Below are 136,087 nucleotides of genomic sequence, written 5' to 3'. Positions count from 1 at the left end.
ATAGCACTTTTTCTCTAGTGACTCAAAGCGCTTTACATAGTGAAACCCAATATCTAAGTTACATTTAAACCAGTGTGGGTGGCACTGGGAGCAGGTGGGTAAAGTGTCTTGCCCAAGGACACAACGGCAGTGACTAGGATGGCGGAAGCGGGGATCGCACCTGCAACCCTCAAGTTGCTGGCACGACCACTCTACCAACCGAGCTATACCGCCCCCTTAATCACCGATACCGATATCAACCTTTACCGATGTACCGTATTTTCCGCACCATAAGCCGCACCTAAAAACCACAATTTTTGTCAAAAGCAGACAGTGCGGCTAATAATCCGGAGCGGCTTTTGTACGGATTAATATTCGTTTTCATAAAGTTTAGGTCTCGCAACTACGGTAAACAGCCGCCATCTTTTTCCCCGTAGAAGAGGAAGCGCTTCTTCTTCTACGATAAGCAACCGCCCCCATAGAGGCGGAAGCGCTTCTTCTTCTACTGTAAGCCAAGGTGAGCATCCGCCCCCGTAGAAAAGGAAGCGCGCGAAAAATACGATTCATTTCTTTTGTGTGTTACTGTAAAGACGACCACAAAATGGCTCCTACAAAGAGACACGCGTACAACGCAGAGTTTAAACTCAAGGCGATAAGTCACGCAGAAGAACACGGAAATAGAGCAGCAGCGAGAGAACTGAACATAAATGAATCGATGGTGCGTAGGTGGAGGAAGCAACAAGATGACCTGCGCCAAGTACAGAAGACAAAACTGAGTTTCCGAGGGAACAAAGCAAGATGGCTACAGTTGGAGGACAGACTCGAACAGTGGGTTGTTGAGCAGAGAGCAGCAAGCAGAAGTGTTAGTACCATCACTATTCGAATGAAGGCAACAGCGCTAGCAAGCGAACTTCACTTGGATGATTTTAAAGGTGGTGCTTCTTGGTGTTTTCGGTTCATGAAAAGACGCAATCTCTCCATCCGCACACGGACTACTATTTCACAGCAACTACCAAAAGACTTTAAAGAAAAGCTGGCTACTTTTCGCACGTATTGTAAAAACAAGATAGCTGAAAAAAAGATCCGGCCAGAGCACATCATCAACATGGACGAGGTTCCCCTCACTTTTGATATTCCTGTGAACCGCACCGTGGATAAAACAGGAGCACGTACGGTAAATATTCGCACCACAGGGCATGAGAAGTCGTCTTTCACAGTGGTCCTAGCTTGTCATGCTAATGGACAGAAACTTCCACCCATGGTCATTTTCAAAAGGAAGACATTGCCAAAAGAGAACTTTCCAGCCGGCATTATCATAAAGGCTAACTCGAAGGGGTGGATGGATGAGGAAAAGATGAGCGAGTGGTTGAAAGAAGTGTATGTGAAGAGACCGGGTGGCTTTTTTCACACAGCTCCATCCTTGTTGATTTACGACTCCATGCGTGCCCACATAACTGATGGTGTAAAAAAACAAGTGAAACACACTAATTCAACACTCGCCGTCATTCCGGGTGGATTAACCAAAGAACTCCAACCACTGGATATTGGTGTAAACAGGGCATTTAAAGCTCGACTGCGAACGGCGTGGGAACGATGGATGACCGAAGGCGAGCACACCTTCACTAAAACAGGGAGACAGCGCCGGACAACATACGCCAACATCTGCCAGTGGATTGTAAATGCCTGGGCGGATATATCGGTCTCAACTGTGGTCCGAGCGTTCCGGAAGGCAGGAATCACGGAACTGCTGGACAACAACAGCGACACTGACTCTGATGACTTCGACGAGACGGAGCCAGCCATTTTGGATGCCGTGTTCGCCCAACTTTTTAATTCAGACACCGAAGAAGAAGAATTCGAGGGATTTATGGATGAAGAATAACTTCAGAAAGTGAGCTTGAAATGTTTATTTTGTGTGTTGTGTGACATTATCGTTCGAGCAACGTTGAGTTATTGATGTTGCTATTGCTCTGCACTGTACTATTTTGAGTGTTACTATTTTTGTGATTGCACATTTGCACGTTACTTGATTGCACATTACATTTTGGGAGTGAACAGAGTTGTTAGAACGCTGGTTTTTAATATATTAAAGTTTGACTGACCTCCATCTGACTGTTTTTTTGACATTCCCTTTAGCGCAGCGTAGGTGCGGCTAATAGCCCCGGTGCGGCTAATGGGTAAACAAAGTTTTGAAATATGCCGTTCATTGAAGGTGCGGCTAATAATACGGGGCGCCTTATGGTGCGGAAAATACGGTATACAGTTGTGGAATGAACACATTATTATGCTTAATTTTGTTGTGATGCCCCGCTGGATGCATTAAACAATGTAACAAGGTTTTCCAAAATAAATCAACTCAATTTATGGAAAAAAATGCCAACACGGCACTGCCATATTTATTATTGAAGTCACAAAGTGCATTATTTTTTTTAACATGCCTCAAAACAGCAGCTTGGAATTTGGGGGGTGGGGGGGTTAGCCTCAAGTATGCCTCGGCCAATAAATGCTTTAAAATGTAATATCGGAAATTATTGGTATTGGTTTCAAAATTATCGGTATCAGTTTCAAAAAGTAAAATGTATGACTTTTTAAAACGCCGCGCTGTACACGGACGTAGGGAGAAGTACAGAGCGCCAATAAACCTTAAAGGCACTGCCTTTGCGTGCCGGCCCAATCACACAATATCTACGGCTTTTCACACACACAAGTAAATGCAAGCCATACTTGGTCAACAACCATACAGGTCACACTGGGGGTGGCCGTATAAACAACTTTAACACTGTTACAAATATGCGCCACACTGTGAACCCACACCAAACAAGAATGACAAACACATTTTGGGAGAACATCCGCACCGTAACCCAACATAAACACAACAGAACAAATACCCAGAACCCCTTGCAGCACTAACTCTTCCGGGACGCTACAATATACACCCCCGCTACCCTTCCCCCAACCCCGCCCACCTCAACCTCCTCATAGTCTCTCTCAGGGAGAGCATGTCCCAAATTCCAAGCTGCTGTTTTGAGGCATGTTAAAAAAAAAAAAATGCACTTTGTGACTTCAATAATATGGCAGTGCCATGTTGGCATTTTTTTCCATAACTTGAGTTGATTTATTTTGGAAAACATTATTACATTGTTTAATGCATCCAGCGGGGCATCACAACAAAATTAGGCATAATAATGTGTTAATTCCACGACTGTATGTATCGGTTGATATCAGTAATTAAGAGTTGGACAATATCGGAATATCGGCAAAAAAGCCATTATCGGACATCCCTATTGTGTACCATTTAGGTGTTTTGATCAGACAATCGGAACTAGTAATTTTACATTAACAACTACTGTGCTGATTTTGTTAAACTGTCAATAACACTAATAATAAATAATTGAATTTACAGTTAATCCATGTATTAGTATCGGCTGATTTCACTCATGGATAATCGATTTCGGAATCATCCGCATTAAACCCTGATCGAAACCTCCTCATGACACTTCAAAAGAAGCTACCGCCATATCTAGTGGCGTTAGTAAAAACTAAACTAAACTAAAGCATTTACAGTTAAAAGTGATAGGGGGCCACACCTGCTGGTGTGTGGTCAGGTAGTCTACGATGTTGGTGTGCCCCGTCACGCTAGCAGACAGCAGTGGGGTCATGCCGTAGCCGTCCTGCTCCATGGTCGCTTTGTACTGCAGCAGCATCCGCATGATCTCCAGACTGCCCGACTCCGCACAGTCGTGGAGCGCCGTATTGCCTGTTAGAAGACATAAAAACATCATCACTATTGTGTGTTAAAAAAATAAAATAAAAATAGAGATGAAAATTTTGGTGGTGGAACAACTCTAAATTTACAACCCGAAGTTGCAAGGGAAATGTGTCAAACTATTTAAAAATAAATAAATTAAGAAGCCCAGCAATAATCTATAATCTTACAATAATGGTACCGATTGTTGAGTAATCATGTATTGGAAAATGGAGTGCAGTACCAGCGGTAGAAAATGGATGGATGGATAGTTTGCTGTGTAAACAAGTGTAAGAAAAGCTAGCAAGTTGGGAATTAGCAAGCTATATGTTGGCTAAGGGAAGTTCAGCCAGTACATAAAGTACTGTATTTTTCGGAGTATAAATCACACAGGCCGAAAATGCATAATAAAGAAAGGAAAAAACATATTTAAGTCGCACTGGAGTATAAGTCGCATTTTTGGGGGAAATTTATTTGATAAAACCCAACACCAAGAATAGACATTTGAAAGGCAATTTAAAATAAATAAAGAATAGTGAACAACAGGCTGAATAAGTGTACGTTATATGAGGCATAAATAACCAACTGAGAATGTGCCTGGTATGTGAACATAACATATTATGGTAAGTGTCATTCAAATAACTATAACATATAGAACATGCTATACGTTTACCAAACAATCTGTCACTCCTAATCGCTAAATCCCATGAAATCTTATACATCTAGTCTCTTACGTGAATGAGCTAAATAATATTATTTGATATTTTACGGCAATGTGTTAATGTCACACATAAGTCGCTCCTGAGTATAAGTCGCACCCCCGGCCAAACTATGAAAAAAACTGCGACTTATAGTCCGCAAAATACGGTAAACAGAAAAATACATGTGCATATTTGCGTAACAGCATTTGCAAGAGCGAGCATGTTTGAAAAATTAATTTTTATGGGCATATCAGTTTTTCACGGATTTTTGCTCTTTGCCGGTGGCCAAAAAACTAAACTGTTGCAAATGGTGGGGATAAACTAGAAGCAACAGTTGCTTCTTATTACAACGCCTGCTATGCTAAAACATTCATCCATCCATTTCTACCGCTTTGTTCCTTTCGGGGTCGCGGGGATTCTGGAGCCTATCTCAGCTGTATTGGGCGGAAGGCGGGGTACACCGTGGACAAGTCGCCACCTCATCGCAGGGCCAACACAGATAAACGGACAACATTCACACTCACATTCACACACTTGGGCCCATTTAGTGTTGCCAATCAACCTATCCCCAAGTGCATGTCTTTGGAGGTGGGAGGAAGCCGGAGTACCCGGAGGGAACCCACGCAGTCACGGGGAGAACATGCAAACTCCCCACAGAAAGACCCCGAGCCCAGGACCTTCGTATTTATAGGTCCAAAAAACTAAATCCATCATTGGTTTCATTTAAGCAAATGTTATGATAGGCTTGAACCAATTGCACACATGGCTTTGGTCTATTTTGAAAGATAACTAGTTGAATATGTCTTCATTATTTTTTTCCGAAACACACCTTTAAAAGAACTATCTTGAAGATATGGACTTGGAATCGTCCCATTTTAAATTTTACAACAGTACTCCAACATTTTGTATTTTAACATAACATGCAAATATTGACCATACTGACATGAATATAAGAGCAGTGTTTCCCATAAACTGCTAAGATACCTGTGGCGGTGGGGGCGTGGCTATGGGCGTGGTCACCATGACAGAGTAATTTGCATAATTTACTACAATGATATGATTTTCTCTAAAAAGGCTCAAAAAATGTATACTTACTAATTAATAACAGTTTTGTTTTAAACGTCCATCCATCCATCCATCCATCCATCCATTTTACAATATAATTACAACACTTTATGTACATAATTATATACAGATTTGAACAATAAGTTATACACTGAAATATATTTATTAATTGTGGTTCTTACAAAAAATATATCTTATAAAATATAAAAGCTAAAATGTCTCTTAAAGCTCTGCCCCTTTAATTAGTGCATACTAAATAATTTAACTTTAGCCTACTACTACAACCATATTATTTACCAGCAACATAAAGTGAAACAGAGGCAGAGGTGTCCTGCCACAGTCAGTAACAAATAAACAGAAAACAGTAGTGGTCAAATACAAATAAGGCAACAAGAGAAGTATCCTACACTTCTCTTTTGTAAAGTAAATCTGAACAGCCTATATGGGCATCTACATCAACTACCGTAATTTCCGGACTATAAGCCGCTACTTTTTCCCCTCGTTCTGGTCCCTGCGGCTTATACAAGGGTGCGGCTTATTTACGGCCTGTTCTTCTCCGACACCGGCGAAGAGGATTTCGGTAGTTTTAGTACGCAGGAGGAAGACGATGACACAATGATTAAAGACTGACTTTTCATATACCGGTAGGCTGGTTGTTTTGATAACGTACAGGCGAGCACTTTGTATTACTTTGCACCGTTGTATTATTTGTACTCTGCACGAATGCTGTTCGCCATGTCAAAGATGTGAAAGTTTGATTGAATGATTGAAAGATTTATTGTTAATAAATGGGACGCTTTGCGTTCCCAAACAGTCATCTCTGTCCCGACAATCCCCTCCGTGGTAGCAGAAACCCCTATATACTACGGTAATTATACATCAAAACCCTGCGGCTTATAGTCGGGTGCGGCTTATATATGGAGCAATCTGTATTTTCCCCTAAATTTAGCTGGTGCGGCTTATAATCAGGTGCGGCTTACAGTCCAGAAATTACGGTATATGATTTGCCTGAGAAGCTGTACGGGACAAAAAAATAAAAATAAAAATAAAAATAAATATATATATTTTTTAATTTCATTTGTGGCGGACGTAATTCTTTCGTGGCGGGCCGCCACAAATAAATGAATGTGTGGGAAACACTGAAGAGTGCATGATAAATATCAGGCAGATATTTATTAAGCTGATATGAGGAATTACGTCATACCAAATAATTGGGTAAATCCCTTTTTTTTATACATATAAATGCTCCGAGGCAAAATTACTCATACTGTGCAGTAGGTGTGTAAGGTTGAGCAAATCAAGCACTACTTTGTCCTGTAAACATAACCTTCCCCTGAGCTCACTGTAAACAAACATGGCCTCCATCGTGTGGGACTTCACCGTGTCAGAGGAGGACATTTCCCGTGTTATTTGCACCAAATGTTCTGCAAACATTCCACGTGGAGGGAAAAAACTGGAGTTTAAACACATGAAATGTTATCAGCCACCTGAAACAACAGCATCGATACAGTGTTTTGAAGGTCTACGAAGACACCTGTGCTGCTTAAGAACAGGCCCCAGAACCAGCTTCATAGTAAGGTGTGCACAAACTACAGTAAAATCTCTATATAAAAAAATAGATATCAATAAGTTATCGGTATCCGTCTTCAGTAGCATGACATTATATGAAAAATCCATAATACCGTTATGTCCAATATGATCAGGGTTATCAATAGAACGATTATGTTGAATGTGCTCAAAAATTACGTACGTCAGACACTGTAATCTTCTATTAAACTTTAATTTCAACAACTAAAATAAATTGTGAACACCTCAGTTTCGTATTCCTCTGCATATAGATCGATCACTTTGTTCTAAGAGAGCACAACTTGAATAGCTTAGTTGCTTGGACAGCCATGTGTTTATATAACTTTAGAATTGGGTATGTTGTTTTTACCTAACGGGGAATGACATTAATGGTGTGTTTTCATGTTAGCATTTAAGCTAGCGCCAGTCATTCCGTGAGTTTATCAATCACGGTTTTTTGATCATTTTAATTGAAAATGCTATTACCAACCGTCGGGAGTTTTACCGCGGTTATCATGAATACAGTTTATCGTTACATTACTAGTATCTACTTAAAAAATATATATACCATGCATCCCTATACAAGTCTGATAAGATTAGTCTTCTTATATTCAGGGTCTAGAGCAGTGGTTCTTAACCTGGGTTCGATCGAACCCTGGGGGTTCGGTGAGTCGGCCTCAGGGGTTCGACGGAGCCTCCGCCGCGGAGGTCAAGACACACCCGACTCATCGTGTAAATAAAAACTTCTCCCTATCGGCTTTATGGATACGGCAACAGCAGAAGTCAGACTGATTTGCATGTGTGTAATTTGTTGTGAGTTCATGCACTGTGTTGATTTTGTTCTTTGAACAAGGTGATGTTGATGCACGGTTAATTTGGTGCACCAGCAAAAAAAACATAACGGTCTTGAATTTGAAAAAAAAAACATTTTATTTTTCACTAAAGAAGGGTTCGGTGAATGCGCATATGAAACTGGTTGGGTTCGGTATCTCCAACAAGGTTAAGAACCACTGGTCTAGAGATTTATTTATAGTCTAGAGATTTCTTTCCCAGAGCTGTCACCATCTTGAACTCTAACTTATAATAATAATTCACCCCTATACAATATCCTACCCTAATACCCTACTGTGCAATATTACCCTTCGAGTGCAATACATCCGACACTGATTGCTATTCATTACTCCGGTACTCTTGTCTTGTTCTGTATATTGTACAGTATTTTGTATTTCTATAGTGTTTTGTATATTGCACAGGATTGCTTATTATTGTTATTGGATAGTAGTCTGTTTATTTCAATTCTTAGTTTTTTTCTTCATTACATCTTGTGTAATTTATTTTTACCCCATATTTGTTCACACTACCGCACCTTAAGTTGGAGTCCTTAAAGGCCTACTGAAACCCACTACTACCGACCACGCAGTCTGATAGTTTATATATCAATGATGAAATCTTAACATTGCAACACATGCCAATACGGCCGGGTTAGATTAGTAAAGTGCAATTTTAAATTTCCCGCGAAATATCCAGCTGAAAACATCTCGGTATGATGACGTTTGCGCGTGACGTCACGGATTGTAGCGGACATATTGGGACACCATGGTGGCCAGCTATTAAGTCGTCTGTTTTCATCGCAAAATTCCACAGTATTCTGGACATCTGTGTTGGTGAATCTTTTGCAATTTGTTTAATGAACAATGAAGACAGCAAAGAAGAAAGCTGTAGGTGGGAAGCGGTGTATTAGCGGCCGGCTGCAGCAACACAACCAGGAGGACTTTGAGTTGGATAGCAGACGCGCTACCGTGAGTACGCAGCTTTGGCTTCCAAACATTTGATCGCTTGCCCGTACGTGCGTGCCGCTATGTTTCATGTGACGTACGTAACTTTGGGGAAATATATGTGCTGTATGAACTTTACAGAGGTGAACGGTACTTTGGGCTGTGGGATTGAGTGTGTTGTGCAGGTGTTTGAGTTGTACTGGTGGGTTATATGGACGAGAGGGGGGAGGTGTTTGTTATGCGGCATATTAAATATAAGCCTGGTTGTGTTGTGGCTAATAGAGTATATATATGTCTTGTGTTTATTTACTGTTTTAGTCATTCCCAGCTGAATATCAGGTCCCACCCGCCTCTCACAGCATCTTCCCTATCTGAATCGCTTCCACTGCCCTCTAGTTCTTCACTCTCACTTTCCTCATCCACAAATCTTTCATCCTCGCTCAAATTAATGGGGTAATCGTCACTTTCTCGGTCCGAATTGTTTTTGCTGCTGGTGGCCATGATTGTAAACAATGTGCAGATGTGAGGAGCTCCACAACCTGTGACGTCACGCTACTTCCGCTACAGGCAAGGCTTTTTTTATCAGCGACCAAAAGTTCCAAACTTTATCGTCGATGTTCTCTACTAAATCCTTTCAGCAAAAATATGGCAATATCGCGAAATGATGAAGTATGACACATAGAATGGACCTGCCATCCCCGTTTAAATAAGAAAATTTCATTTCAGTAGGCCTTTAATCTCGTTATATGCAAATATAATGACAATGAAGTCCATTCGATTCTATTTATACATGCGAAAAAACAGGTGGCGAGAAAATGACTTTTCCAGGAGCGAGTCAGAGCTTTTTTTCAAGTCACTCATGAATACTAGTGGTCTGCAGAGATACAGTCTTATTGTTGTAATGTTTTTGTTTTTTGTTTTTTTAAATGGGCGTCGTCAAAATGGTAATTCTATGATATTTTATGTGGAAAACACAGAACAAAGCCTTCTGGAATGGATTATGTTTGGCCTTGTATTACTTTTTCCACTCAACTAAAAAAGACCTTCCGCACAAATCAGAAGAAAAAAGTTTATGCACAGTATTTTAACTTTCAGCAGAAACAAAAACTATTTATTCCAGTGACCAAAAAGACGTGCTGCTGCGTGTAAATCCATGAAACTGCAAATGACAAGGCGTGTCAGCTACTGCTGCAGTCACAGAAAGCTTTGAAAGGATTTCCCCCACCTTCACCTGACAACCTGAACCTGCGCAGTGTTGTTTTCAACACGGCAGGGAGGCAGGTCGCATCACAGGTAAAACCTGGCGAGCCAGAGAGTGAACACTGCGTGGCATTTCTGAGCAAGTACAAACAAAGTGTACAGTAGTCAGCAGGGAAGATGAGTCATTTTTGTCCTGGCAGGAGTACCTGATGGTGCTTTGGTACTACTACGACAGAATTACTGTTACTTGCAGTTCAATGCTTGGGAGTTTGACCCACATACCAAGCGTTTGAGATATTTTAGGATATCTCAGGGGGAAAAAAAAGGTTAAGTGATGTAACTTGTTTCCACTGCAACAATAATGTTATTCATTAGAGTTGGCCGACTTTGAGAGAGTATTTGAGGATTAATGTCACGGCAGTAGAGCTGCTGCACCTGATTTAGAGTTCAGGGATGTTCTTGATTAAAACTCTTGTCCGTTGACGTGACTCCTCCTCCACTGTGCTCTGCGAGCCCAACCAAGACGGTTGACCGTGAACATTCCAGGGCGTGAGGGAGTATGTGTGGACGATAATGGACGATGTACCTCGTATGAACGAGAACAAGTCCTCCCTCACTCGATAACGTCACGAGACGACAACACTTGTGACCATAGTAACAGTCTACTGTGATAAAACTATTGCTGCTTCTTCAAGGCCGCAAAAGCAATTGTCATGGCAATTTTTTTCCCGCTCGACCGTAGCAAAACGGTACGTATTCTGTATCAGTGACGTATATTCACTCCTGTTAGAGGTTCCGTGTTGACCTAACCAGCGACATGTGCTGACAGTAAAAACGTCACAGGTTTGTTTCCGTAGTGTCTGCAGGATTAAAACCTGTCGTAAAAGCACAATGTAGGTCATACACGGGATTTCATGTCACAGCATTTCAGAAAACCAGATAGTCGGTGATATTTAGGCTGTTATTTGGAACACCGCTCACAATGATTTATGCTGAATGCATTAATCTGACGTCACAACAATGAAGGTTATACCAAAATAGAGGTTTATGAGCAATACAAAAATTGCACCATAATAAATGCATGAAAATTGGTGAATGGATTGTGCAGAACATTTTTAGTATTCAATCAGACTTTATCGTGAGGTTTTATATTACCGTATTTTTCTGACTATAAGTCGCAGTTTTTTTTTCATAGTTTGGCCGGGGGTGCGACTTATACTCAGGAGCGACTTGTGTGTGAAATTATTAACACATTACCTTAAAATATCAAATAATATTTAGCTCATTCACGTAAGAAACTAGACGTATAAGATTTCATGGGATTTAGCGTTTAGGAGTGACAGATTGTTTGGTAGACGTATAGCATGTTCTATATGTTATAGTTATTTGAATGACTCTTACCATAATATGTTACGTTAACATACCAGGCACGTTCTCGGTTGGTTATTTATGTGTCATGTAACGTACACTTATTCAGCCTGTTCAATATTCTTTATTTATTTTAAATTGCCTTTCAAATGTCTATTCTTGGTGTTGGGTTTTATCAAATACATTTCCCCTAAAAATGCGACTTATACTCCAGTGCGACATATGTTTTTTTCCTTCTTTATTATGCATTTTCGGCCGGTGCGACTTATACTCCGGAGCGACTTATACTTCGAAAAATGCGGTAATTGTGTACTGCAGCGATTGAGGAATTATAACGAAAAAAATTGGACTGCTTGTATACCAACAGCAGAGACGCTGTTGATTCCAAATCAACGTGGTAACGGTTTATCCATTTTAAAATTGTACAGTCATGAATAAATTTGGCGCGGAACATATTTTATGTACACTTTATGCTTTAAATTCATGATACATTTTTTTAATGAAGATTTGATCTTTTATAATAATTTTGCCTTCCGGTAATGTTATGCATCTGTCAAGCACTATGAATTGTCCTCTGTAAATAAACATGCCTTGCCCAATGTTGCCAACCTAGTGATTTTGTCACTATATTTAGCCAGTAATCAGAGCCCTCTCTGTGCTCTTTTTCAAAAAAACAAGACTCGTGACACATCTAGTGGATACTTTGAGACTGAAAGCATGTATCGCTCTTTTCAACGATCCTTGTAAAGAAGCTATAGAATACAGTTTAATTGTATGTTAATTGTTTTGCTTTTCGTGTTCTTATACTAAGTCAAAAGGTGTTGTTAAATTGCAACTAGGAATGTGTCATTGATCGGCCACTAATTAGTATCAGCTGATTTTTTTTTTTTTAAGTGCAATATTGCAATGCTGATGAATGCCCATCTCTTAATAATCACCAATTGTATGTAATAGAACAGAATAAGGAACGGGTTGAAATATTATGGTGACATTGTTAAACTGTCAATAGCGCTAACCATAGCAACGTTAATAAATGTGATCTGTATTGGTATCTGCCGAACTCAGTCATGGATGATTAGTATCGAAAGCATAAAAAGCGTGATCTGAACATCCACAGTTGATACCATGTGACTTGGACGCTATTCCCCTTACTTCAGGTTCTCAATTGGAAGGCAAACGCTCAATGTGGCTCTGGTTTATTTGGGCGTACTTTAGAGATTAAGTGCCGAAAAATAAAGTACAAGTCACATAATATAAAAACATATGTGAATGTGAGATTGGATCCATACACTCTTAATAAGATGTGATTTTTTAATTATTATTATTTTTTAAATAAATCTGTTAAATAAAAATACTTTTCATATACCGTATTTTTGGGACTATAAGTCGCTCCGGAGTATAAATCGCACCGGACGAAAATGCATAATAAAGAAGGGAAAAAACATATATAAGTCGCACTGGAGTATAAGTCGCATTTTTTGGGGAAATTTATTTGATAAAACCCAACACCAAGAATAGACATTTGAAAGGCAATTTAAAATAAAAGAATAGTGAACAACAGGCTGAATAAGTGTACGTTATATGAGGCATAAATAACCAACTGAGAACGTGCCTGGTATGTTAACGTAACATATTATGGTAAGAGTCATTCAAATAACTATAACATATAGAACATGCTATACGTTTCAGTGTTTCCCATAAACTGCCAAGATACCTGTGGCGGTGGGGGCGTGGCTATGGGCGTGGTCACCATGACAGAGTAATTTGCATAATTTACTACAATGATATGATTTTCTCTAAAAAGGCTCAAAAAATTTATACTTACTAATTCATAATAACAGTTTTGTTTTAAACGTCCATCCATCCATCCATCCATCCATTTTACAATATAATTACAACACTTTATGTACATATTTATATACAGATTTGAACAATAAGTTATTCACTGAAATATATTTATTAATTGTGGTTCTTACAAAAAATATATCTTATAAAATATAAAAGCTAAAATGTCTCTTAAAGCTCTGCCCCTTTAATTAGTGCATACTAAATAATTTAACTTTAGCCTACTACTACAACCATATTATTTACCAGCAACATAAAGTGAAACAGAGGCAGAGGTGTCCTGCCAGTCAGTAACAAATAAACAGAAAACAGTCGTGGTCAAATACAAATAAGGCAACAAGAGAAGTATCCTACACTTCTCTTTTGTAAAGTAAATCTGAACAGCCTATATGGGCATCTACATCAACTATATGATTTGCCTGAGAAGCTGGACGGGTTTATTTGTGGCGGACGTAATTCTTTTGTGGCGGGCCGCCACAAATAAATGAATGTGTGGGAAACGTCTAGTTATACGTCTAGTCTCTTACGTGAATGAGCTAAATAATATTTGATATTTTACGGTATTGTGTTAATAATTTCACACATAAGTCGCTCCTGAGTATAAGTCGCACCCCCGGCCAAAATATGAAAAAAAACTGCGACTTATAGTCCGAAAAATACGGTAGTCATTGTGGGGTATTGTGTGTAGAACTTTGAGGACAAAAATTAATTTATTCCATTTTGGAAAAGGCTGAAACATAACAAAATGTGAAACAAGTGAAGCGCACTGTATATACACAGTATGAGTTTAACGCTGAAATAACGTCTACGAAAATCTCTATAGGAACCATTTCCACAGGGGAGAACAGTGCATATATGCAGCATTTTCACGTTGCTTTTGACTGACTTGCTGGTTTGACTCGTTTGCCCACCATGTGCCGGAGTCTGAGGAAACCGCAACCTCACTTGATGTGAAACCCAACAGAAGAAAGAGGACTTAAAACATAGCTGGTCTCATAACCGAACTAAATTATTTCAAGCAAACTAACTGCTTGTAATAAGAGGCATACCTGGTTAAACAAAATTCCAAGAAATCTTCCAAATAACATTCATTAAAACAAAATTTGTCAAAAAATATGCGTGTAACAATTAACTCTATAATAATAAACAGCAGTAAATTTCCCGACGATTAATATTAGCTTTCAATTTTTTTTATCATCATTATATAATTTTATAATTATTTGCACCTCGCGCCCTAATTGTTATGTAAACGCGCGTGCGTCGCCAGGCTCTGCTTTTTATCCATAGATTTATCAGATTTAATATTTTATTATCTATAACAGGGGTGTCAAAAGTGTGCCCCGGAGGCCATTTGCGGCCCACAGCTAATGTTTTAAAGGCCCACGGCACATTCTAAAAATACTATTAAAATAAACAAAAACATAACAAAAGTGAAATAAAAAAGCTTAAAGGTTAAAGGCCTACTGAAATGAATTTTTTTTTAATTTAAACGGGAATAGCAGATTCTATGTGTCATACTTGATCATTTCGCGATATTGCCATATTTTTGCTGAAAGGATTTAGTAGAGAAAATAGACGACAAAGTTCGCACTTTTGCTCGCTGATAAAAAAAGCCTTGCCTGTACCGGAAGTAGCGTGACATCACAGGAGGTAGTCCATCCATCCATCCATCTTCTTCCGCTTATCAGAGGTCGTATTCCTCACAATTCCCCATTGTTTACAATGGAGCGAGAGAGATTTGGAGCGACAAAGCGACGATTACCCCATTAATTTGAGCGGGAATGAAAGATTTGTGGATGAGGAACGTTAGAGTGAATGACTAGAGAGGCAGTGAAGGACGTATCTTTTTTCGCTCTGACCGTAACTTAGGTACAAGCTGGCTCATTGGATTCCACACTCTCTCCTTTTTCTACTGTGGATCACGGATTTGTATTTTAAACCACCTCGGATACTATATCCTCTTGAAAATGAGAGCACGCGAAATGGACATTCACAGTGACTTTTATCTCCACGACAATACATCGGTGACACACTTGGCTACTGAGCTAACGTGATAGCATCGTTCTCAAATGCAGATAGAAACAAAATACATAAATCCCTGACTGGAAGGATAGACAGAAGATCAACAATACTATTAAACCATGGACATGTAACTACACGGTTAATAATTCTCAGCCTGGCAAAGCTTAACAATGCTTTTGCTAACGACGCTGAAGCTAACTTAGCAACTTAGCAACCGGACCTCACAGAGCTATGATAAAAACATTAGCGCTCCACCTACGCCAGCCAGCCCTCATCAACACCCGTGCTCACCTCCGTTCCAGCGATCGATGGCGCGACGAAGGACTTCACCCGATCATCCGTGGGGTTGGCGGCTAGCATCGGCTAGGCGTCTGCTATCCAAGTAAGTAGTCCTTGTTGTGTTGCTACAGCCAGCCGCTAATACACCGATCCCACCTACAACGTTCTTCTTTGCAGCCTTCATTATTCATTAAACAAATTGCAAAAGATTCACCAACACAGATGTCCAGAATACTGTGGAATTATGAAATGAAAACAGAGCTTTTTGTATAGGATTCTACGGGCTCCGAATACTTCCCTTGCCCTTGTGACGTCACACGCATACGTCAGCATAATAAAACGTTTTCAAACGGAAGTGTGGCAGGAAATTTAAAATTGCACTTTATAAGTTAACCCGGCCGTATTGGCATGTGTTGCAATGTTAAGATTTCATCATTGATGTATAAACTATCAGACTGCGTGGTCGGTAGTAGTGGCTTTCAGTAGGCCTTTAAATGTAATTTAGAAAAAGTTGCAATGTTGACTAATAAAACAAAGCCGTTTTTTTTTTCTTTCAAACTGTCATTGCTCAAAACAAAATATTGAATCAAAATCAATGTTATTATGAATTATTGACCTATCCAAGGTTCCGATTACTTCACATCGAATATTCCACTAAGAAAAATATTTTTGGTGGAAGATTTTGCAAATTTGGTAAATAAATAACCCAAAAATGTATATTTTCTTGTTTTCTTACCGTACCGAAAATGAACCGAACCGTGACCTCTAAACCGAGGTACGTACTGAACCGAAATTTTTGTGTACCGTTACACCCCTAGTGTTGCCTGAGCTATTACACATGTACATCACATGGTGGCGCTGTTATTAAACTACAAACCCAATACATTAGGTCAATGCACTTTAAAAAACATTCAGCCAAATTACTACGAAATATGACGGACGAGCAATGTGTGAGAGTTTTAGCAAGATTGGGTGACTTGAGCTTGCCTTAGCAACCAATTGTCCAAAAGTAACTCGTCATTAACCATTTGTCTAATAATTAACATTTTGAAGACGTTTGTATCATCTATTTCACGATGGCTTTAAAAGCATTTTGACTACAACCTACAGGTGCGCCACAAATGCACGGACTGTTCTAGAGTGTGGTACCGCAAGTGTTATAAAACAGTGACATTGCCACTAGGGTGATGTTAGAAGTTCTCGACGTGAATGAGGTGTGGTTTGGACTAAATATCCACAGGTTATTCTTGAGGCAACAAAAAAGTTTGTGTAACACGAGTAAGAAGTTTCTGACATGCCTAGAGTCAGAGATGACACTATGACTGTTCAGTTAATCTGCATGAGTCACATGCTATGGCTTGACTTATTGTTTCCAACTGGTGACTGTAGAACAATTCGGCTCAGTTGTGATTGACACCACCTAAAAAAAGGCATCCATTTAACCAAATGTTTGTTACTGTGGGGTTGTGGAACTGCAATATATTACACTGAAGCTAAATAAGGTAACCACAACAGAGCCAAAAGTGAACCAGACGGTCCAGCTATGCTGTCTCATTATCTGTCCATTCATCATCATATGAGCTGAGAGGGGTTTTTAATATTTCCACTGCCCGTTTTAGCTACGGATACGTGTGATCCAGTGCGGTTACATTCACAATAAACAATTAAGCAATATTATTGTCATCAGGTTTTTAATTTAGTGAGTCCCCGGGACACACCAGGGTTTCTACAGGTAAATCTAATTTAATGTGTTTAATGCCGTTTTTAATTCCACTTAAAAAGTGTAATGCCATGTCCAACCCCATATGCTTATTGTACATAATCAAAAGCTTACAGCATGTATACAAAGAAAGTTTTAAGCCAGGGGTGTCCAAACTTTAACCACTTAGGGCCGCACACTGAAAAATCAAAGCAAGCAGGGGCCATTTTGATATTTTTTATTTAAAAAAACCAATACAATATATGTATAAAAAATATACATTTAGGCCTCCACTCAAGCTTGATCCCGGGGACCCCAAAGGGTTTTGGTCAAAAAAATATTACAAATGTGTCATTATTCAGTATTATTATTTTTATTATTATTCAAGTTTTAAATCTCTAGATCAACATTAGGTCTACCTGTCAATATAACGTTTTTAAAGATTTAAGTTGTATGCTCTTTTTGTCAAAGAAAACCCAGTTTTTTTATGGAAAAAACACAAAATATGCAATATTTTCACCCAATAAAATTTTTAGAGGAATATTTGAGATTATATAATAATTGGAGCCTTAAAAAGGTCAACTCATAACACCATTAATTTTAATTCTTTTTTTTTTTTTTTGAGCAATGGCACTTAAAAACCAATCACTCTAAAATGATTGTGGATCCAAAAGGGTCCTACTCATTAAAGTGTTAAGAAATAAATTATACATTTTTTTTACTGTTTACTTTTAACACAATAATCTCAAGATCAACTTCAGATCTATCCGGGGGCGGTATAGCTCGGTCGGTAGAGCGGCCGTGCCAGCAACTTGAGGGTTGCAGGTTCGATCCCCGCTTCCGCCATCCTAGTCACTGCCGTTGTGTCCTTGGGCAAGACACTTTACCCACCTGCTCCCAGTGCCACCCACACTGGTTTAAATGTAACTTAGATATTGGGTTTCGCAATGTAAAGCGCTTTGAGTCACTTGAGAAAAAGCGCTATATAAATGTAATTCACTTCACTTCACTTCAATTATAAGTTCTATTGTTTTTTATGTTTTTTGTTTGTTCGTTTTAGGCCCTTCTTTAAAAAAAACAGCTCAGTTTTTTGTATGGCAAACACAAAATATGCAACATTTTCCCCAAAAAATATCTCAAAGTGGAATATTTAATGTGCGTAATTGGATCTTTGAATAGGTCAATAATTCATAATGACATTGATTTTGATTCTTTTTTTTTTTTTTAAAGAAAGAAACAGCCTGCATGGCAGCTTTGTGTTATTAGAGTAAACATTGCAACATTTTCTTGTTACATTTCACCTATTTGCTCTTTTATACCACTTTTTATGTTTTTAATTTTTTTCAATAGTATTTTTAAAATGTGCCGTGGGGCCGTTAAAAAAGGACCTGCGGGCCGCAAATGGCCCCAGGGCCGCACTTTGGACACCCCTGTTTTAAGCGTTTGGCAATGATAATATTGAATAGTTCAAAAGTTTTCATTAACAGTGAATTATAATTAGCTTACAAAACTGTTTTATCTGAAACATATTTGTATTATTATTATATGCAGCTGACAGTTATGGTGGTGACAGCAGAAGTTTTTGTTGGTTACACCAAAATAAATTAGATTTTGTTAACTGCTGCCAACCTTTAATGGCCGCCTTCTGATTAGCTAATTGCGTATGTGATTTCACCGCATTGATGCCCATTGAGCAACGTTTGGAGTCTTTTTGCACACACTGTGGAACGCCTCTCTGGGTTTACCGTCGACAAGCTTGAACCAGGTTTTTTAAAATTAGTCAGCCAGCCAATTTTTGCGGATTCCCCATTTTCCCGACATTAGTTGATTTTCTCGCTTTCCACACAGCATTAGCACATTCACAGGATGTAGAAAAAAATATATTTTTTTAATATTGCCCCACATTAACAATCTTTAAGTAAGACAAACATTTTTAATGCATTGTAAGTCGTAAATAAATGTTAGCAAAAAAACTATCCTAATTCTAAGAATGGAGTCAATGACGGCGTCTATTCCACCCACAAAGCCCTCTGAATAAGAATTACTTGAAAACTATAGAATACCAAGAATTATTTTTTTTAAATGTTATCGCTTTAAATCATGCTGTAAAAATTAATATCCTTTGAAAATAGGCCTTATAATAGCCACAAATTGGAGGATATCAAGTTCCACATTTATATCGGCAAGTCACGCCGACCTACCCCCCTCGTCTTCCGTCTGCTCCAACGTTTCACCCTCTGTTCGTGCTTGCTTTTATAAACAACAGTTCATCCTCCATATAATCAAGTTCACAAAGAAAAAATAAGGTTGTGAATCCTCATTTGTCCAAAAATAGTAGTCTTTGTTGTCTGTTGCCAAGTCTGCCATGATTACAATACACTAGGGTTGTCCTGATACCAATATTTTGGGACCGGTACCAAAATGTATTTCGATGCTTTTGGGAAAAAAAAGTGGTCCATAAACAATTTGTCATTATTTGCATTATTTTAACAAAAAAATATTATGATATATTAAACATATGTTTCTTATTGCAATCAAAGAACACTTTTGGCATTCAATGAAATAGTGAACATACTAGACAACTTCTCTTTTACGAGTAAGTAAGCAAAAACAAAGGCTCCTAATTGGCTGCTGACGTATGCAGTAACGTATTGTATTATTCTCCATTCTATTTTTTTGTCAAAATTATGAGGGACAAGCTGTTAAAAATTGATTATCAATCTGCTTGTTCATTTACTGTTAATATCGGCTTACTTTCTGTGTTAACATTTTCTATCTACACTTCTGTTCTGTTCTGTAATGTTTAAGCAATTGTTCTTCTGTTTGATACTTTACATAAGTTTTGGGTGATACTACAAATGTTGGTATCAATCCAATACCAAGTAGTTACAGGATCACACATTGGTCATACTTTAAGTTCTCCTGTATCCAGGGACGCCTTTCCTGAGTTTATAAACTATAAAAAAGAAACATTTTGAGATAATAAAAAATGTCTATGTAATCATTGTAAAATCGACTATAAACGGATATTGTAATTGGTATCGCTACAGTCAATGTCTGTGTAAAACCACTCATGGCATTTGAATAGAATAGAATATAATAGACTTTATTGTCATTATATTTGCATATAACGAGATTAAGGACTCCAATTTATGGTGCGGTAGTGGGAACAAGTATGGGATAAAAATAAATTACACAAGAGGTAATAAGGATAACACTAAGAATTGAAATAGACTACTATCCAATAAAAATAATAAGCAATCCTGTACAATATACAAAACACTATACTGTACAATATACAGAATATTATACATATATATATAAATATAAATATAATTCACAGAGCAATACAAGAGTACAAGAGTTTGTTTACATTGAGGAGCATTAGCATTAGCGGTTAGCTATTGCATCCTCCTACGGTGTGTAGTGAAGCATGATTAGCTATTCCTCATCCTGCAGGGATGATATTTGTAAGAAACGTAGTTACCTTTTCGCCATGGAGGCGATGATCAGTGATTTAGAAGTAGCTAAAACACTGCTGACTAGCTAGCTAGCTAGTCATGTTTAAAAACACCTCTTCCAGAGTGGCAGAGTGCTGCTGGAGAGGCGCTTCTGTGTAAAAAGCTTCACCTTAAATCATTTGTTTTCAAGCCAAAATATGTCCATTATCCCTTTATGTCTCCACAATTTATCTGCTTGTAAGTACATTGTGCGTATGCGTTGCCTAACGTGAGAAAGGCTGCTTGTTTTACCAGCAATGTCATGACGTGGCGACAGAACGCCGTCGTATCTGGGGGAAAAAAAAAGTACCAGTTTTTTCAGGGTGTATGTTTGTTTGTGTCCGGGAAAAATACGAGCGATGACGTCACAAACTAGTGTCGGCGATACATTTTATAATTGTTGCAACGTCAAAAAATGGTTGCATCCATACTAGACACTGTGATATTAAACACAATTTATCGTTTTTCGTTGGAAAAATTAGGCGCGATAGGACGCAAGAAATATAAATTGACTGCGTCCTTTCGGGTAGCTGTGCGTCAGGGAAGCAGGATGCATACCTAGCACCATTTATCGGTTGCTATAATATTTAATATTTGGAAGGATAGATAACTTATTGACCCGACTATAAGGCAATATTTCCCCCAAGCTTATAATTGGGGTCTGGAGGTCCATATACGTGCACAAAAACAGGTGGTTCTCCCTCAAGCTTGTCAGGGATTTTGCCTCTGTTAATCACATGCACATCCGTGACCTAGAGAGATGGAGGACCTGCTTTAAAAAAATATATATATATATATAAAAATCTAAGTTATCATCAAATTAGCATTCGCATGCTAAGGTGATAAATTAATCGACTCAAGTGGCTAAAAAATAATTTGTTTTTAATTTATTAGAATACCCAACAAATGGATTGTTCAACAATGCTCCAGAATGTTCTGTTATATGAAAAAAGTCCCACAGCCAAGCCCTTTTTTTTTTTTTACTTGCTGCACATGACAAAACATTATTTTCCAAAAAGAGTTGCTTCTCTTTTACAAGACTCGTACAGCAAATTACCAAATTACAAGGAATAACTAGGGTTGCACTGCACCGGAGCCGAACAGCAGTACAGGTGTAACAACAACATCATTACCGGTCATTCTTTAAACTCATTGTGCAGATCTGAATGATTATTATTTAAATGTTTACCTAAGTTTGAAGCAAAGGTGGTAATACTAATCGCCACATCTGGCGAGGAGTGTTTTAAAGCAACACCTTTACCGTTAGTTTTGAAGCACAAATACCTCCATATTGTGCTTTACACACACTCTTTATTAACCAGTAGAATTGTCGTTTTTTGCCATTCTTCCTCTCCAAGATATTATTGCTTGTATGCACTTTGTATGTGCGTTTTGACACACTCAACATCATGCGCCTCGGCTCTGTAGTCAGCGGTACTTAGATGAAAGAACGGTATCGGTGCTTTTCAAAAAGCAGTATAGTACCGATTTAAATCAATTAGTATCACGGTACTTTATTAGTACCGGTATACCGAACAACCCTAGTCAGAACAGAACAGGACTGGACGATTTAGTTAAAAAAAAATTTTAATTTACAACTTAATTGTGGCCACATCTGTCCGCTGTCCAGGTGAGAGGCATGATTTATAATCTAGAATTAACTTTCACCAGCTCAGAGGCGATGCATCAGTTGTGATCAATGCGCCGCCAAAAGTAGTGTTTATAATAACAATATTGCTAATACGTGGTTAATATCCAAGTCACGGATAGTAAATGGAGTATTGTTGGCGCTTTTTGGATGTTTTTTTAGTGGGTTTTATGGATGCAATAGACCCAATGACATACACCTTTTTTTGTGTCGATTGAGCTGTGTTGAAGCAGCAAAAAAGGACATTATGTTAAATGAAGAGTTTCCTGAAGCTGTCTCTGATAGTTGATATAATAATGTAACTGCATCATAAAGCCTACATGAACTCCATGGTGTTCAAGGATGAATAGTCTCTCCTATTGCTATTTATTGTACTATTTTTTCAGCTATAGTTACATTAATCATTAGTAATGTAGCAGCCTAGTTTTGAATGGCAGGGTCCCTGCTATCACAGGTTGATAAAAATATAACATTTACGTAATAAAAATCAACTACTGGCTTCCCAAATGCTGTAATAAATTAAGCATGATGAGTTGAGCATATGACAGCATGTGGTCCCACTTTTAACTCTTTTTTTCAAACGCTTACTTACAGTAAGTCATTAATTTGACTTTGTAAGTCATTATTTTGACTTAGTAAATTACTAAGTCATAATAATGACCTACTTAGGACGTACTAGGAAGGTTTTCTTTTTACTTTACGGGAAAAATATTGAGATATATATCGTATATCACCATTCAGCAAATGGAGCGGAAAACACAAGCAAAAGTTGTAGGCTTCTTCACCGCAGTCTGTAGTCTATTGCCCCCCAGGCTGTGGTGGCAGCGACGAGGTGGAGACGTGATGGCGACAGGCCGAGTTACACCCACCTCCTTCCCCGGTCCCCTACCCCTGGAGAGTCACCACCTTAACTAACAAATTTACTGGGGGAAACACTGCACCGGGTTATAAGGCGTACTGTTTTGAGTAGGGGTGTAACGATACGGGTATTTTATCAAACCAATTCAGTATGGGGGTTCCGGTTCGGTGCGGAGGTGTACCAAACGAGTTTCCACACGGACATATTAAGTAGCGTACTGCACGTTGTGTAAACAATACTCAAAATGCCGGACACCTGAGGCATCCAAGAAACCCTGCCCCGACAGCCCCGCAAAAGAGGACACGCCTGGCGAAAAGAGGACGCACGGCCAATCTATCCCAGCCCGTTAGCCGCCAGCATGCTAGCAAAAGAGGACATGACCGGGCCAGGTCCTGACCACACGTCCTCCCCCCACCGGACATGCCCTCCCCCGCGGGGCCGCCCTGGCGGTGCCCCCCAAACGTCCTGCACCCCGAGCTATGGTTGCGTGTATTAACAATGTACGTTCAGAGTTAAGAAGGTTAAAAACAAAACAAATTGTGCGCGCAGCAGCATTCGTGAGTAGGGTTGGGTATCGAGTATCGATTGGAACCGGGACTAACTTTCCGATTCTCCCGGAATCGTTCAAAAGTTTAAATTTCGATTCCTAGTTTCGATACCCAGTCCGCCGACTGGAAAAAAAGAATAAGTCCGCCGACCGGAAGAAGCGCCCACCGCCGGAAGTGTTAGCATAGCCGAGCGAGTCAGTCAAGCATGGATAGCGGGCGTCGGCGGTCGAAGTGTGGCTTTATTTTACTAAAAAAAATGAAATATCGGCGAAATGTAACACGTGCGACAGGACTGTTTCGTGCTTAGGAGGGTGCACGTCGAACATGATGAAGCACCTCCGAGTACAAATAAATGCGTGTCCCGTCTTCGACGCGCTGCGCCGACCGTCCTCCTGTGCCTCTTCCTCTGGCTTCGACGCCCAGCCTGGCACCTCGGTGACTGCATTGCAGTCCGAATCCGGTAAGTAAAACAATATATATGCAATAAATAATGTGTTTTGCGCCAACGTCGAGGCAGCTAACAAATTAGCCCGCATATTTTTTCATAGACAATTTACAACCTGCTAGCCAGGCTCCGCGATGTGCTCAGCGTACTCCGTTCACCGTAGCGGCAATGGGGAAGATGTCGGTGCCACAGACGGAAGAGTGCCACAGAAAGGTCACTGCACACATAGTCAAAAGACTGCATCCCCTTTCAGAGGTGGAATCTCCAACATTTAGGTTAGTTAAGCAATAACGTTAGAGCTAAGCTAATTGATACTGGGCTAAACAGTAACAGCAACATTACATGTTTGTTTATGTTTGCAGGGATATGGTGAAACCTCTCAACCCAAAATACATACCACCTTCCAGAGACTACCTGTCAAACACATTGACCCCGGCATGGTACAAGAAGAATCGGAATGGAGAATCGTCAGGAATCTGAATCGAAACAAAGAATCGGAATCGGAATCGTTCGAATTCAAACGATACCCAACCCTATTCGTGAGGGAGGGGGAGAGACAGAGAGAGCGCGAGCGAGAGAGTTATGATAAATGCTTTTTATCCATAGATTTATCGGATTAAATGTTTTATTATCTATAGCAGGGGTGTCAAAACTGTGCCCCGGAGGCCATTTGCAGCCCACAGCTAATGTTTTAAAGGCCCACGGCACATTCTAAAAACACAATTAAAATAAACAAAAACATAACAAAAGTGATATAAAAAAGCTTAAAAGGTTAAATGTAATTTAGAAAAAGTTGCAATGTTGACTAATAAAACAAAGGTGTTTTTTTTCTTTCAAACAGTCATTGCTCAAAACATAATATCGAATAAAAATCTATGTTATTATGAATTATTGACCTATCCAAGGTTCCGATTACTTCACATCAAATATTCCACTAAGAAAAATATTTTTGGTGGAAGATTTTGCAAATAAATAACCAAAATATGTATATTTTGTTGTTTTCTTACTGTACCGAAAACGAACCGAACCGTGACCTCTAAACCGAGGTACCGTATTTTTCGGAGTATAAGTCGCACCGGCCGAAAATGCATAATAAAGAAGGGAAAAAACATATAAGTCGCACTGGAGTATAAGTCGCATTTTTTGGGGAAATGTATTTGATAAAACCCAACACCAAGAATAGACATTTGAAAGGCAATTTAAAATAAATAAAGAATAGTGAACAGCAGGCTGAATAAGTGTACGTTATATGAGACATAAATAACCAACTGAGAACGTGCCTGGTATGTTAACGTAACTTTTTATGGTAAGAGTCATTCAAATAACTATAACATATAGAACACGCTATACGTTTACCAAACAATCTGTCACTCCTAATCGCTAAATCCCATGAAATCTTATACGTCTAGTCTCTTACGTGAATGAGCTAGATAATATTATTTGATATTTTAAGGTAATGTGTTAATAATTTCACACATAAGACGCTCCCAAATATAAGTCGCACCCCCGGCCAAACTATGAAAAAAACTGCGACTTATAGTCCGAAAAATACGGTATGTACCGAACCGAAATTTTTGTGTACCGTTACACCCCTAGCTTTGAGGGGGAAAAAGTATTTTAAGTGCGCCTTATAGGTCGGAAAATACGGTAGTTGCACCGGGTGCACCTGTACACTGACCTTTGACACTTTTCCTGTTGACATCCGCCCCTCTCTCCAGCAGGTACTGCGCAATCTCCTTGTGTCCTTTGTAGCAGGAGATCATGAGGCAGGTGTGCCCGTGCCTGTTGGCCACCTCCAGGTCCGCCCGGTGCTCCACCAGGTACTTGACGATGTCCAGGTGGCCGTCGAAGCAGGCCGCCCTCAGGGGCGTGGAGTTGGTCAGCGTCGTGCTGTTGACGGAGGCCCCGTGGCCCAGCAGGGACTGCACCACCTTCAGGTGGCCGGCGGCGGACGCGGCCCAAAGCGGCGGGGCCCCCTCGATGGTTTCCCCGTCGAAGTTGACGGAGCCGCCGACCTCGACGGGGGCACAGCAGCACTCCATGAGGTACTCCACCAGCTCCAGGTGGCCGTAGCGGGAGGCCATGAGGAGAGGGGTGGCGCCGTTGGTCTTCTCGCCCATGAGCTTGGTCACCTCTTGTCCGTCTTTGTTCTCCAGGAGTTTCTGGAGGAGCCGGAGTTTGCCGTCTCTGGCCGCGTTAAACACCGCGGTCTTTAAATCCATGATAACAATATTAATAACAAGTAATAACGAGGAGGAGGGTAGCCTTTGTTTACTGAACGCTAACAAAAGCTGCTAATTCATCTCCACTTCACAATCCAAATACAGCCATGATTCACCTATAACGGATTTAAATAAATAAAAAAAACAAATAATTAACGCTTAGAAGTGTTCTTTTTGTCCGGTAACGCATTAGCCAACTTCCGCCAACTAAACAAGCTACCCGACTAGCTTAGCCTAGCTTCCCTTTTCTGTTGGCTCAGCTGGTACTCACCCGGTGAAATGTCTTTGTCTCGGGGAAGGAAGCCTTCATTAAATCTACTTTCCACGGTTGTCATACTCATATGACGGTGTATGCGCTATTTACCCGAAAAAAAGGGGATCAAAAAATACGGGAACTCCACCCGTTTTACCGTCCTAGCTTAGCCTTTCGGGCGGCTTGTGTGCCTTTCGTAAACGCTCAGTGCCGTTGGACGTCACCTCAAAAACGGCGAAATGGTCTCCAACCCGCCGGGGGGTAATCAAGCCCTCAAAGCGCTGGACAAAGGTGAGGTAAACATGGAAAGCGCCTGTCCGTCCACCCGCCCACGGTTCCACCGGTTGATCACGACTCACTCTTGTCGAATGGCCAGCGGCGCTGCGCTCCCCCTATTTTACTCCTCCGTACATGATTGACGTGTCGGCTGGCCAATCACAGAGCGACTTGGCTATAGCCAGCGCCAGCCAATCGTAATGCGACAAAATACTTTCAATTTGACTACATAATTGTATGAAATTGTCCGAACAAATTCAACAATTTAATCGCTTTAAAGCTGATTTGTAAACACTGGATCACATTTAAAAACAGTGAGTTGCAATTGGTCGGCGTTTGATTATATTGCCCTCTACAGGATAAAAGAGGTAAACAACCGTCACAACCGCACTAAAAGAACACCTCCAGGCAACTGCAACCCTAAACTAACACCTTCCACATCCCACCTCCCCGGATTGTAAATAATCAAATGTAAATAATCAAATGTATATGTGTACAGCTCTGGTAATGGGTACATTCGCATCCACCTGCACAAATGTACTTCAAAATGTAACAATCAAAATAAATATGACTTTTTTGTTTGTTTACTAGGGCATGCATATATAATATGCATTAGTTTGACCATTTAAAATCAACGATAATAAAAAGGAGATGCTTGGAAATAGCATGAAAATGCCCCAAAAACTTGGAAAAACGGGATTCATAGCATTACTTTTTGGTGTAACCATCATGAGCGTTCTGTTCAGGTATATTTCTTTTATATTTTGATAAATCATCATATTTATGTATTACTAAATTTAAATAGGTATTGATCAATCTTTAAGCTGTGTGTATTTGATTTCAGTTTGCTTTTGACATCTTATTTAGAATTGTAGTTGAAACTTTTACAACATTGTGTTGCGCTCATGATGGCGTAACCAAACTAGATTTCATTTAACGATCTTATTTTGAATATTTATTCCCTTTTTTACATTTAGTATATTTAAATATTCATTTATAAACATTGAATACATTTCAAATATTAATAAAATGCAATTGCCTTCATCTTATAGGGTAATGTTTACTTACTTTGACTTGTAATATCTCTAATTCTGGTGGTGTTTTATGCTTTTTTCTTTTTGGAACATGTACTATATATATAGCACAATAAAGTCCCATATAAAATTATGTTTCTAGCAATACTTTAATTTTGCCTTTGAAAGTAACACTCCAATGTCCATTAGTGGAGCTGTACACCTAAAGAAACACTCCAATGTCCATTAGTGGAGCTGTACACATATGCTTGTTCTTTTGCTGTCTGATCTCTCTATGTCCACTACTTGCTGTACATATCCTACCAAGTCAGACCTACACTGTTTCAATGTCCATTTCTCTGATGATGCAATTGTTGATGACCGAAGTGCTGACATCAACCAAACCACCCCCCCCCCCCCAACCCACACCCCGGATTGTAAATAATTCAATGTATATACTCTAAAGATTAACTTGTGTGATGACTGCATTACGATGATAGTATATATTTGTACCATGAATTGATTTAAGTGGACCCCGACTTAAATAAGTTGAAAAACTTATTCGGGTGTTACCATTTAGTGGTCAATTGTACGGAATATGTACTGTACTGCGCAATCTACTAATAAAAGTCCCAATCAATCAATCAAAAAACAAAAACAAAGAAAAACACTCAAAAGCAGTAACTTTAAACAGAACGTTTATTAATTCAGTCATCCCAATAACTTAACTTCTGAGGTGGGTTTTAAACACTCATCAGTGATGTTTAAATGATAATTTTGGGGGGTTTAACTGCAGTACCAAGTAAAATACATGTTTCTAACACTAAGAGGTGTATTTTCCCTCTTGAAGTTGTACAAGTACATTCGACTTGCCTAGACTGAAAGTTAAAGGTTGGTCTTTTGCTATACCAATGTATCTCAACAGGCACATATGTCTGGTAAAACATTGTGACACGCCTTATAAACAGACTTCACATGTTGCAATTTTTTTTTTTATAGGTAAAAACTTTGCTTTTGTAGCTTTGCAAATGTAAAAAAAAAAAAATGCATTGCAGTTCAACTTTATCAAAATAAATAGAATTTAAAAAACACTACATGGAAACCTCCTTACCATACTTGTTTAAATACCAGTGGTCTATGGGAGACAAAAATAACTTATTTAGTTGTTGTTGTTTTTTCCTATAAAACAGCTGCATTGTTGGTGTTGCTAATGTTACCACAACCTACCATTGTTTATTTCAGGTGAAAATGGCTGGCAACTCTGAAACAGAGGGAATGACATCAATATAACACGATTGGGAATTTTACACACAAAAAGAAAAACCGAAAGGACGCCACTAAAGAAGGACCAGAAACAAATATTGAAGGGGATCGCTTTACACCACTTGCGTTCAGTAGTACTGTAGTAGATATTAAAAAGAACAATCTTTGTTTTATACCCCTTACAAACGTGTTTCAAATCTCTATAGAAGACTTATTTGCACAGAGTCTCTTGGAACAGCAGTGTCGTACAATATAATTTACGTTTCAACGTTTCGTATGATCCAAATGTCTACCTGCTGTTCTTAAGTCACTCGATGCAAACAAGCCACATTGACGAGAACCAGCATTACGATCCCACGCGCGTGGTCGTGGTCTTCTTGTCGGAGAAGAAACTCCTCAGCAGGAGCACCTGGCTAATGCTGACCACGAGGAGGACGATGGCCTCGCCGATAGACCAGAAGGCGACGCGCGTGTTCAGGTCCTCTGCCCGGCTGCGTCCCTGCGCCTCCCGTAGGCGGAAGTGCGTCTGATAGTCGATGACGGACTTGAGGGCCTCGTGGATGGACACGCAGGCCGACTCCAGCTAGGATTTTTGTGAAAAGAAGAATTGGCGATCAACACAGGTCATTCAAGATGCAATCGATTCATTTCAATCGTTGAATTTGTTCCAAGATCAAGCTGTTGCTTCCAAAAATCCTGTATTAGAGGGCAATCATTTTCAAATGCTATCCAAGCAATATAACTGATATTTTTACTAGGAGTGCGTGATATAAGCTCCACGTAACTGCTTTTGTGTACGCTCTAGGGCATGGGTGTCAAACTCTGGCCCGCGGGCCAAAATTGGCCCTTGAGGCGATATCAAATTAACACTAGAGCTGGCCCGCCGATTATATACAGTGGTGGTGCCGCGGTAACACCGCATATTCTCACACTTGCCAAGCCTCCCGGGAAGACTCCCAAATTTCAGTGCCCCTCCCGAAAATCGTCACGTCCGCTTTGCATCCAGTCCAACGAGTGCTGGCCCAGTCACATAATAATATGTGCGGCTTCTGCACGCACACACAAGTGAATGCAACGCATACTTAATCAACAGCGATACAGGTTACACTGAGGGTGGCCGTATAAACAACTTTAACACTGTTAGAAATATACGCCACACTGTGAACCCACACCAAACAAGAATGACAAACACATTTCGGGAGAACATCCGCACCGTAATCAATCAATCAATCAATCAATCAATGTTTATTTATATAGCCCTAAATCACAAGTGTCTCAAAGGGCTGTACAAGCCACAACGACATCCTCGGTACAGAGCCCACATACGGGCAAGGAAAACTCACCCCAGTGGGACGTCAATGTGAATGACTATGAAAAACCTTGGAGAGGACCGCATATGTGGGTAACCCCCCCCCCCCCCCCCCCCCTCTAGGGGAGACCGAAAGCAATGGATGTCGAGTGGGTCTGACATAATATTGTGAAAGTCCAACACATCAGCGAAAGTCCAGTCCATAGTGGGGCCAGCAGGAACCATCCCGAGCGGAGACGGGTCAGCAGCGTAGAGATGTCCCCATCCGATGCACAGGCTAGCGGTCCACCCCGGGTTGGGAGGTAGCATCTCTAACTTTTACCGGGAGGGCATTCCATAGTATTGGAGCCCGAATACAAAACGCTCTATAGCCCGCAGACTTTACACAACATAAACACAACAGAACAAATACCCAGAACCCTTTGCAGCACTAACTCTTCTGGGACGCTACAAGGTGTGTGTGTGTGTGGGGGGGCGGGTTTGATGGTAGCGGGGGGTGTATTTTGTAGCGTCCCGGAAGAGTTAGTGCTGCAAAGGGTTCTGGGTATTTGTTCTGTTGTGTTTGTGTTGTGTTACGGTGCGGATGTTCTCCCGAAATGTGTTTGTCATTCTTGTTTGGTGTGGATTCACAGTGTGGCGTATATTTGTAACAGTGTTAAAGTTATTTATACGGCCACCTTCAGTGTAACCTGTATCGCTGTCAATCAAGTATGTGTTGCATTCACGTGTGTGTGCGCACAGAAGCCGCACATATCTTGTGACTGGGCCGGCACGTTGTTAGAATGGATGAAAAGCGGACGTGACGACAGCTCGTAGAGGACGTTAAAGGCAGTGCCTTTAAGGCACGCCCCCAAGACTGTGGTCCGGGTGGACTACGAGATATAATGACTGATGAACACCTTCGTTCAATAATGAAGGTTGCCTCAGCTCAAAGCCTGAGCCCCGACATTAATGAACTAGCATCCAAGAAAAGATGCCAGGTGTCTGGCTTGGGCACATCAGATTAGATCAGTGTGTTGCAAACTGAGCAGTTTAAAGTCCTGAATGGTTGGTTTATTCATTATTTTATTTTCAAATTTATTAGCCTGTGGAAAAAGTTAATGTTGATATTTACCTCAGAAGGCTGCAAATAGAAAAGAGGCATTCAATTTTTATTTAAATTGTATTTGGTATGCCATTGATATTTTTTTATTATTATTATTATTATTTGAAACTCGATTTTGCATGTCACTATAAAGTTATATAAGCCTTGCTTGTTCAATATTCAATGCAAAACTTGTTTGGGTCCCTATTAAAAAGGTTAATTTGTTCAACCTTGGCCCGCGGCTTTGTTCAGTTTTAAATTTTGGCCCACTCTGTATTTGAGTTTGACACCCCTGCTCTACGGGGATGAGCGTGCTAGGCGAGAGAGAGAGACGGTTTCTCGATTCTTCATTATTTCTTGCATGTATGGAGGAATTGAAAAATAATATTTGAAGTCTTTGAGTAGAGTATGGCTTTATAAGTCCAGTAAGACAGTGGGGGAATGATTTTATAGGCATATTAGAGTCAAAATGTTTCACTATGTAAAATATAAAAATCAGGGCTGTCAAACGATTGAAATATTTAATTGCGATTAGTCACATTTTGTCCATAGTTAAGTTGTTTTATCTTTAATAGGCGCACCTTATTAAAATGTACACCCAACATGGCAATTCGTTTGAGTCATGCAAATTTTTAGAAAATGAATCATTAACAAACGCTCGCACGTGCCAACTCGACTGTGGGCGTGATTACCAGGAAGCGTTTTGAAAACAACAAACTACTTACTGGCGCAGAACATGGTTTGCTTTATTGTGGGGCAAAAAAAGCAAGCCAAAATAAGTAAACCACACCTTCAAGAACAAGCCCAAATTAGCGCAACCTGCTAACTTTGCAAGCGACTATTGAAAATAAGTTGAATACACTACGCTATGGACTGCAAATCACACAAGACGCACGCTATTTGCCCGATTTAAAAAAATTTAGTTGTTAAAGGAAACTTTGGATAACTAGTTATGTTAAATTTGACAGCTGTCTCAGGAATTTGAAGCAAGCCGTAAACAATAAAAAACACTTAGCGACTAGTAGTTAGCATGAAACCTAAACAATATACATGGCTATTCATATTACAGAAACAGCGCAAGAAAAAAACCCAACTTTTTTGTAACTAGCGTTAGAAATGGAGTTAAATAAATTTGAAACATTTTACTTGAAAATTACATTAAATATCACAGTCAAAATAAAGTACACTAAAGGTCAATAGTCTTTACTGTATGTCAGACGAGAGTGGTAGTATAAAAAGAAAATTCCACTACGTTGATCATAGATAGTAAAAAAAAAAAAGTAGTTTGCTCGAAGCGCTTGTAAAAAACACTGCATTTTTAGTGTGTAAAAACTGTATCTTTTGCACTTCTTATGAAACCAAAAAACACTTACATGGGTGAGGGCTGTGACCCTGTTCTCATTGGGGAAGAGCGGCGGGTCGTCGCCGACCTGGAAGTCAAAGTAGACTGTCTTGTGGGTGAAAGTGGAAAACTCGTTGCTGAAGCAGAACTTGTAGGTGCCGTCCTTGGCTGCCGTGAAGGTGAAGCTGTCGTATTGTTTCTTCATCTCCTTGTAGAGTGTTGTGCCGTCTGGGTCCTCCAAGCGGCAGTCCACATCGTAATGGCCACCTGTCACCACCTGGGAGGATTATTGGATAGGAAGTCATTTCATTGGGCCTTCCTTCTACTCGGCCTGTGCTCACACTGAGCATTCCAGCATTTGCTTATCCCCTCACTTTTAAACTGCAATCTACCCTGATTTAGTGGATTATTTCCAGTTTTGTGATTACTTATATTAAGTGGTAGCTGTCATCAATTACAAGAGGAGTGATTGCAATAATCTAATCATAACACGTCTTCTATATAAAAAGGTACACAAATACAGTCTCACATTAGAGAGCGTTCTGTGGGTCTTGAGTTTGAGCATTTGAATTTTTTCAGGGCCAGAACCAATTAACAACGATAAATGAGGGTTTATTGTATTACTCTTGGCGACGAGAAGGAGATTTGTCTATGGAAGTGTGTGCAAAAAAGATAACCAACAAAAATGCAGTTACGTTTAGAATTAGATTATAAGAAATAATGTGTTACCAATATTTTACAAGTTGTGATTTGTATTTATTATTAATAATTATCAGGTAGGAACAATAAACTTAATGTACAACTACAGTTCAGTTCAACCCAATATGTTAGTCAATGTGTTTATATTCCAGATAATGTCCAAAGTTTATATGAAAAGGTAAAACAAATTGATTGGTAGGTCCAAGGGGGAAGAAAAGTGTTGTATAGCTCCTACCGCAGTGAGGCCAATTCAAAACTACTATGCTGCTTCAACATTAATTGAAAAAGCAAACAAAATGTAATTAAAAATTAAAAAAATATTTATACACTATATATTTGGGGAAAGGGTTCGACAACAATATAATTTTAAATTGTACAGTAATTTTAGAAATACGGCTGTACATCTGTTACAATTACAGTGTTCGAAGCAATGCTAAACTAGTTGCTACCTCTCTGGGCTTTGAATGGCTGACTTCTCTATTGAAGTGGGTGACTTCACTATTGAAGTGGGTGGCTTCACTATTGAAGTGGGTGGCTTCACTGTTGAAGTGGGTGACTTCACTGTTGAAGTGGGTGACTTCACTGTTGAAGTGGGTGACTTCACTGTTGAAGTGGGTGACTTCACTATTGAAGATCTGGGGCCGTACTTATCAAGCTTCTTAGAGTGCCATTTTACACTTAAGTCCTGAGAATTTGCGAGATTTAGTCCTACTCTCAAACTTAAGAATAAAAGCTTTTTATCAACGTTCTTAAGTCTAAGAATCACTCCTACTCTCCACGATATTTAAGAGACCTTCAGAGGTGTCTTAAGTAGTTAGGAGTTGCCAGCAGGGGATGGCACTGAGGCGAGAGAGACGTGCGCGAACGTTCAGGGAACGGAACAATGTTTTGTTTTTTTGATGACGAGCAGCTGATCAAATGGTATCGTTTAGACAGAGCGGATATTATTTTTGTCACAGATTTAATACTTTTCGATTCCTTGTTGATTTCTGCATGTGTCTACAGTGGGCTAGTATATATAGAGCCACCCACACCAGTTTCAAATTAGTTGCCTAATTAATGAATTGGAAAGAAAATGTTATGACAGTAGCGTATGTGTGTGGCCGTGAGGTGAGTGACGTCAGTGAGTGTGTGGGCGATAGAAGAGAGGGAGCGGTAGCGTGAGTGCCGGCGGGGACTAGTTTGTTTTGTATTATTTTGTAGTTTATTGTCAAAATATACACTCCCATTGTCCACTTAAATATTTCCAAGATATTTCTTTATTCTTAGACAACGGATTCCCTTCCGTGATTGGTCATTTCTATGGACACAGAAATGACGTCACCTAAAATTCCGTTTACGGCACATAGTAATGTCGTAATTCAGCTCTGAGTGTGACACTTAAGATTCAGTCCAACACTTCGCTGAAAGTGTGAGTAAGACGCTTGATAACTAACTTTTAAGTGCAGCTTTCAGCGAATAATTTATTTACTCTTAAGTCAACTCTAAGCAGACTTCTTAGGAGTAATTCTAAGAAGCTTGATAAGTACGGCCCCTGGTCACCTACCGAGGCTCCATCCTAGAGGCTAACCTTTCCTGTGATAAAATGGTAACCAAAGTAATCAAAAAGGTCAACCAACGAGCCAGATTTCTGTACAAAATCTCCACTCTGGCCAACAAAAACACCATGAGGACCCAAGCGGGAACTCTCATCCAGCCCTTTTTCGATTATGCATGCATGTCCTTGTACCTCAAAAACCCTTAAATAAAGACTACCGGTACAAACATCCCAAAACAAGTTAGTCAGGCTAATTTTCGACCTCCACCCCAGATCCTACCTCACTCCTGACCACTTCTGCAAAGTGGCCTGGCTCAGGATGGAGGACAGAGTTAAACAACTTGCACTGAACCTTGTATACAAATTTTGCTACAAACCCCTGATACCGATGTACATGTCAAACTACTTCCTGAATATAAATGACCGCCATAACTACAACAGTAAGGGGAGCTCCACAAACCACATCAAACCCAGATTCCGATCTAACAAGGTTCTTAACTCATTTTCTCTTTATGCCACTTCAATATGGAATGCACTCCAATCCATCCATTCATTTTCTACCGCTTGTCCCGGAAAGCGGGATACACCCTGGACAAGTCGCCACCTCATCGCAGGGCCAACACAGACGGACAACATTCACACTCACATTCACACACTAGGGCCAATTTAGTGTTGCCAATCAACCTATCCCCAGGTGCATGTCTTTGGAGGTTGGAGGAAGCCGGAGTACCCAGAGGGAACCCATGCAGTCACGGTCAGAACATGCTAACTCCACACAGAAAGATCCTGAGCCCAGGATCGAACCCAGGACCTTCGTATTGTGAGGCTCACGTACTGACCCCTGTTTCACATTCTACCCCTGGATTGTATATAATTGTAAATACTTTTTCTCATGCTCTCTGAGCTTCTACCGTTCACTGCTTGGTGTAAATATCCTACAATGTTGTGACCTGCATTCCTACATCATTATGATGCCTATTAGTGACTGTGTGGATGATTAACTTGTTTGTATTGTGCTGATAGTATATATTTGTACCATGAATGGATTATCGTGGACCCCAATTTAAACAAGTTGGTGGTAGCGGGGGGTGTATATTGTAGCGCCCCGAAAGAGTTCGTGCTGCAAGGGATTCTGGGTATTTGTTCTGTTGTGTTTATGTTGTGTTACGGTGCGGATGTTCTCCCGAAATGTGTTTGTCATTCTTGTTTGGTGTGGGTTCACAGCGTGGCGCATATTTGCAAAAGTGTTAAAGTTGTTTATACGGCCACCCTCAGTGTGACCCGTATGGCTGTTGATCACGTATGACTTGCATTCACGTGTGTGTGTAAGCCGCATATATCATGTGACTGGGCCGGCACGCTGTTTGTATGGAGGAAAAGCGTACGCCAAAGGCAGTGCCTTTACGGAACGCCCCCGATATTGTTGTCCGGGTGGAAATCGGGAGAATGGTTGCCCTGGGACATTTTTGGGAGGGGCACTGAAATTCGGGAGACTCCCGGGAAAATTGGGAGGGTAGGCAAGTATGGGTGAGAGAGGATGCTAAAGGCAGTGCCTTTAAGGCACGCCCCCAATGTTGTTGTCCGGGTGGAAATCGGGAGAAATTCGGGAGAATGGTTACCCTGGGAGATTTTCGGGAGGGGCACTGAAATTCGGGAGGGTTGGTAAATATGCACCTAGTGCAGTGGTTCTTAACCTGGGTTCGATCGAACCCTAGGGGTTCGGTAAGTCGGCCTCAGGGGTTCGCGGAGCCTCCGCAACCCCAAAGGGAATAAGCGGTAGAAAATGGATGGTTGGATGGATTAACTTTATTTTTAAGTTATCGTGCTGTGATTTTACCAGTCCGACCCACTTGGGAGTAGATTTTTCTCCATCTAAAATGAGTTTGACACCCCTGCTGTGTACTCTTCTCTCATTATATCTTACAAAGAACGCAGATAAAGCTGATTTGCATAAAGAGAAGCCAACACACCTGGAATTCCAAGGTGCACTTGGTGCCAGTGGTGATGTCCTCGTAGAAACATTGCTTGGCGTTGTCAGGCAGCTCGAAGGTGAGCTCGGAGCCCAGAGCCCAGCCACACAGGAGCTGGGCCCACAGCACCTGCAACATCACCCGTAGGGAGGCGTACATTTTTTCTTTCCAAGCCAAACACCCCCAGAACTTCACGTCGAAAGACAAGCGACCTGCAAGTGAGAGAGCGGACACGTTAGACGACATTTTGACGAGGGAAATGAGGCAAAGAGAAGCTGGACATTGTTAAGAGCGACAAAGTAGCTAGCATAATGCTAACGGACAAGATATCTGGCCGTTGTGTGGCAGAAACAGGAAACCGCTTGGACTCGAGGACTCTACGTTTATACCGCCAGTATTAACATGTTCACATATTTAAAATAAAATAACTTTGACTTGGTTTATTAACACTTCTTTTCTACCCGCACTTTTTCCTCTCACCTCAAATGCTGTTCTCACCCGGATGCGAAGGTATTACAGGCGGAACACGGCATTGGTTGTCACTTGTACAAAGCCCGCCCCCTTCCTCTCTTCTATTGGTTTAAAACATAAAAAGGGAGGAGCTTTGGATGATCACGTGGTCTGATGTTAAAAAAGAGAAAAGAATTGACTTCCCACTTCGACGTGGCTGGAGCAATGTATTTTTTTTAACATGTAATAATAATTAGGGATGTCCGATAGTGGCTTTTTTGCCGATATTCCGATATTGTCCAACTCTTAATTACCGATACCGATATTAACCAATACCGATATATACAGTCGTGGAATTAACACATTATTATGCCTAATTTGGACAACCAGGTATGGGGAAGATAAGGTCCTTTTTTTAAAAAAATTATAAAATAAGATAAATAAATTAAAAACATTTTCTTGAATAAAAAAGAAAGTAAAACAATATACAAACAGTTACATAGAAACTGGTAGTTAAAGAAAATGAGTAAAATTAACTGTTAAAGGTTAGTACTATTAGTGGATCAGCAGCACGCACAATCATGTGTGCTTACGGACTGTATGTATTCCTTGCAGACTATATTGTTCTATATTGATATACGGTATATTGTAGGAACCAGAATATTAATAACAGAAAGAAAGAACCCTTTTGTGTGAATGAGTGTGAATGAGTGTTAATGGGGGAGGGATATTTTTTGGGTTGGTGCACTAATTGTAAGTGTAGCTTGTGTTTTTTATGTTGATTTAATCAAAACAAAACAAAAAACAATACCGATAATTAAAAAAAACAATACCAATAATTTCCGATATTGCATTTTAAAGCATGTATCGACATCTCTAATAATAATCAAAAAAAATACGTGTGTTCTAAGAGCAGTTATAAATTGACCTCACTTTGTTGACTAACTTTACCTAGTTTGTGTTCATTATAGAAACATACATTATATTTTTTATGGCAAAAACTATGTGGTTTTCTGCACAATAACATTGAATACCACTTGTCTTGTTCTGGAAAAATGTGTTTTTAGCCATTTTAAAAATGTATGCAAAAGAGTAGGACCTGATAAATATTTTATTTTTGATGTCAAAAAAGAACATCCATCCATCCATTTTTCTACCGCTTATCCCCTTCGGGGTCGCTGGAGCCTATCTCAGCTGCATTCGGGCGGAAGGCGGGGTACACCCAGGACAAGTCACCACCTCGTCGCAGGGCCAACACAGATAGACAGACAACATTCACACTCACATTCACACACTAGGACCAATTTTAGTGTTGCCAATCAACCTATCCAAATATTTTATATTTAATTTCAGAATATCAAATTTGCTGTTGAAACTCCATGCTTTGCTGTTTTATATATCCTGTTAAAACAATGGTGGTAAGGCGTAATTGTCATAATATTGTTTTAATAACATATTATAACATTGACTACCTGTACTGTTTTAAATTGAGTACTTTTTAAATGGAGACAATGAGACTACTTGAGTCTATCACTTTCAGTAGCCTTTAGTAATAAGAATCGAGTGACTTCGTCTAATAAGATGCAAGCGTCACATTCAAATATCACATTCATTGCCCTTATTTTTTTTTAAAGCATTTTTTTTAGATATATGCATACTAGTTCTAGCTATTTTTATTATTGTCTGTTCTAGTTTTTATTTTTATTGTCTTTTTATTTTATTTCATTTTTTAATACACTGTAGCACTTTGAAGTTGTTTACTCAATGTAAAGTGCTTTTTACAAATAAATTATATCATTATTATTATTATTATTGATCTGCTTCCATAAATAAGTATTTCGTTTAAGCACTAATAAAACATCGACTGTTTTGAATGTTTTTGTAATTATATTTCTGGTCCCTAACATATTATCTTTTAAAGTTTTATTTTAGTGAAATGTTCTCTTTTAATTTTCTTCTTACTGAGTTAAAGAAATAAAATTAAATAAATATTAATGTGATATACCCTATGATATATTTAAACAAAACATTAACATTATGGCTGACAACTGTTATACATGTAATGCTTTAGAAGATGTACATCTTTTATTAGTGGATACAACATCTGTACTATAATACTTGAACAAAGTAAGAGTGAAACTCATGTGAATAATCACTGAATGGAGAACTGGGGGTGGGATTAAATAAATTATCTTCTTCCCACTCCCTTTCAGGCAAAACCGGACAATTATGCATTACATACTATACATTACCTTTGGCACTATATTAATTGATAATATTATGTGTTGTCAATTTTGTACTTTTTCATGTCATTGCCTGAAATAAATAAATAAATGGGGGAAAAAAATGTGATACTGTACATATATTTTGGGAGGAGATCAGAGATTGTCTGAAAGACAAAGGTATATAAATGTCCCCACGTACAATAGAAGGGATTAAACTTGGTATATTTATAAAAGATTGAGACCTATAGAGATCCCTCCATCCATCCATTTTCTACTGCTTGTCCCTTTCGGAGAAATTATTTACCGGTCGGACGTGCCCGAAACACCTCCCTAGGGAGACGTTCGGGTGGCATCCTGACCAGATGCCCGAACCACCTCATCTGGCTCCTCTCGATGTGGAGGAGCAGCGGCTTTACTTTGAGCTCCTCCCGGATGACAGAGCTTCTCACCCTATCTCTAAGGGAGAGCCCCGCCACCCGGCGGAGGAAACTCTTTTCGGCCGCTTGTACCCGTGATCTGGTCCTTTCGGTCATGACCCAAAGCTCATGACCATAGGTGAGGATGGGAACGTAGATCGACCGGTAAATCGAGAGCTTTGCCTTCCGGCTCAGCTCCTTCTTCACCACAACGGATCGATACAGCGTCCGCATTACTGAAAACACCGCACCGATCCGTCCGTCGATCTCACAATCCACTCTTCCCTCACTCGTGAACAAGACTCTGAGGTACTTGAACTCCTCCACTTAAGGTAAGATCTCTTCCCCAACCTGGAGATGGCACTCCACCCTTTTCCGGGCGAGAACCATGGACTCGGACTCGGAGGTGCTGATTTCGATCCCAGTCGCTTTACACTCGGCTGCGAACCGATCCAGTGATCTTTTTTTTTTTAAATATATTTTTTATTTTATATTAATATTATTTTTTTCTATTTGTATTGTCTCTTACTTTTTATTTAACATTTTTGTATACAGAAATTGTTGATCGTTAATGTTTGAAATAAATATTGTAATGAATTGGAAGTGCCTTAATTTGTTTGTATAATTTGAATGTGGTACTGTCTGTGTGTTCATTTATTCAATTATAAAAAAAAAATCTCAACGTTTTTTTTTTAAAGAGAGTAGTGTTACAAATAAAGTTTTTTGGGGGAAAAAAAGAACACAATGAACCGATAGACCCCGTGTTAAACTCTCGCGAGATCAAGCCAAGCGAGAGTACCGTGCAGGGGAGGGCTGCGCCGAGAGCAGGCGACTGGCGAGACAAAACAAAAGCCACCCTTTTCATCCACCCGGCGCTGGTCGCTTGTTATTATTCTTTCCGAGCTAAGGTTTTTATTTCCCGCTTTCCTATCCTTGTGCAACCGCCCCCCTGCGCGATGCCTAGCAGCACGTCTTTGCTGGAGGCCGACGACGGAGAATCCGAGGTCCCACCGCCGCTAGTGCACGCTTTCGCCGGCATGGGCCTCGACGAGCACATCGGCACCCAGAGCCAGACGGCAGCCGAGCAAGTGGACGATAGCTCGGCCTACCACCACCAACTCATCCAGGCCTCCCACTTTAATCGCCTCGGTACGGTCCTAGACTTGACGCCTATGCAGAACCACCATCGGCCACCCTCGGCGGACGAAGGGAGCGTCACGCCCGAAGACGAGGACCCGGCCATCTCCGGGTGCTCACCGGGTAGCTCGTTGCTAGCGCAGGCCCACCAATACATGCCTTCTGGGCCGGGTGGCTGCAGTATGGAACAGGTGGACACGGTGCTGCTGTACAATGGAGACGAGCGGGACGATGCGGCCATGCCGCCCGGCGTGTACGCTGGCGAGCCGGGCTACGAGGCCGAGGCGGCGCTGTTGGCTCGCCGGAAAAGTGTCAACACGACCGAATGCGTGGCGGTGCCGAGCTCCGAGCACGTCGCGGAGATAGTGGGCAGGCAGGGTAAGTGGACGCAACTCTTGTTTTTTATTAGAAAATAGCGACATTAAGTAACGTATAAAATGCCGACAGTTGCCATTTTGTGCTAATAGATAGCTAGCAACTTATTGTTTCCATTCAGCGATTCATTATTGCATTGTAACGACTTTGTTTATTTGGCGTTTTTTGAAACTTTTTTTTTAAACATATGCACTTTGTTATACACCTGCCGTTTGTATCAATTAAAGTACCAACAAAATTCATACATTTTGATGTTTTTCAAGTTAACGATAGTGAGCCTGAGCTAGCTATGTTAGCATTAGCACTGGCCATAAAAGTGGGTCAGCGCCGCCCAGCTCCAAACAATTCTCAAGTTTGGCCTCACTATTATTTTTTCAATCTGTGTTAACTACCGAACCCGATTTCATGAGTAAAGTGTCGGGGCTTCGTTTGGTAAAGGTCTTTGTGTCGAATATCAAGCGATGAAAACAGTAATGAGTTGCTTTGCCACATCAGCTCCACTTTGAGTGTCCCTTCGTTGTCAAGTCGCGTGATTTCTTCATGCAATTCATCATGAAACTCCTGATATTCGTCGACATAGAACGCTGCATTCATATGGCGTTTGTTTGGTGGTGTGTATTTTCTTTTAAGCTTGAATTTTGCGCTGTGTTGGAGCCTACTTGAGGGGGGGAGGGTGCACACATTACACAGTTAACACAACAACAGGAAATGGCTGGACCCAACCACGGCTGAAAGGAATATTTGATCTATAAAACCGCACAACGTGGACTCTTGACTTATTAAGAATTGTTAACATTGTGTTCATAATGTAAGGGTGAGGCTTAGGCCCCGTTTACACTAAGGTTATCCAGGGTAAATCCCACCTAACTGTAATGATAGTGTTTGACCACATGGTGGTTGTTGAAACATGGTCCATTGTCACTCACCACAGTATGCGGTATACCATGTCTAGCAAATATAGATTTGACATGCGTGATCACACAGTTTGATGATGTACTTGATAGCAAAGCCATTTCAGGGAAATTAGAATAGTTGTCAATTACAACAACATACTCTTTGCCCTGCATGTTATTACTAACATGCGCAATGGATGGCCTCCACGTTCCAGCCCACGGTTCTTCCATGTTAGAGGTGAACTAAGTGTTGTGGATGGACTTTTACTACCACCATGTGGTCAAACACTATCATTACACTAACCTTATCCTTGTCCACACACACACAATGGTCGTTTAAGGCCTCCGTCAGCCAGCGCAACGCGACCTAATACGCATGCGTGGAAAATGCGCACGTTATAGTCACCTCCAGTGTTGCTTTGTGTGCAAGTTCTTAAATGTAACTTATCTGGGGCCTATTTATCAAGCTTCTTAGAATTACTCCTAAGAAGTCTGCTAAGAGTTGACTTATGAGTAAAGAAATTCTTCGCTGAAAGCTGCACTTAAGTTAGTTATCAAGCGTCCTACTCACACTTTCAGCGAAGTGTAGGACTGAATCTTAAGTGTCACACTCAGAGCTGAATTACGACATTACTATGTGCCGTAAATGGAATTTTAGGTGACGTCATTTCTGTGTCCATTTAAATGACCAATCACGGAAGGGAATCCCTTGTCTAAGAATAAATAAATATCTTAGAAATATTTAAGTGGACAATGGGAGTGTATATTTTGACAAACTACAAAATAATACAAAACAAACAATATTGGCAATGAATCAAAAATAAATGTTTCCTTTTCTTTCCTTTTTCTTTTCCAATTCAGATCGAAGCATTGTGATGACCTTTAGTTCTGCTGTGAAAGCTCTGCTGCGTGATGTTGCTGATGAGATGACGCCCCTTATTAAATCTGTGACAAAAATAATACCCGCTCTGTCTAAACGATACCGTTTGATCAGCTGCTCGTCATAAACAAAGCCAGGACATCCTTCCGCTCCCTGAACGTTCGCAGACGTCTCTCTCGCCTCAGTGCCATTCCCCGCTGGCAACTCTTAACCACTTAGGACACCTCTGAAGGTCTCTTAAATATCGTGGAGAGTAGGAGTGATTCCTAGACTTAAGAAAGTTGATAAATAGCTTTTATTCTTAAGTTTGAGAGTAGGGCTAAATTTCGCAAATTCTCAGGACTTAAGTGTAAAATGGCACTCTAAGACGCTTGATAAATACGGCCCCTGAACAATATCCAGTGTTGTGGTATTTCAATTAACTGGAATCCAGTGTGCTGTGGAGCTATATTGTAGTGAGTCACACATGAGCCATCATAAATTAATCAAGTCTTTATTAGACACGAAAAGTACACAATGTGACAAAGAACATTTGACAACAATCAAACTAGGGATCTACCGTATTTTTCGGACTATAAGTCGCAGTTTTTTTTCCTAGTTTGGCCGGGGGTGCGACTTATGTGTGAAATTATTAACACATTACCGTAAAATATCAAATAATATTATTTAGCTCATTCACGTAAGAGACTAGACGTATAAGATTTCATGGGATTTAGCGATTAGGGGTGACAGATTGTTTGTTTGGTAAACGTATAGCATGTTGTATATGTTATAGTTATTTGAATGACTCTTACCATAATGTGTTACGTTAACATACCAGGCACGTTCTCAGTTGGTTATTTATGCGTCATATAACGTACACTTATTCAGCCTGTTGTTCACTATTCTTTTTTTATTTTAAATTGCCTTTCAAATGTCTATTCTTGGTGTTGGGTTTTATCAAATACATTTCCCCAAAAAATGCGACTTATACTCCAGTGCGACTTATATATGTTTTTTTCCTTCTTTGTTATGCATTTTCGGCCGGTGCGACTTATACTCCGGAGCGACTTATCGTCCGAAAAATGCGGTAACTGGAATCCGGTGTGCTGTGGAGCTCTATTGTAGTGAATCACACCTGAGCCATCATAAATTAATCAAGTCTTTATTAGTCACGAAAGTACACAATGTGACAAAGAACATTTGACAACAATCAATCTAGGGATCTAGATATCTGGTCAGGACACTCCTCACTCTTTTGTCTTCACCTTCATTGTCCATTCCTTTTTGGTGACTTTATATACTCTGGACCTAGACGTTGAGTTCGGACAATAACTGATACAGTCTGCTTTGCCAACTTAAAAGCATTCGCCGTTTTCCGTAGTCTTCCCTCGAAGGCCAGATGATACAAAGCACATGCTACATTTTTTATCACATCCACGGGAGCCCGCAATCTCGTTAACACTCCTTCGACAAATGGACTAAGTTTTTTGGTAAGTAGAATCACAGCTGACCTCGACATTGGAAAGTTCTCTTGCCGTCTGAGAAGTGTTGTATCCGAAATAGCTGCAATCGCTTTCTCTTAAGGTATTCCTGTGTGATTTCCACAAGCGTTTGTACATGTAGAAGAAGGAGAAACACGGGTATGTCTGGATGACTCGCCTCCATACTTCCAGTGGTTAGCTCTGAGTTACGAAACCACTTTATTATGAAGCTGGCTGTAGCGCGTTCTTTCTGACGTCACTTCCTGTGTGGGGCGCGGTCTTTCTGGCGTCACTTCCTGAACTCTTTGTAAACGATCTATGAGTCCGTACAAAGCAAAGAGCCGGAGATTCAAAAAATACACGGCGCACTTACCTGTGTAAAAAATTGTTTGAGGAGGGGAACCTTAAACGCTGGTTCAGTGTGGCTGAAACGGGGCTTGGGCTAAAGAATTATTTGTTTAAGGGTGTGGGGGGGGGCGTGGCCTGCGGACCTGCAGCAAATTATTGGACTGGTCAGGTCCGTAAACCGGGGGATAAACCTCCGGTTGTAACCCGCCAGACCCAATAACTGACCTCACCCGAAAGGGTTCTCCAGATCTGGTCCAGTGGACGGAGCAGTGCCAGCAGGCGTTTGAGAGGGTTAAGAAGGCCCTCTGCGAGGAGCCGGTCCTGCACATGCCTGGCACACCCCGCTTAGCTGCAGGTCCACAGGCCACGTCCCCCCACAAAGGGGTTATCCGGCTTAGTGTAGACATAGCCTAAATGGTCTTTAAACTGAATCACCAATAGCCTTCTTCCCCCTTTCCCGATTTACTCCAGGCTGCAAAATCAAAGCACTCCGAGCCAAGACCAACACCTACATTAAGACGCCGGTGAGGGGCGAGCAGCCCGTCTTTGTCGTGACTGGACGTAAGGAAGACGTGGCCATGGCCAAGAGGGAGATCCTGTCCGCCGCCGAGCACTTCTCCCTCATACGAGCTTCTCGGAACAAAGCGGGCTCTCTCGCCGTCGCATCCGGGCCGGGGATCCCTACTCTACCTGGACAGACCACCATTCAGGTCAGTCGGCATTTGATGAAAAAAGCACTGACAATTCCTATGCACGCGCTGCCGTCATTGATCCATCAAAATGAAATATGCGTATGAAAAAAAGGGACAAAAGCCACCCAAAAACTTGGTTGATGGTAACCATAGAGCTGTGAATAATAAGCCAGTTGTTAAAGTTACCACATATATTTTTGTTCTCCACAGGTGCGGGTGCCGTATCGTGTTGTGGGACTGGTGGTAGGTCCTAAAGGTATGTTTGAAATAGTATTTTTTTGTCAAATTTTCTTTGGCTTAAATGTCATATTGAACAGGAGTAAATAGTTGTTAAAGTCAATTATTTTTATTGCTTTTTGTAACTGGAGAACTTTCCATGTCTCAATCTCTTAGTGCACTGGTTTACAATCTCTTTTTCATCAAATACCACTTCAGGAAACACTTGGCTTTCAAAGTACCACTTTAATGACCAATATTAGTAGGCCTAAGTATTCATTCAAAACAAGGTAGAAGTTTTATTTAACAAGTGTAATTAATATTTATGGCAACCGTTGTATTACACAGTTTGAACATACTGCAATAAGTCAGTGGTCTAAAACAACAAAAAATACAAAAATTAGGCGTATTTTATGTGGACTAAGCAAAATTATCTGCCAATAGAACAAGAAAATTTGGCTTGTCAAGACTTTCCAAAACAAGTAAAACTACCTAACCTCAATGAACCCAAAAATACCTTAAAATAAGTATATTCTCACTAATAACAAGTGCACTTTTCTTGGTAGGAAAAAAAATGAGACCTTTTTGCTCAATATGTTGAAAAATATTCTTAAATTAAGTAAATGCTAGTGCCATTATCTTGACATAATGATATGCGCTCGGCATCATGATTTTTTTTTTTTCATGCTTGAAGTAAGAAATTATTACTTTAAAAAGGTAGTTTTATACTTGTGAGTGTTGATGACACAGCTTTGCATCAGTTGATATTCTAGTTTTCAAGCATGTTTTACTCAATTTAGGTCATAAAATCTCAGCAACAAGCTGTAATATCTTACTGAGATCGTTTAGGACCAAAACCCTTAAAACAAGTAAAACACTCTAACATAAAATCTGCTTAGTGAAAATAATTATCTTATCAGACAGAAAATAAGCAAATATCACCCTTATTTGAGATATTTAATCTTACTTAGATTTCAATTTTTGCAGTGCAGTAACCCTGCGTTTAAATATTGGAAGCTAAAACACTAATCACTTAATAAAGTGATTCTTTGCCATACCACTAGATAGAACCCACGCACCACAGTTTGAGAATCACTGCCAAAGTGCATCCATCCATTTTCTACCGCTTGTCCCTCTCTGGCTCGCGGGGGGTCGCCACCTCACCGCAGGGCCAACACAGAGACAGACAACATTCATGGTCTTCTTAAATGCCTGTTAACTCTGTTGTTGAAAAGAAAAAGAACAAGTTGCATGTGGGCGGCGGAAGACGCCACGCCGAGAAAGGACAAGGCTGTTTTAGGTCGTCTTTGTTCAATTTCCCCCCCTTCATTATGTCTTCCATGCGTGAGGCAGACTCTGATGGGAGTGCGCCAAAGAAAAGGAAAGTGAAGTAAAATTAGACCATGTAAAATGCACGCGTTGCAAAATGGACAACAGCGTCTGCGTGCCCTGTCGAAGTCGTTCCAACGCCGCAACCATCGAGGATAAGGATGGTATCTTCGAGCAGTAATCTCATTATTGTCTCTGCGTCCCTCACAAAGCACACCTGAGTGTGGAAGGTAGTTTTATCATGTTTCATTTAGTTCTTGTAACACAGTATTTCCGGACTATAGAGTAAAATGACAGTTAATACTTAAACATTTGACATTTCAAACAATTTCGAACAGAAATAGTTAATGCACATTCAGATAAATTCCCAAAATTACAATTAAAAAAATGTTGGCCGGTGGCCGGGCTGTGAATATGCGCACTAATTGACTGAAAGGGCATGCACTTGGCGCGATGATGTCATGTTATCGATGGAAAAATTCATTTTTAGACAATATGATTTGCCTGAGCGGCTAGGAAACTTGTTGCCTTTCCATTAAGAACAATACATTAGTTTTTAGTATACGTTTGCTGGTTTCTAGAAATGTAATGCAGAGCGCATATCTTTATGTCAAGATAACGGCACTAGCGTTTACTTAATTTAAGAATATTTTTCAACAAATTGAGCAAAAAGGTCTCTTTTTTTCTACCAAGAAAGTGCACTTGTTATTAGTGAGAAAATACTTATTTTAAGTTATTTTACTTGTTTTGGAAAGTCTTGACAAGCCACATTTTCTTGTTCTATTGGCAGATAAATTTGCTTGGTTCAAATAAAATACCCAAATTTTTGTAATTTTTTTTCTTGTTTTTGAACATTGACTTTTTGCAGTGTGGACCCACTAGCTGTGGGAGCTAGCTCTCCAATCAGCTAAACAGACTGAATAACTCCACGTTGACATTTTGGTGAATTTACTGAGAAATGTGTGAAACTGAAACAATAGAAAAAGAATGCCGGTGTGAGTTAATGATACTAACACAGACACTCGTAAAATGTGATTGACATATTAGCTAATGACGCTATCGTCATTACATTACGATTGCACATACAAATGTACATGAAAACACTCTTTCAGAAACCACACATGGGACGATTTAATAAGTATAAACAGTTTTAATTATACTGTAAAACTTACAAAGGCTGCTTGGAGTAATGAATGAAAAATTCATACAAGTAGAACTTACCCAAAAGATGGCGCGATAGCACAAACAAAACGCCTTCTCTGTGTATTTGCTTGTTTTTTTCAGAACTATTTATTATGGCCGTCAGCGAAAAAAAAAACAAATTAGCTGCACCGTTGTATAAGCCGCAGGGTTCAAAGCGTTAGAAAAAAGTAGCAATTTATAATCCGGAATTTACGGTAATGTATTTCATGGGTTCGGTTTACTGAAGTGATTAAGGTATAAACTTTAATCTTTAATCTTTAACTCCGATTTACACAAAACTCCAGTTATGTTGAACAGTGAATCTCAAACCATGGTATGTGTACTACTTCATTGAGTGGTACGCCAAATAATCATGCGGGCCACATTGAAAGACTTAACGGGCCGCATGTGGCCCCCCGGGCCTTAATTTGCCCAGGTCTGGTTTACATGAAGCAGAGGTGGTATAGGATTTTCCCTTTTTATGACCTCATGAAACCAGGAAGTGGGGTATGTAAGAAGGTGTATAAGTTGCTGCTTTTTCAAATCTAATTTCTATCCGTTGCATTGTTTGGTGTCCCAGGGGCGACCATCAAGCGCATTCAGCAACAGACACACACCTACATCGTCACCCCGAGTCGCGACAAGGAGCCCGTGTTTGAGGTCACAGGAATGCCCGAGAACGTGGACCGAGCCAGGGAGGAGATCGAAGCACACATCGCCCTCCGCACAGCCACTTGCGGGGGAGGGATCGAGGCTCCCGGTGTGGACAACAACGACTTTCAGTTCAACGGCACCGACGTCAGCTTCGACAATTCTGCCGCAGCTGTCGGTCTGGGTGAAGCCGGGTGGCTTCACGCCGGTGCGTCTGCGGCCAGTAACGCCAGCCTGCTCCCAGTCACCCTGGGCGGCCCCCAGCGGGTCAATAGCAATATATCTGGCGGCGTCCGCATGTCTTCCACCTACCGCAACGACAGCTCCAGCTCCCTTGGCAGCGGTTCCAGCTCCACCGATTCCTTTTACGGCAGCGGCGGGAACAGGATGTCTGATTTTAGCCCCACCTGCTCCTTCAATGCCAATTCCAATAACAACAACAGCAACCCGGGCGCTCCGAGTTTCTGGTTTGGAGACAGCCTTCCACCGGTGGGCTCCGAAGAGCTGGTCGGCTCAGGAGGTGCGAGCGCCTCCTCTGGATTTGAGCCGTTAACCATCTCTACTAGCCAAGTGGTTCACCCCTCTGCACAGCCACACATCTGGAGCCCCTATGTGGACCAGCAAAGTATTCAGGCCTTCGACGCTCGTCCCAGTCAGGTAAATGTTAGACTGTTTGTATCTGTTAATAGGTTTATCAAGTGGTTCGGCTTCCCCCGCTCGTCGTTACCTTTTAGTTTCAAACATGTGGCTTGTACCTGCAGGCAATCGACTTGAGTAAGGTATGAGCTATTTAGGCTATATAAAAGGGACCTGTATTTTATTTGGAATTCTGCCTATCGTTCACAATCATTATAAAATATATAAACGTCAGTGTTTCCCATAAACTGCCAAGATACCTGTGGCGGTGGGGGCGTGGCTTTTGGCGTGGCTATGGGCGTGGTCACATGACATCATCGAGTAATTTGCATAATTTACTACAATGATATGATTTTCTCTAAAAAGGCTCAAAAAATGTATACTTACTAATTAATAACAGTTTTGTTTTAAATGTCCATCCATCCATCCATTTTACAATATCATTCCAACACTTTATGTACATATTTATATACAGATTTGAACAATAAGTTATTCACTGAAATATATTTATTAATTGTGGTTCTTACAAAAAATATATCTTATAAAATATAAAAGCTAAAATGTCTCTTAAAGCTCTGCCCCTTTAATTAGTGCATACTAAATAATTTAACATTAGCCTACTACTACAACCATATTATTTACCAGCAACATAAAGTGAAACAGAGGCAGAGGTGTCCTGCCACAGTCAGTAACAAATAAACAGAAAACAGTAGTGGTCAAATACAAATAAGGCAACAAGAGAAGTATCCTACACTTCTTTTTTGTAAAGTAAATCTGAACAGCCTATATGGGCATCTACATCAACTATATGATTTGCCTGAGAAGCTGGACAGGACAAAAAAACAAAAAATGTTTTTTAATTTGTTTTTATTTGTGGCGGACGTAATTCTTTCGTGGCGGGCCGCTACAAATAAATTAATGTGTGGGAAACACTGAATGTATATATTTATATAAATATATAAACCTACTCAGTGGCCTAGTGGTTAGAGTGTCCGCCCTGAGATCGGTAGGTTGTGAGTTCAAACCCCGGCCGAGTCATACCAAAGACTATAAAAATGGGACCCATTACCTCCCTGCTTGGCACTCAGCATCAAGGCTTGGAATTGGGGGTTAAATCACCAAAAATGATTCCCGGGCATGGCGCCGCTGCTGCCCACTACTCCCCTCACCTCCCAGAGGGTGAACAAGGGTATGGGTCAAATGCAGAGGACACATTTCACCACACCTAGTGTGTGTGTGACAATCATTGGTACTTTAACTTTAACTTAAAAGACATAACGATGGATGTTTTTTTTTTGCATTCTAAATATTAAATCAACGCGATCAAAAAGTTTGCTGACAATTCCGCCTATAAAGCACTTAAAAACAACCAAACACTTCCATTGAGGTTTTATATACATGATATAAGTATATACCTGTATGTAATGTAGTAACATGCACATTTATAATATTTGAAAGCAAACATTTTGATAATTTTAAGCATACACGGTGCATTAATTTAAAAAACGTATCAAAGTGTTTTTGTTGTTGTTATAACATCACTGATTATTACTCATTGCAGACTTCAGGAGAGCAAACAAACATAAAACATCACTTACTGTACTAGGTCTGCTGTTATTAGGACGCCGACTGCTGGGACGTTCATATATTCCCATTTAGATGAAGAATGTTTTATAATCCTCACAAAGAAACGGGGTGCGGGGACCAAGCATCTTTTCATGTCGTTCTTGTCATTTCCGAGTCCTAAATGGCTGTCAGAGAGTACCAACTTGCCGGAATACCTACTCAGACAGGGGTGTATATTGTAGCGTCCCGGAAGAGTTAGTGCTGCAAGGGGTTTTGGGTATTTGTTCTGTTGTGTTACGGTGCGGATGTTCTCCCGAAATGTTTGTCATTCTTGTGTGGTGTGGGTTCACAGTGTGGCGCATATTTGTAACCATGTTAAAGTTGTTTATACGTCAACCCTCAGTGTGACCTGTATGGCTGTTGACCAAGTATGCCTTGCATTCACTTGTGCGTGTGTGAAAAGCCGTAGATATTATGTGATTGGTCCGGCATGCAAAGGCAGTGCCTTTAAGGTTTATTGGCGCTTTGTACTTCTCCCTACGTCCGTGTACACAGCGGCGTTTTAAAGTCATGAATCTTACTTTTTGAAACCGATACCGATAATTTTGAAACCGATACGGATAATTTCCGATATTACATTTTAAAGCATTTATCGGCCAATAATATCGGCAGTCCGATATTATCGGACATCTCTACTTCAGATAGTGAGTAATGCAGCTTATTTGCTATAATGAAGGTGATTATTTGTTAGCTTAGGAAAGCTGCTCCACATTGTGTTTGGAGACACATAATTAGCTGCTAGTTTGTCAAATGGGGGACTAAAAATGAATACAATATTAGCCAGAAGGGATCGCCATTTTTTGGCATTATAGGCAATCGACTTTTTCCATGAAAACCGTCCGATACTGATTGGTGGCCGATCGATCAGCACATCCCTAATTGATACTTAATTTCACTTGTATTTGATCACGGGGACTTGTTTTTAAAAGTACTTAATTGTGGCTTCTTGTCGCTTATCTTTCCAGACTAGTCAGCCGGGGACGCCCCGCCTCTCTCCCACCTTCCCCGTGACCGAAGCCATGGAGCACCGGGCCCCGTTCGGCTCCTCCGGGACCCCGAACGACGCCCAGCGGCTCCCGTCCTACTGCTCGGCGTTCTCCTCCTCGTCCTCCGGCGAGAGCACGGCTTCCTCCCCGCCCGAATCCACCCTCGCCTATCGAGCCGGCCCCGTATCGGCGGTCCGGGGGCCGGCCCAGGAGGCGTGCGTCCGCTGCATGGAGAGCCAGGTGATCGCCGCCCTGGTCCCCTGCGGCCATAACTTCTTCTGTCTCGATTGTGCCACCCAAATATGCCAGAGCCCGGACGCCGCCTGCCCCGTGTGCCTGTCCCCGGTCAGCCAGGCCATCCAGCTGCGCAACATGTGACTGACAGGTAGGGGGCGGCCGGTCCCTCATCTTGGCTTTAGTAGAGGAGGTTTAAGCAAGGAAAGATGTGCATTAATGGTCTAGTTCAGCTTGTTCATGTGCCTGCCAATTGTCAAGTCTTCTACTTAATGAATTGATCAACAAGACGGGGCGGAAACCTTCCATGTAGCAACGGGCAGGCTGGGAATTCTCCTTTTTGTTTCTCCCTTGACAACGGTTCCCCGCCACTTCCTGCCTCATCATAGTTCCTTCACTGCAGTAATATGCTCAACCTGTAGCCCCGCCCCCTTTTGTTGACCGGTGCTCACTGGAGTGACAACCAAGTGGAGGAGGAGCATGTTTACAAACCAGTCGTATTACACACATATTCATGCACACCTCATAGTGAACTCGTATCCCATGTTTACACACTTGAGAAGTGATGCTGTTTTATACGCATGCACACTCCACCCCCATATCGCAGCGATCGCCTTTTTACCAAGGACACACCACTACGCATAAAATACAATTGTTTACCATTTAACGTGTGCCTAAAATTGCGTTTAGAATCAACAACGGGTTGGTTGAGCCGTGCTTTGTTTTTAGGGCCTGTTTACACGACCACACTATGAACAAAAACGTGGAATCATTTTTTTCCGAAACTTTCTTCCTTTACATTGAGCCGCAAAAACACACTTGTTGTTCTTTTATTGGAGAATAATGTGCGTACGCTATAAAATCTGAGATATACGTCACAAAATAATGTGCCATAAAGGACACTTTCGGTTGGTCACAATTCATAGAGTAAGCCAAATAATCGGATATTTTTGGCTTGTCAAAAATAGTCTTAAAATAAATGAAATAATTTGCCAGAAGGTCAATTGACTTGTTTAAGTGTTTTGGTTATAAAAATTAAAAAAATTACATTCTTAAAATGAGCTTAATCATCTGCCCAAAGCTTTATATCTATGTTATTTTGGCTTGAAACTCGTGTGTAAATACAAAATGTACATTCAGAGCACAAACATTAGCACAGGGGTGTCCAAAAGCTTTTTTACCCTGAAGGCCTTGTTATATTTTCATCAAGTCAATGTGCAGGAAAAACACAATTTAGCATTTTTCCTCAATTCTTTTTTTTATCGATTTTTTTTCAATGAATACAAGTGATGTTAATGAACAAAAAAATACAAATTCATCACATTGTTCGACAGTTTACTGTAGATGTTTCAGCTGCAGGTTTAATAAGGTAATTATTACAAACAATACTAATTGCATTTTTTGATAGTTCATTATAATTGTAGAAGAGAAAATGTGCTTTTTAAGTAGTTTGATGTGTGATTAAATGATATCCAAGTATTATAGTATAGATATACTATAATACACATGCATACTAGTACTGTGTGTGTGTATATAGATATATATATATATATATATATATATATATATATATATATATATATAGATATATAGATATATAGATAGATAGATAGATCGATGTGTGTGTGTATATATATATATATATATATATATATAATTTATATAATGTATATATATATTATTTCTATATACAATATATATTATTTATATATATATAATTTTTATATAGCTACATATATATTTATGTATATATATTATTTATATAATATATATATTTATATAATAAATATATATATTATTTATACTATATATATATATATATATATATATATATATATATATATATATATACATTTGAATTGACATTTGAGCGCAAAACTTTATTGTCTCTCGAGACAAACAGATGCCAGTAGTAGTATATATATGTTTTATATATATATATATATATATATATATATATATATATATATATATATATATATATATATATATATATATATATAGAAATATAGATATAGAAATATAAGTGATATCCAAGTGTTATAGTGTATATATATATATATATATATAGGAAACAACTTTTTTTTATTTTTTTTAACCTTTTTTGTGTGTTTTTCAGATCCAGGCTGCGTTTTGTATTTTTATTTGTATTTTTTTCAAGTGCCACAAATGGTCTTTGGACACCCCTGCACTAGCAGGTGGAAACTTGTATCACATCGTTCCTTTTTTTTGAGCGTATTATTTTTGCCCCCCCCCAAAAAAAAGAAGCTGCACAGTTAACATTCCTTGTCCGATGAACGGTATGAAAATAATAGTCAAATGGTGTTAAAACTGCACAGTTGGGCTCGTTCCCGCCCCCCCTCACTCGAATGTTGTTGACAAAACTACTTTCCCGTTCTTTCGTGTTCTCGTCTTGTCCCATGCAGGAGTTAAACAAAACGTGACGTTCTTGAATCATTCATCGCTTTACGGTACAAACCTTCTTCATATCTTATCTGGCTATGCGCTAATCGTCCATTCCTCCCCTTGCGGTCATCTCACTTTGTTTTTTTAGCTTCTTGCTAACTTTTGTTTAGGACATCTTTGAAAGTTGAGGGTGGGGGGGCACCTGAACACTACATAAGGTCAACACTGCTGCTTTATTTTGGGAGTTTTCCAGGTTGCCCCCTCCCCCCGTCCCTTCCGGGTCTTTAATCCGTCCTTTTTTTGTTTGTTTTTTAGCCCCCTCAAAAGGGTCCACTCCCCCCCCCGAGGGAATGCAATACACTGTTGACCCCTCGGCTTCTTTTTTTTGTCTGTGTATTATATTATTAAGGACTGATGAAATATAGTTATTTTTTATTTTGTTACATTTCATATTCTATAAATATATCTACAAAAAGTATCTATATTCCAATGTTTACAATAAGATTTTAATTTTTGTATTTTACGTTTGAGAGGTAACACCGATGAAGAGTGTTTTTTTGCAACGCTTCTCTGCTTTGTAGTTTCGCGGACTTTTATTTTGTATTAAAATGGAAACATGGAATGTGCGTGCAAACAAGCATGTTTAAAACGTAGCCGCTGACGCCAACCAAGCCGAAAGATTCAAGCTGCCTGCAAAAATGTGTTTTAATTAACAAAGTGTACATTTTTTTTATTATGAGTAGATGATCTATACAGGCGGACACATGATGTTCAAAGTGTTTTCTCGCTAATTTTTACTACACTATTTTTGTTGTTCTGTATATGTAGAGGGGGGAAGTCTTATGGCATATATAAATTCAACATGGGGAGTTAGGAGTTTAAAAGCAGACTATATTTTATAACGGCCTTTTAAGTTATTTGCGGCCAAAGCACTGATATTATATATTTGCTGTAAAGAGAATTTTAAGAGTTTTATTTTTCTGATATCAAAACGTTACTTAATAAAGACGGTTTCATTTAAAGCCAACACACGCCTCATGTCTTCTTGCACACCATTTTTTGGTACCCGTGAGATCCTCAGGACATTTTTGTACTATTCCTTCCCCCCCCCCCAAGCCATTTATTCATTGTGTTAAATTAATATATGTGAAATTTTCCTATTAAAAAATAATGGAACATTTTCTGCCACCCAAATGTCAAATTGTCCTGTTTAAATTAAAGTTAAAGTACCACTGATAGTAACACACACACTAGGTGTGGTGAAATTTGTCCTCTGCATTTGAGAGATGAGGGGAGCAGTGAGCAGCAGCGGTGGCTGCACTCAGGAATCATTTTGGTGATTTAACCCCCAATTCCAAACCTTGATGCTGAGTGCCAAGCAGGGAGGTAATGGGTCCCATTTTTATAGTCTTTGGTATGACTCGGCCGGGGTTTGAACTCACGACCTACTGATCTCAGGGCGGACACTCTAACCACTAGGCCACTGAGCTGATAATTGAAAATATATTGATTAAAAAAAAATATATATATGTATATTTATTTTATTTTTATTTTTTTAATCAATATATTTTCAATTATCAGCTGTGGTTGTTTTTAAAGGGCTTTATAAATAAAGTTGGTATAAGCTGATAATTGAAAATATATTGATTAAAAAAAATATATGTATATTTATTTTATTTTTATTTTTTTAATCAATATATTTTCAATTATCAGCTCATACCAACTTTATTTATAAAGCCCTTTAAAAACAACCACAGTTGAAGAACAAAGAAATAAAGGAAAAGGACAGACTAAAAAATAACATTTAAAACATAAATAAAAATACACACATATATATATATATATATATATATATATATATTGAAAATTTTATTTTTAATCTCACATTTAACACAAATAATGCAGTGTTTTATTGAAAAATTGTTGGAGAGGACTACTGGCCTTCATTTTAAAATACTTTTTTTTGTCCACCAGGTGGTGCTACTTTTTCCATTCAAAGCATGCAGCTAAAAAAAATGCACGTTTTTAAAAGGTTCAATCCTTGCAATACCGTTACTAATTTATGTATACAGTCATCACTTGTTTAATTTTTGAAAAATAGTAATTATAGATTATTTTGATAGCGAGAGCATCAAAAACGTCGACAGCCTTTTAAATACGTTTTTTAACATTTTGAGAGCCCCCCCAGACCTGAATAATAGCCATATGGTCGCCGTTATACTTGTTTAATCAAATATAATAGACACAATAATAGAAAATATACTGTACTGCACTAGGAGCTGTGGTCTTATCTAGTGGCCAATACTACTGTGTTAATGTGTATTTCCTTAAGACATTTTTTATGCTTGAAAATGCTTAATTTACTGTAGGCCAAAATATGCTTTAAAACATCACCAATGAACAACGTTTGAAGCATAACGTGGCAACGGACCACTTAAAAAAACTAATTTAAAGTGGGGGAAAAAAATCATTTTAATAGCGGTCTTTGGGAATCAATGTTTGTCCTGAGGACGTCCAGTGTGAGGTTTGAATTTACATTTGTATGTTGACGTAAACTGGCCTTTAAAGGGGTAACATCCCCTAAAGTAGTGATGGACATCTACGCCAAAGTACCACTTGATTAAAGTGTTTTATTTTCCTATTTTCAAACAGTGTTACTCTTCAGACTGTGTGTAATGTTAGAGTGAGTGGTCAAAAAAACTATACCTTGTGTTTAATGAATATTCAGGCCTACTATGCTACTGTATTTTTAATGTTGGTCAAGTTTTATCTGAAGTGGTACTTTGTAAAAAAAAAATATATATATATAATTTGAGTGACTAAAAGACAAAAAAATGCAATTTTTATAGTTTATCGAACATCTTTTAAACATTTTGGGTACAATTTATTTCTAATACATATATAATTAATTTTAACATGAACCCAGTTTCATTATGTATAGTATGCAATGACAACAAAAGCATCTAATCTTACATTTCAGCATGACAAAAATAAAAAGTACACTGCAGTCATCAAGTTTGTTAGATTTCAAGCCTCCCGTGTTAGCTTGTCATCATTTGAGGGTAGAACAACATATATACAAACATATGTAAGACTGATCAGGTTTATTTAGGTACAAGTCAATCATCAGCTAAGAGTACAAGAGCATGCACTAAATATACACAACATTAAAAAAAATAGGGGTGGACAACAAAAACAAAACAATGTGTCTTAGTGTTTTTTTAGTTCAATACTAACTGCGGATGAACCGTGAAAAATGTTATTGAACAAGAAAAGTGCTGGAATATATTACAATCACGTCATAAAAAGGTACAAAATCAAAACAACAATGCAAAACAGGGTATTCAAATTCTTCCACGATGTTGGGTACACCTGCACAATCAAATGACAATAGTCCAGGCTTTATTTGAAGTGTAGTAAAGCCTTTTATTTATATTTATTTATATATATACATAGTTCAATAGTCCAGGCTTTATTTATAGTAAAGCCTGTAATATATATATATATATTAATATATATATATATATATATATATTAATATATATATATATATATATATATTAATATATATATATATATATATATATATATTAATATATATATATATATATATATATATATTAATATATATATATATATATATATATATATTAATTTATATATATATATTAATAAATATATATTTATATATATATTAATAAATGTGTGTATATATATATATATATATATTTATTAAATATGTTTATATATATATACATACACACATTTATTAATAAATATATATTTATATATATATATATTTAAAAAAATAAAATATATATATATATATATATTATAGGCTTTACTACACTTCAAATAAAGCCTGGACTATCAAACAGAATTGCCCTATACACAGAGCGGGATGACAGTTAGTTATTTTAGAAATGTGTAGCAGAGCCTGCCCTTTTTTAAAAAGTCATTTCTATGTAACCAGGGACCTTGAAATATGTGAGGTTTCTGTGCAGGTGTACCTAATGAAATGCGCCTCGATGTCAGCCAAGCAAGCGTAGCCATCTTAAAAAAACACAGCACTATGGTCTTGTTGTCTACCAGCAGCTTGATGGATACACAGTACTTTATGGGCTGGTTGTTTATGTCCTGCAAACCCCGCCTCCAAAAACGTAGAAGGCCTCCCCTCCCGTGTTCTCAGTCTAGAGGTTGGGGGTCAGCGATGGGCATGGTGTGCAGGACCTCGTCCAGCAGCTGCAGAGCTCGGTGGAGGTGGATCTCGATCCAGCACGGCGTCTCCTTGATGCTCTGCCGCGGGTAGTCGGGTCCCCAGCCTTTGACGAAGCTCATGCGGAGGATGCATAGTCGCCGTAGGTCGTCCACGCCGATGCCGGCGGCGGCGGAGAGACCTACGATTGGGGAACGCCGTCAGGATTTAACCCCTGCTCACGTTGGTTATGTAACGGTGGACGGCATCTTACAGATGGCCGGAGCGATGCCTCCCACTGAGCCCGGTCCGGGGATGTTTCCTGCCACGGCCGCTGCCTGCGCCGCCGCCGCCGCCTGAGCGGTGGCCGCCTGCTGCTGCATCTGCCTGTGACACTGGCGCAGGTCGAACACCTTGGCAGCAGACATCCAGAATAATTAGTGTTACAGGGTAAACTGCTTAGTCAGCATTTTTTTTTAAGTAGTTTAACAAGAGCAAAGATAATTAAAGCTGCAAGCAGCGTTGGTCGGGTCCGCCTTTTGGCAGGTGCTAGTCCTAGGTGTCCAATACTTTTGTCCAGTGATAGTCCTGAGTGAGACCTACATAGAGGTTTTTGTTTCGTGTCTCTACGATATTCGTACTGGGAGTTAGAGGAAGTTGTGTCTGAGTTGACATTGTCATTATAGGGTATTGTGTGTATTGAGGACAAAGAAGGTCTAATTGCATTTTCGTTGTCATTTTTGGCACCGCAGCAGCATCAGTGCTGCGGGTCTTTGAAGGCTCGTAAAATCAAAACGGTAGCACTTATTAAAAATCCGTAAAGACGGTTTAATCAGAAGGGTTCAATCTCTCTTCTGTAGCAGTTTGAAGCCGAAACGACAAACGCGCTCAGAGGAGATAACGTTTGATGTTTGGTGACCGTTTGTAACAAAAATTTTGTTTTGAAGGACGAATAGCAAACTTCCTGTTGATTTTTGCTGAAGGATGTCAATCTATGAAATGTAGGTCTAGGCAAGACCTACATAGAGGTATTTGTTTCATGTCTCTAAGACGTTCCTACCGGAAGTTACAAGCAGTTTTGTCAGTTTTCCTCTGAGGAGCAGTTTTTTCTGTTTTTTCCAAAAATTATGTAGAGCACAATTTTGAGTTTTGGGATTCGTTTTTTTTTTTAGATCGCAGTTTCCACCAGTCCCGATGTGTGTCAGAAGTTTGGTGAGTTTTGAAGAATTTTAAGGGGGTCAAATTACAGCTCAAAAATCAAAAATGAGTGTTTTTCGTCATTTTTTTGTCTTGAAGGGGAAATTGCCAACTTCCTGTTGGTTTTCGCCCGAAGAAGTGAAATTATGAATTGTAGGTCTAAGTGAGACCTACATACTGGTTTTTGTTTCATGTCTCTACGACCTTCCTAGTGGGAGTTAGAGTAGGTTCTCTTCCTAGGGGGCGCTAGAGCGCAATTGTTATTTTTTGGGTTAGGTTTTTTGATTATGTGGTCTGGACTTTTCGAATGTGTGTAAAAAATTTGGTGAGTTTTGAAGCATGTTAAGGGGGGCAAAGTAGTGCGCAACGGTGCGGAATAATAATAATAATAATAATAATAATAATAATAAAACCTTACAATTTCAATAGGGTCCTTTCGTCCCATTGCAAAAGGACTCCCTTTGGGATTCCTTTTGAAAAGGTCCTGTGCGGACCCTAATAAATGATGTAGTGGGCGTGGCTACCTTGATGTAAGCGCTGGGGTAGATCTTATGAACAGCGTCTCCAGGCGCTCGGCCAGCCTCTCTGTCCAAGTAGTAACTCTGCACGAAGACGGCGTGGTCGCTTAGGCATCGCACCCACACGTCACCCTCGCCTTTACACTCCAGCTGGACGCCTTTCCCGATGTGAAGCCTGGGAAAGGCGCAAATACGGAAAAGGACGTGTCAGAAACGTCACTCCGTGTTTTGCGACCTCGTGCGGCGCACGCGGACCTCGCTCTCTCGATGGCCTCAGTGCGATGCACGTTGCTCAGCTGGCCCAGACAAAACCTGTCCCCGCCCGACGGGTCCACGTAGCCGTCCACGGTCACGATGGGGCACGAGGAAGGCACCTTGAAGGTCTCCCCCACCTGCAGGTCCATCTCAAAATAGGCGATGGAGCACCAGTAGTCTGGGGCTGAAACACAAGCACTCGTATTTACATCATTCCATTCTTCTACAAACATGCAATAATAAAAGAAAATAATTTAAAATGTATAAAATCTTATCTCCATATGAACTATATTAATACAGAATAGAAAATAAATTAATATATTTAAAAAAATTATGTACACACATTATCAAATTGTAACAAAATCTAAAAATAAAAACAGTTTAGAAAATAATGAAATTGTTGAACATTTAATAATATTATTCAATAAATTAAAACATTCAATTATGAACATTAAAGACCAAAAATTGCAGGCAGTATGTGCAAATGTTCTGTCAGAATTTAAAGAATGAATACATTTAATAAGAAAGATTATTTTCAGTTTCGTATACTTTGACCCTGCGCTTTAAGCCATACAAACAAGGCAAAAAATAAAATAAAGTCCAATGGAAAAAAACCTATTAAAAAAAATCAATCAATGAGGTGAGGTGGCGACTTATCCAGGGTGTGCCCTGCCTTCCGCCTGAGTGCAGCTGGGATAGGCTCCAGCGCCCCCAAGAGGGACAAGCGGTAGAAAAATGGATGGATGGATATTTGACATTTTAAATGAAGCACTTTTATCTCAATTTGTTTTAAAATACAAAAATACGTATCAATTGATTGAGACTTTTATTAGTAGATTGCACAGTACAGTACATATTCCGTACAATTGACCACTAAATGGTAACACCCGAATAAGTTTTTCCACTTGTTTAAAGGCCTACTGAAAGCCACTACTACCGACCACGCAGTCTGATAGTTTATATATCAATGATGAAATCTTAACATTGCAACACATGCCAATACGGCCGGGTTAACTTATAAAGTGACATTTAAAATTTCCCGGGAAATATCCGGCTGAAACGTCGCGGTATGATGACGTGTGCGCGTGACGAAGTCAGTATAACGGAAGTTATGGTACCCCGTAGAATCCTATACAAAAAGCTCTGTTTTCATTTCATAATTCCACAGTATTCTGGACATCTTTTGCAATTTGTTTAATGAACAATGAAGGCTGCAAAGAAGACAGTTGTAGGTGGGATCGGTGTATTAGCAGCGGACTACAGCAACACAACCAGGAGGACTTTGTTGGAGCGCTAGCCGCGCTAGCCGCCGACCTCACCTTGACTTCCTACGTCTCCGGGCCGCCAAACGCATCGGGTGAAGTCCTTCGTCCTTCTGCCGATCGCTGGAACGCAGGTGAGCACGGGTGTTGAGCAAATGAGGGCTGGCTGGCGTAGGTGGAGAGTTAATGTTTCTAGCATAGCTCTGTGCGGTCCGGTTGCTAAGTTAGCTTCAATGGCGTCGTTAGCACAGCATTGTTAACCTACGCCAGCCTGTAAAGCATTAACCGTGTATTTACATGTCCACGGTTTAATAGTATTGTTTATTTTCTATCTATCCTTCCAGTCAGGGGTTTATTTTTTTTGTTTCTTTATGCAGTTAAAGCACGATGCTATCACGTTAGCTCGTAGCTAAAGCATTTCGCCGATGTATTGTCGTGGAGATAAAAGGCACTGAATGTCCATTTCGCGTTCTCGACTCTCATTCAAGAGGATATAGTATCCGAGGTGGTTTAAAATACAAATCCGTGATCCAAAATAGAAAAAGGAGAGTGTGGATTCCAATGAGCCAGCTTGTACCTAAGTTACGGTCAGAGCGAAAAAAGATACGTCCATCACTGCCTCTCAAGTCCTTCACTGTAACGTTCCTCATCTACGAATCTTTCATCCTCACTCAAATTAATGGGGTAATCATCACTTTCTCGGTCCGAATCTCTCTCGCTCCATTGTAAACAATGAGGAATTGTGAGGAATCCTAGCTCCTGTGACGTCACGCTACTTCCGGTACAGGCAAGGCTTTTTTTTATCAGCGAGCAAAAGTTGCGAACTTTATCGTCGATTTTCTCTACTAAATCCTTTCAGCAAAAATATGGTAATATCGCGAAATGATCAAGTATGACACATAGAATGGATCTGCTATTCCTGTTTAAATAAAAAAAAATAATTTCAGTAGGCCTTTAAGTCGGGGTCCACGTTGATGAATTCATGGTAAATCAATCAACTTCAAGGGGAACTGCACTCTTTTTGGAATTTTGCCCATCGTTCACAATCATGAAATACATGACAGATGGATTTAAAAAAAAAAGCATTCTAAATATTAAATAAATTCGATTTAAAGTCAGTTTACAATGACGCCTAAGGGAGCCGTTCAATTCTGCCTATCGAGCCCCTAAAAACATCCAAACACCCCCTTTAGGAACATGTCTATGAAGGTTCTCCTTCATCCAGGTCATTGTCATCTCAGTTGATCGCAGCTGGACTGCTTGGTGCGAGCGGCGAAACGTCTTCCAAGACAAACCAATCAGTCCAGGTGCAATCGATTGAATGCCCTGAGATGACCTCCATTAGGGTTTTACATACATGATGTAAGTATATATGTAATGTAGTAACGGGCACATTTATAATAACATTTAATATTTAAGTATTTTGATTATTTTAAGCATAGGCAATGTGTTAATTTTATACACACATCACGTTTGCTTTTGTTTCTTCATCAATGACTACTCACTGCAGGCTTTATGAGAGCCAACAAATATAATAAAACATCACTTACTGTATTAGGTCTGCTGTCATTAGGATGCCGACTGCTAGCATGTTCATATATTCCCGTTTAGATGAAGAATGTCTCATAATCCTCGCGAAGAAACGGGTTGGGGAACAAGCGCTTTTTGTGTCTTTCTCGCCAGTTTCAGATCCTAAAGGGCTGTCACAGTGTCCCAACTTGTCGGAATACCTATTCAGACGTCTTCTGTCCAGGTGAGATGCATGATTTATGATCTACAATAAACTTACAGGGAGCAAAGAAGCGAGGAAGCAGTAGACCACTCGATGTAAACATAGGCACATTGGCTTGTGATCACAGCGCCGCTATAGTTTGTCTGTGTTAATGCTTTAAATAACAATATCACTAATAATTAGCTTTTATTCAAGTCACAAAATTGAGTATTGTTGGCACTTTTTGAATGGTTATTTATACAAGTCACAAAATTGAGTATTGTTGGCACTTTTTGAATGGTTATTGGATTTTATTGGCAAAATAGTGGAGCTCCGATTGACTCTACTGTAAGAACTTTTATTTACGAGTTAGAAGGTACAAAAAAAATACCTCCGTTGTCATGTCTTTCATAATAATTGTGAACGACAGGCAAAAAAATAAATAAAAGTGCAGTTCCTTTTAAAAAAAAAAAAAAAAAAAATCATACATATTGTCATTTATTACCATGGGAAAGTTTGTAGTGTAGGGCTTCTATTAGACCTATTAAAAGGGAACTGCACTTTTTGGGGGGAATTTTGCCTATCGTTAATATTCATTGTGGGACAAGAACACATGTATTTTTTTTCTTTTTTGCATTCTAATGAAAAAACAAATGCTTGTAAGATGCGACTAATGGGAGTCCCCTGTGCTACCTTAAGCACTCTAAAACATTTTCAAAAATGAGAACATTCATAGACATCTTCAAAAACATATATATATATATATACATATATATATATATAAATCGACAAAACATTGTATGTCTATGAAAGAGGATTTTAGGTGTGCTTCGCGGCGTGTTCTTACCAGGATGGTTTGATATGGGAGGCTGGAAGGCAAACTCGTCATGGACAGACCCTGAGGACGAGAACAAGTCACTGAATAAAAACATTGAAAGTTTGCAAAATGAGTTTTAAATCTAAAAATGAGCAATCCTTGAGGACTTACAGTAGTGTGCTGGCTGTGGCATGGGAGGGTGGTGCTGGAGGTGGCCGTTGCTGGGGTGTGACGCGTTGGGGCTGAAGCTGCTGTTCCTTGACCAGCTGGTGCTGCCACCTAGAGGAGGGGAAGCTAAGATATATAGGAATCTAGCGTAATCAAAAAATGTTTCACATACATTTTTTTGCAACAGAATTCATGAAACGCTGCAATGTGTATGGCAGGCCAGTATGTCTGCATGTATGTCCTCCAACTTTTCATTATTCCCAGTCTTCTCCAAATGCCTTTTTTGAATACATGTGTTTTACAGGGAGGGTCAAATGGAACAAAATTAAACAACTAAATATTCAAATAATTACTTAAATTTGTCAATTATCAATTATAATTGGAATTAAATAAATAAATGGGTCATTTAGAGATGACCGATAAACAGTAATATTGATAATAGCAGTAAAACTCCCGATGGTTAGTATTACCGTTTTAAATGAAAAAGATCAAAACAACGTGATTTATAACTGCACTTAGATAAACTCACAGACTGACTGGTACCAGCTCGCTAGCTTGAATGCTAAAATAAAAACAAGAGACATGAACATTTTCCCATTATAAAACAACATACGCCAATCTAAACTTATTTAAACACATATACACTCACATAAACTCTCCTATTCAAGTAATAATTAAATAAATGATTAAATCATGATATAAATGGATTAATTAAATTATAATACATCCATAAATGGCAAAATAATTGTATATTAAAATAATTCATTAAATTATTACATAATTAAATATACTTTTACATTAAATAAATGAATGACATAGTTAAGTAATTATTTTTTTTATTTTATTAAATGTTGTCCAATTTTGACCCTCCATAGTTTTATACTCTTTATTGGCAAATGCGGTTTTTTTGTGTACATAAATGGTCAACACATTTTTGTCAGTTAAAAGGAGCCATATGTTATAATTTCATGTCAAGTCATCATTAAATGGCCCTGATATGTCAAAAGGCATTAATAAATCATGTTCTTTTCGAATACCTCTATAACTAATAACAGTATTTCAGCCGGGATATGTTCTTTTCAAAATTAGATTTACAGCCCCGAAACCTTGTTATTGTTTTCATTTAGATGCCACGCCCTCTACCGTTTGAGGTAGAGGGCGTCACATCCAGGTTGCCAGTTACGCACCGCCCTCTTCGTCGAGCTACTGCCACTGGTGAAGTTACTAAACATGTCAGACCTTAGTAAATCTAAAAGGCGTTGTTACGATTCTCAACTTATTCATGACAAAGCCAGGAAAAAACGAGGATTTGTATAAGGGATGCCTTTGAAAGATGGCATCCCTAGAAGGTGGAGAAGATTTTTTCGTCTGACGCCAAACTCGCTAATTTCCTCCTTGATAGGTAAGTCAGGCATTTACGTTCTCTTATTACTTGTAATAAATGGAAATGCACATTTCGCATGTAAACTATATTGTCCACTACAGTCTATGATCTTGTCTAACAAAGCTAGTATGTTCGTGCAACGAATGCTTAGTGTGAAAGTGCTTAGCTCCTAGTGTAAGGTCAATGACACATCGACATATAGGCTAACGGGGGAAATATAGGCTCCCGTTAGCCTGTATGTCGATGTATATTCGAACTGACAAGGCAAAATATATTTTCGACAAATAAAGCCTATGTGGATATGGCTAGTGTCAGTGCCTATTTCCTTCTCAGTATGCCGATACGCTGAGGAAATGGGTTCCAACATTAGAACGGCTGTCAACATGGCTATGTGAAACGTATGGAGACAGCCAAATCACATGATAAAATAATTCCTCATTCGTGTAGCCTATAGGCATACCTTGGTAAAATGTCTCCTCTTTAGTTTTGGGCGTACAGTTTTGCTCTACTTATTTTCACCAGTATAACCATTGCTAGCGTTGGTTGTAATTTGTTTAGTCTTTGTTTTCTGATAGTACTGACAATAACCATATGATTGCCATTTGTTGTGATATTGTACGCAGCCATGACGTACTTTTTCCTGAAAATAGCCTAATTTGGTGTAAAATGTGTTTGTTAGACATTTGTTATTGACAAAACGCTTGTCTATTCAGCTATTATGGTCCCAGCAACTCAACCCCTAGTACAAGGGTCAGCAACCTTCAGCATACAAAGAGCCATTTGAGCCCATTTCCCCCCAAATAAAACCCACCCAGGGCCGCAAATTCTGTGCGATTTCTAAAATGACGATAACACCACTTATAGTTTCGTTACACTTATGCTATAGAATTTATGAAATCAAAGACTTGACAAACAACGACTCACATTTTATTTCTGGGCATAACGAAGCAAATCACCGAATTATTTTGAACATTAGAAAAAAATACACCGGTCCTTCCCTTATTAATGAATAAAGAAAAAAATCAACTCGTTCCAATATTCTGAAGGCATACAACTGTGGCATATTTAATTTGACTAAAAAGGGCAAACAACAACTCTGTCATCAGTGAAAGCAAATTAATCTGCCTATGAACCATTACATGTTCTATTTTCATCAGAAATGTTGCTTTTTTTAATCCTTCCATTGCTAGCTTACCAGGGATTGACCGCTAAAAACAATATAATTGCTTGGAAGCAAGAGACGACGCATAGGGGCTGTGATGTAAATTTCGATCGACAATATACTAAAATGTGTTATTTTCATATGACAAGATCCCAGAACTCTCCAAAACAGCAACTGTTAAAATAGAATAAACTAACTAAATTAAATAAAATCAATTAAGTAGCCATTATTTGTTGATATTGAGTTTCAAAGTGAAAGGGAGCCACGGCGTCGGCATGAAAGAGCCGCTGGTTGCAGACCCCTGCCCTAGTAAGAGGCAGTGGAAGTTTGAAGTTCCTTGGAGTAGCCCAGTCGATCGAGCTGGATTAGGCTGCGTATCTGGCAACCTCAGTCAGGGAGAGAGGGAGGGGACTACAGAATTTTGACCGTGATTGCAGTACCAATTCTGGCCACATTACTACATATCGCCATACTTGCCAACCCTCCCGTTTTTAGCGGGAGAATCCCGGTATTCAGCGCCTCTCCCGACAACCTCCCGGCAGAGATTTTCTCCCGACAAACTCCCGCTATTCAGCCGGAGCTGGAGGCCACGCCCCCTCCAGCTCAATGTGGACCTGAGACTAAATGGGGACAGCCTGTTCTCACGTCCGCTTTCCCACAAAAAAATGTTGAACACGGTGGCCGAAATGATATACTCATCATGAACGTAAAAGTTAAACAGGACAATACTGCCATCTAACGGATAGCCCCCGGAACACTGAAATTCAAGTATTTTTTTTTTTTCTCTGTAAATAAAATAAATAAATATATATATATATATATATATATGAAATATATATGAAATACTCGAGTTGGTGAATTCTAGCTGTAAATAACCACGCCCCCAACCACCTCCCCCCCCAGACCAAGCCGCCACCCCACCCACCCCCCGATATTGGAGGTCTCAAGGTTGGCAAGTATGCATATCGCACCTTTAAAATGTATCTTTTCTTTGAGTTAAATTAGCTAATTCAAGTATTTATGGCCAATATTGACACAGTAACGCGATGAGAAGTAAACAAAAAGTCTTACTGCCCGATCCTGTGGCAACCGTAGGGAAAGACGAAGTGGACGCCTCAGCAGGAGGGAGCATGCTGGCGGGGGCAAACAAATCAGAGGGTCCTGGGGGGCCACCGGCTGGAGGGTGCTGGACGGTCTGCATGGAGCGCCCCTCCTCGATGGCAGGCAGGCTCTGCTGTCCGTCAAAATCGAGCTCATCTTTGACCATCATTGCCGAGCCAGGCCGAGAGCCGGTAAGATTCAGTCCTGATATATCTAGTGGGAGGCGAGAGAAGTGTAAACAGAAGTGAATACAGACATACAGATAAATGAACAGTGCCCCAGCATAGTACCCTGAGGCTCACCTATGCCAGGAGAGACCACCCTCTCATAGTGGTAGGGGTTGACACACACGCTGTCACACTTAAGGTCGAAGGCAAACTGGCAATATTTGACGTGCTTCAGTTCATTCTTGTGTAGGTCGGGCCAACGCCACAGCTTGGCATAAACAACGTGTGGGAAACCTTTACGACCAGCCACCTGGAAGCAACGCGACACACAATCACTTCCTCTTCGGATCTCACGGTGCTGCCTTCATATGCATCACTTTTGGGAGTTCTCAGACAGTATTTCATATATTAAGTTGGCATTCAAAAATACATACATTATATTTGGCAGATTAATTATGTTTTTCATTTTTTATCACAATTCTAAATTTAATCATGTTTCAATAAAAATAGTTATACAATTACATAATATTTAGTATTGTAATAATTAAAACAATTATTTTACCATATAATTTAAGAAAGAGGCTAATTTGTGTTAAAAAAATATACATTAACATTTTAGTGGCATGCACATTACAGTTTAAAAATCATCTTTATAAATAACAAGAATAAACAATTTTAATGTCTGTAAAATGTTATCAAAATCATTACATTTTTAAAAATGTTTTGATGACAATATATATTTTTAAAAAGGTATAAAAAAAATGAAGTCAAAATATGTACAACATTATAACCCCCAAATTATTAGCGATTCAACTTTAAAATATGGGATCTCTGTAAAACTATATTCAGTTTAAAAGATTAAAAACTATAAAAATATAATAAAAAATATGTATATATTTAAAGGCCTACTGAAATGAATTTTTTTTATTTAAACGGGGATAGCAGATCTATTCTATGTGTCATACTTGATCATTTCGTGATATTGCCATATTTTTGCTGAAAGGATTTAGTATAGAACAACGACGATAAAGATTGCAACTTTTGGTATCTGATAAAAAAAAGGCTTGCACCTACCGGAAGTAGCGTGACGTAGTCAGTTGAACATATACACAAAGTATCCTATTGTTTACAATGATGGCCGCATGAAGTGAGAGAGATTCGGACCGAGAAAGCGACAATTTCCCCATTAATTTGAGCGAGGATGAAAGATTTGTGGATGAGTAAAGTGCAAGTGAAGGACTAGTGGGGAGTTGAAGCTATTCAGATAGGGAAGATGCTGTGAGAGCCGGGGGTGACCTGATATTCAGCTGGGAATGACTACAACAGTAAATAAACACAAGACATATATATACTCTATTAGCCACAACACAACCAGGCTTATATTTAATATGCCACAAATTAATCCTGCATAAAAACACCTGCGTGTTTGTTATGCTAGCTCCTAGCTCCTCTGCTAGCTCCTAGCTCCATAGAACACGCCAATACAATTCAAACACCTGATCAACACACACAATCACTCAGCCCAAAAGACCGTTCACCTAACCCAAGGTTCATAAAGCTTATATATTTTTAAAAAGTTACGTACGTGACGCGCACATACGGTCAAGCTATCAAATGTTTAGCAGCCAAGGCTGCATACTCACGGTACCTGATATTCAGCTGGGAATGACTACAACAGTAAATAAACACAAGACATATATATACTCTATTAGCCACAACACAACCAGGCTTATATTTAATATGCCACAAATTAATCCTGCATAAAAACACCTGCGTGTTTGTTATGCTAGCTCCTAGCTCCTATGCTAGCTCCTAGCTCCATAGAACACGCCAATACAATTCAAACACCTGATCAACACACACAATCACTCAGCCCAAAAGACCGTTCACCTAACCCAAGGTTCATAAAGCTTATATATTTTTAAAAAGTTACGTACATACGCAAAAAAAAGTTGCGCACATACGGTCAAGCGATCAAATGTTTAGAAGCCAAAGCTGCATACTCACAGTAGCACGTCTGCATCTTTGTCATCCAAATCAAAGTAATCCTGGTAAGAGTCTGTGTTGTCCCAGTTCTCTACAGGCGTCTGTGTATCGAAGTCAAAAGTCCTCCTGGTTAGAGTCTCTGTTATCCGAGTTCTTCCATCTTGACTGCATCTTTCGGGAATGTAAACAAAGAAGCGCCGGCTGTGTACTGTTGTTGCTGACTACGTTCGAAAAATACGTCCATTTCGCACCGACAACTTTCTTCTTTGCTTGCTCAGCTTCCTTCTCCATAATGCAATGAACATGATTGCAACAGATTCACGAACACAGATGTCCAGAATACTGTGGAATTATGAAATGAAAACAGAGCTTTTTCGTATTGGCTTCAATGTGGAAGGCATACCCGTGTTCCCCGGTCTACGTCACACGCATACGTCATCCGCAGAGGCGTTTCGAACCGGAAGTTTAGCGGCAAATTTAAAATGTCACTTTATAAGTTAACCCGGCCGTATTGGCATGTGTTATAATGTTAAGATTTCATCATTGATATATAAACTATCAGACTGCGTGGTCAGTAGTAGTGGGTTTCAGTAGGCCTTTAATGACAAAAAATATCCTATATTCAAAAAACATTTAACATTTTAATTAGCCTTTAAAAACAAATACAAAAGGCATTCTGATAAAAACACAGCATTTTAATTAGCCTTTTTAAAGCAATAACAAAAAAGGCATTCTAAAAAAAAACTAAGTAAGCATAAGTTAAATTTAAAATGCGTCATATTCCTCCTAATATTCCATATGTCCTCCTCCAACCTCCGAGGACAAAGCTACGAACTATGGGAGACCGGGCTTTCTGCTCCGCCGCTCCCAGTCTGTGGAATGCTCTCCCTGACCACCTGAGGGCACCACAGACTGTGGATGCTTTTAAAAAAGGCTTAAAAACCCTTCTTTTAAAAAAAAGCCCCTTTTTATAGATATATACTTACTAGTTCTAGCTAGTAGGCTGTTCTATTTTTTATTTATTTTTATATTATCTTTTTATTATTATTATTATTCATTTCAATACACTGTAGCACTTTGAGGTTGTTTGCTCAATGTAAAGTGCATTTTACAAATAAAATCTATTATTATTAATATTGTTATATTCAATTTCATTTAAAATTGTGTGTCAGAAGGTGTAATGTCAAATCCAGGTTGTACGTTTGTTAATTAAATAATGCAATTGAAAAAACTTTTTTAAATCAGGCTCCTCCTAAATCTAATCTTAACTAGATTTAGTTGTATTACTTATGTAAAATGTTATGACATTTTTCCTCAGATCCAGACACAGTCAGCTAAATACTTATTTCTTGGATTGTAGTTTTTCACACATTCATCTCACTGTTTATGCCTTGACAGAGGTCGGCGCTCTGTTTTAGGAGGCTTCACCCAACCTGCAGTCGTCCATCCAGCGTCCTTGGGATGGTCACGCACTTGCTGGGATGGGCGCCGTTGGTGGTGATGGCGGTGATGAGTGAGTCGAGTTCGTCCTTCTTCTCCTTGAGTTTTTTCACCAGGCTCTCGATGGCCCGCTTGGCGAAGCTCTCGCTCTCCCCACCCTGCCTGTGACACATCAGGCTGTGGACAATGCTCAGGCAGGCGTCGTTGCTGGTGGGCGTGTTGGCGATGGACATGTTGGCTGCACGTTGGTCGTCGAAAGGGTTAGGACTATGGAGGTAGCGCTTTTTGGAGTGGAGCCGGGCAGGCGTCTTTACCCAGTGAAACACACCATCAGGACACTGTGGGCAGAGAGGATGTTTAAAGGGGAACTGCAATTTTGGGGGGAGTTTTCCCTATCATTACCAATACTTTTCGTTTTTTAAGCATTTTAACTCATACATAAACATTAGAAAAACTCAGCTAACAACAGAGTCAATGTTAGTCGCTTTATTCCGCCTATAAAGCACTAATCCAACACCTCCATCATCGTTTCATATACAGACTAAGTATATACGTAATGTAGTAACCAGCACATTCATAATAACATATATATTTGGAATTTGTATACACATTTTATAGATGCTTCAAAATGTTCGCTATGTCCTTCAATAACAACTCTACTAATTATGGCAGACTTCATGAGAGCCAACAAAGACTACTTGGGGACAAATGAGGATCCAGAATCTTATGTTTTTCTAGAAGCTCTGTGAATAACGGAAGCAGTTTTAGTGAAACAAGCATCATTTGCTCAACAAGAAATACAAACCACCAACATAATAAAACAATGACTTACTGTACAATGTCTGCTCTCCCTGGGATCCCTACTGATGGGATGTTCTTAAATACTGTTTAAATGGAAGAAGTAATTAAAATCCTAACAAAGGGTTCCAAAAATAATGTTGCCGCAGACAAGCATCTTTTTGAGTCTTTCTAGCTATCTCCGGGTATAAATTGGGATGTCACAGATAAACAACTTCTCGATTTATGGCTACAACCTTCTATTATCCAAGTGAAAGGCATGATTCATAATCTAGAATTAACTTTCACCAATTTAGAGGCGATCATGATGCAGTAACACCTGCAAACTATCTACCTCTCTGTGATCACGACACATAATGTTGCTAATAATCGGTTAATATTCAGGTCACAAGATGTAAATGGTGTATTTTTGGCTATTTTTGGATGCATATTTAGAGTGATTTGGAGGGAGAATAGATTACTCCCATTTAGAGATGTCCGATAATATCGGACGGCCGATATAGGCCGATAAATGCTTTAAAATGTAATATCGGAAATTATCGGTATCGGTTTCAAAATGATTGGTATCGGTTTCAAAAAGTAAAATTTATGACTTTTTAAAACGCAGCTGTGTACACGGACATAGGGAGAAGTACAGAGCGCCAATAAACCTTAAAGGCACTGCCTTTGCGTGCCGGCCCAGTCACATAATATCTACGGCTTTTCACACACACAAGTGAATGCAAGGCAAAATTGGTCAACAGCCATACAGGTCACACTGAGGGTGGCCGTACAAACAACTTTAACACTGTTACAAATATGCACCACACTGTGAACCCACACCAAACAAGAATGACAAACACATTTCGGGAGAACATCCGCACCGTAACACAACATAACAAATACCCAGAACCCCTTGCAGCACTAACTCTTCCGGGACGCTACAATATACACCCCCCGCTACCCCTAAGCCCGTCCACCTCAACCTCCTCATGCTCTCTCAGGGAGAGCATGTCCCAAATTCCAAGCCGCTGTCTTGAGGCACGTTTAAAAAAAAAAAAAGCACTTTGTGACTTCAATAATAAATATGGCAGTGCCATGTTGGCATTTTTTTCCATAACTTGAGTTGATTTATTTTGGAAAACCTTGTTACATTGCTTAATGCATCCAGCGGGGCATCACAACAAAATTAGGCATAATAATGTGTTAATTCCACGACTGTATATATCAGTATCGGTTGATATCGGAATCGGTAATTAAGAGTTGGACAATATCGGAATATCTGCAAAAAAGCCATTATCGGACATCTCTACTCCCATTACCTGCATTGCAAGCCAACTCGAATAAGCCGATTATCACAAATCAGAATGCAAAAAAAACAAAACAAGACGTGTTCTTGCCTCTCATAAGGATTATGACTGATTGGGAAAATTCCCCTTTCACATAATATTTGTAAAAGCTGTATATAGCCTCTAGTAAAATAAACCCTAATTTCGCTTGACGGAAGTGAACACCACTGCTTTTCAAAATAAATGTCTCTTTCTAGCCACATCAAGCCATTCTATAGCTGAATGCGTCAGTTCACACAGGTTCGACTCCTTAAGTCAATCATAACATACACAACAGGTAATATCCATGTGTATGTTTGTTTGCGTTATGAAGATAAACAGCAACACTCTAACCGGAAACAGTACCCCTAGCATACTGCATGAAAACATCAACAGCGCTTGCTAGCAACCACAGTAAGCTAATGTGACGTAAGTAGGCATGGTCTTACCTTTAATTTAAAACAGCTATTGGTTACCTTGTGTGAATACCAGACATATTATTTATTAACGGATTTGTACGTGACTGGTGGGTCAATTATATAGCACTTTCCGTTACCTGACGCTAGCTGCTGGTGTCGGGGCTCGCATTTGCTTCTTCCTCGTCGTTCCCTTCCGGAATGTTCCTCGGTTCAAGCACCGTACAATTGAATTGGCGATTATAAATCACATGGCGACGAAGAACAGCGCTATTGAGTCATTAGAGTTGCAATAAAATATGTGTCAGGCTGCTCATATCTCAGCTAGGCTGGTGAGTTCTCGTCCAGAGCATTCCCTTCGTCGTCTTCTTCTTTTTTCTCTCACAGTGTTTAGAAGGCAATTCATCTGGCGCCACACTGCCACCCTTTGACATAGAGTGGAACTGCAGACTACACCCCCTTAGATGTCAAAGGAATTACTTTATTAAACCAATAACATAATGTTCACATTACAGTAATATTGTTTGTTGATATTGCTGGCTTCCAAACACAGTGACTCAGTGTCCATCCATCCATTTTCTTCCGCTTATAAAGTTAAAGTACCAATGATTGGTATTATAGATAGATTATCCTCTGCATTTGACCCATCACCCTCACCTACTGGGAGGTGAGGGGAGCAGTGCGCAGCAGCGGTGGCCGCGCCCGGGAATAATTTATTGGTGATTTAACCCACAATTCCAACCCTTGATGCTGAGTGCCAAGCACGGAGGTAATGGGTCCCATTTTTATAGTCTTTGGTATGACTCGGCCGGGGTTTGAACTCACCACCTACCGATCTCAGGGCGGACCATACTTGCCAACTCTCCCGATTTTCCCGGGAGACTCCCGAATTTCAGTGCCGAATTTCTCCCGATTTCCACCCGGACAACAATATTGGGGGCGTGCCTTAAAGGCACTGCCTTTAGCGTCCTCTACAACCTGTCGCCACGTCCGCTTTTCCTCCATACAAACAGCGTGTTGGCCCAGTCACATAATATACGCAGCTTTAACACACACATAAGTGAATGCAAGGCATACATGTCACACTGAGTGTGGCCGTATAAACAACTTTAACACTGTTACAAATATGCACCACACTGTGAACCCACACCAAACAAAAATGACAAACATATTTCGGGAGAACATCCGCACTGTAACACAACATAAACACAACAGAACAAATACCCGGAACCCCTTGCAGCACTAACTCTTCCGGGACGCTACAATATACACCCCTCGCTACCACCAAATCTTTCAGTTATCATTCATATATTGACTGGCAAAAATGTGGCATGAAATTTACCAAACCACCTAAAACTGTTTTTTATACATATTTTTTAATATAACTGTAAAAAATGTACTTTTAGGGTTCCCTCCGGGTACTCCGGCTTCCTCCCACCGCCAAAAACATGCACCTGGGGATAGGTTGATTGGCAACTCTAAAATTGGCCCTAGTGTGTGAATGTGAGTGTAAATGTTGTCTGTCTATCTGTGTTGGCCCTGCAATGAGGTGGCGACTTGTCCAGGGTGTACCCCGCGTTCCGCCCGACTGCAGCTGAGATAGGCTCCAGCACCCCCCGCCACCCCAAAAGGGACAAGCGGTAGAAAATGGATGGATGGATAGAAAATATGATGGATGAAAGCAGTTAACTGTATATGACATTGCATAAAAAAATACAAAAAGCCCTATTGGGGGTCAATTATTATTGTCCCATTGGGTTGAGTTTTTCCTTGCCCTGATGTGGGATCTGAGCCGAGGATGTCGTTGTGGCTTGAGCAGCCCTTTGAGACACTTGTGATTAAGGGCTATATAAGTAAACATTGATTGATTGATTGATATTGTGGCATATTCATTTAACCCAAAACAAATATTTCATGCAAAAACAATGTCAGCCTTTATTTTTATTGGTCTCAGGAGGATAAGTTCCATCCATCCATCCATCCATCCATCCATCCATCCATTTCCTACCGCTTGTCCCTTTCTGGGTGGCGGGGGGTGCTGGAGCCTATCTCAGCTGGTAAGTTATTTTAAATTTTTTAATAATCATTTTAAATGGAATGTTATTGGATATTTTAGAAGGAACAAATATACGTAGACTTGCTCGGAAAAAAAAGGGGGAAATTTAAGGAAGTAGGGGGACATTGAGTTTAGTTTTCATACTGTGTAGTTCTCATATTGACCAGCAGGGTGCAGTGAGCACCAGTAAATGGCTGTGTAAAGTTCAGAATGGTCAAGTCGCATGGAAATGATGGAATAGGTGCATTTATGAAACTGTGCTTTGATTTTTACATCAGTAAAACTAGCAGTTGTATGAATGACATAAAAATAGTTTATTTTAAAAAAGGTGAAAAAAACCCAGAAGCCAAGTCTTCTTTAATTGAAATGCATTGTTACATGTCTCCAAATGTTGTCTGTGGTTCACCTCATGATCGTGATTGACCTATTTTGCACATCCAGGTGTGCCTTCCTGCGACAGTAGGTGTGTTATGTGAATATCAGATGGAAATATGGATGATCACACTTTACACCTGGAGATGATCACACACATCTGGCACAAGTCAGGTAAATTCTTGCGGTTGCCAGGTAGGTAGAGCTACCACTTTTCATGCTGTTAATGGGCATAGCAGCAGCAGCAGTGAGCTTTCACATCATGTGGCGTGTTTAGCACATACAACAACATAAACAACATTCAACAAAAGTTACAGTGCATCCGCAAAGTATTCACTGCACTTCACTTTTCCTACATTTTGTTATCTTACAGCCTTATTCCAAAATGGAATGAATTCATTTTTGTCCTCAAATTTCTACACAAATTACCCAATAATGACAAAGTGAAAACTTGCTCATTGTGACCTTCAAGGCAGCAGATATTTTTCTGTACCCTTCCCCAGATTTGTGTCTCAAGACAATCTTGTCTCAAAGGGCTACAAACAATTCCTTCGACTTTCATACTTCGTTTGTGCGCTGCCATGCCTTGCCAAGTGTAGGACCTTATATATATAGGCAGGTGTGTGCCTTTCCAAAATAACCTGTAGGAACATTTTAACGGTGATCAGCTGAAACTGCACCTGTACGGACAGCACTTACCAGACCCATGAGGATTTTGCGATATCACCGATTCACGCAAATTCATCCTATCAGAGCAAATTATGCACGGCCTTCGCAAATTCCCCACATACTTTGGACAATCATTGTCATCTTCGCCAATCAAAATATTCCCTGAGTACTTAAATATTTACTCGGAGCTCAGACCCACTTCCGTTTTCCACCAATATGGGATTTGAGCCGAGGATGTTGTTGTGGCCTGTGCAGCCCTTTGAGACACTCGTGATTTAAGGCTATATAAGTAAACATTGATTGATTGATTGATTGACCAATAGGACTAAGCTACCTGGGTAATGTAGTATATAAATATTTAGCAACACGCCCACGCCCTCACGTGCTTGTTTACATTGACAGAGATGTGGTCGTGTGTTGATAATATCTCATGCCGCAACAGAAATCAGCGCTATGGATCGCTCTCAATGGCTCCCCCAATGTTTAACACAAAATCTAAACAAAACTTTACCACCGATAAGAACTTTTTACCCATAATGCATACACGTGAAGAAGAGATTGCGTTACTGTGTGTGGTAACAAAACGAGTAAAACATCAATACTTGTTTTCCAAACTGTTAAAGGCCTACTGAAACCCACTACTACCGACCACGCAGTCTGATAGTTTATATATCAATGATGGAATCTTAACATGCCAATACGGCCGGGTTAGATTACTAAAGTGCAATTTTAAATTTCCTGCAAAATATCCTGCTGAAAACGTCTCGGTATGATGACGTTTGCGCGTGACGTCACGGATTGTGCGGACATATTGGGACACCATTGTGGCCAGCTATTAAGTCGTCTGTTTTCATCGCAAAACTCCACAGTATTCTGGACGTCTGTGTTGGTGAATCTTTTGCAATTTGGTTAATGAACAATGGAGACAGCAAAGAAGAAAGCTGTAGGTGGGAAGCGGTGTATTAGCGGCCGGCTGCAGCAACACAAACACGTAGCCGGTGTTTCATTGTTTACATTCCCGAAAGATGACACTCAAGCTTTACCATTGGCCTGTGGAGAACTGGGACAACAGAGACTCTTACCAGGAGGACTTTGAGTTGGATATGCGGTATCGTGAGTACGCAGCTGCGGCTTCCAAACATTTGATCGCTTGCCCGTAAGTGCGTGCCGCTATGTGCATGTCACGTACGTAACTTTGGGAAAATATATGTGCCTTATGAACTTTGCGGAGGTGAACGGTACTTTGGGCTGTGGGATTGAGTGTGTTGTGCGGGTGTTTGATTTGTATTGGCGGATTATATGGATGAGAGGGGGGAGGTGTTTGTTATGCGGGATTCATTTGTGGCATATTAAATATAAGCCTGGTTGTGTTGTGGCTAATAGAGTATATATATGTCTTGTGTTTATTTACTGTTTTAGTCATTCCCAGCTTAATATCAGGTCCCACCCGCCTCTCACAGCATCTTCCCTATCTGAATCGCTTCCACTGCCCTCTAGTCCTTCACTCTCACTTTCCTCATCCACAAATCTTTCATCCTCGCTCAAATTAATGGGGAAATCGTCGCTTTCTCGGTCCGAATTGCTTTCGCTGCTGGTGGCCATGATTGTAAACAATGTGCAGATGTGAGGATCTCCACAACCTGTGACGTCACGCTACTTCCGGTACAGGAAAGGCTTTTTTATCAGCGACCAAAAGTTGCGAACTTTATCGTCGATGTTCTCTACTAAATCATTTCAGCAAAAATATGGCAATGTCGCGAAATGATCAAGTATGACACATACAATGGACCTGCTATCCCTGTTTAAATAACAAAATCGCATTTCAGTAGGCCTTTAATAGAGCATATTTTGTTACATGTGTTGAAAACCTGTGCTTTTGGAGGTTTAGAATATTGATAAAAGCACTCAGGGTGCACAAACCTCTGCCAAATCCGACCTCCCGGTAATAACAAAAATCCTGAATCCAGACTGTGATGCGAATCACCCTCAAAATGTAATCAAATGTTCCACAACCCATTTTGGACTTTAACTAACTAACTAACTAATTACGTGACTGACAAATCAACGTAAACGATTACTCGAGGTGTCCTCATCTGATATTAGTCTGATATCAGCAAAGAAAAACAAGTATCGGATCCGACACAAGCAGTCCTGCAGCCTGTTTACTTGTGCAAAGTTGGACAGCCAGTTAACATCTAAATGTCCTCCGATTAACACACAAGATTTGATATTTTCTTGTATTTTAGGCAAGTTATTTACAAAGGTAAACATGGTAGGTTATAGGCTACTAGGAGCTAGCAGACATACAGCAGCTAAACATAGCATAAGCTAGACGTATGTTATGAGCAATGTTCCCTCTAATTTTTCATGTGTGTGAGCAAACGCAAAAACTCCCTGAGCTTTCAGTGGAGCCCATGTGAGCAACATCAGACGTGCACACTGTGGCTACACCAGCAGCACGCCTGTCCCAAACCTGACTAAATAACAAGTTCAATCTCCATCCATCCATTCATTTTCTACCGCTTGTCCCTTTCGGGGTCGCTGGAGCCTATCTCAGCTTCATTCGGGCGGAAGGCGGGGTACACCCTGGACAAGTCCCCACCTCATCGCAGGGCCAACACAGATAGACAGACAACATTCTCTTATTATTATAATCAAATGACAGCAGTCATTTCCATTTCTAATATAAGTGTTTAGGCCCACTTACAATGACAATAACAAAAAATATTGTTTTTCATGGACTGTGTACTTGTATTGTTTGTCTGGGTGGAGGTCCTCCTTTGGAAATAGTTTGTACCCCTTTCAGACATTGCATTTAGTTCCCATTAAAACATTCACATGTTGCAAAATGTGATGTAAGCAGGGGGATCATGTGTACATTCCTGCAACTTCCTGTTTGTAAAAAAGATATTTTTATTAGTATTTATTTAATATACTAACAGCATTTCATGATTAATATTTATAAATTAATATTCCTAATAAATGACACTAGAATAAGCACACATTTGATTGGTAAATCATAGTGTAACGACCTGGATTGACACTTTATGTGTGGTGTTGGAGTTATCCGACTTTTTGTGGGGCTGTAAACGCATCACTGGCTAAGTGCCATATGTGCATGTGTTGGCGCAATTGAGAAAGAGCGAGCGGCTGCTATTGATATAACAAAGTTGCTATTGGTCTGGTTTGTACTGAAGAAAATGACCACTTTTGCTAGAAATAATTTTTTTTACTAATGTTTTGGTGATGTGTTTATGGCCGACAATAAAGAGTTTTGCTCAGTAAAGTGATAGATGGAATTCATGTCCTCAAAGCGTCTCGACAGACGTTACAATATTTGAACAATGATGACGGAAACAGTTTTCTCTGTCGTGTCCATGTGTCGAAAATTGTTATGCGCTTATTTTTTTATTTAATTTTGTGCGCGGCATAGATTTGCCGTGCGCGGAGGACGCTTGAATAGTGCGCACTTGCACAGGCGTGCACCTTAGAGGAAACGTTGGTTATAAATGTCCTTAATTGAACAATATTGCATTCTAAAATACCACATTACTATTGTTGCATATCACTTACAGATACAAAGCATCCAAAGCAAAGGCCTATTAGAATTTATACAGTAACAAAAGTGTCCGCATCATTTAAAGGCCTACTGAAACCCACTACTACCGACCACGCAGTCTGATAGTTTATATATCAATGATGAAATCTTAACATTGCAACACATGCCAATACGGCCGGGTTAACTTATAAAGTGCAATTTGAAATTTCCCGCCACACTTCCGGTTAAAAACGTTTTATTATGCTGACGTATGCGTGTGACGTCACGAGGGCAAGGGAAGTATTCGGAGCCCGTAGAAAAAGCTCTGTTTTCATTTCATAATTCCACAGTATTCTGGACATCTGTGTTGGTGAATCTTTTGCAATTTGTTTAATGAACAATGGAGGCTGCAAAGAAGAACGTTGTAGGTGGGATCGGTGTATTAGCGGCTGGCTGTAGCAACACAACAAGGACTACTTACCCTGATAGCAGACGCCTAGCCGATGATAGCCACCAAACCCACGGATGAAGTCCTTCGTCGCGCCGTCGATCGCTGGAACGCAGGTGAGCACGGCTGTTGAGGAGCAGATGAGGGCTGGCTGGCATAGGGGGAGCGCTAATGTTTTTATCATAGCTCTGTGAGGTCCGGTTGCTAAGTTGCTAAGTTAGCCTTAGCGTCGTTAGCAACAGCATTGTTAAGCTTTACCAGGCTGAGAATTATTAACCGTGTAGTTACATGTACATGGTTTAATAGTATTGTTGATCTTCTGTCTATCCTTCCAGTCAGGGATTTATGTATTTTGTTTCTATCTGCATTTGAGAACGATGCTATCACGTTAGCTCAGTAGCTAAGTGTGTCACCGATGTATTGTCGTGGAGATAAAAGTCACTGTGAATGTCCATTTCGCGTGCTCGACTCTCATTTTCAAGAGGATATAGTATTATATATATATAGTGGTTTAAAATACAAATCCGTGATCCACAATAGAAAAAGGAGAGAGTGTGGAATCCAATGAGCCAGCTTGTACCTAAGTTACAGTCAGAGCGAAAAAAGATACGTCCTGCACTGCCTCTAGTTCTTCACTCTAACGTTCCTCATCCACGAAGCTTTCATCCTCGCTCAAATTAATGGGGTAATCTTCGCTTTGTCGCTCCGAATCTCTCTCGCTCCATTGTAAACAAAGGAAAATTGTGAGGAATACTAGCTCCTGTGACGTCACGCTACTTCCGGTACAGGCAAGGCTTTTTTATCAGCGAGCAAAAGTTGCAAACTTTATCGTCGATTTTCTCTACTAAATCCTTTCAGCAAAAATATGGCAATATCGCAAAATGATCAAGTATGACACATAGAATGGATCTGCTATTCCCGTTTAAATAAAAAAAATTCATTTCAGTAGGCCTTTAATTTCCTGCGTCATGAGCGTCACTTCGGAAGACCTTTGAGCATGTCACGAGGGAGGTGCAGAGAAACTATCCGTTTGGGGGTCCTTGACCTGAAACACATTGAAGACCCCTGTTGTAGAGGGTATTTATGACTAACCTCTGCTTTTTGTCTGTCTTTTTTTTACCATCCTCAAGAGGACTCGGGATGGAAGCTACCACTACACTTGCAAAGATGCAGGCGAGTGTGCAGAGAGAGTCGCCCCGGGCTGACGAGGCGAGACATGTGGAGAAGGATTGGAACTGTCAGAGACGTCAAGCACTACTAATTATTCGGTTAGACACTGCAGGTAATGTGTGGTTGTGTGTGTGTGTGTGTTAAATAGAGGCTGTGAGGGAGGTCGAGAAGAGCCGGCTTTAGTCGAAGTACAAAATGAAGACGTGGAAGTCGGAGGGGTGACCTACCTCACGTCTGCACGGATGAGTGCGTTTGTATCCAAACATCCCAACATGCACCGCTCAGCTACTTCGGGTGGACTCGGGCCTACAGCGTCCAATCAGCCGTGGCCTTTTACCACCTCGCCGCGGGCACTGTGTGTGTGTGTGTGTGTTTGCATGTGTGTGAGTCCAAGCGTGAGCGCACACATACACACACACATCTGTCGGCGTGTTTATATGGATAGCTACCTCCTCACTACACTGCCTCCCTGATTTATCTTCAAACAGACAGCTCAGCAATCTCTTCCGCCCGCACCTCCATCTCCCGTCTCCTCCTTTATGCTTCCCTCGCTGTCCGACTCGCTTACGCTCACCACCAATCCATCCATCCATCTTCCAAATATTCTCTCCATTCCTCCCCGCCCTCCCCCTTCCGCGCCGCCCTTCTCCGTGCTGTCGTCCATCTGCATTCACTTCCCGCCGGGTGGACACTTCCTTGGATGGCGCTCAAGTGGAAAGAGTTCCGATTTAGTACCGCGGCCCCCGCACTCACGCCGGTGTGATGAAAAATTTAGGGTGGCGACACGGATGAGTGAACATGCGCTCATGTTAGGTTGTGCAAAGTTTGGCCAGGATTCAATGGAGTATCTGTAACCCTTGTAAGGGCAAACAAGGCGAGGACGACTGTTTGACAAGAGGGAGAGCCAAGGCTGCCGGCTCCTTTGGGACTTAGCATGCTAAAAGCTCAAATAGGGCTAACACGCATAAATTATGCAGGGATGTTGGAACCTATCACACCTGAGACCGGTGCCGTGGCTCAATTTGCACACTTCTACACTGCAAAAAGTCAGCGTTCAAAAACAAGAAAAAACCCCACAAAAATGAGGAGTATTTTATTTGAACGAAGCAAAATTATCTGCCAATAGAACAAGAAAATTCGGCTTGTCAAGACTTTCCAAAACAAGTAAAATAAGCTAACCTCAATGAACCCAAAAATACCTTAAAATAAGGATATTCTCACTAATGTACTACTAACTGAGTACGTATTTTCTATTCTTTCATTGAAAATAAAACAGCAAAGTCCATTTGGCTGTCATCTGTTTTAATTATGAGACACAATTGTGTCAAAGTCATGATTTTTTTTTTTTACATGCTTGAAATAAGAAATTATTACTTTAAAAAAGTAGTTTTATACTTGTGAGTGTTGATGACAAACCTTTGCAACAGTTGATATACTAGTTTCAAGCATGTTTTACTCAGTATACACTACCGTTCAAAAGTTTGGGGTCACATTGAAATGTCCTTATTTTTGAAGGAAAAGCACTGTACTTTTCAATGAAGATAACTTTAAACTAGTCTTAACTTTAAAGAAATACACTCTATACATTGCTAAAGGGGTAAATGACTATTCTAGCTGCAAATGTCTGGTTTTTGGTGCAATATCTACATAGGTGTATAGAGGCCCATTTCCAGCAACTATCACTTCAGTGTTCTAATGGTACAATGTGTTTGCTCATTGGCTCAGAAGGCTAATTGAATGATTAGAAAACCCTTGTGCAGTCATGTTCACACATCTGAAAACAGTTTAGCTCGTTACAGAAGCTACAAAACAGACCTTCCTTTGAGCAGATTGAGTTTCTGGAGCATCACATTTGTGGGGTCAATTAAACGCTCAAAATGGCCAGAAAAAGAGAACTTTCATCTGAAACTCGACAGTCTATTCTTGTTCTTAGAAATGAAGGCTTTTCCACAAAATTGTTTGAGTGACCCCAAACTTTTGAACGGTAGTGTAGGTCATAACATCTCAGCTACTAGCTGTAATATCTTACTGAGATCATTTAGGACCAAAACCCTTAAAACAAGTAAAACACTCTAACATAAAATCTGCTTAGTGAGAAGAATGATCTTATCAGACAGAAAATAAGCAAATATCACCCTTATTTGAGATATTTAATCTTCCTTAGATTTCAGTTTTTGCAGTGTACACTTAGACCCCTTCTACACTAAGCTAAGGTTATCCAGGGTATGTTCCACCTAACCTTATCCTTGTCCACAAAAACACAATGCTACCATTTAAGACCACCTCCCTCCTCCCCCCGCCGGCGCAACGCGACCTAGTACGCATGCGCAAAAAAATGGGCACGTCATAGTTGCTTTGTGTGCAAGTTCTTAAATTAAATGTAACTTATCTGAACAATCCCCACTGTTGTGGTATTTCAATTAACTGGAATCCAGTGTGCTGTGGGGCTCTATTGTAGTGAATCACACCTGAGCCATCATAAATAAATAAATAATAAATGGGTTGTACTTGTATAGCGCTTTTCTACCTTCAAGGTACTCAAAGCGATTTGACAGTATTTCCACATTCACCCATTCACACACACATTCACACACTGATGGCGGGAGCTGCCATGCAAGGCGCTAACCAGCAGCCATCAGGAGCAAGGGTGAAGTGTCTTGCTCAAGGACACAACGGACGTGACTAGGATGGTAGAAGGTGGGGATTGAACCCCAGTAACCAGCAACCCTCCGATTGCTGGCACGGCCACTCTACCAACTTCGCCACGCCGTCCCATAAATTCATAAATTAATCAAATATTTAATGAACATGTGAAAGTAAACAACTTGTTAGCAAACTTTATACACTCTGGACTAGAGATGTCTGATAATATCGGACTGCCGATATTATCGGCCGATAAATGCTTTAAAATGTAATATAGAAAATTATCAGTATCGGTTTCAAAAAGTAAAATTCATGACTTTTTAAAACGCCGCTGTGTACACGGACGTAGGGAGAAGTACAGAGCGCCAATAAACTTTGAAGGCACTGCCTTTGCGTGCCGGCCCAATCACATAATATCTACGGCTTTTCACACACACAAGTGAATGCAAGGCATACTTGGTCAACAGCCATACAGGTCACACTGAGGGTGGCCGTATAAACAACTTTAACACTGTTACAAATATGCGCCACACTGTGAACCCACACCAAACCACCAAATTTCGGGAGAACATCCGCACCGTAACACAACATAAACACAACAGAACAAATACCCAGAATCCCTTACAGCTCTACCTCTTCCGGGACGCTACAATATACCGATAATTTTGAAACCGATACGATAATTTCCGATATTACATTTGAAAGCATTTATCGGCCGATGATATCGGCAGTCCGATATTATCGGACATCCCTAATACAGATGAAACTTTTTGTATTTTGCTCTATGACTTATTTTTTTAATTCAATAAAGTCGCTCACATTCTTTATGAAAGTGCTGCCAGTCACAACTTCCTTTGGCCCCATTGCGGGTTAATTTGCAGTCGTATTCAATAAAATAAAAATAAAAAAACGGTCAACGCGTAAGATTCTTTGAGCGACGGATTCCGCAGAATGATTCGCCGGGCAAACTGACTATCAATCAATCAATCAAAGTTTTTTTTATATAGCCCTTAATCATGAGTGTCTCAAAGGGCTGCACAAGCCACAACGACATCCTCGGCTCAGATCCCACATCAGGGCAAGAAAAAACTCCACCCAATGGGATACAATGAGAAACCTTGGAGGGGACCGCAGATGTGGACGTTGAGTGGATCTAGTTAATAGTGTGAGAGTCCAGTCCTTAGTGGGACCAGCAGGGGGATCATCTTGAGTGGAGACAAGTCAGCAGCGCAGAGACGTCCCCAACTGATGCACAGATGAGTGTTCCACCCCCGGCTCCCGACTTTGAACCTCATCTGTGGTCACCTAGTAACCCCTCCACGCAGGGGAGGGGGGCAGAGCAGAAAAGAGACGGCAGATCAACTGGTCTAAAAGGGGGGTCTATTTAAAGGCAAATGAGTTTTAAGATGCGACTTAAATGCTTCTACTACTTTGTTAAGCACAATGTCTGCTTGTACGATGACCGGGATTGAACCAGGTCAAACTTTGGGCGCAACTTTTCATCAAAAACCGAATCATACGAAAAGTGGAGCATACCAAAAACTAGGGATGTCCGATAATGGCTTTTTGCCGGTATCCGATATTCCGATATTGTCCAACTCTTTAATTACCGATACCGATATCAACCGATACCGATATCAACCGATATATGCAGTCGTGGAATTAACACATTATTATGCCTAATTTGGACAACCAGGTATGGTGAAGATAAGGTACTTTTTAAAAAAATTAGTAAAATAAGATAAATAAATTAAAAACATTTTCTTGAATAAAAAAGAAAGTACAACAATATAAAAACAGTTACATAGAAACTAGTAATGAATGAAAATTAGTAAAATTAACTGTTAAAGGTTAGTACTATTAGTGGACCAGCAGCACGCACAATCATGTGTGCTTACGGACCGTATCCCTTGCAGACTGTATTGATATATATTGATATATAATGTAGGAACCAGAATATTAATAACAGAAAGAAACAACCCTTTTGTGTGAATGAGTGTAAATGGGGGAGGGAGGTTTTTTGGGTTGGTGCACTAATTGTAAGTGTATCTTGTGTTTTTTATGTTGATTTAATAAAAAATAAAAAAAAAAATAAAAAAAACGATACCGATAATAAAAAAAACGATACCGATAATTTCGGATATTACATTTTAACGCATATATCGGACATCTCTACCAAAAACCCTAGGTTGCACACTTGCCGGCATTGACGATCGCCATAATATTTATTCGCTTCTTCTTCTTCTCTTCCTCTAACACAGGACTTGGAGAGTTAGCTCACACAAACAATGGCCGTCATTGCATCTCTGTACAAGTACTAAATGTCCTCATAATGTGGGTGACACTCTGAACACACACTTGGCTTCAACCTGTGAAGCGCACATTTTTCTTTCAAACACTTTTTTTGGTAAACATGGGCATGTGACCATTAACCTATCACATGTGTTAGGTAATTGTATGACCACACACACGCACACACACACACACACACACACACACACACACACACACACACACACACACACACACACACACACACACACACACACACACACACACACACACACACACACACACACACACACACACACACACACACACACACACACACACAAACACACGCACCTTTACCGCAACGTCGTGCCAAATTAAATGTGCAGACAAACCGATCACGTGACACATATCATAACACACATTTGTCACGTAAAACAAACACCCTGACATGTATATATAAATATATATAGCGTGTGTGTGTGTGTGTGTGTGTGTGTGATTTGCTTTGTTGAGACTTTATGATGAAACATGAACACTTGACGCTAATTCAAACCATATGACGGGACCGCTGTTTGATCTCTGCAGGCTCTCTGACTCACCAAGTGTGAGTGTGTGTGTGTGTTTGCGTGTGTGTGCGTGTGTGTGTGTGTGTGTGTGTCATTGCGGTTTGGAACATTTCCCCCCTCTCAACCGCTGACCCATAATCTATGAGAGGTTGTGGGCTAATGGGCCCACCCACAATCAGGAAGCACATACACACACACGCACACACACACACACACACACACACACACACACACACACACACACACACACACACACACACACACACGCACACACCTGCGTATGCAAATATGAAGGACCATAAGGGCCGCGTTGAAGAGTCGTATTGTTACAATAGAGTAGGACACAATGTGAGTGTGAATGTTGTCTGTCTATCTGTGTTGGCCTATGCGATGAGGTGGCAACTTGTCCGGGGTGTACCCCGCCTTCCGCCCGAATGCAGCTGAGATAGGCTCCAGCACCCCCCGCGACCCCGAACGGGACAAGCGGTAGAAAATGGACGGATGGATGGACACTTTAGCAGTGCTAGCATAGCTACAGTGCTAATATTAACTACAACGTAATGGGAGGTAGGCCTATTACCCCCCTAAGAAGAAGAAAATATTTAGAAAGAGTTTACCGTATTTTTCGGACTATAAGGCGCACTTAAAATCCTTTCATTTTCTCAAAATTCGACAGTGCGCTTTATAACCCGGTGCGCCGAATGTACGGAATAATTTTGGTTGTGCTTACCGACCTCGAAGCTATTTTATTTAGTATATGGTGAAATGATAAGTGTGACCAGGAGATGGCAGTCACACATAAGAGATACGTGTAGACTGCAATATGACTCAAGTAAACAACACTAGTTTCCGGCCAAACTATGAAAAAAAACTGTGACTTATAATCGGAGAAATACGGTAATACATCTTTGAGAAGTGTGTACCGGTACTTTGAATCGAACTTTATTGACCGGAAGTTGCATAAGCCAAGCAGATACATTTGCGGTATGTTTTTTAATTGCTGATGCGTTTTAATTGATTTTTAAATGCGCCAGAAAATAACCCGTTTTGTACACTGTTCAATGCACAGTAGGGTGTAAATGTGTTCCTGTATAGTATTTATCCAGCAGTGATCCTGTGGTGACATCAACTATGGTATTTTGAGAGGTAATCATTGAAGTCGGAGATCACTGTAATCTAAGTAAGATTAAATATCTCAAATAAGGGTGACATTTGCTTATTTTCTGTCTGATAAGATCATTCTTCTCACTAAGCAGATTTTATGTTAGAGTGTTTTACTTGTTTTAAGGGTTTTGGTCCTAAATGATCTCAGTAAGATATTACAGCTTGTAGCTGAGATTTTATGACCTATATTGAGTAAAACATGCTTGAAACTAGATATGAACTGTTGCAAAGCTGTGTCATCAACACTCACAAGTATAAAACTACTTTTTAAAGTAATAATTTCTTATTTGAAGCATGAAAAAAAATCATGACTTTGACACAATTTTGTCTCATAATTAAAACAGATGACAGCCAAATGGACTTTTCTGTTTTATTTTCAATGAAACAATAGAAAATACGTACTCCTATAGTAGTACAGTTGGCACAGTACAGCAAACTGACACTTAATATTTAAAAAGCATTTAACATGTGACATTTCTAACAATTTTGAACAGAAATAGTTCATGCACATTCAGATACATTTTTCAAAATCACAATTTTGGCCGGGGGCCGGGCTGCGTATATGCGCACTAATTGAAAGAGCACGCACTTGGCAGAATGATGTCATGTTATCGATGGAAAAATGCATTTTTAGACCATATGATTTGCCTGAGCGGCTAGGAGACCCCGAGAGTAACAAGCGGTTGCCTTGTTGCCTTCTATTAAGAAAAATACATTCGTTTTTAGTATAAGTTTGCTGGTTTCAAGAAATGTAATGCTGAGCGCATATCATTATGTCAAGATAATGGCACTAGCATTTACTTCATTTAAGAATATATTTCAACATATTGAGCAAAAAGGTCTCACTTTTTTTTTTCTACCAAGAATAGTGCACTTGTTATTAGTGACAATATACTTATTTTAAGGTATTTTGGGGTTCATTGAAGTTAGCTAATTTTACTTGTTTTGGAAAGTCTTGACAAGCCACATTTTCTTGTTCTATTGGCAGATAATTTTGCTTAGTTAAAAAAAATAACCCTCATTTTTTTTTTTTTTTTCTTGTTTTTGAACACTGACTTTTTGCAGTGTGGTAAAGACATCTACCTCAACAAAAGGTAGTAAAGATAATTACAACCCACCTATATCCACCACTGTATATTTGGAAAATGCATTCATTTTTAATACGTTAATGTTCTTCAAATAGCCTAGTGTACACTACCGTTCAAAAGTTTGGGGTCACATTAAAATGTCCTTATTTTTCAATGAAGATAACTTTAAACTACTCTTAACTTTAAAGAAGTACACTCTATACATTGCTAATGTGGTAAATGACTATTCTAGCTGCAAATGTCTGGTTTTTGGTGCAATATCTACATAGGTGTATAGAGGCCCATTTCCAGCAACTATCACTCCAGTGTTCTAATGGTACAATGTGTTTGCTCATTGGCTCAGAAGGCTAATTGATGATTAGAAAACCCTTGTGCAATCATGTTCACACATCTGAAAACAGTTTAGCTTGTTACAGAAGCTACAAAACTGACCTTCCTTTGAGCAGATTGAGTTTCTGGAGCATCACATTTGTGGGGTCAATTAAATGCTCAAAATGGCCAGAAAAAGAGAACTTTCATCTGAAACTCGACAGTCTCTTCTTGTTCTTAGAAATGAAGGCTATTCCACAAAATTGTTTGGGTGACCCCAAACTTTTGAACGGTAGTGTATATTGACGTAGATTGGATTGGTTTTAGCATCTTTAGTGTACTATTGCATTAAAATCTCTCCCGCATCCTTTAATTCTTAGATTTTTAGACCATATGATTTGCCTGAGCGGCTAGGAGACCCCGAGAGTAACAAGCAGTTGCCTTGTTGCCTTCGATTAAGAAACATACATTCGTTTTTAGTATAAGTTTGCTGGTTTCAGGAAATGTAATGCCGAGCGCATATCATTATGTCAAGATAATGGCACTAGCATGTACTTAATTTAAGAATATTTTTCAACATATTGAGCAAAAAGGTCTCTTTTTTTTTCCTACCAAGAAAAGTGCACTTGTTATTAGTGAGAATATACTTATTTTAAGGTATTTTTGGGTTCATTGAAGTTAGCTAATTTGACTTGTTTTGGAAAGTCTTGACAAGCCAAATTTTCTTGTTCTATTGGCAGATAATTTTGCTTAGTTCAAATAAAATACCACTAATTTTTTTCTTTTTTTTTTCCTTGTTTTTGAACACTGACTTTTTGCAGTCTAGGTGGAAAACGCACGGCCCGCCACTGAATATTATGTATTATATTGTTGGACTGATTGATATTCTGTGTGGTTTTTGTAAATAAAAAAAGAGTCGTAAAAAAAAATCTAATTCTGCTTAGGGCCCTAATTTATGTTGGTATATAGTTTCTAACATGTGGAGCTCATAAACAGGTTACAGTGACAACATTACTTTGAACACAGCTCTATTTCACTGCATCAAGAAGAGGTCAGGATGTTGACTGCTCATAAACCTTATAATTTGGATTTGTATTTCTGGCTCTGGGACGGGGATTTCGGTCTGCGTCAGTCAGTTGGTTTTCTGAGCAACAACTTTCTCCTCAGAGCAACTTGTGGAAAAGCAATTTCACTGATGTGGGCTTTAAAATCCGCACCACTGGTGTCACATGCATCATTGCTAACCACCCGAGCATCCAGTCCTGCTATAGTGCTCACAGCTATGTGGCCTGACCATTGTGGGCTCTGACCACCCCCATCCCACCCCCGCGGACAAACACACACACATACAATTTCATAGACAGTTTTGTCCCCCCCCCCCCCCCCCCCCCCACTAGCATGCCTTGCATCCTAGGAGCTTAGAATGGACTTTGAAACATTTAAGGGCAACAAAAGTCAGCGGCACGTCGTCACGCTAGCCCCCAGTCTGGCTGGGACTTAAGTCTGTCTGCCTTTCATTAGGGGCGCTAATTCCCCAGGGAGTGTTTAACACACCACACACACACACACACACACACACACACACACACACACACACACACACACACACACACACACAATGCGTCAGCAGCGTTTGCTGACTTCTTGCAGCCACTGTGGTGCTTTGTTCCCTTCTTAGCACAGAAAATGTCTCCAGCAGACCCATCGACAAAACACATTACAGTATATTTTCTGCGTAGCGACTTGTGATGTCTGTGGGCAACGCGGCGGATTTCGTGGTTTGCACTGTCGCCTCACTGCATGAAAAGAAGGCTGTGCGTAGGAGACAGACAGTCCAAACGTTTACAAGGCGTTACAGGAGGGGGGTAAAGAGGGTGAGATCCGGCTGAAACTGGGCTGTTTTTATTAAGAAAATGGAAATTTCTTGGTAACAGTAAGAATTGAATATATAAGAAGATTGCACTGTGATGCAACAGATCACAAAAGATAGCTCTGTAAAAAAAAAGCCTCTGTTACGCATCTCAAAATAAACGTACTTGAATTTGTACCACTTTGATACTTTAACTAGTAATAATAATTTGCATAACAATTCATTTATTACACTGAACAAAAATACAAACAACACTTCTGTTTTTGCTCCCATTTTTCACGAGTTGAACGCAAACATCTAAAACTTTTACTATATACACAAAACACCTATTCCTCTCAAATATTGTTCACAAATCAGTCCAAACCTGCGTTAGTGAGTATTTATTCTTTGCCAAAATAATCCACCCCCACTTCACAGGTGTGGCATATCAAGACGCTGATTGAACAGCATGATTATAGCACAGGTGTGCCTTAGGCTGCTAGGCTGCCCACAATAAAAGGCCACTTTGAAATGTGCAGTTTTATAATAATAATAATAATAGATTTTATTTGTAAAAAAAGCACTTTACATTGAGTAAACAACCTCAAAGTGCTACAGTGTATTGACAAAAAAATAAAATAAAATAAAAAGATAATAAAAAAAAACAAAAAAATAAAAACTACAACAGCCCAATAGCTAGAACTAGTATAAATACACTACCGTTCAAAAGTTTGGGGTCACCCAAACAATTTTGTGGAATAGCCTTCATTTCTAAGAACAAGAATAGACTGTCGAGTTTCAGATGAAAGTTCTCTTTTTCTGGCCATTTTGAGCGTTTAATTGACCCCACAAATGTGATGCTCCAGAAACTCAATCTGCTCAAAGGAAGGTCAGTTTTGTAGCTTCTGTAATGAGCTAAACTGTTCTCAGATGTGTGAACATGATTGCACAAGGGTTTTCTAATCATCAATTAGCCTTCTGAGCCAATGAGCAAACACATTGTACCATTAGAACACTGGAGTGATAGTTGCTGGAAATGGGCCTCTATACACCTATGTAGATATTGCACCAAAAACCAGACATTTGCAGCTAGAATAGTCATTTACCACATTAGCAATGTATAGAGTGTATTTCTTTAAAGTTAAGACTAGTTTAAAGTTATCTTCATTGAAAAGTACAGTGCTTTTCCTTCAAAAATAAGGACATTTCAATGTGACCCCAAACTTTTGAACGGTAGTGTATATCTTTTAAAAGGCTTTTTTTTAAAAAAAAAAAAAAATAAAAGAAGGGTTTTTAAGCCTTTTTTAAAAGCATCCACAGTCTGTGGTGCCCTCAGGTGGTCAGGGAGAGCGTTCACAGACTGGGAGCGGCGGAGCAGAAAGGCCGGTCTCCCATAGTTCGTAGCTTTGTCCTCGGGAGGTTGGAGGAGGTTAGCCTGTCCGGAGCGGAGGTGTCGTGTGGAGGATTTGGGGTTGAGTAGTTCTTTGAGGTAGAGGGGGGCATTTCCATGGAGGCACTGGTGGGTTAGTAGGGAGACTTTGTATTCAATCCTGAGTGGAACAGGAAGCCAGTGAAGGGATTTGAGAATTGGTGTGATATGGTCGTATTTCCGCAATCTCATCAGGATCTTAGCAGCACTATTTTGTATGTATTGCAGCTTCTGGATGTTCTTGCTTGGGATCCCGACAAGAAGTGTGTTGCAGTAGTCTTTTTTTATCACACAGCACAATGCCAGAAAGGTCGCAAGTTTTGAGGGAGCGTGCAGTTGGCATGTTGACTGCAGGTATGTCCAACCAGAGCTGTTGTCCGTCAATTGAATGTTAATTTCTCTACCATAAGCCGTCTCCAAAGGTGTTTCAGAGAATTTGGCGGCACATCCAACCGGCCTCACAACCACAGACCACGTGTAACCACACCAGCCCAGGACCTCCACATCCAGCAGGTGCACCTCCATGATCATTTCTACCGCTTGTCCCTTTTGGGGTGGCGGGGGGGGGGGGGGGGTCTCAGCTACAATCGGGCGGAAGGCGGGGTACCCTGGACAAGTCGCCACCTCATCGCAGGCCCGACACAGATAGACAGACAACATTCACACTCACATTCATACACCAGGGACCATTTAGTGTTGCCAATCCACCTATCCCCAGGTGCATGTCTTGAGGTGGGAGGAAGCCGGAGTACCCGGAGGGAACCCACGCAGTCACGGGGAGAACATGCAAACTCCACACAGAAAGATCCCGAGCCCGGAATTGAACTCAGGATAACTCAGGACCTTCGTATTGTGAGGCCAATGCACTAACCCTTGTGCCACCGTACTGCCCGGAGTTTATTATATTATTGTTTATTATTATATATATATATATATATATATATATATATATATATATATATATATATATATATATATATATATATATATATATATATATATATATATATATATATATATATATTGTCATTTTATATATTATAAAACATAGAGCTACTACACCCCCCTTGTGGTCTGTGCCGTCTACTCTCCCTGTAAACATAACACTGTAATGCACTGTATGTAAGTAAGGGGTCCCCCGCTCCATCTCTCTATCAGTTTGGGGGTCCTCGACCTGGAATACATTTGAAGACTCCTGTTGTAGAGAGTATTTATGACTAACCTCTGCTTTTTGTCTGTATTTTCTTACCATCCTCAAGAGGACTCGGGATGGAAGCTACGGGTTATCCGGCTTAGTGTAGACATAGCCTCAGTCTCTTTTCATATACCTTCGTTTGCTCGCAACGAAGGAAGCTAACGAGCTAATAAATAGCCGACAAGTGTCACGGTTGCTCGCCGAGTTGATAAGAGGATTTCACGTCACACGCTCAAGCTCGACGAAAGGATGAGGACGGCGTCCGAGGGGATGGTGCAGCAACTGTGTTTACTCACAGGACACGCCGTCATGTGATCCGGTGCGGTTTTTACGATGACTCTCGCGATTTAAACTGTCTTTACGAGTAATGCGTGAGAGGAAACACTAATTGATTTCACAATGTCACTAATCTAACAGTCAGTGTTTACCGCTTTGCTCATCAACGCGGGAGAGAAAGCATCAGACTGTTGTCAGTGGAAATGCGTGTGTGTGTTTGTGAGCACTGACACACACTCCAGTCGCAAAGTTTTGCCTTGGGCCCCCGAGAACAACATCCTTGTTTGTTGGTGCTAACATCTGATATTTTTCTACCTCCACGCTTGCTCGTCACGGCCTTTCAGTCACAAGCAGATTTGTCTTCTTCTAATGTCCTTCTCATAACGGGCCGTAGAAAATCACTTTCAGACCTTTAATAATTGCTCCTCCCCACTTTTGTCCAGCGTCTCTTTCAGGACCTTCATCAAGGGCTGTTTTTCTTTTTCTTAGTTGAACGGCGAGTTAATTGATTGAACTGCTGCTTTATTACCTCCCCCAAGCACAAATGGTCGCGGACAAGAGGTTATCTGAGAATATCGCTTTGTTATCTTGTTTGTTAGTGGTGTTATGCAAAATACAATGAAATGATCTGGAAATTGATTCTCACTTTTTACTCAGCAGAGTAAAGGATGACTGTCACGTCATGTCACGACGGGTTTTTTTCGCAGCTTACTGCAAGGTTTGTTCTCCCAGGAAGCAAAACTGACGGCTCCGGACGAAGGCGTGAAGGTAGGATTTGATTTATTTACAAATCCCGTTTCCATATGAGTTGGGAAATTGTGTTAGATGTAAATATAAACGGAATACAATGATTTGCAAATCATTTTCAACCCATATTCAGTTGAATATGCTACAAAGACAACATATTTGATGTTCAAACTGATAAACTTTTTTTTTTGGCAAATAATCATTAACTTTAGAATTTGATGCCAGCAACACGTGACAAAGAAGTTGGGAAAGGTGGCAATAAATACTGATAAAGTTGAGGAATGCTCATCAAACACTTATTTGGAACATCCCACAGGTGTGCAGGCTAATTGGGAACAGGTGGGTGCCATGATTGGGTATGAAAACAGCTTCCCAAAAAATGCTCAGTCTTTCACAAGAAAGGATGGGGCGAGGTACACACAACTGCGTGAGCAAATAGTCAAACAGTTTAAGAACAACAATTCTCAAAGTGCAATTGCAAGAAATTTAGGGATTTCAACATCTACGGTCCATAATATCATCAAAAGGTTCAGAGAATCTGGAGAAATCACTCCACGTAAGCGGCATGGCCGGAAACCAACATTGAATGACCGTGACCTTCGATCCCTCAGACGGCACTGTATCAAAAACCGACATCAATCTCTAAAGGATATCACCACATGGGCTCAGGAACACTTCAGAAAAACACTAAATACCAATCGTCGCTACATCTGTAAGTGCAAGTTAAAGCTCTACTATGCAAAGCAAAAGCCATTTATCAACAACACCCAGAAACGCCGCCGGCTTCTCTGGGCCCGAGATCATCTAAGATGGACTGATGCAAAGTGGAAAAGTGTTCTGTGGTCTGACGAGTCCACATTTCAAAATGTTTTTGGAAATATTCGACATCGTGTCATCCGGACCAAAGGGTAAGCGAACCATCCAGACTGTTATCGACGCAAAGTTCAAAAGCCAGCATCTGTGATGGTATGGGGGTGTATTAGTGCCCAAGGCATGGGTAACTTACACATCTGTGAAGGCACCATTAATGCTGAAAGGTACATACAGGTTTTGGAACAACATATGCTGCCATCTATGCGCCGTCTTTATCATGGACGCCCCTGCTTATTTCAGCAAGACAATGCCAAGCCACATTCAGCACGAGTTACAACAGCGTGGCTTCGTAAATAAAGAGTGCGGGTACTTTCCTGGCCCGCCTGCAGTCCAGACCTGTCTCCCATCGAAAATGTGTGGCGCATTATGAAGCGTAAAATACGACAGCGGAGACCCCAGACTGTTCAACGACTGAAGCTCTACATAAAACACGAATGGGAAAGAATTCCACTTTCAAAGCTTCAACAATTAGTTTCCTCAGTTCCCAATCGTTTATTGAGTGTTGTTAAAAGAAAAGGTGATGTAACACAGTGGTGAACATGCCCTTTCCCAACTACTTTGGCACGTGTTGCAATTATTATTTGCACAAAAAAAAAAGTTAATGAGTTTGAACATCAAATATCTTGTCTTTGTAGTGCATTCAATTGAATATGGGTTGAAAAGGATTTTCAAATCATTGTATTCCGTTTATATTTACATCTAACACAATTTCCCAACTCATATGGAAACGGGGTTTGTAATATACTGTAAATCACCCAACTACCAAAATACAGGCAAACAACAAAAAGGCAAATGTGCCGATAGCACGAGAGACAAAGACTTAGCATAGGCTATGGCATGAAACAAACAAAACTTACTTGGCGTAGGCGTGACGCAAACAATGAAGCCAGGACGAGTGATAAATAAATAAATGATAAATGGGTTATACTTGTATAGCGCTTTTCTACCTTCAAGGTACTCAAAGTGCTTTGACAGTATTTCCACATTCACCCATTCACACACACATTCACACACTGATGGCGGGAGCTGCCATGCAAGGCGCTAACCAGCAGCCATCAGGAGCAAGGGTGAAGTGTCTTGCCCAAGGACACAACGGACGTGACTAGGATGGTAGAAGGTGGGGATTGAACCCCAGTAACCAGCAACACTCCGATTGCTGACACGGCCACTCTACCAACTTCGCCACGCCGCCCCTCAGTGATCAACAAAGGCAGGCTTAAATAGTGTCTCTTGATTACAAACAGGTGTGTCCCGAACGCAAGAGGCAGGTGAAAATCATAAGCCGCCATGGAAACTAAAACAAACAAGGGTGCACAAAAACAGGAACTACTGGAGTCTTAAATCTAACAGAAAATAACAAAAACATGATCCAGACCACAGATCATGACACGTCAAGGGCCAGTGAAAAAATTGTCAACTGCATTTTAACCCTTGGGGAGACCTGGGACCTTTGTGTGTCTTTTTTTTTTGCATTTGAAGATGATATAATGCAACAGAATGTTCATTTTAAAGGTTAGTGGGCCACAGCAGTTGTAAAGGAATTATTTTATATATATTTTTGGATTGTCCGTTCTTTGCGAAGCCATTTTTACCAGAAGCTTATGAGTGAGTATACAGTGGAGTTCCCCGGGACCCTTTTGTCCCACATTGACTCCCTTTTATAATGGACATTTTTTTGATATACTGTAAACCTGTTATTTCATACTGCTTTTTCCATGAAAACCAAATGAATCCAAGCATTTCCCTTTAAAATAGGAAATGTCATGATCCAAGGTCTGGATCATGTTTTTGTTATGTTCTGTTAGTTTTGGACTCCCTTAGTTCCTGTTTTTGTGCACCCTTGTTTTTTACCATAGTTACTTATTATTACTGCCTCGTCGACGTCTGCTGCTTCCACGCCTGCCTCGCCGACGACGTGCCTGCCTCCTCGTCACTGGACGGTTCATGAACGCCTTGGGCGCCAATGGCAGCGACGCCCAGGACTTGGGGGCAGTACTCAAGTACTGCTGAGGTTCTGGCGTCTCTCCCGCCCACCTCCCCGTCGGCCACGGATGTGGCCGTTCCCTGGTCGCCCGCCTTGCCAAGTGCAGCGGCGTTCAATGCGTCGCCCCTACTTGACTCTCCCTCGCTGGTTGCGGGGACACTTGATCTGGCGACCCACCGCCAAGTCCCCCCTCCGCCCTCCCATGACTCTTGATCTTGCTTTGGGTTTTTTTTTGGACATCTGGAATCTGTCCTTGAGGAGGGGGCACTGTCATGATCCGTGGTCCGGATCATGTTTTTGTTATGTTCTGTTAGTTTTGGACTCCCTTAGTTCCTGTTTTTGTGCACCCTAGTTTGTTACCATGGTTACTTATTATTTCCACCTGGCTCTGATTAGTGTTCGCCTGCTCACCTGCTTCGCGAGCACTAATCAGAGGCATTATTTAAGTTTGCCTTTCCCAGTCAGTCGTCCTGGCGTCATTGTTTGCCTCATGCCTTGCCACGCAAGTCTTGTTAGTTTCATGCCACAGTTCTCTGAGTATTGCTTGTCCATAGTCAATGCTAAGTGTTAGCTTCTGCTTCCTGCGCTAAGTTTTTGTGCTTCAGCTCCAAGTGCGATCAGCGCGTTGTGCCTTTACCTTGTGTTCCTTTTTGTTTGTACCTCTTTGAGTTTTGGATAATTAAATCATGTTCCTACCTGCAAGTCCTGTCCGGAGTCGTCCGTTTGCATCCCGGGAGAACGAACCTCGCATCAAGCTGCAACCGAACCGTGACAGGAAAACATTTTTAGAAGTGTAATTTGACCCCTCAAGCACAAGATACCGCCAGATTACCATAGGGTACCATATTTTCATATTAGACGCATAGTTGCGGGCATCGCGGTGGGGCAGGGGTTAGTGGTTGTGCCTCACAATAAGAAGGTCCTGGGTTCGATCCAAGGGCTTGGGGTCTTTGCATGTTCTCCCCGTGACTGCATGGGTTCCCTTCGGGTACTCCGGCTTCCTCCCACCTCCAAAGACATGCACCTGGGGATAGGTTGATTGGCAACACTGTCTGCATTAAGCCGGATAACTCCTTAAAAGAATAATTATTTAGCCTAAGCACTGTTTCCAGCCACACTAAACCAGCGTTTAGGTTCCCCTCCTTGGATAATTTTTTACACGGGTAAGAGCGCCATGTATTTTTTGAATCTCCGGCTCTTAGCTTTGTATGGACTCATCGATCGTTTACGAACTGACTTCGGAGAGGATGTGACGCCAGAAAGACCGCGTCCCACACAGGAAGTGACGTCAGAAAGAACGCGCCACAGCCAGCTTCATAACAGACGCTAGTAGAAATCACACATGAATACCTTAAAAGAATGAAACGCGCAATTGCAGTTATTTTGGATACAACACTGCAGAGGTTGCCCTCTAGTGGGTTCTTCAGACCACCACACACTGCCAGGAGAGCCAGGAATTATGGGTATGGTCGCAAAGTCTTTTGCTTTTTAGCAAAGTGTCTTTTCTGCGTCTGTGTCTCTCAGCAGCACCTCCAACCCCCCTACTCGTCTCGTCACGGCTCCTGCTAATAAAGGCGACAGGTGATTAGATAACAAGGCCCACCTGGGCCATCTACGCACCTGTTGCTGTCTTCGAGGGCCGGCCCTGGCACACCCCGTTCCGCTGCAGGCCCGCAGGCCACGCCCCCCTCCACAAACACATCTCAACACGGCTACATAGCAATGTTGAGATTCTCGTTGTCTCCCCCTTCGACAAATGGACAAAGTTTTTCGCTAAGTAGTAACACAGCTGACCCGGACATTCCGAAAGTTCTCTTGCCGTTCCTCTGGCACAACTCACTCGTTGACAAACATATCCCAGGCCTTATCCAAAACTGTAGCTCAACATTGCTATGTAGCAGTGTTGAGATGTGTTTGTGGGGGGGGGGGGGGGGGGGGGGGGGGGGGTGGCATGCGGGCCTGCAGCGGAAGCGGGGTGTGCCAGGACCGGCCTCGAAGACAGCAACAGGTGTGTAGATGGCCCAGGTGGGCCTTGTTATCTAATCACCTGTCACCTTTATTAGCAGCAGCCGTAACGAGACGAGTAGGGGGAGTTGGAGGTGCTGCAGAGAGTTGTGTGGTCCTCTGTTGTCCTCTGTGTTTTTAAAATTTTGATTTCTATTTATTGTTTTAATTGGTTTTACCCTTTGAAATTGTTTTTAATCATATTTATTTTTATATTGTTTTCATATTGGTTTTTATATTTATTTATTTATTTTGTTTTTATTCAGTCATTGGTGGAGCTAAGGATAATATTTGAATATTGTCTTTAATATTGTTGTGCAGCACTTTGGAAACATTTTTGTTGTTTAAATGTGCTATATAAATAAAGTGGATTGGATAGTGTGTGAATGTGAGTGTGAATGCTGTCTTTCTATCTGTGATGAGTTAAGTTAAAGTACCAATGATTGTCACACACACTAGGTGTGGTGAAATTTGTCCTCTGCATTTGACCCATCCCCTTGTGTCTTGTCTAGGGTGTACCCCTCCTTCCGCCTGAATGCAGCTGGGATAGGCTCCAGCCAATCCCCGAGAAGGACAAGCGGTAGAAAATGGATGGATGGATGGACGCATAAATGCTTTGAGTCTGCCAAAAACCAGGTTGGTGAGGTTGGTAGTGACATAAGAGTTGTAAGGATGTGGTTACAAAAATATTGTGTGTGCATGCACACATATGGCATTGTTTGTGTTTTTGCCATAATAAACTGGGGTTTCTTTGACAATAAGGACTTTGAAAAAACAAACTTTATATCGACGGATAAATCTAAAGTTGATCTGGAGATTTAAGTCTTTTAAGTGTTTTATGGCAGAAATCCTTTTCGGTCCCCGGGACTTATAACATTCAGCACATTTGCGGGATTCCCAAGGTTCAAAGACGTGTAACTTTGCTTTCTGAAGAGTTTTTGCTCATGTTTTCATTTTGCAGCAAGATTTCAAAATGCTTAAATCAAGCGGTGCGCTTTCACATCCTTTTGTGAGAAGCAGTAACATCTTGACCCCTTTAAGCTCAGTCACGCTGCCGGATGATTTTTGCTTTTTTTCCTGCAGATTATCATCCTTATTTGACCAATTTAGCAAAGCCAATGACTTGATGTTGTGTGAACAAAGGCAAATTTTACAGTTTTTGCATGCAGAGCATCATAAATAGAGCATAAATATCAAAATATAATGCAGTCCGTATTGACAATGAAAGGGTTCTCACATGATGGGACGTTCCAATTCTAATTTGTACAAACAACTCAATAAACTTTATATTTCTGCACAGAAGGGTTTTACGAGAATTTGTTGTTTAAAGCGTGTCAATGTGTTCCGAACATAATTGGGTTGAATGAAAAAATATATAAAAGTTGTTAAGTGTATCAGGTTTTTTAAACATCCATCCTTCTTTTTACAATTTTTGGATTAAAGGAATGTTATTTTTACAAAAAAACTATTTTTTTTAAATTAATTTTGTAGGTGTCAATACAGTTGTTTTTCTTTAATTAGGAAAAAATAATAATGAAAGTTTGTAAGAATTTACTAATTAAAAAGAAAAATCCTAGAAAACTTTATTTTAATTTAAAACAAAAACGATACGTGCTCTTCGAAGTTTTTAAGAGATTTTTAATGTTTTTGAAGATTAAGAAATTATTTTGTTTGAATGTTTTTGTTAATTATTAAAACCAGATTTTATGAGGTTTTAAGGAATCCTCAAAAATGTGATTTTGATTTTAATACATAATTCAGTTAGTCTTAAAATAGGGGTGCTCCGATACAATATTTGGTGTCTAATATCGGTCCGATATTAGCAAAAATCATCTTGCGTCTAAAATCTCTGTTTTAAAAAGTGTGTGATACGTTTTTTAGGAGTTGATCATGGAAAATGTAGCTCTTTTTAAAATTTTCAATTAAAAAAACTAATGTCCAGTTTTAGTGCTTTATTTAAATGTTTTCATTCAAAGTTTTTCAAGAATCTTAAACATATTTTTGTGTACATTTTCTCATTAAGTTTTAAGGATGTACTTTTTTTTAAGAATCCTTGAAAATATGTTTTTTTGTTGTTTTTTTTTTTAAAGTTTGTGATAAGTTTTTTAGGAGTTGATCAAGCAAAAAACAACAACAATTTAGCTATTTTTAAAAAATTTTCAATTAAAAAACTAATGTCCAGTTTTAGTGCTTTATTTAAATGTTTTCATTCAAAGTTTTTCAAGAATCTTAAAGATATTTTTGTGTACATTTTCTCATTAAATTTTAAGGATGTACTTTTTTTTAAGAATCATTGAAAATATGGTAAAAATGTATTTTTTTAAAGTTTGTGATAAGTTTTTTAGGAGTTGATCAAGCAAAAAACAACAACAGTTTAGCTCTTTTTAACATTTTCAATTAAAAAACTAATGTCCCGTTTTAGTGCTTTATTAAAGTTTTTCAAGAATCTTAAAGATATGTTTGTGTACATTTTCTCATTAAGTTTTAAGGATGTACCTTTTTTTTAAGAATCCTTGAAAATATGGTAAAAATGTATTTTTTTAAAGTTTGTGATAAGTTTTTTAGGAGTTGATCAAGCAAAAAACAACAACAGTTTAGCTCTTTTTAACATTTTCAATTAAAAAACTAATGTCCCGTTTTAGTGCTTTATTTAAATGTTTTCATTCAAAGTTTTTCAAGAATCTTAAAGATATGTTTGTGTACATTTTCTCATTAAGTTTTAAGGATGTACTTTTTTTAAGAATCCTTGAAAATATCGTTAAAATTAAAAAAAAAAAGTTTGTGACACGTTTTTTAGAAGTTAATCAAGCAAAAAAAAACAATTTAGCTCTTTTTAAAATTTTCAATTAAAAAACTAATGTCCAGTTTTAGTGCTTTATTTAAATGTTTTCATTCAAAGTTTTTCCAGAATCTTAAAGATATTTTTGTGTACATTTTGTCATTAAGTTATAAGGATGTACTTTTTTAAATAATCCTTGAAAATATGGTTAACATTTTTTTTTTTTTAAAGTTTGTGATAAGTTTTTTAGGAGTTGATCAAGCAAAAAACAACAACAATTTAGCTCTTTTTAACATTTTCAATTAAAAAACTTATGTCCAGTTTTAGTGCTTTATTTAAATGTTTTCATTCAAAGTTTTTCAAGAATCTTAAATACATTTTTCTGTACATTTTCTCATTAAGTTTTAAGGATGTACTTTTTTTTAAGAATCCTTGAAAATATAGTAAAACATTTTTTTTTTAAAAGTTTGTGATAAGTTTTTTTATGAGTTGCTCAAGCAAAAAAACAACAACAATTCAGCTCTTTTTAAAATTTTCATTTAAAAAAACTAATGTCCAGTTTTAGTGCTTTATTGAAATGTTTTAATTCAAAGTTTTTCAAGAATCTTAAAGATATTTTTGATGTACTTTTTTTAAGAATTCTTGAAAATATGGTTAACATTTTTAGCGTCATTTTTAAAGTAACACAAACAAATGTTTTCATTTTTAAAATGTTAGTTTTTGTAGTTTTTCAAGGGCCCTAAAATGTGTTTTTATTCCACTTCACTTGTGTTTAATATGCATAATAGTGAAGTCTGTTTTTTTTGTTTGTTTTTGTTTTATAGTCCATGTAAAAAGATATTTAAGGAAATATGACTTTCCTTTCCAGCGGATGTACATCATTTTTCCTGTACACTGTAGACAAGACGAAAGAGGAAGAACATCTTTTTTTTATGGCTCATTGATCTCCTCCATCTGACAGCTGGATGTGCCTCACCAGTAGTGTTCCAGCGCGTGTAAACTAAAGAAAAACCCTCCACTTCCTTCTTTAAACGCTCCCTGTTGCGATTTAGTTAGCGTGAATACAAATGTGCTGTCAGTTAACTTGAAAAAACCACGACTGTTGTGCTGCGTCCAAAAACCACAAAAACACATGTCTACTCGTCCTTCCTCTTCTGCTTTCAATTCTCGCCGCTGTATGGCTCAATATCCTGTTTGACTGAGAGGAAGGGGTCTGTCTGACCTACATGTCGCCCTAATTGCTGCCATCCTTTGGCTCGCCCGCCTTGACATGTGACCTCCTCCAAACACCCTAATTGGTCCGCGTGATCCCACCTCGTTAAATCGACCGTGGTACTAATGCTGGGTCTAATGCGGACTGCGGCATCAGCGCCAGTCTGTATTTACCCTCAGATCCCGGCAGATAGGAGGCTCGCCATTACACGCTAAAGCTCGGCTAATAGATTTAGCATTGATCCACCAAGGCTGTAAAATGGCTCAAAAGGCTAACAAAAACCCCCCCCAAAAAGCTGTTACAAACAGACTGTAAGCGAAAAAAACAAAACAATTTCCCTTATACCAGACGTGGGCAAAATAAGGCTGGCGGGAAGTCCCAACTTAAAAAAAATAACATTTATATTTTTTAATTTTTTAAATCAAAACTACCGATCTAGTGGTTAGAGCAGGGGTGGGCAATTAATATTTACCGGGGGCCGCATGAGCAACCTGAGCACTGCTGGAGGGCCACACCGACAATATTTCAATTAAATGTTGCTCAAATTATTTTTGATATACCGTAAGATAAATAATAATAATAATAATTTCATTTTGGCCCTGCGATGAGGTGGCGACTTGTCCAGGGTGTACCCCGCCTTCCGCCCGAGTGTAGCTGAGATAGGCTCCAGCACCCCCCGCCACCCGAAGGGAATAAGCGGTAGAAAATGGATGGATGGATGGATAATTTCATTTAACCTAACTTAACTTTATACAAAAGCAGATTGCTTTTGATGGTTTCATTTTTAACACTGTCTTACACAACACTTCCTGATGTATAATACAATGCAAAAATGTCAATTTCTGTCACTTTATCCTGTATCCTCTTTAAAAGTCCAACATTTTTCCCCGTCAGATTTGGACAACCATCTGTTGTCACACCTGCCAGCTTGTCCCATTTCAGTCCTAACATGTCCAAACACGCATCTACCTACGTGAACAAGTCATTGCCTGTGGTTGTCTCTTTAATTGACTGCATGGCTGCCAATTACGTACATCGCAGCTCTCATCCAAAGCCAGCAAAAAACAGTCAAAGTCGGCCGTTTTGTTCTTCAGCTGAAGCTCCAAGTTTCCAGCGATGGTCTCAACCCGCCTTATTACAGTGCGTTGGGAGAGTGACACGTTCTCAAATGCGCCCCTCTTCTCCGGCAAATATCAGCACAACAGAGTCCAATAAGCACTCCTTAATAAACTCTCCGTCAAACGCCTTACTTTTTCTGGCAATTTTGTGAGAAATGAAAATTTATATATGTATATATATATATATATATATATATATATATATATATATATATATATATATATATATATATATATATATATATATATATATATATATATATATATACAGTTCGGCCACCGTGTCCCCTTCCCCTTCGAGCTGTTCTGGATGAACTGAAATTATTTTTTCCAATCATTTTGGAACTTGCAAGCGTACTTCTTCTTCTTACTCGTCGTCGCCATGTCTCTTCTTCGTTCTTCTGCTCCGTCTATGTTACGTTTTTGGACATTACTACTTGCCGTAGTTTTGAAGCAATAGATGATGGGAATCCGGATGTTGTGTGTCAGTGTATTAACGTGCTGGCTGGAATAAACACACGCTGAGAAATAGCGCCGTGCCTGCCTACTTTATGGGTTATAGATAAACCTGTGGATAATGGAGACATATATAATAGTCTCCTTTTCAGGTGAGAGAGGACGCTAAAGAGAGGCCTTCCCTCCTGCGTACTTGCTCTCTCTGTGACTTCCCAGTTCCCGTGTCTTATGTCCCTTGTTTTTCCTGCGGTACTTCCCGTGTCTCCCGTGATCGAGCTGTGTGCCTCGACTCCCCTCTGGGCTTTGGACTGCCTGCCTCGATCCTTGACCCCTACCTGGACACGGACCCTTTGGACTGCCTCCCTCGATCCTCAACCCCTGCTTGGACACGGACCCTTTTGATGCCTCATTATACCCCCCGACAACCTGCCTGGACTTCCGCCTATCGCTCAACATTTACGGTAACACTCAACAGTTAATTCATACACATAGTCGCACACATACTTGCCAACCTTGAGACCTCTGAATTCGGGAGATGGAGGAGGGGGGCGGGGTTTAGTGGTAGCGGGGGATGTATAATGTAGCGTCCCGGAAGAGTTAGTGCTGCAAGTGGTTCTGGGTATTTGTTCTGTTATGTTTATGTTGTGTTACGGTGCGGATGTTCTCCCGAAATGTGTTTGTCATTCTTGTTTGGTGTGGGTTCACAGTGTGGCGCATATTTTTAACAGTGTTAAAGTTGTTTATACGGCTACCCTCAGTGTGACCTGTATGGCTGTTGATCAAGTATGACTTGCATTCACTTATGTGTATGTAAAAGCCGCATATATTAAGTGACTGGGCCGGCACGCTGTTTGTATGGAGGAAAAGCGGACGTGACGACAGGTTGTAGAGGAAGCTAAAGGCACGCCCCCAATATTGTTGTCCGGGTGGAAATCGGGAGAAATTCGGGAGAATGGTTGCCCCCGGGAGATTTTCGGGAGGGGCACTGAAATTCGGGAGTCTCCCGGGAAGTATGGTCGCACACACCATACACTCTCTTGGATTTTGTCACACTCCATACCCTTGTTTAGATTATATTATTATTGTTTGATTATTATATATATTGTACATATATATAATAAATCATAGAGCTACTATGCCCCCCTGTGGTCTGTGCCGTTTATTCCCCCCCCCCTGAACATAACACTCGGCTTTTTACATTTTCCAAGTAGCTTTTATACATACTGTATTACTATAAATTGATAAAAAATTGTGTAACATACCCAAAGGGAAACATAAGAGAAACAACCTACCTCTTTTCTCTATAGTTGAGTGTAATGGGAAGAAAATGTGCAAAAAAAGCGATTCCACATGAGAACATTTATCGTAATATCACTCTAATCTCCCTACTTTGTGTAAGAACATGCTCTTGCAACGGGAGATGAAGGCTTGGAGTCTTTTTTCGTAGCAAGTGAATATGTTATTTTCTCTGTGCAGCCAGCACCGAAAGCAGAATACAAGGAGTGAAACTTTTAACAACACAAGAGCTGCCTTGTTTCATCGCTGCATTCCGTTTGAAGCGGCCGCCTTAGCGCGGATGAAACGGAAAGTAAAATGGCGGCGTGCTCCAAGTCTTTTATGTCGAGGGAAAAAGATGCAGTCAACTTCAGCCGCCGCCGGCATTTTAGATCACAACGCCTGCTCAAATGCATTCTCTTTGTTGCCTTTGCTGCTTGTTGTGTTCCGTGCGTCAGGAGGAGTGTGTTGGCAGTCATCAGGTGTGTGTCATGCTGTGTGTGTGACTGCATAAAAGAAGCAGTGTGAGCCAACAGCCATGCAAAAAAGCCTGGGAAAATACCCCAATCAAAGTCATGGTTTGGTGGCGGCCATGCAAATGTGGTGTGTTTGCTTCGTTAAGGGTTTTGCTGCTTCGGTCATTTGCACACAAGCTGTAAGATAAAATAAAACCTGGCCTCAGAGAGAAATGCAAATATAATCAAATTTCTCCCACTGGCCTCACTTTTTTACACAACAATATTCCTTTCCTGACTGTGCGGCTTATTGCAAATGCTTCTGCTTTTTTTTTTTTGTTTTTTTTTTTGGATCATGCAAGGTGGCAGTTATTATTAATAACGAGCGAGAAGAATGATCAAATGACAGACACAGTAGCTGTTGGAAGTGTGTGACAGTCTGCTTTTTGTAAGCCTATGGCAGGGGTCGGCAACCCAAAATGTTGAAAGAGCCATATTGGGACCAAAAATACAAAAACAAATCTGTCTGGAACCGCAAAAAATTAAAAGCCATATTACATACAGATAGTGTGTCATGAGATATACATTGAATTAAGAGGACTTAAAAGAAACTAAATGAGCTCAAATATAGCTACAAATGAGGCATAATGATGCAATATGTACATATAGCTAGCCTAAATAGCATGTTAGCATCGATTAGCTTGCAGTCATTCAGTGACCAAATATGTCTGATAAGCACTCCACACAAGTCAATAACATCAACAAAACTCACCTTTGTGCATTCATGCACAATGTTAAAAGTGTGGTGGACAAAATGAGACAGAAAAAGAAGTGGCATAAAACACGTCCTAGAAAGTCGGAGAAAGTTATGCATGTAAACAAGCTAAGGTGAGTTCAAGGACCGCCAAAATTAGTAGGACAAAACGGCGCTCGCCAAATACTCGAATCAGTGAAGCATGTTTAATATAAACAGTGTGCTTTATAAAACTTAGTGTCATGTTTGTCCTCCTACAGAAACCATAATAGAACAAAAAATATATTTTTTTCCGCTCATCTTTTTTCATTTTTCATCCATTTTTGAAAAAGCTCCAGAGAGCCACTAGGGCGACGCTAAAGAGCCGCATGCGGCTCTAGAGCCGCATGCGGCTCTAGAGCCGCATGCGGCTCTAGAGCCGCGGGTTGCCGACCCCTGGCCTATGGGGACACGCTGTTTTGTGTGTCTGTAGCTTTAAATCAGGATATATATATATATATATATATATATATACATATATATATATATATATATATATATGTGTGTGTGTTGCTGTTCGCTCTCCAACTCCTCCTGCCCCGTCGTTCTCGGCTCCCGCCCTTTTACACACTGAGAGGGGATTACTCAATTGTGCCCAGGTGCGCGATCCACGCACCAGAGGTGTGGACTCGAGTCACATGACTTGGACTCGAGTCAGACTCGAGTCATGAATTTGATGACTTTAGACTCGACTTGACAAAATGTAAAGAGACTTGCAAATCGACTTAGACTTTAACATCAATGACTTGTGACTTCACTTGGACTTGAGCCTTTTGACTTGACATGACTTGCTACTTTCCCCAAAACGTAAAGCTTAAAAAGTTATTTGGGAGCGCTCCGTAGCTTTCATTTTGTACGTGTCTGTCTATCAGCGTGTGTGCTGCTTGTCAGCGTGTGTGCTGTCAGTACAACAGCCAATCAAATTAGATCTACATTGTTTTCATCACACAGCATTCAGCCAATCAAATTGCAGGACAACCACCGAACAAGAGTTGTCAAACAACGCGCCAGTGAGAAAGATTTATACCAAAGTTGGTTTCGTTCGGGTATAAAAACTACGACTTGGTCAACAAAAAACGAATTGCCGTATGCAAATTACGCAGTTCGAATATTACAGACGGAGACGCAACAACTTCCAACTTCGTTCGACATTTGAAGTTGCACAAAGAAGGGTAAGTTTTGAATGTAAGATAACGTTTATTGGCTAAGTAACATGACTTTTATTTGCTGTGTAGTTAAATCAGTGAGGCTGTAAACTCACTGCTAACGTTATAACCATAGACATCTTATAAGTAGACGCAGCATCGAGGGCTACTGCCTACTGGCGCAGACGAGACGCGGGGCCGCCATCTTGGAGTGGTGATCCGCTCCACTCAGTGCAATTCATTTGGCAGGAGCAATGAACTGTCAGCGCATTTAATTCATCTTACCTCACTGAATACCACTGATTTTCACGCGCTTTTTTGTCATACGTGTAGCTATGATAAAGGACACATGTTTTATTATTCATAGTTTGCTTAACAGTAATATAATATTCTTATATTCTATAAGTGACCAGACGTCCGAGATCAAAACTGGGAATATAATCCCAGAGAAGGGGGAAAAAAACGGTCAGCTATTTTCAAGTTGAAGAAACAATATGATTACGTTATATATACATGCGTATATCCTACATAAACAATGTATGAATACATTAGATATCTATATATCTTATAGACCGTATATTCTGTCTTGACACTTTGTATTGATATTTTCTATTACATTCTTCCCTTAAATGATCATGTTTACAGTGATTGTTATATATGTATTTTGTATGTATTTCGCTTTGGATAAAAGCGTCTGCCAAATACTTGAACATATATAAACACCTGAAAGTCTTTATATCAGCTAAAACCACCAATCTGTTTCACTGGATTCAGAATAAAACCAAATGCTGTCTTACCCAACAATGTTAGTATTTGAATATTGTTACTTGAAGACTTATTCCTGGTTACAATTATACTGTTAAGAAAGTATTGTCTTATATTTTGCCTAAAATGAGAATGCACCATAATCAGTGGCGGCTGGTGAATTTTGTTTTAGGTGGGGCTGAAAGTTTGTAAACCAAACCCCTGTAGGGGCGTCATCCTCCCCCAGAAGATTTATTTGTGATTTTCACATACAAATATTGAAGATCTTTGCTCCTTCTCAACTCTGTGGTAATGTTATTGTCATAAAATACAACCAATAGTACATTAATGTTAAATCTTACTTGTGAAAAGTAATCCCCCGATTCCTATTTTCAACAGTCCGCTCATTTGAGCAGGAAAACGCTGAACACCATCTTTGTTTTCTACCTGTCAACTGTCAGTTTAGGCTGCTCGCCGGCTCCTCATCACCACTTCAAGATGCAAATTGCTCGCGTCACAGCAACCAATACTGCGTCTACTTATAAGATGTCTATGGTTATAACGTCATTGCAAACACGGCAATATGTTGCGTCCACTGCAGTTTGCTACCTTATTCATACTTTTTATCAAGTGCTTTTTTTAAGCAGGGTTGCATGAGGTACCTAAACATAACGTTACGTTAGTCAATGTATCACACACAGTAACATAACGTTAGACGGCGGTCAGCAGCACCGCATATTTTAGCCACCTACAAAAAGACAAACAGTCAAATAAAGGTCAGTTAAAATGTATACTATATTAAGAATATGTGTACATATTGCATAGGGCCCTGACATCTAAAAAGTACAACTCTGTTCATTGTTATGTTAATGTATTTGTTATGTTTTTCATGTGTACGCACACATAAACACACATACAGTATGAGATGAGATCAATGAGATAAGGTAAGAACAGAATAGAAACTGCTGTGGAACTAGTTACAATGCAATATGCCATGGAAATACAATGTTAACACTTTTGTACAAATAAGGACAGTTGCACTTGTTTTTGAAAATGTGTTTATTCTGTAAAGGAATACGTTAAATGTTTACAATTATTTAAACTATTAAAATGACTGGTTAATAGGGCTATTATGAATTGCAATGTCAGTACTATTTTTTTTCTTGCTATTTCAAATGCACTTGTTTTAATAAATAAATAGAGCGTTTTAAAAGCATACACAATCTGTGTAAAAATATTAGTCTGCGGTTAAAAGGACTTGAAAGGACTCGAAACTCAAAATGCAGGACTTGTGACTTGACTTGAGACTTTCCAGTCTTGACTTTGGATTTGACTCGGGACTTGCCTGTCTTGACTCGGGACTTGACTCGAGACTTGAGGGCAAAGACTTGAGACTTACTTGTGACTTGCAAAGCAATGACTTGGTCCCACCTCTGCCACGCACCTGATCTTGTTTGCGGCGTCGAACCCCTGCGCGCCCCGCCTCGCTGCTCGCTCGCTCGCCGTCCACGCCTCCTCGCCGCCATCTTGGAGCGGGCTCCGGTGTGCCCTGCCTCGCTGTAGGACTGCCGGCCCCGCCTCTCCACAATGATGTTCTATAGGGAAAATGTCTCAAAATCCACCAACTGAGGCTTCCATTGTAGTTGAATGTTTGCTGACAGATAGTTGGGGTTTATTTTAGCATGTGTAGTGAAGCCTAATGGAGCAAAGTGGGGGCAAACAAGTAACATTTGATGTTCATAAACAGACAGTAGGGACATATGTTACTGTCAGAACATCATTCAAAAGCCATTTAAAATATTACTGGAGCTCCGAACTTTTGGACCATATTTTGGACGTATCATTTTTGCATCATCGGGGATCTTTTTTTTTTTAAATAGCCACAATTTGACCCTGTAACATATTATTTCTATTTCCAATGTGTCCTATGGGAAAAATGGTTCAAACTCAACCTACGGTGTTGCGTTGCAGTCGAATGTGTGCTGATAAATAGTTGGCACAGCTTTGGACTTTCTTTTAAGATGTGTAGTGAAGCCTGGTGAAGCAAAGTGCATCATTCGGAATTCACTTTTAAATCATGTAGGATGTACGGAAAAAGATGTCTAAGAGTATTTTTATGTTAAATAAGGTAAAATATGTGTTAGATTATAGGGCAATGCGCATATTGTATTGTGCACTTATATTGCCATATATCAGCTACTGTGTGGAAGTGTGGGGGCACACATATAAGAGTAACATAAAGGCATTGTATCAACTACAGAAAAGAGCTATAAGGATTATTCATAAAGTAGATTACTTAGAACACACTAACATATTATTCATTAATTCAGGTTTATTGAAATTACAGGAGCTAGTAAAGTTACAGACATTATGTGTCATGTTTAAGGCTAAAAGCAAAACATTACCAGCAAATTTACAAAAAATGTTTGTCATCACTTCTGAGAATGAAGAGCATAGAAGAAAAGGTCATTTCCAACATCAGTATTCAAGAATAACTTTAAAACAAATGTGTATATCAGTGGTGGGGGTTAAATTATGGAATTCTCTTTATAATGAGATAAAAGATTGTAAAAATATATTCCAATTGAAAAAAATATATAAAGGCAGAACAATAAAATCATGTGGACAGCCATAAGTGTTTACATTTTGCTTTATATTTATTAATTTACTTGTTTTTTGCCTGGTTTTGTATTTGTTTTGTATCATCCCGTGAGGTGTATATTACTTCTTTTGTTTTTTTGTTCGGTTTGTACTTCATGAAGTTTTGCACTTGTGTTTTTTTGTTTTTTTTTCGTTATATTTGGATGTAATTGTTGGTTCACATATCATTAAGTAAGATTATGTATTATGTGAAGGAGGCAGGAAAATATAAGATTTTTCTTCATCCTGCTCCTTCTCAGGCATTGGTGTGTAACGGTGTAACTGAATAATTGTGTTATAATTGTCTATCAAAGATGCACATCAATGAAGGAGAAAAATAAAAAAGGAAATGAAATGAAATAGTTTGACCCTGGAACAGATAATTTCTATGTATATGATTGTGACGGTCTCAAGCCGTCGTGTGGGTTCCAAGGACCACCAAGCACAGACATTCTGCGAGCAGGTGTAGACTCCTTTATTTTTCAATAAGAAAAAGTCTCTTGCGGATTGCTTTTCGCCTCTCCACAATGATGTTCTATAGGGAAAATGTCTCGAAATCCACCAACTGAGGCTTTCATTGTAGTTGAATGTTTGCTGACAGATAGTTGGGGTTTATTTTAGCATGTGTAGTGAAGCCTAATGGAGCAAAGTGGGGCAAACAAGTAACATTTGATGTTCACAAACAGATATTACTGTCAGAACATCATTCAAAAGCCATTTAAAATCTTACTGGGGCTCCGAACTTTTGGGTCATATTTTGGACTTGACTTTGTAATAAATGGTCTTATTATCTTTTGCATCAGTGTGACTGTTAGGGCGTGATGTCTGATGCCGCCCACACCTGTCTGGCTTACTCTTTGTTGCTCTGACATTGTGTAATCCAATCCAGCATTAAACTTGCTGAGGCATTGGAGGAGAGACAGCAGCTGGTTAAATCCGATCAATAATGGCGCAGTAAAAAAAAAAAATCAATTCATTTTTATTTTGTCCCAGCGGGAACAATAATGTAACTGTCTGGAAACAAGGTGAGACACTTCATTAGGTACACCTGCCTGTACAATCCAACCATGTCCAAGCTAGAACATTCCGCCGCTGCAAAGATAACAGTGTCTAATTGTCGTTACCGTGTGTGTTTGTTTAATGTGCGGCAATAGAACGCCATCTGCATACAACACTGACATGATGTCTTCATCAAAATTGTTTTCCAGGCCATTAAAATGATTTATTGTGTTTTTTTCCCCCCGTGATACGACACATGCCTTCTTCTCCACACGCACGGCTCTTTGATTATGTGTGCAGCGTTGGCTCCGTGCACATCTGCTGTAAATAATCTGTCAAATTGCAACCGCATGTGTGAGCGAACATAGTAGCGAAGCGTATTTAAAGATAGTATGTGATCACAGCACTGCTGTACTCTTTTAAAGGCGCCTTTCTTCTTCTTCGCTCGTTAGGCCGGATTTGATCTGATTTACGGCACAACGCGAGTCAAAGATCCTCTGCGTGCCGAGTTCAAAGATCTGCTGCACAAACGCCCGGCAAAAATCGCCTATTTGACAGGAGCGCCCTGCTGTTTTTAATGATCTGCTGCAAAAACACTAGTCAAAGATCCTTTATGTATACAGGGGCACTCTGCTGTTTTTTTTAGGACATATTCTACAGCGAAAACGCTGGTCAAAGAGCCTCATAATGACATGTGCTGACTACTGCAAAAAACAATAGTCACATTTTCTATATTTTGTATATATGATATATGTTAGGTCAGGAAAAAACACAGAGGCTATTTCATCCATACAAGCCTGTTTTGCAGGTTTCACTGCTCTTCAGGGGATTTTAAAATAAAATCCCCTGAAGAGCAGTGAAACCTGCAAAACAGGCTTGTAGGGTGTATATATATATATATATATATATATATTTATATTTATATATATATATATATATTTATATATATATATATATATATTTATATATATATATATATATATATTTATATATATATATATATATATATTTATATATATATATATATATATATATATATATATATATATATATATATATATATATATATATTTATATATATATATATATATATATATATTTATATATTTATATATATATATATATATATATAATTTTACAGTAACATTTTGCCAGTTTGTTTGTTTTTATACTGTAAATTATCAACTGTAGATTTTTCGGTGTATTACTGTAAATGCCAAAACGGCACCAAAGTTGATTACAGTAAAAAAAAAAAGTACTGTTTTTTTTTTCATTTAGAGAAAAATGCTGTAAAAACCCCAGTAAATTTCACAATTTTACCATGAAATCTATTGCCACTTGTGATGGATAACTTGCTTTGGAAATCATTATTATTAGTAGTATTTATTTATATTTTTTAAAAAATTGTTTGAATGCTTGATAATATATTTTTGCATAATTAGAAAATATTTAAGTTAACATCATTTGCGATTACATGGAGTACATATACTTTTTTCCCCCCCAAAATAGAAAGAAAGAATACATTTAGTAAGAAAAGTTACAGTACCTTATTGATACATATTATTTCCAGACTTTCGAGGGCCAAATAAAATGAAGTGGCGGGCCACATCTGGACCCCGGGCCTTGAGGTTTGACACATGTGCTCTATATAACAAGAGCAGTGTTGAGTTAGTTACTGAAAACCAGTAACTAGTTACTATATTTCAAAAGTAACTCAGTTACTAACTCAGTTACTTAAACCAAAAAGTAATGTGTTACTGTGAAAAGTAACTATTTAGTTACTTATATATTTTTTAAATTTTTTAAGGCCCCCTTTAATGCCCTTTTAGCCTTCATTTCAGTACTGTTATTGCACTGGAGAATTATACAATCTGTTGATCAACTTGACATGCATTTGCATCACTGAACTCTGCTAAGCAATGTGCTCTACATACAACACACAAAGACAAAGATATGTTTCAAAGGGCCGATTTGTTTCAGGCCAGAACAAATTGACAAAACTATTTTAAATAGCTGCAACATAACATACAGTACATAAGTAACAAACAGCATAATAACAACATACAGTAGCTGTAAACCAAGGAAGGCACACACTATATACACATAGCCTAACCAGGCGTTTTTTTCTCTCAAGGAATTGTGAAATAAAATCATGTCTGAAGCCCAGAACACTCTACACATTTCCCCAGTTTTAGTTTAGAGATAAGGAAATATTGGCCTGGCCCACTAGCATCCCTCTTTATGTTTGTGAACTTTATAGTCTATACATTTGGAGCAGTGGTTCTTAACCTTGTTGGAGGTACCAAACCCCACCAGTTTTATATGCGCATTCACCAAACCCTTCTTTAGTGAAAAATATTTTTTAATTTTTTTAAAAATTCAAGACAAAGTTATATGTTGTTGGTAACACTTTAATATGGGGAACATATTCTAAATAACAAAGACTTAATTTAGAGTTATTTGGTTAGGGGTAGGGGGTTAGGGTTATAATAAGGCCATGCCGAATAAGGCATTAATAAGTACTTAATAATGACTAGTTAAGAGCCAATACGTTACAAATTTGCATGTTAATAAGCAACTAATTAATGGTGAATATGTTCCCCATACTAAAGTGTTACCATGTTTTTTTACTGGTGCACAAAATGAACCGTGCATGAACATCACCTTGTTCAAACAACCAAAACCAACACAGTGCATAAACTCACAACAAAATGCACACCTACAAATCAGTCTGACTTCTGCTGTTGCCGTATCCATAATACGCCGATAGGGAGAAGTTTTTATTTACACGATGAGTCGGGTGTGTCTTGACCTCCGCCGAACCCCTGAGCCCGACTCACCGAACGCCTAGGGTTCGATCGAACCCAGGTTAAGAACCACTGATTTAGAGTGATGTGATAATCAAACACTCTAGAAGTCTAGAATGAAAGAGCAACACTATATAAGAGAATTGACAGAGTGTGTGTACCTTCAGTGCGCAGTGCCTCGTTAAAATCCAGCCACTGTTGCTTAGGAGGTGAAGTGTGTCTCTCTTTACTAGCTTCGTTGAAGCATGTTGCTTTTGTAGCTGTTTCACCAGATTTGAATTGCTAGGATAGGATCTTTGATCGAGGACGCAACTTACATTTAACTAAAAATGTTCTTTTCTTTGTGGTCGACAAAAGAAAAGTAGTGAGAATATCTCCATGTTAAGAAACTCGGCTTCGGCTTGTCTTGTTAGTAAACACAGACTTTGTAACGCGTTAGTCCCAACACTGAACAAGAGTGCTGGGTTCTTTTTAGTAATCTTCTGCACAAAAAAAAAAAACCGTCAGTCGCTGCCAAGTTTTGAAGTGAACCGCGGGGCCGCCAGTCAAGCATCCCTGGTGTAAAGTAAGAAAACTCCATGGAGCAGATCTGCAGGCCCCATCTGGACCTGATCATCTCCGCTCTACATGTTGCCTTTGATAGGACCGGCCTCACAGCTGGACCTGATGAAACTGGAGGTTTTGTGGTGCGTGTGGGTTTATGTGAGAGTGTCTGCACGCATGCATGTGTGTGTGTGTGTGTGTCTGTGTGTGTGTGATTAGATGTGTTTGGCCACTTTTTTATGTGTGTACTTGAGCCTCACACTGTGTCACTTCCTCATCGACTTCTTGCAAAACCCTATACCTCACGCGCGCACACACACACACACACACACACACACACACACACACACACACACACACACACACACACACACACACACACACACACACACACACACACGTGTTTCCCATAGCTTTTAATTTCCCTTCTTCTCCTCTCTTCCTTTCTGCCTGTTTAAACAGCCGGCAAGCTGCCTGTGAAAGCCCTGATCTGTTGACATGATAGGCTCGCCTGGTGCTAGGCTGTTTAATACGTGCTCATAAATTATACAAGAACTCAGCAAAGTGGGAATGAACACCACGCTGCGGCCAGAAAACCTGTTTCACATCGTCCCGGATCTAGGACCTGCCTCAAAGTGTATCCATTTCCAGCCTTTTTTCGCAAATCCCCCCCGTATGTAAACCGGCCATATGTAATGGATTGTTTTCATGTAATAGAAACCACATGTTTGTTGTTGTTTTTTTTCTTTACTTCCTGGAAGCCTGCATTACTTAACGTAATAACGTACGCCCGAAAATATATTTGCCGGCAGTAATCGCGTTGGTTTTGCATCGCTCACAAGCCAATAAAATGAATGAAAAACATGACCCGGCATGGTGTTCTTTGAAATGTCCTTTTAGAGGCTCGACGGGAAAATCCAATTTGCCACCATGCTGCTCCTAAAGGGCAAGCGAGAAGAAAAAAACAAAGTGTGGGTGAACCAATTAAAGCGGAGAGTGACAATTAACTTGGAAAAAAAAAAAACATAATCATGAAATAAAGAACAGGATATAAACGGCAACGGTACTATTGCAGTATATTTAAAAAATCTGCAAATTAGTTATACGGTAATTTTGAAATACTGCAATTAACCCCTAATCTGCCGTTGTTTCTAATTAGCGCCTTGTCAAAAACATTGGTATTTACAGATCTGTGGCTGTGGGCAACCTCCTGATGTCAAGCATCTACCTCTGCCTTTAAAATGTTGGTTGCTCCACTCAATTGCCGGCGTCAAGCTGTGTTTTCCTTTCCACTTTCTCAAAATGGACGTCGTTCTACTTTACACAGTCACTGTGTAACGCTTGGCTCTCTCTCAGCCTTCTCTCAGCTGCTTTCAACTAAAAACGTCCAAAAAGCATGTGAGAAGTGTGCGTGTAGCGGCGGTGCGACGCAAAGCCTAATCGGCGTTGATGTATGTCATCGCCTTTGTGCGTGGCGACACATTCGTATCGGCCCTCGCCGCTCTGAAGGCTTGAAGGCAGAAAGTGTGACGCTGATGTCATCTGTGGATCAACGCGGCGGCGGAGGATCTCTGTGGACATGTGACATGATGATTCACTGGGGAGATAAGAGAGGATAGTGGCTCACATGACAGTCACATCAAAGTTAACGCCGTATTTACATCCAACGCTGAGTTCAAGCCAAGTCGCTTTTCTGTAAAGATTCAGTTTTTCCTGTTTTCCCCCTCGTTCACCCAGATTGATAATTGGTTCCTGAACAGGGTTCGTAAATAGAAAAGTTTGTATATTGAAGCAAATTTCTCCATAAGCAGTAAACCAGGGGTCACCAACCTTTTTGAAAGCAAGAGCTACTTCTTGGGTACTGATTAATGCGAAGGGCTACCAGTTTGATACACACTTAAGTAAATTGCCGGAAATAGCCAATTTGCTCAATTTACCTTTAACTCTATGTTATTATTAATAATTAATGATATTTACACTTAATTGAACGGTTTAAAAGAGGAGAAAACATGACAAAAATGACAATTACATTTTGAAACATAGTTTATCTTCAATTTCGACTCTTTAAAATTCAAAATTCAACCGAAAAAAGAAGACAAAAACTAGCTAATTTGAATCTTTTTGAAAAAATAAAAAAAATAATTTATGGAACATCATTAGTCATTTTTCCTGATTAAGATTAATTTTAGAATTTTGATGACATGTTTTAAATAGGTTAAAATCCAATCTACACTTTGTTAGAATATATAACAAATTGGACCAAGCTATATTTCTAACAGACAAATCATTATTTCTTCTAGATTTTCCAGAACAAACATTTTAAAAGAAATTCAAAAGACTTTGAAATAAGATTTAAATTTGATTCTACAGATTTTCTAGATTTGCCAGAATGTTTTTTTTTTTATTTTAATCATAATAAGTTTGAAGAAATATTTTACAAATATTCTTCGTCGAAAAAACAGAAGCTAAAATGAAGAATTAAATTAAAATTGATTTATTATTCTTTACAATAAAAAAAAAATTGACTTGAACATTGATTTAAATTGTCAGGAAAGAAGAGGAAGGAATTTAAAAGGTAAACATGTTTAAAAATCCTAAAATCATTTTTAAGGTTGTATTTTTTCTCTAAAATTGTCTTTCTAAAAGTTATAAGAGGCAAAGTAAAAAAATGTATGAATTTATTTAAACAAGTGAAGACCAAGTCTTTAAAATATTTTCTTGGATTTTCAAATTCTATTTGAGTTTTGTCTCTCTTAGATTTAAAAGTGTCAGGCAAAGCGAGACCAGCTTGCTAGTAAATAAATAACATTTAAAAAATAGATGCAGCTCACTGGTAAGTGCTGCTATTTGAGCTATTTTTAGAACAGGCCAGCGGGCTACTCATCTGGTCCTTACGGGCTACCTGGTGCCCGCGGGCACCACGTTGGTGACCCCTGCAGTAAACAATGTACAAAACCCAAAACCAGTGAAGTTGGCACGTTGAGTAAATTGTAAATAAAAACAGATTCTGCTACTGCAATCTTCTCACACACGCTACTAAAATCCTCTCATACACACTACTGAAATCCTCTCACACACTACTGAAATCCTCTCACACACTACTGAAATCCTGTAATACACACCACTGGAATCATCTCATACACACTACTGAAATCCCCTCATACCCACCACTGAAATTGTTTTCTCTCACACACTACTGAAATCCTTTCATGCACACTTCTCAAAACCTTTCCCACAGACTACTGAATTGTTTTCTCTCATACACACTACTGAAATTGTTTTCAGTAGTGTGTATGAAATGATTTCAATAGTGAGTATGAAAGGATTTCAGTAGTGTGTATGAGAGAGAGAAAAAATCAGTAGTGTGTATGAAAGAAAAAACATTTCAGTAGTGTGTATGAAATGATTTCAGTAGTGTGTATGAGAAGCTTTCAGTAGTTTGTATGAAATTATTTCAGTGGTGTGTGTGAGAGAAAAAAATTCAGTAGTGTTTTTCAAAGGTTTTCAGTTGTGTGAATAAAAGGATTTCAGTAGTAGGTGTGAGAGAGAGAAAAAATCTGTGGCGTGTGTGAAATGTTTTCAGGAGTGTGTATGAGAGAAAAAAATCAGAAGTGTGTATGAAAGAAACACATTTCAGTAGAGTGTATGAAAGAAACACATTTCAGTAGAGTGTATGAAAGAAACACATTTCAGTAGTGTGCATGAAAGGATTTCAGTAGTGTGTATGAGAGAAAAAAAATCATTAGTGTCTGTTAAAGGTTTTCAGTAGTGTGTATGAGAGACACAATTTTAGTAGTGTATATGAGAGGGAACATTTCAGTAGTGTGTATGAGAAAAAAAAAATTCAGCTGTTTGTGTAAAGTGTTTCAGTAGTATGTATGAGTGTTTCAGTAGCGTGTGTAAAAAAAAATCATTTCAGTAGTGTATATGAGAGGATTTCAATTTGAGAACATTTCAGTAGTGTGTATGAGAGTGTTTCAGTAGTGTGTATGAAAGAAAAAAAATTCAGTTGTTTGTGTGAGAGCGTTTCAGTAGTATGCATAAGTGTTTCAGTAGTCTTAACAAAGAAACAAGGAAGTCACAATCTTCGTTCAATGAATGTTCTGCAATTTGTCGTCCCCAAAGTAAGAACTAAACCGGGCAAGAAAGCATTTAGGTTTTCAGCACCGAAGGCTTGGAATAACCTACAATCGAATATTCAACTTCAAACCCGTGTTAGATTGAATGAGTTCAAAGCTTCTGTGAAAGGACTGCGGTCTACCTTGTCTGTATGCACATGTGTTATGTGAGCAAGTTTTAATGTTGTACATTTGACGTTTTATGTGTTGTTTACTGTTTTTAATGTAACCTTGCAGCTGCCCTCTTGGCCAGGTCTCCCTTGGAAAAGAGATGTTTAGATAGATAGATAGATAGATAGATAGATAGATAGATAGATAGATAGATAGATAGATAGATAGATAGTATTTATTGATTCCTTCAGGAAAATGTAAATTCCAGCAGCAGTGTACAGAGTTGAGATCGAATTTAAAAAGTAAAAAGTAAATAATGGGGGTATAAATGGAAACAAAATAGAAAAATATTACAATAGAATAAAAATAAAAAGCAACAATGAGAATAAAAATATAACAGTAAAATAAGAATATAACAAGAGAAACTAGACAGTAGTGACCATGTTATGAAAAATTATTGCACTGTTATTGTTTTGCATCCCCTGTCATCCTAGTACCCCCTCCCCCCCTCCCAGAGAGAAGTTGTACAGTCTAATGGCGTGTGGGACAAAGGAGTTTTTTAGTCTATTAGTCCTGCACTTGGGATGAAGCAGTCTACCACTGAACAGGCTCCTCTGGCTACTGACAACGATCTCCATGGGATTTTTACCTGGTTAAAAAAAGGCTACATAAATAAAATAAAACAAGTAGTGTGTGAGAAAAAAACATTTCAGTAGTGTATATGAGAGGATTTCAACTTGAGAGGATTTCAGTAGTGTGTATGAGAGCATTTCAGTTTGAAAAGATTTCAGTAGTGAGTATGTGAGGATTTCAATTTAAGAGGATTTCTGTAGTGTGCATGAGAGAGAGAAAAATCAGTAGTGTGTATGAGAGAAAAAACGGGGGCGGCGTGGCGAAGTTGGTAGAGTGGCCGTGCCAGCAATCGGAGGGTTGCTGGTTACTGGGGTTCAATCCCCACCTTCTACCTTCCTAGTCACGTCCGTTGTGTCCTTGGGCAAGACACTTCACCCTTGCTCCTGATGGCTGCTGGTTAGCGCCTTGCATGGCAGCTCCCGCCATCAGTGTGTGAATGTGTGTGTGAATGGGTGAATGTGGAAATACTGTCAAAGCACTTTGAGTACCTTGAAGGTAGAAAAGCGCTATACAAGTATAACCCATTTATCATTTATTTATAACATTTGATGTTCATAAACAGACAGTAGGGACATATTATACTGTCAGAACATCATTCAAAAGCCATTTAAAATCTTACTGGAGCTCCGAACTTTTGGACCATATTTTGGACTTGACTTTATCGTATCATTTTTGCATCATCGGGGATCTTTTTTTTTAAATAGCCACAATTTGACCCTGTAACAGATTATTTCTATTTCCAATGTGTCCTATGGGAAAAATGGTTCAAACTCAACCTACGTTGTTGCGTTGCAGTCGAATGTGTGCTGATAAATAGTTGTCATAGCTCTGGACTTTATTTTAAGATGTGTAGTGAAGCCTGGTGAAGCAAAGTGCATCATTCGAAATTCACTTTTTGATCATGTAGGATTTTTTTTAATTTAAATGCCATAGTTTGACCCTGGAACAGATCATTTCTATGTATATGATTGTGACGGTCTCAAGCCGTCATGTGGGTTCCAAGGACCACCAAGCACAGACATTCTGCGAGCAGGTGTAGACTCCTTTATTTTTCAATAAGAAAAAGTCTCTTGCGGATTGCTTTTCGCTCCTCGGTTCGCTTTTCAGCCTTCCGCGTCGTCTGAGTCTGCCTCTCGCTCTCTTCCGCGCTGCATGTGTTGCTGTTCGCTCTCCAACTCCTTCTGCCCCGTCGTTCTCGGCTGCCGCCCTTTTACACACTGAGAGGGGATTACTCAATTGTGCCCAGGTGCGCGATCCACGCACCTGACCTTGTTTGCGGCGTCGAACCCGGCGAGCCCCTCCTCGCCGCCATCTTGGAGCGGGCTCCGGTGTGCCCTGCCTCGCTGTAGGACTGCCGGCCCCGCCTCTCCACAATGATGTTCTATAGGGAAAATGTCTCGAAATCCACCAACTGAGGCTTTCATTGTAGTTGAATGTTTGCTGACAGATAGTTGGAGTTTATTTTAGCATGTGTAGTGAAGCCTAATGGAGCAAAGTGGGGGAAAACAAGTAACATCTGGGACAGCGTGGCGAAGTTGATAGAGTGGCTGTGCCAGCAATCGGAGTGTTGCTGGTTACTGGGGTTCAATTCCCACCTTCTACCTTCCTAGTCACGTCCGTTGTGTCCTTGGGCAAGACACTTCACCCTTTGCCTCTGATGGCTGCTGGTTAGTGCCTTGCATGGCAGCTCCTGCCATCAGTGTGTGAATGTGTGTGTGAATGGGTGAATGTGGAAATACTGTCAAAGTGCTTTGAGTACCTTGAAGGTAGAAAAGCGCTATACAAGTATAACCCATTTATCATTTATTTATAAAAAAAACATTTCAGTAGTGTGAATAAGAGGATTTCAGTCGTGTGTGTGTGAGAGAATAATTGTTCAGTTGTTTATGTGAGAGCATTTCAGTGGTGTACGTAAGAGGTATGTCTGAATAATGTCCCTAACCGCCACTCATACAATTTGGGTTCTGTGTAAAAAGCAAAGGGCAGATAAATGCCTGCATCTTCTGTCTGCGTCTGTGACGTGGCCATTTGTCAATAATGTCTGTGTGAAAGAGGCTACCGTGTGAGCCCTCTCACAACAAATGTATGCAGCCCGGAGCGCTCGCCAGGCAGAGCTGACGGTATGCAAATGACTGACCATTAAAAAAAAAACTGGAGAGTCGAAACAAAACAAAGGATAGAACCTCTCCATGCAAATCACTGTTTGTTTACACGCGCACGCTCACACGCACGCACACTCACCTCACCACCGTGAATACTCTTTCTGACGCCCCGTCCCATCTCACACGCACTCATGGAAGCAAATGTGGACGTTGACATGTTTGCATATCAGCTCGCACGCACACGCACACACACACACACACACACACACACACACACACACACACACACACACACACACACACACACACACACACACACACACACACACACACACACACACACACACACACACACACACACACACACACACACACTCTGGATGAGCAACACACCTCTTGTGGTGAGTGGGATCACTCCATTTGTGCTCCCACACAAAGCTGCTTGTTCAGTCATTATCTGGGAGAGCCTCTTCTCTCCTCTCCAGGCCAGATGACCGGGTCAGCGCTAAAATAGCCACTTCTACCTCTCCAACAACCCCCCCCCCCCAACCATCCCTCCCCAGCATCCTCCTCTGTAAAAACAAAGCCTCGCCATTTGTTTTAGCCACTAAATCACAACGAAATGGGACATTTGCAAACCAAATGAGGCTTGTATGGCTTCTTGTCCCTCATCCAAAGTGGAGGCTAATTGTGTGCTTCTATACTCCAAACAAATGACTCTGCCAGGGAGACCACTCCTGGAATGGATGAGCTATTTGTTAAGGAAATTTGAACAACACCGTCTGAGGGTGTACTCACACCAGGACATTCGGACCATGCCGGATTCGGGCTTGGTTCCCGTTAAGAACTTGCTAGAGTAGACTGACCATACGTCCTCTTTTCCCCAAACATATCCTCTTTTGCGGGGTTTCTTAAATGCATACTTGCCAACCTTGAGACCTCCAATATCGGAAGGTGGGGGGTGGGGGCGTGGTTATTTACAGCTAGAATTCACCAACTCAAGTATTTCATATATATTTCATATATATACACTACCGTTCAAAAGTTTGGGGTCACCCAAACAATTTTGTGGAATAGCCTTCATTTCTAAGAACAAGAATAGACTGTCGGGTTTCAGATGAAAGTTCTCTTTTTCTGGCCATTTTGAGCGTTTAATTGACCCCACAAATGTGACGCTCCAGAAACTCAATCTGCTCAAAGGAAGGTCAGTTTTGTAGCTTCTGTAACGAGCTAAACTGTTTTCAGATGTGTGAACATGATTGCACAAGGGTTTTCTAATCATCAATTAGCCTTCTGAGCCAATGAGCAAACACATTGTACCATTAGAACACTGAAGTGATAGTTGCTGGAAATGGGCCTCTATACACCTATGTAGATATTGCACCAAAAACCAGACATTTGCAGCTAGAATAGTCATTTACCACATTAGCAATGTATAGAGTGTATTTCTTTAAAGTTAAGACTAGTTTAAAGTTATCTTCATTGAAAAGTACAGTGCTTTTCCTTCAAAAATAAGGACATTTCAATGTGACCCCAAACTTTTGAACGGTAGTGTATATATATATATATATACATAAATATATATATATATATATATATATGTATGAAATACTTGACTTTCAGTGAATTCTAGCTATGTATATATATATATATATATATATATATATATATATATATATATATATATATATATATATATATACATATATATATACATATATATACATATACATATATATATATATATATATATATATATATATATATATATATATATATATATATATATACATATTTATTTTATTTACATATAAATAAAAGAAATACTTGAATTTCAGTGTTCCGGTGGCTATCCATTAGATGGCAGTATTGTCCTGTTTAACTTCTCTGTTCATGATGAGTATATCATTTCGGCCACCGTGTTCAATGGAGAAGTCTGTTCTACAAAATTTACAGGCAACATACACCTTCCCCTTCGAACTGTCCTGGATGAACTGAAATTCTTGTTTCCATTCGTTTTGGAACTTGCAAGCGTATTTCTTCATCTTGCTCGTCGACGGCGTCGCCATGTCTGTAATTTCCTCGTTCTTCTGCTTCGTCTCCTTGTTGTGTGCGCAGTTGTGCACTCTACTCTCTAAAAGCCGTAGATGTTATGACGTCATTGGGCAGGCAAGCTGTTTATATTGTGGGAAAGCGGACGTGAGAACAGGCTGTCCCCACTCAGTCTCAGGTCCGCATTGAGCTGGAGGGGGCGTGGCCTCCAGCTCCGGCTGAATACCGGGAGTTTGTCGGGAGAAAATCTCTGCCGGGAGGTTGTCGGGAGAGGCGCTGAATACCGGGATTCTCCCACTAAAAATGGGAGGGTTAGAAAGTATGCTTAAATGCCTCAAATGTCCGCCATTTTGAGTCAGGGTTGCGTGTATTTTCAATGTACGTTCAGAGTTAAGAAGGGGTTAAAAACAAAACAAATTGTGAAGGTGTGCACACGCAGCAGCATTGGTGAGGGAGGGGCAGAGACAGAGAGAGCGAGAGAGTTATGATAAACGCGCATGCGTCGCCAGGCTCTGCTTTTTATCCATAGTTTTATCTAGGGATGATGTTCGAAATCGGTTCTCCCGGTTGTTCGATAAGAGAAGAACTGATTCCATGGACTCGAATCCCTTTTTGAGAACCGGTTCCCGTTATCGAGGCCAATATAGTAAAGAAAAAGAGTTGGTTCTTTATTCGAATCCCTGGGAACGAATCCCTTCCCACGTACAGGAAATGCCCTGTGGCACCTGCAATGTTATGCCCATTTGATTGTAGACTCTTACTGACACCTTGTGGCGATATGAAAAAACTATGCGTAATGAGTTTGGGCACTTGCGGGTTGAGACAATTGAGAAGTAGACAAGTTGTGTTAGCTCTTACAAGCCTTGGACAAAATAAGTCTGTAAGTAAACTTTAACTTGTTTATGTAACTCAATATTAAGGTGGAAAGTGTTTAAGTTTGATACTAAGATGTTTATTGAAAAACGATTTTTGTGCACTGTTTCAATGGATGTTTTGAGGACTTAAAATGGCTGCCAGTCGTGTATTTCCACCATCGAAATAGTTTCAACACAAGTATTTGTTTGATGATAGTACTGTATATTTGTGTGAAGCTAATATTTACATATTGTGTATTACTTATACATTTGTCATTGTGTGTATTTCAGTTTAAAAAAAATAAAATAACAGTCCAGTGCAAGACAAAAGTAAAGATAGGAAAAGACAAAGCAAGATCAACAACAATAAAGAGCCTAAAGGGATCAATCTGCTTTGGATTGTTTGTTAGCTGTCTGCCAAGCTGTATAACCTCAACACGTATAGTGAGGGCAGAACAGGCAATATGCAATTATTGCCAGGCTTCGCTCTCATGTAAGGGGGAAGAATTGTTGATTGATGACTGTGGTGTTCTTAGTGTCATATTGTGTGTAGTTAGTATGTTCCAATAGCAGCAGAAGTGCACTTTTTGGAAAGCTGTATTATTTTCAGTTTTGTGCCAAAGGGACTGATTTTATTTAACACTATATTATTATTTATACACCTATAGTGATCACAGAGACAGGTTGTTTTTGTGTTACTGTATATATGTGTTTTTCTGAAAAATCCCACTTAATATACTTTAGGTAACATCAGTCAATTTTTAAAACTTTTTTTTTTTTAGGGGGGTAACAGTCAATATTGATTTATTTATTTTATTTTATTTTTTTCTTATAAAATAAAAGTGGGCTTTTGTTCAACCAAATATTGTGTTTTTTTCCATATACAACAACCTATCTGGATTCGATAAGAGATACAGAATGTGAGATATAACAGGATAATGCATACGTTCATCATTTTTTTTCAAAACGCTTACAAAAAAGTGAGACCCCAAAAATTTAATGTGGGACCCCATTTTGAAAATTCCTAGCGCCAACACTGCTGTCAACAGAGAAAAAAAATGCTTTATTTAAATAAATATATTATTTATAAAGCAAGTTCGAGTATCATTGGCAAATGTTCACCTCATCCCGGCCTTGGCACGCATATATGTGTCCTCTTTTTGGGATTTCTGAATATGGTCAGCCTATGCTAGAGGAGCGAGGGAATTAATTATTTGACACATCTTTAACACATAAACAAATGTACGGTATTTGTGGGAGGGCGATCCTGCTCCAGGTTTTACTTTTGGATTATTTTAAGTCTTATTTATGTTTACGAAATGTTTCGTTATCTTTAACAACTTGCGAGAGGAGCGATCAAATCAACTAACTGACAGGCCCAAGAATGTAGTTGTGGGCAAGTGTGCTATGGGTTTCACTTTTAGATTATTTTCAGTCTTATTTCTTTCTTTTCCCATGAAATGTGTCAGTTATCATTAAGAACTTGCAAAGAAAGTGATTAAATATTAAATAAATAACACAATAAAAATGACGAGTGTCTATGTATTTCTATTGAGAACTGTGTTGGTTGCCTGAAGAGTGATCACATTAAATAAATTACACGTTTTTGTGACGCACAAGAATGTAGTCGGGGGTAAGCGAGCATCTTATAGGTTTTACTTTTGGATGATTTTAAGACGTATTAATTTAGTTCATGAAATGTGTTGTTATTGTTAAGAACTTGCGAGAAGAGTTATCCAATTACTTAATTGACACGTCTTTAACACATAAACAAATATACAGTATTTGTGGGTGGGCGAGCCTGCTCTAGGTTTTACTTTTGGATTATTTTAAGTCTTATTTATGTTACGAAATGTTTCGTTATCTTTAACAACTTGCGAGAGGAGCGATCAAATCAACTAACTGACAGGCCCAAGAATGTAGTTGTGGGCAAGTGTGCTGTGGGTTTCACTTTTAGATTATTTTCAGTCTTATTTCTTTCTTTTCCCATGAAATGTGTCAGTTATCATTAAGAACTTGCAAAGAAAGTGATTAAATATTAAATAAATAACACAATAAAAATGACGAGTGTCTATGTATTTCTATTGAGAACTGTGTTGGTTGCCTGAAGAGTGATCACATTAAATAAATTACACGTTTTTGTGACGCACAAGAATGTAGTCGGGGGTGATCAAGCATCCTATAGGTTTTACTTTTGGATGATTTTAAGACGTATTAATTTAGTTTATGAAATGTGTTGTTATCATTTAGAACTTGCGAGAAGAGTTATCCAATTACTTCATTGACACGTCTTTAACACATAAACAAATGTACAGCATTTGTGGGTGGGCGAGCCTGCTCTAGGTTTTACTTTTGGATTATTTTAAGTTTTATTTATGTTTACGAAATGTTTCGTTATCTTTAACAACTTGCGAGAGGAGCGATCAAATCAACTAATTGACACGCCCAAGAATGTAGTTGTGGGCAAGTGTGCTATGGGTTTTACTTTTAAATTATTTTGAGTCTTATTTATTTCTTTTCCCATGAAATGTGTCAGTTATCAATAAGAACTTGCAAGGAAAGTGATTAAATATTAATGGGTGAGTGAGCGAGAATTCTATAGGTTTAAAAAAATTAATTAAATAAATAACAATAACAAAGGCGAGTGTGCCACCGGATTAACCTTTTGGATTATTTATAGTATATGTATTTCTATTGAGAACTGTGTTGGTTCCCAGAAGTGCGATCACATTAAATAAGTTACACGTTTTGTGACGCACAAGAATGTAGTCGTGGGTGAGCGAGCATCCTATAAGTTTTACTTTTGGATGATTTTAAGACGTATTAATTTAGTTCATGAAATTTGTTGTTATCATTTAGAACTTGCGAGAAGAGTTATCCAATTACTTAATTGACACATCTTTATCACGCAAAAGAATGTTGTTGTGGGTTTTACTCTTGGATTATTTTGAGTCTTATTTCTTTCTTTTCTATGAAATGTGTCAGTTATCATTAAGAACTTGCAAGGAAAGTGATTAAATATTAAATAAATTAAATTAAATAAATAACAATAACAAAGGCGAGTGTGCCACCCGATTAACCTTTTGGATTATTTATAGTATAAGTATTTCTATTGAGAACTGTGTTGGTTGCCAGAAGAGTGATCACATTAAGTAAATTACACGTTTTTGTGACGCACAAGAATGTAGTCGTGGGTGAGCGAGCATCCTATAGGTTTTACTTTTGGATTATTTTAAGACTTATTAATTAATTTATGAAATGTGTTGTTATCATTTAGAACTTTGAGAAGAGTTATCAAATTACTTAATTGACACATCTTTATCACGCACAAGAATGTTGTTGTGGGTTTTACTTTTGGATTATTTTGAGTCTTGTTTCTTTTCTATGAAATGTGTCAGTCATCATTAAGAACTTGCAAGGAAAGTGATTAGATATTAAATAAATTAAATTAAACAAAGAACAATAACAAAGGCGAGTGTGCCACGGGATTAACCTTTTGGATTATTTATAGTCTATGTATTTCTTTTGAGAACTGTGTTGGTTGCCAGAAGTGTGATCACATTAAATAAATTACACGTTTTTGTGACGCACAAGAATGTAGTCGTGGGTGAGCGAGCATCCTATGGGTTTTACTTTTGGATGATTTTAAGACGTATTAATTTAGTTTATGAAATGTGTTGTTATCATTTAGAACTTGCGAGAAGAGTTATCAAATTAATTGACACGTTTTTATCACGCACAAGAATTTACTCTTGGATCATTTTGAGTCTTATTTCTTTCTTTTCTATATGAAATGTGCAGGTTATTATTAAGAAATTGCGAGAAAAGTGATAGCATTAGACAGAAAGGGGAGAACGGACGCATTTTGGTGTAAAAACTAACGATAAAGGTGAAGTTATAACACTGAAACGCCCTCAGGAAGAGGTGCTTTAAGACATAGCTAGCTAGCTAGCGGCTAACGTCCATTCGCGGTCTGCAGTGTTGTAGCTAATACTGGTCTCCATGACGACAAATAAAGTAAGTTTCTTACAAGTATCATCCCTGCAGGACGAGGAATAGCTAAACATGCTTCACTACACACCGTAGCTCACTGGTGTCAAAATGTAAACAAACGCCATTGGTGGATCTACACCTAACATCCACTGTAATGATATAAAGTACAGGCACGTATCTAGTCGATACTGCTATGATTACGTCAATATTTTTTGGCGTCACACATACTTGCTAACCTTGAGACCTACGAATTCGGGAGATGGGGGGCGGGGGAAGGGTAGCGTGTAGCGGGGGGTGTATATTATAGCGTCCCGGAAGAGTTAGTGCTGCAAGGGGTTCTGGGTATTTGTTCTGTTGTGTTTATGTTGTGTTACGGTGCGGATGTTCTCCCGAAATGTGTTTGTCATTCTTGTTTGGTGTGGGTTCACAGTGTGGCGCATATTTGTAACAGTGTTAAAGTTGTTTATACAGCCACCCTCAGTGTGACCTGTATGGCTGTTGACCAAGTATGCTTTGCGGTATAGCTCGGTTGGTAGAGTGGCCGTGCCAGCAACTTGAGGGTCCAGGTTCGATCCCCGCTCCCGCCATCCTAGTCACTGCCGTTGTGTCCTTGGGCAAGACACTTTACCCACCTGCTCCAAGTGCCACCCACACTGGTTTAAATGTAACTTAGATATTGGGTTTCACAATGTAAAGCGCTTTGAGTCACTAGAGAAAAAGCGCTATATAAATATAATTCACTTCACTTATTTATGGGTGTGTAAAAGTCACATATATTATGTGACTGGGTCGGCACGCTGTTTGTATGGAGGAAAAGCGGACGTGACGACAGGTTGTAGAGGACGCTAAAGGCAGTGCCTTTAAGGCACGCCCCCAATATTGTTGTCCGGGAAAATCGGGAGGTTGAAACCGATATCGATAATTTCCGATATTACATTTTAAAGCATTTATCGGCCGATAATATTGGCAGGCCGATATTAGCAGACATCTCTATTCATAAACTCAGGAAATATGTCCCTGGACACATGAGGACTTTGAATATGACCAATGTATGATCCTGTAACTACTTGGTATCGGATTGATACCTAAATTTGTGGTATCATTAGGGTTGGGTATCGTTTGAATTCGAACGATTCAGATTCCGATTCTTTGTGTCGATTCCGATTCCTGACGATTCTCGATTCCGATTCTTCTTGTACCATGCCGGGATCAATGTGTTTGACAGGTAGTCCCTGGAAGGTGGTATGTATTTTGGGTTGAGAGTTTTCACCATATCCCTGCAAACATAAACAAACATGTAATGTTGCTGTTACTGTTTAGCCCAGTATCAATTAGCTTAGCTCTAACGTTATTGCTTAACTAACCTAAATGTTGGAGATTCCACCTCTGAAAAGGGATGCAGTCTTTTGACTATGCGTGCAGTGACCTTTTTGTGGCACTCTTCTATCTGTGGCACCGACATCTTCCCCATTGCCGCTACGGTGAACGGAGTACGCTGAGCACATCGCGGAGCCTGGCTAGCAGGTTGTAAATTGTCTATGAAAAAATACGCGGGCTAATTTGTTAACTGCCTCAACGTTGGCGCAAAACACATTATTTATTGCATATATATTGTTTTACTTACCGGATTCGGACTGCAGTGCCAGGCTGGGCGTCGAAGGAAGAGCCAGAGGAAGAGGCAAAGGAGGACGGTCGGCGCAGCATTTATTTGTACTCCATGAACTCGGAGGTGCTTCATCATGTTCGACGTGCACCCTCCTAAGCACGAAACAGTCCTGTCGCACGTGTTACATTTCGCCGATATTTCATTTTTTTTAGTAAAATAAAGCCACACTTTCGACCGCCGACGCCCGCTATCCATGCTTGACTGACTCGCTCGGCTACATAGGCTCGGCTATGCTAACACTTCCGGCGGTGGGCGCTTCTTCGTTGGTGTTCAGCGGCTTCTTCTTCCGGTCGGCGGACTGGGTATCGAAACTAGGAATCGAAATTTCAACTTTTGAACGATTCCGGGAGAATCGGAAAGTTAGTCCCGGTTCCAATTGATACTCGATACCCAACCCTAGGTATCATCCAAAACTAATGTAAAGTATCAAACAACAGAAGAATAAATGATTATTACATTTTAACAGAAGTGTAGATAGAACATGTTAAAAGAGAAAGTAAGCAGATATTTACAGTAAATGAACAAGTAGATTTATAATTCATTTTCTACCACTTTCCCTTAATAATGTTGACAAAATAAAAGAATGAAAAATGACACAATATGTTACTGCATATGTCAGCAGACTAAATTAGGAGTCTTTGTTTGTTTACTTACTACTAAAAGACAATTTGTCTTGTATGTTCACTACTTTATTGAATGACTTAATTGCAATAAGAAACATATGTTTAATGTACCCTAAGATTTTTTTTGTTAAAATTAAGCCAATAAGGCAATTTTTTTGTGGTCCCTTTTATTTAGAAAAGTACCGAAAAGTACCGAAATAATTTTAGTACCGGTACCGGTTCCAAAATATTGGTATCGTTACAACACTATATGGTACCCAACACACAAATGTATTTGTTGGTGTGCGAGGTTTTACTTTTTGACTATTTTGAGTCCAATTTTTTTTTATTGAAATGTGTCGGTCATCATAAAGAACTTGCTACAGAGATCGCATTACAGTCATCCGATGACTCGGCCCACGTTGCACAAGTGCATGCAATCATGCCGTGCCCGGGGGGGGGGGGGGGGGGGGGGGGGGGGGGCACCTATTCCCACCGCGCCAAAGGAAGGGAAATGAGCCGAGCCTGAGCACTGATCAGAGCGCTCACACTACTCAAACGTGTCGGATGGAAGGTGTGAAGCGAGGCCTAAGCACAGGACTGTTGGCCTAGTGTGAGTACACCCTGTCCGATCTGAATCACATGTTCAGCACGGTGTGGACGCTTCCCCTTAAAAGGGTTTCTATTCTCTCACTATGTAAGCTATTAATGGTTACCTTGAAGTCTTAATCCTATAATCTTAATCGTATTGTACTTACCTCTCAGACCAGAGTGTGATTTAACGAAATGTGCTGCCAAGTTGACCTTAAAGAGACACTCTAATATCCTTAGCTACATTATGTCGCTACCACGGAGACCTTGTGATTCCGATTTTCCTGCTCCCCTCCTCCCAATCACAAGGTCATATTTTATGCCCCGCACTCAGCTGGATGCCAGTATGTAATGTCCAATGTGTAATGATAACATTATTATTGTCACGGAACGCTTATTCTACAGTTACGGCTCTGGCAACCGCAAGTCCAGTGTGAGTTTCTCCACTACGGTAAAGCATAAGTGAATGTTTGTTTTAAGACATTTCTCAATTCAAACAAATC

General features: G+C 39.7%; 4 protein-coding genes and 2 long non-coding RNA genes across 10 annotated transcripts in view; 3 read left to right on the top strand and 3 right to left on the bottom strand.

Annotated features, from left to right (window-relative positions):
* Window positions 1-27,080, bottom strand: part of fem1c (fem-1 homolog c) — a 32,767-nt gene extending 5,687 nt beyond the window's left edge. The window contains exons 1-2 of the mRNA XM_062025889.1: window positions 25,923-27,080; window positions 3,567-3,736 (exon numbers count right to left, since the gene is read on the bottom strand). Of these exons, the coding sequence (XP_061881873.1) occupies window positions 3,567-3,736; window positions 25,923-26,466 (714 nt within the window). The 5' untranslated portion in view covers window positions 26,467-27,080. The remainder of the gene's footprint in view (window positions 1-3,566; window positions 3,737-25,922) is intronic.
* A 2,289-nt stretch (window positions 27,081-29,369) lies between these two features.
* On the bottom strand, window positions 29,370-37,761 carry tmed7 (transmembrane p24 trafficking protein 7). Of its 2 annotated transcripts, none has more exons than XM_062025887.1 (4): window positions 37,693-37,761; window positions 37,213-37,424; window positions 33,038-33,283; window positions 29,370-29,854 (listed from the first exon to the last, which is right to left on the bottom strand). In XM_062025887.1, the coding sequence occupies exons 2-4, from the start codon at window positions 37,369-37,371 to the stop codon at window positions 29,618-29,620; spliced, it is 642 nt and encodes a 213-aa protein (XP_061881871.1). In that variant the 5' UTR covers window positions 37,372-37,424; window positions 37,693-37,761; the 3' UTR covers window positions 29,370-29,617. The 2 variants fall into 2 exon arrangements, with proteins under 2 accessions (XP_061881871.1, XP_061881870.1); XM_062025886.1 differs by lacking the exon at window positions 37,693-37,761 and adding an exon at window positions 37,536-37,670.
* A 3,352-nt stretch (window positions 37,762-41,113) lies between these two features.
* Window positions 41,114-56,378, top strand: LOC133632983 (RNA-binding E3 ubiquitin-protein ligase MEX3C-like). Of its 2 annotated transcripts, XM_062025882.1 has the most exons (6): window positions 41,114-41,818; window positions 45,871-46,109; window positions 46,302-46,347; window positions 49,399-50,126; window positions 52,697-53,102; window positions 55,673-56,378. In XM_062025882.1, the coding sequence occupies exons 1-5, from the start codon at window positions 41,260-41,262 to the stop codon at window positions 53,093-53,095; spliced, it is 1,971 nt and encodes a 656-aa protein (XP_061881866.1). In that variant the 5' UTR covers window positions 41,114-41,259; the 3' UTR covers window positions 53,096-53,102; window positions 55,673-56,378. The 2 variants fall into 2 exon arrangements, with proteins under 2 accessions (XP_061881866.1, XP_061881865.1); XM_062025881.1 differs by lacking the exon at window positions 55,673-56,378 and having other exon boundaries at window positions 52,697-54,476.
* A 2,822-nt stretch (window positions 56,379-59,200) lies between these two features.
* Window positions 59,201-75,629, bottom strand: LOC133632984 (mothers against decapentaplegic homolog 4-like). Of its 3 annotated transcripts, none has more exons than XM_062025883.1 (10): window positions 75,382-75,629; window positions 72,714-73,058; window positions 69,430-69,604; window positions 69,098-69,340; window positions 65,484-65,606; window positions 65,343-65,393; window positions 61,523-61,706; window positions 61,274-61,442; window positions 59,827-59,965; window positions 59,201-59,754 (listed from the first exon to the last, which is right to left on the bottom strand). In XM_062025883.1, exons 2-10 carry the CDS (start codon window positions 72,951-72,953, stop codon window positions 59,543-59,545), a joined length of 1,536 nt encoding a protein of 511 aa, XP_061881867.1. In that variant the 5' UTR covers window positions 72,954-73,058; window positions 75,382-75,629; the 3' UTR covers window positions 59,201-59,542. The 3 variants fall into 3 exon arrangements, with proteins under 3 accessions (XP_061881867.1, XP_061881869.1, XP_061881868.1); XM_062025885.1 differs by having other exon boundaries at window positions 65,484-65,591; XM_062025884.1 differs by lacking the exon at window positions 75,382-75,629 and adding an exon at window positions 75,275-75,367.
* On the top strand, window positions 75,159-77,829 carry LOC133632986 (uncharacterized). The gene is made up of 3 exons (XR_009821745.1): window positions 75,159-75,254; window positions 77,196-77,298; window positions 77,739-77,829. It is a non-coding gene; the product is annotated as an uncharacterized LOC133632986 (long non-coding RNA).
* Window positions 77,830-83,460: 5,631 nt separating this feature from the next.
* LOC133632985 (uncharacterized) lies at window positions 83,461-105,986 on the top strand. Its single transcript, XR_009821744.1, has 3 exons — window positions 83,461-83,592; window positions 102,408-102,531; window positions 105,543-105,986. It is a non-coding gene; the product is annotated as an uncharacterized LOC133632985 (long non-coding RNA).
* The last annotated feature ends 30,101 nt before the right edge of the window (window positions 105,987-136,087 follow it).

This window comes from Entelurus aequoreus, linkage group LG17 (genome assembly GCF_033978785.1).
Source record: "Entelurus aequoreus isolate RoL-2023_Sb linkage group LG17, RoL_Eaeq_v1.1, whole genome shotgun sequence".
NCBI classification, from domain to species: domain Eukaryota; kingdom Metazoa; phylum Chordata; class Actinopteri; order Syngnathiformes; family Syngnathidae; genus Entelurus; species Entelurus aequoreus.
This window is presented reverse-complemented; position numbering and strand designations above follow the sequence as displayed.

What these genes read in the sequence shown, in the direction of transcription:
- tmed7 (XM_062025887.1), bottom strand. Translation starts at nt 37,371, where the DNA reads ATGTACGCCTCCCTACGGGTGATGTTGCAGGTGCTGTGGGCCCAGCTC. An exon ending in AGTGCACCTTGGAATTCCAG is followed by an intron (nt 33,284 to 37,212) that starts GTGTGTTGGCTT and finishes TAATCCTCCCAG; the next exon opens with GTGGTGACAGGTGGCCATTA. An exon ending in GGGTCACAGCCCTCACCCAT is followed by an intron (nt 29,855 to 33,037) that starts GTAAGTGTTTTT and finishes CAAAAATCCTAG; the next exon opens with CTGGAGTCGGCCTGCGTGTC.
- LOC133632983 (XM_062025882.1), top strand. Translation starts at nt 41,260, where the DNA reads ATGCCTAGCAGCACGTCTTTGCTGGAGGCCGACGACGGAGAATCCGAG. An exon ending in GGAGATAGTGGGCAGGCAGG is followed by an intron (nt 41,819 to 45,870) that starts GTAAGTGGACGC and finishes GATTTACTCCAG; the next exon opens with GCTGCAAAATCAAAGCACTC. An exon ending in TCGACGCTCGTCCCAGTCAG is followed by an intron (nt 50,127 to 52,696) that starts GTAAATGTTAGA and finishes TTATCTTTCCAG; the next exon opens with ACTAGTCAGCCGGGGACGCC.
- LOC133632984 (XM_062025883.1), bottom strand. Translation starts at nt 72,953, where the DNA reads ATGTCCATCGCCAACACGCCCACCAGCAACGACGCCTGCCTGAGCATT. An exon ending in GAGGCCATCGAGAGAGCGAG is followed by an intron (nt 61,443 to 61,522) that starts GTCCGCGTGCGC and finishes CGCCTTTCCCAG; the next exon opens with GCTTCACATCGGGAAAGGCG. An exon ending in ACCCCAGCGCTTACATCAAG is followed by an intron (nt 59,966 to 61,273) that starts GTAGCCACGCCC and finishes TCTGCTGCCAAG; the next exon opens with GTGTTCGACCTGCGCCAGTG.